Genomic DNA, 126,166 nt, shown 5'->3' on the forward strand with positions numbered 1-126,166 from the left:
CGAATACATGTACCCCCAAATTTCGTATGTTGAAGTCCTAACCCCTATACCTCGACTGTGACCTTATTTGGAAATCGGGGGTTTATAGAGCTAATCAAGTTAAAATGAGGTCATTAGGGTGGACCCTAATTCAATATGAGTGGTATCCTTATCAAATGGGGAAATTTGGAGACAGCTCTGCTCACGAGGAAAACACCATATGAAGATGAAGGCAGAAATGAGGGTGATGCTTCGACATGCCCAGAAATTCCAAAGATCACCAGAAAAGCACCCAAAGCTTGAGAAGAGACATGGAGCAGAATCTCCTTCAGAGCCTTCAGAAAGAACCAACGCTGCTGGCCCTTGGATCTCAGACATCCAGCCTCCAGAACCGTGAGACAATAAATGTCTGTTGTTTAAGCCCCCCTCCACCCCAGGATGCGGTACTTCACTACGGAAGCCCTAGGAAACTCATCCACCACCTCTTGATGGAGGACCATCAACATCACACGGTAGGAAGAGCCGGTGGGATGGGGTAGACATTGGTGTGGAAACTACAATCTGCCAAAGCCCATCCTCTGGCCAACAAAAATTTACAGCCCTCCCACATGCAAAATATGTCCATCCTCTCCCACAAAACCACCAAGTCTTGCCTTACTACAGCACCAGCTTACTGTCCAGGATCTTACCATGTAAATCCGGTCCAGACAACATCGAGGCTCCCGGAGCACAGCTCCTCTTGATCTAAAAAGTCATCCACTAAGGAGACCACATGCCGTGGTGGGACAGGTCACTGAAGTCTTCTCCTTTCAAAGTAATCCTCACTCTCCTGAAGAGCCTGAAACCATCATCTCTAAAATGACATCAAGGATCTCTTTCAAATTTATTCTCCCCTCATTTCCTCCTTCATAGAATTAGATGATGTTGAAGTTGGAAAGCAATGTAAAGGTTAAGCTAAGCCCCACACACAACCTGGAAAGATCTCGCTCTAGACACAATGTTGGGTGAAAAAAGTCAGATCCAAAAAAGTGGATACTGTAGGCTGCCATTTATAGGAAGATCCAAGGCTGGCAAACTGCTCTGAAGTGATAGAAGTCAGAATATTCGTTACCCTGGGGGGCGGTTTGACTGCAAGAGGCCACAAGGGATCCTTCTATGGCTTGACCTGGTTGGTGGTTGCCCACGTCTATAAATATGTACAGACTCATCTCTTTATGCCCTCAAGATTGTGCCCTTTATTATACGTAAGTTAAACGGCAGATTTTTTTAAAAGAGGTTTAAGATAGTCCCGTGGTTCCCATACTTAAGGATTTAATAAACCAATCAAATTCCACACACACACCCCAGTTGGAGGAAGTAATTTTCTACAATGACTATGGATTGATGTAACTAGGAAGAAACAAAACACTTGCTTCTTGGATTTCAAAAAAATACGAAAAGATTTCAATTAGCAATAACCGCGCCTCGGACTTGAAGCTATGCTCCGCAAACCCCACAAGAGGGCGCTAAGCAGGTTGCCATGATCTCAGAGGCGGTGTTAAACTGCCCCTGCTCTCGGTCCCCACCCACTTTCGGCTTGGAATGGTCCCTGTGCACACCGGCCTCTAAGCAACAGGAGAGGGCTAGACCAATCCTTATTTCAGGGCGTCTATTATATTAAAAAGAATGAGAAATGCCAAGACAGGGTTTTGTAAAAATTCTGTGTATTTTAGATGTTTTACATTTAAACATTACACGTATGTGATAAATGACATATGTATGGAAGATTTCACGCATTCTACTGTATTTCTGAGATTTGGGGCTATTTTCTACATCTCTCCCCAGGGGGCCATTTCCAGTTGAAGAAATACATACCTGCCCCTCCCAACCTATCTCTCTCTCTCTCTCTCTCTCTCTCTCTCTCACACACACACACACACACACACACACACACACACACGAGTTTCAGCAAGGTGAGATGTCAGTATCTCCCAGTTTCTTAAGGGCTCCAGCCTGTAGAGCTCCCAACAGCCTGTAGGTTTTCAAATAAAAATCCTCCAACCTCATCTAAGGGAACAAGACTGGATCCAAAGCTAAACTATTCATCCAAAAGGTAAACATTTTTAAAGATAAGAGTTGTTTTGGGTTTGTTTGTTTGTTTTTAATGATTAAACCATATGTTCTGGTTCTATGGTAGCAAAAAGCCAGGTGGAACCTCTGGTCCTCAGATCCCTGGGTTCTGCGAGTAGTTGTCACTTGTCGGAAACTGGATTTTGACTCTAACTGCCTTGGATTGAAGAAGCAGCCCAGGGAGAGCACACAGTTAGTTAATCTTGCATAAGTGATGAGCTTCTGAAGAGAGTCCCAGAGGAGCAAGGCCAGTGCGTGCAGAGCATGCTCAGTAGCTGCTACCCAGCTGAGTGCTGCAGGGGAGGAGAGGTCTGGGGAAGGGAGCCTTCACAGCTCAGGGCTTCCTATCGCTTCAAAACTTTAGACTGGCAAAAAGAGGAAGTCCTTGTTGCCAACGCTTTTGAGGGCAGGGTGGAAGTCACATGGAAATCTTACCTCCCTCTGAGATATCTGAACGTTCGGGTTGGCGTTATCTTGATTCAGAGATGAGGGAAGAGAGAAGACCATGTGTAGGAGATGTCCATGAAGATGATAATATTTATTCATTTTGCTATTGCTATTATAACTCACATCGATCCCACTAGGAACCAGGCACTGGTCTAAGCACACGATGCTCCCAACAACCCTCTGATTTAGAGATTACAAACACTTTTTGGAAGCTGGGGAAAATGAAGCACAAAGAGGGTGGGTGCCATTATGGACCTCATCATGCCACCCCCCCAATGAATAGGCTGAAGCCCTAAGCCCCAGAGTTTATATTTGGAGATAGAAATCTTTAAGGAAATCATTAAGGTTGAATGAGGTCATAAGAGTGGGGCCCTAATCTAATAGGACTGGTGTCCTTATAAGGAGAGGAAGTGACACGTGGACATGGAGAAAAGGCCACATAACGAAGACACAGCAAGGTGACCATCTGCAAACCAGGGAGAGTGTCCTCACCGGACACCAGCCCCAGCGGCACCTTGCTCGTGGGCTTCCAGCCTCCAGAACTGTGAAAAAATAAATTTCTGTTGTTTACCACCCCCCACCCCAGGCTGCGGAGTTCCTTTATGGCAGCCCTTGCAGACCGATACAAGGTCACTTGCCTGCGATCTTTTGCCTGGCAAATGGAAGAACTGGCATTTTAATCCAGGTCATTTTCCTTTTTTTAAAGATTTTAATTATGTATCTATTTTAGAGAGAAAGAAAGCCTGCACATGCAGGTGAGCAGGCAGGGGGTGGGGCGGGTAAAAGCAGAGGGAGAGGGAGAGGGAATCTGAAGCCGACTCTGTGCTGAGGGTGGAGCCCGACGCAGGGCTCAACCCCACAAGCGTGAGATCATGACATGACCCTACACCAAGAATCAGACGCTCAATGGACTGAGCTTCCCAGGCGCCCCCCAGGCCACTTTAATCCATGGCTATTGCACTGTGCCTCTTGCCCTGGTAGAGTGAGAGAGAGCCCCATTGGGGAGCAGGATGATGGTCATAGAACTACCAATATGCATGGGCACTTAGTCTGCACCAGCCCACTGCGCTTAGCGTGGATTATCCGTGTAAAACCAACAGCAAACCTGGGAGGCTAATGCCATGATTGTCCCCATTTCCTAAAGCTGTAGGAGCATTCCAATGGGGGCACACACTCTCCAGAGCCAGCATGGAACAGTAGGCTATTCTATAAGTAATTGCAACCATGAGAGATCATTCTGTTTCGGTCAGCTCCACCACTTGGCCAAAAACTGTTCAACTCAGCCTTGCAAGTGAGATAACATAGTTGAGTCAAGTGATAATGAAGCCCCCACTTCTCTGAGAAGGTCTTTGAAATAAATGAGCCAATGAGGAAGGTGATCCCTCTAAGACGTCACAGCCTTGGAGGAGAAAGGGCCTGTGGGGAGGCAGCCCTGCCCTCATGGGCAGGGGCAGGGAGAAAGAGGAGCTCTGTTAGAGGGACATGACCCAGCCAGGACTACTGCAGTGGGATGAACAGGGTCACTGTCCTTGCTCCCTTTGAATACGCAATGGCTAACAGGGACTCAGCAGCAGTCAGGTTGGGATCCAAGGTGGCGGTTCCTAATATTGCCTCTGTTCCCCACCACATCCACCAGAGAGAAAGAACGTCCCCATTTCCACTTCATCACTGCCCTCTACCTCCCCCCCAAATAGGGCTTGCTTCCTTGTTCAGGTGCTCAATTTCATCAGTCCTGTGGATGGAAGGACTGGCATAAAGCATCTCCTTTCTGCTGGCATAGCATTTCCCAAAGGGCAAGATGTGTTCCACAGGTGGGCACGGGTGAGACAATTCTTTTGCAACCTGTAAGCCTCAGCACAGTGATAAAGGGCTTTCATAACACCTCTCGTGTTTGCTCATATTTGAACAGAGAGACCAGACTTCAGATCCAGAGCCTCTCGTGGGCAGCAAGCAGTGTTTCCACCTTTTGGAAACGCCAAATGACACATAACAGGTCACACAACTCACTGATGCCCTGCTCATGCTTTTTAATTCTTTTTTACTCTCTATATTGCATTTTAGATGGTTCCTGTTGCTTTGTCTTCAAGTTCACACATCTCCTCTTCTGTGATGCCTAATCTGTGGTTAAACCCACCCAGTGTATTTTTCACCTCAGACATGTAGTTTTCATGTTGAGAAGTTCAGTATGGGTCTTTTTTATATCTCTCTTTATGTCTCTACCTTTCTGATCATGTGCGGTACAGTTACAATTACTGTTTTGTCTCCTAATCCAAACGTCTATATCACCTCATGCATTGGGTCCAATTTTCCAGTTTCTCTAATTAGATGCTAAACATTGTGAATTGGATATTGTTGGGTTCTGGATGTTTCTGTGTTTTTTTATAACCAATTATTCTTGATCTTTATTCTGGAACGCATTTAAATTACTTGGAAACAGTTTGATTCTGTCATGTCTTAATTTAAAAACTTTTTTAGACGAGACCCAAGCAGCATTCAATCTACAGCTAATTACTCTCCACTATGGAGGCAAAACCTTTTCAGCATCCTACCCCTTTAATTATGAATTTTCCATTCCAGCTGGTGGGTAAGGTACTACTCCCTCCACTCCATTCAGGTGGGTCTTTCCTCCCCATCATCAGCTCACACACATGCTGATCTTACTTTGCCTCATCCTGGAGGGGGCCCTCTCTGCACTTGCAGAGTTCCCTGTGGGCAGCTCCCTCCTCTCCCAGAAAGGCACTGCGAGCCCTTGCCACTGTGGTCTCCCCAGACTTCCAGCTCCATCTCCTCAACCAAGGGAGCCACTCCTCACCTGGGTTCTCCCTCCGCACACCACAGCCTGGAAATTCTTTAAAGGCAGTGAGCTGGGTGATCATACGGCTACCCATGTTTGTTTCCCCTCTTAGAGTCCACTGGCCTTCCTTGCCTGATTTCCACAATCTTGAAAACTTGTTTCCTATACACTATCCTCTTTTTTTTTCCGGTTGTTTCAAGTGGCAAGGTAAATCTGTTTCTCGTCACTCCATCTTGGTTGGAAGTAGAAGTCCCCTGTTCACTCCTTCAATTGGATTTTATAATTTTCTTCATGTAGGTCTTATGAAGACCCTCTCATTAAATTTGTGTCTAAATATCTAATTTTTATTGTAACTGTTTCCTCTCATCTCCATTCCTACTTCTAGACTGGATAAGCTGTTCATGTAATGTTTACACATACATATTGACTTGTGTGTATGTAATATTAATCAACAGATGTCCTGAGATTGAGCCATGCATTGGTCATAAATTTATTCAGTGGCAAGAAACGAAGATGAGACACTAGAGCTAGTGTAGCTACTCAGCAATGGCAACAGGGACTCAAGCTCTGCTCCACACTCCTCAGCACACTGACTTTTGTCCTCATACTTGTTACCTCATGGCACAACATGGCTGCTACAACTCTAGGCCTCATGTCTGTGATCAAAGCAGGAAGAAGGAAGGGGGAAGCAGGGAGTAGCAATTCCCTTACCAAGAAAGCAAAGAGTTTCTCAGAATAAATGAGTTGGTGTCCAATTGGCCAGCACGTGAACATTTGACCACCTGTAATAGCCAATCTGGAGAAGTAAATGTTTAGCTGGAAATTTTACCACAAATTCACACAAAAAAAATCAGGGTTCTGATGGGTAACAACTGAGAATTGATATTGGACACACAACTAATGGGTCTACAAGCTCCTCTTGCATTCCTAGAATAAACCTTGCTAGCTTATCATGGACTATGCTTTTAAATACATTTGACAATGTTTTGACTTTTTTTAAGCTATTGCAATATTCAGGATCAAAGACTTGAACTAAGATAGTGTAATGGAAATAGAAACATACTGAATATATGTTGGGAGGCAGCATCAAGGCCCTGTGATCAGACCTAACTGCACATAGAAATACTAGAAGCAGAAACAAAAGGAATACAGAAAGTGCTACATAAATTTTAAAAGGGATTAATCACCAGTGGTATTAAATGTTAAACTGTCTTTAAACACAAATGCTGATATATTTTTGAAATTTTCTCTTTCAGATTTGGAATGTCATTTTAATTTTTTTTAAAGATTTTATTTATTTATTTGACAGAGAGACACAGCGAGAGAGGAACACAAGCAGGGGGAGTGGGAGAGAGAGAAGCAGGCTTCCCGCGGAGCAGGGAGCCCAATGTGGGGCTCGATCCCAGGACCCTGGGATCATGACCTAAGCCAAAGGCAGATGCTTAACGACTAAGCCACCCAGGCGCCCATGGAATGTCATTTATTTTTTTTTTTTAAAGATTTTTATTTATTGAGAGAGAGAGAGAGAATGGGAGAGCTCTAGAGAGCATGAGAGGGAAGAAGGTCAGAGGGGGAAGCAGACTCCCTGCTGAGCAGTCCCCCAATGCGGGACTCGATCCTGGGACTCCAGGATCATGACCTGAGCCGAAGGCAGTCACTTAACCAACTGAGCCACCCAGGCGCCCTGGAATGTCCTCATTTTAAACAACACATAGAAAAAAACCATTTACCAATCTTTCTCTCTGGACTTTTTATTAAAATAAAACTATTGTTGTGATAATAGGATAGTGGTCTTTATCTTTCAGATACTGAAATATTTATAGACAAAAGTATACATTTAATATTTGCTTCAAAATAACATGGGACTTACAGAGGGGAAAGTAGATAAGAAATGAAGCTGAAACAAGACTGGCCGGGAGTTGATTACTGAAGATAGGTATTGGGTACATGGGATTCATTGTATTATTCTGTCTTCTTTTGACGGTTTTGAATTCCTCATAATCGAAGAAAAAATTTTAATGTTTATTCAATGGAAGCACGTAATTTTACATATATATACAAATATTAGTTTTAAATGCTAGTGCTTCGTAGGGATCCTATTCCACAGGATATTTGCTTTTTATAAAAGGAACTGTACATGATCAATATTCATGCTGCTTCCTGAACTTGGTCATAAGAGGCCATGGGTAGAGAGGGCCCTCCAGTAACCATGGCCACCTTCCTCCTCACTGTACTTAGCTTCCAAGTCTACAACCTCAAAAGGTTGCTGAGTCCAGCTCTACCTTTTGTCAAATTCAGAATATTCAAAGCAACAATGACTGCATTTATGTATGCTGCAACAATCTTCAGCCCAAAATGCTTCAAAGATTAAATAATCATACCCATTTAAAATACATAGAAAAATAATTAGTATTTATACAAAGTAGATTTTTTACAAAACAAGTACACTACCTCTTAAAATACATCTTATATCCAAGTACAGAAATGTGGGAATATACATGGAAGTATACGTTTAAGAAAAAGCATTTATTTCTAAATGTTGAGTGGAAAGGCAAAGTAGACAGAGTGCTGGTTTCCTGGTAGAACTTTGAAGAGAACCTCAATTTGCCAGCATTCTCAAGCTTCTAAAAACAGTTCCTGAAGCGATTAGACCGCTGTTCCTCTCTCCAAATTCTGTTTAATTTCAGCTGTGTATTTCCCATAGAATCTTTCTGCCTTCTTGTTGAATTTGGCATTCCTTTCATTAATGTAGTCGATGTCTGCATCATCATTATAAGGACGTCTCCGGCTATACTTGTCTCGTTTTTCAATTCTGAAGGAAGAAGAAAAAAATTTACAAAATTCAAAATTGCCTTTTTTTTTAATCTTAATCAAACACGGCCAAATAGTTAAGAACAGAATCAGTGCACTGAGAATAGCACCCTTGAAGGGTGGGGGAAATTTTCATCAAGATCAAATTTAAATTGCTAATTGACAGCACAACCCCGGGTATGAACCCTGAAATTCAATAAATACAAGCTCATCCTTAGAATGCTTCTAAAAGAGCAATGATACACTGTTAGCCACTGGACACACGAAGCTCTACTTAGAAGAAAATGACAATACTTATATTAGTAAACAACCACAGCTAATATGAGTGGAGTACACACTATATACTAGATAGTATTTTTAATAGTTTTATGTATTAACTCCTAAAATAGAAATTAATTCTGCCTGATATTCACCCATATCAGTATTAAGAAACACAAATATAACAAAGGTACATTTACTAGAACATTCGTACTTCTTCAAATCAAATAGTGGAATGCTTATGAAGGTCAAAGCCCTTAAACAATCATTTTCTTTGGCCCTTTCCCTGCTTCAATTATGACAACTCCATTTCAGCAATATTTTGCACCTCCCTCCCAGATCATATGGATTCAACTCACACATGCTATCTGTCCCCAAAACCACTACAGACGCTGAGTCAGAAATGAGCAAAAACAGTATCTGTTCAATTCGCTCTAAGCACGCTATGTCCATTTTGTCGTTAAACGTTTAAAAGTTCAGGCTGCTATACTGAGTACTCACTGTTTTTCCAGATCCATGACCATCCTATCAACCTCTTCTGTGGAAGGCACGTGTGTTCCATGAAGAAGACTGTTGGATGTTGGGAAAAACTCTTCTCCACTGAAAAGACAGCAAAACGGACTTAAAGTAACACTAGACAGTTCCACATTTGCAAATTTCAAACCAAACTACCACTCCTGGTGAGCAATAAAATACATACATTATTTTACACATGACATTATATATATTATAATAGATACAGTGTTGACTGTGGGATCCTACCTTAACTTCTATTTATTTATACACACACACACACACACACACACACACACACACACACACACACACACACACACACACACACACACACACACACACACACACACACACACACACACACACATATATATATAAAGCAAGCAAGCAAGCTAGAATTGGAAGTGACCTAAGATATCCCCTCCCCCAGCACCTTCATTCTACAGATTTAAGAGCCAAGGGCCAGAGGTTAAGAGACATGCTTCTAGGTTCAGGTTCTTTCTCTTCCCACTAACACAGGGGTCAGTTAACGACACCATCTGCTTTTGCAAACATCTTACTGGGTCCCAGCCACACCCATTTGCTCACGTATCCTCCATGGCTATTTTCACATCACAGCAGTGGAGTGCAGACCAAAGAGCCCACAAAGCCTAAAATATTTACAGAAAATGTTCACCCATCCCAGTACTAAAGCATTCAGCCTCCTAAAACATGAGTAACTATGATAATCTGGTTGTTAAACTCTCAACACCTAGTCTTAGAATGCCCAGCTAGAACAATAACCAGGTGGTGAGCTGAACTGCTGTGGAGTGAGCAATAAATAGTATTGTCAAGGCCAGAAAGCATTCTTAGGCAGCTGCTAATGACCATTACCTAAGCTTTAAAGTGTGTTTGTATTTACGTATGTGTGTATGTATTTATACACCGCACACACACACACACCTATGGCCCTTTGCGATGAAAACAGGACTTGCATTAATTCTGTCAACTTACTGTTTTTCTCTCAGTCTCTCGTAAGTTTCCATGTCAGGTTTGATCTGCTTGGTCAGCCGATGATACTGACGTAACTGAGCAGCAGCATAATCTAAAAGGAGAATCCAGACTACTTTAGATGTCGGGGCATTATCAGACCTGTTACTAATAGGCCCGTTGAATAAAGTGAAAGCCAGTTTTACCGGAGAATCCCAGGTCGGGGTTTTTCCTCCTCTTCTTCCTCTCCCATCTCTCTGCGTCTTCTGCACTGATCTCCAGCAGCTTCACTTTCTCATAGTCCTCCCCTCTCGCTGCACATTCCTAAGAAAAGGAAAAAGAAGCTCATACCTGCAATGATGATCCAAGCAAATATTGGGTCTATTTTAAATCAAGGTTAAACAAAGATATCGGGCAATACTTTAAAACTAATGATTATTATTTGGAGGAAATATGGGAACCTGCTATGGTGTGTAAGAGTGCGTGCCTCAATTTAAAACACATGCTCAGCGGGTAGCAGACGCCAGGCCCCTTGGAAAGGTTTTACATGCACTGACTCGTTTAATTCCTCAGGAACTCAAATCATTATTGTCATAGTCCCCGTTTTACAGATGAGAAAACAGAGGCACAGAGAGGTGAAATAACTCCTCCAAAGTACTGCTGCTAGTAAAGAACAGGGCCACCACATGGACTCCAGCAGTCTGGCTCCAGACCCAGTGTACAAAATCAGGTACTAGTCACAATACAAAAGAATGACTGAATAAACCACTTATGAAGCCAGCAGAGTAGATCCTAACCTTCTTCTTTTCTTCTTCCTGCAGCTCCCATTCCAGACGAGCTTTTCTGGCTTCCCAGTTAGCAGGTAACTTAAGTCTTTTATCTTCTTCAACAACTTCCTGGTGATTTAATTTACGAGCCTCATTCTAAAACCGTAACACAAAAAAGTTTGTCAGCTGGGACATGAAAATAAATCCAAACAAAATCTTGCCCACTTTGAAAAGGGTCAGGTAAGATACATTAACAAGGGGACTCTTGCTTTATCCCAAAAGCAACAGATAGCCATCAAAGGATTTTAAGCAAGGGAATGGTCTAATTAGGTTTTTTTTTTTTAAGATTTGAGAGAGCGAGAGCATGAGCGAGCACACGCACGAGCAAGAGGGGGAGAGGGAGAGAGAATCTCAAGCAGACTCTGCACTGAGCACAGAGCCTGATGAGGGACTTGATCTCAGTACCCTGAGATCATGACCTGAGCTGAAACCAAGAGTTGGATGCTTAACCGACTGAGCCACTCAGGCACCCCTCAATTCTCTTTTAATCCTAATTCAAGCAAAAAGCTTCAATTTGGGGCTGGAGGCTTTAACACTAATCTTAGTATCTCTAACCCTTTCCAAGTCTCTCCTCCTTCTTAAATATTTTAACACTTTACTTTATGGCAAAGGAAAGGTATTTTCCATTTGAATTACCCCATGAAGTGTGATTTAAAATGAATTTAAGTGGGGCGCCTGCGTGGCTCAGTCGGTTAAGCGTCTGCCTTCGGCTCAGGTCATGATCCCAGGGTCCTGAGATGGAGCCCTGTCGGCGAGGAGTCTGCTTCTCCCTCTCCCCAACCCTGCCCCCTTTCCTCCCCACCCCCATCTTGTGCTCTCTGTCTCAAATAAATCAAATCTTTAAAAAATAAAAAAATAAAGTGAACTTAACTGCACACAACAAAATGAGCGATCATCTTAAGGACAACCTAAGTTAGAGGTTCCTTAGGTCACAGGTTGGCAGCAGTTCGTCCAGGAAGCCATGTCTCCTAATTTCCAACCACATGTACTTTACACAGTCCCTCCAAGTCAATATTTAAGTGTGTGTAATTCTTCATTAACTTCTGTGCAAACAGAGATACTCCTCTGAACTACCATCCCTCTTACACTCTTGTACTCTTGGCTCTGGCAATGCCCTCCAGTTGAAAACACCAAGAACATACCTATAGTCAAAGTTGTGTTTGCTGCACTGAAGGAGAGCAAACCATGGGGAACTATAGGCATTTCAGTGAGAAGGTGTTAGGAGAGGCTAGTTACAGGATTTGGGTTTTTATCAGGTGCCAGAGGGGGCGGGTAAGGTTCAAGGGAGTACGGCGGTGCTCTGGATAAGACAGTGTCAGAAAGGCAGGGCATTTGATGACTGGGTACCCTAAGTTTTTCTACAGGATTAACGGGGTGAGACTAATGCTGTAATTGATCCTAACAGTCACTGGAGTTAGCAGAAGAGGGGAATGTGTGGTAATTTCTGTGGTTTGAATAGTACTGTTTTTGTCTCACTCCAACAGTCAGTGATGTTGGGGGTTTGTGAAACTACAGCCAAGCTGTCAGTCAAGCCACTTAAGTGGAAATAGACCAGAGCTGCTTTTTCCTTTCTCAGCTCCAACTGCAGCCAGTTGTTTGCTGGACTCTTATCCCTAATATGAATTCCCTTAATTTACATTTGGTTCCTCTGCTTGGATATTTCTTCCTCCAATTTTTTTTGTCTGATAATACCTTACACATCTTTCAAACGGTAGTTTAGGTGTCACCTCTTATATGAGGCACTCCCTGGAGCCCCTCAAACTGTATTCATCTCTCCTCTACACTCCCAGGGCACTTTGTTCTCAAAGCTAGCATGCCATATTTCTGGCTAGAAAATCATCTCTTCTACTTAAGAGCAAAAGGCATATCCTAATCAGCTAGTTTCCCACCGACCAGGTGAACCACTGATACTATAGACTTTCAGAGATTTGCTGATTATTTTTTAATGAACAGGCAACCAGCTCTCTTATTAACACGGACGAGTTTCTTCCAGTCTCCAGCTCCACATATCCCCCAGGTAAAACGAGGAGTTTGTCAGACTCATACAGCAGGGAGGCTGTTAGTAATAGAGACTCCCAAACCTAGCCCAGATTAGTTAAATCGGAAGTGGGTGAGAGGAGGGTTGGAGAGAGCATGTGTTATTTTCAAAGGTGATTTCAATCTGCTGCCAGGGTTGAGAACCACCGGGAAAGATCTTTCATCCAGTTCTGTGAGTCTGTCAAGCATGGTTTTGCGGCTTCCTCGTCCCTCCACAAACGCGCACGGGCCTGCCAGAATGACCAGCCTCAGTTCCCTTGAAGGATTACTCACCCGCTTCAGGTGCAGCTCCCGGAATTTGCGCAGCCTCTGTTCGCGCTTCTGGGCGGCCAGCTCCGCGGCCTCCGCCAGGGGCTGCCCCCCCTCCTCCGCGCTGTCCACCAGCACCTGCGGCGAGGAGGACTGGCTGGAGGCGGGGCGGCCCGGGCTGATTCCCCGCCGGTCCCGCCAGGCCCGGCCGAGCCCTCACACCGACCCCGACTTCAGAGCGTCTGCGCCTCCCTGGCCCGGCACCCAGGCATCTCCTCCACCTCTCGCCTTTTGTGTCCCCCCGGAGCCTCCCCCCACAAAAATCCCTGGGTAAAGCCGGAGGAACTTACCTTCTCGGCTAAAATCGCAGCCGCCATCACAATCTTTCTTTCGCCACTTCCGACAACAACACAGAGCACTTCCGTCTGCCTGGGGCCCACCCAGCCGATACGTATTAAAAAAAAAAAAAAAACCTACTATAAGCCCCGCCCCTTCCTGGCGGTCTCAGGAGCTTGGGACCAATCCCTGCCACTTTTAACAGTGAGACGTTTTCGATTGGGTAGGGCCTTGCGCAGCCGCAAGAGGCCTCCGAGGCAAGGGCGGGGAGGGGCCAGGCGAAGAGCGCTGGGCGGGGAAGCGCTCCGAAGGCGACAGCTAGGAGGGCCCGGCCGAACCGGGGCCCGGATAGAAAGTCACCCCAAGTGCATGCCACTCCCTGGAGCGAAGGGTGTTTGCCATTCAGCGCTTACCCTCAGTGTCACCTCCTGCGAGGCAGGTCTCCCCTGCCTGCCTTGTCTCACCGAGGCCCTCAGTACTGTCAAGTGGCACCATTTTAATTCTCTTCGGTAGTGTGAGATACTTTTCTCACCTGGTCGGTTTCCTTTTTCCGCACTGCAGAACTGTACAAAATTTGTAAGACAGGAGAGGCTCCATTTTGAGAGAAGCGCCATTTTCCTTTTTAAAACATAGCTAATGAGCTCTGGAACGGGGCAAAAAGACCTTTGAACTGGGCCAGAAACAGCTATTTTTTTACGAACAGTTGTACCTGGAGTCAAAGGGGGACCGGCGTCTGGCTGAAGATAGAGGAATTAATGCGTATCAGGAATAGTTTCGTTCGTTACAACAGTAAATCAGTCCATCAAAGTGTAACCAAAAGCTCTTCAGCCTGGTAGTACCAATTGACAATTTCGTTTTCTTTTACTGAAGTCATGTAATTGCCCCCCCTTCCCCTTTCTCATAAAAGCCCCTTGCTTTCCCCACACAGGTGACACATTTTTCTGGTTGCTGCCGGAATCTGTGCTGCCCGAATTGCAATTCTGAGACCCCAAATAAAGGCTTTCGTTCTTTTTCAGTTTTGCCTTCTTTTCTCAGTTGACATTAACGGTGTCAGAAGCAACACACCACTCTGACTCCTGAGCCACCGCTGGATTTGAGCAGGGTAACTTCCTGAGCCTATCGTACTCTGTCCTCTCCCCAACCAACTCCAGGTTCTGGTGGTAAATCCTCTTGGTTCCCAACCTCCCCTTTTTTGGTTAAGGTTCAGGCCTAATTTCTTTGGGTGTCCTTCTGGTGCGGGCTTCTATCTGTGTGACTTACAGAGAGAGATGCTTTTCTCTCTGGTGACTGATTACTCAATGGGGTGTTCGGTTTCAAAAATTGCTGCTGGAGAGCAGCACCTGTGTGGAAGCCCAGCTGCATTTATGTTCAAATATTATGGGTCCAGGGGCGCCTGGGTGGCTCAGTCGGTTAAGCGACTGCCTTCGGCTCAGGTCATGATCCTGGAGTCCCGGAATCGAGTCCCGCATCCGGCTCCCTGCTCGGCGGGGAGTCTGCCTCTCCCTCTGACCCTCCCCCCTCTCATGTGCTCTCTCCCCGTCTCTCATTGTCGCTCTCTCAAATGAATAAATAAAATCTTTAAAAAAATATATTATGGGTCCATTCCTTATAAGTTTCTGTGTTGTCAGACCAATCTGACTGAAAATGACTTGTCCTTACTATGGCTGCTTTGGGGATCTTTTGAGATTCCAAAATTAGTTTATTTGCATGCACAATTGGAAAATGAAAAGAAAACCAAGCAACCAGGGGTGAGAAGTATATTTAAATTGGTATTTGGAGCCTCCAAGAAATTGATTAATTCTAAACCTGCTTCCTTATAAGAAAATAACTCTAAACTTTCTCAAGCTAACTATAACTGAGAGAGTATCTAAACTACAAAAGTTTACAGTCTTCTGAGCAAACTGCTGTGACTACTTACCCTCTTCCATCTTCTCCCTCCGCTCTCCACCAGTAAAACCCCAGTCTAGCCAAACTTCCATTCTGTAATGACAACCCGGAGGTTCCCCTAGCTCCTCCAGTCATCCAGACTCCTTCTAAAGTTAAAGCTAATGAGAGAGGCTCTGGGACGTTATCAGTTACTTACACCCCTTGGACGAAGACAGAATTGCAAGCCATTATCAAGGACTTTCCCAATGCCCTTGAAGACCCTCTAGGATTTGCTAAGGAATTCAATTTTATTCAGATCTGCAAACCTGGTTATTCTGACCTTTATTGACATCCATATGCTTGTGAATGAGAGTCATGCAAGGGAACGGATGGGGAAAGTAGGCTGAACATAGCATTTTGATGATCTTTCTAAGCGAAAAGGCTACAGGGGGGGGAAAAAACGCTTTTAAGCTAGCTGAAGAATTACATAAAACTATTCTGGCAGCTTGTCCAAAGACCACAGATTAGAGAAAAATTCAACAATGTACTCCAAGGCCAGATGAACCTGGTTTTGATTATTATGATAGATTGGAAAAAACTTTTAAACAATACCCTGGTATTGACAAAATTAAACATGAAATGTCCTTTTTCTTTAACTCCACCTTTGCTAATGAGTTAGAAGGTGAACTTGGTCCCTTAGTTAAATGACAGCGACTCAGCTGGGCCACCATGGAACCTCACAATCTGGTTAATTTGGCTGATCAGTTATCTCACACCAGAGAATGAGCAACGAAAAAGAAAGGACTCACAAGTCCAAGCTGCCCAGATCATGCATCTCCAATTACAATTACAACAATTAACAACCCCCAGAAATCCCCAAAATCTTCAGGGTCTCTTTCCTGTCAAAGGTGTTTGCAATTACTGCAGAAGAACCTGGCCATTGGAAGAAGGCTTGCCGCAAACTGACAAGACAAAATCAGCTGCGAGAGCCTCAGAACCCTTTCCCCTCTAAGGACACCAGCAGCTGGGGAAGAATGCTCATATGACAGAACAGGGCGGCTCTGAGGCCGGGAGGGGGGTCTTCCCATGACCTCAAACTGACACCTTAGGGGAAATAAATCTTATTATTGGGAATGAGGTGACAGGACCTCTTATAGACACGGGAGCAACACTGTCAATTTTCAACCCCACCAGGCTCTCTGTCTCCCTTCCACGGAGTACAGAAACGTTGCAAATGGTGGGAGTGACTAATATCTCATGACAGTTTTTAAATCCTTACCTATCCTTTTTTCAGCTGGGGCCTTTACAAGGCACTCATCCATTTCTTCTGATCCCTACAATTCCTACCTGTTAGGCTGCGATTTTCTTGAGATTTATCAGGCACACTTTTCCTTCTCTCAAAAGGGGTAAATGTTTTTTTAAAATGCTAAATAAATAAATAACTCCAGTCATGGCAGCAACGAGCCCCATTTTGGGTGTAGAGATAAACTTTAAAAAGGCGGGGGGAATGTTTCCGCAAATAGTATAACAGCACACAGAAAAGTCTATAGAAAAGGAGCCTACGTTCTTTCCTGTAATTCAAAACCTACAGCACCCCCTCCTGGACACTGTCCCTGACACTCCTGGCCCAAAAGTCCTACTGACATCAGACGTATAAACTCTGCCCCTCCTATCTAAATGGTCAGGTTGATATTAAACCACTCCCTAATATTAAACAATAGCCTCTAAATTCTGAAGCCATTGAAGGGATTAAACCTGTAATCAAGGTGTGTGTGTGTGTGTGTGTGTGTGTGTGTGTGTGTGTGTGTATACTTATAAAACTCCAATTTTTCCCATCTGAAAATCTTGTGGCAGAGGATGGAGGTTTGTACAGTCCCTTAGAGCAATGTTGCTGTTCCACAATATCCACGTGTGCCTAATCCTCACGCCTTACTTTCTACTATTCCTCCAGACAGCAAATCTACATGGGAGTGGATTTATGTAGTGCCCTCTTCAGTATGCCTGTGGACACAGCCAATTTTTATTTGCCTTCACTTGGGAAGGAAAATAATATACATAGACAGTTATATCTCAAGGTTACACTGAGAGCCCTACTTATTTACCCCAAATCTTAAAAGCAGACATAGCTGATGTAAACTCCCTTCAAAATTCTACTTATTACAATATGTGGACCACTTTCTTCTTTGCTCCCCTTCATAAAGAGCTTGTTCAATTGACAGTATCCAACTGTTAAAACAATTAGTTGGAAAAGGACATAGGTAGCAAAAGAAAAATTACAATTTAAAATACCCCAAGTCGGGGGTGGGGGAGAAAAAAAATAAATTAAAAAAATAAAATACCCCAAGTTAAATATTTGGGTTATGTCACTAGTGAACAAGGATTTCTCTTCAATCTTGAAAGAATACAAAGCATTGGCTCCCTTCCCCTTCCTCAAACTAAACAACAGTTGTGGGGATTCCTGAGATCAGCTGGATATTGCCAAAATTGAATTCCTAATTTCTCTGCTATTGCTCAATCCTTAAATTCCTTACTTAAGGCACCGTAACCAGAGCCCTTCCATTGGACTAAATTAAATCAACAGGCTTTTGAGGAGGTGAAACACCTTGCTCAATCCATGCTCTGCGGCACCCCAAATTATCAATTGCCCTTCTTTCTCTTTGTTCACAAACACAAAGCTAATGCTTTAGGAGTTTTGACAGAGAGACATGGAGACCAACACAGGTCTTCAGGGTACTCCAATCAGCAACTGGACCCAACGGCTGAAGGACTGCCACCCTGCGTGAGAGCTCTAGCAGCCACTGCCGTTTAGTCAGAAGACACAGAAGAACCAATCATGAATTCCCCTGGATCATTTAAATTTCACATTTGGTGAAAGCTCTCATCTGCTAGCAAATGTACTTCCTCTGACATTCTCCTGCTGTCATCTTCAAACATCTCTATGACCAGATGTCACTCTTTAAACCCAGCTACTCTTTTTTTTTTTTTTAAGGTTTTATTTTTAAGTAATCTCTACACCCAGTGTGGGGCTCAGACTCATAAGAGATCTTGATCTTGGGGTTGTGAGTCCAAGCCCCACGCTCCACTGACCGAGCCAGCCAGGCACACCTAAACCCTGCAACTTTTTTGCCTCTTGCCTCTGATGAGATTCCTCGTGACTATATTACTACAACTGGTCCACTGTGGACTCATGGACTAGATCTTCAAGAAAGCCCCACCAGAAATGCTGAATAATTTGGTTCACTGACAGTTCTTATTTAAGGGTTAAAACAGGAAAATATCAGCAGGATACTCCGTAACCAGCTACAGAGAAAACTGAGGCTAATCCTCTACCTGAGGCCTCTGCAGCTCAACATGTTGAACTGTTCTCATTTCTTTTGTATAGTTGACACACAATGTTAGATTAGTTTCAGGTGCGCAACATAATGATTCAACAAGTTTATAAGTTTTGCTGTGCTCCCCAGAAATCTATCTACCATCCGTCACCACGCAACCCTATTACAGGACCAATGACTACATTTATTCCCTATGCTGTACCTTCCATCGCCGTGATTTATTCATTCTATAACTGGAAACCTCAACAGGCTGAACTTTTGACCTGAACTAGAGCTTGCATTCCGGCAAGAGACAAATGTCTGATATGACATAATGATCGCAGGTATGCCTTTGTGTTGCGCATGGTTTTGGTATGCTTTCGAAACAACAACGATTTTTAACCTCCTCTGGCCAAAAGATTAAAAATAGCTTTTATGCGTTAGAACTATTAGACTCTATTCTATTACCAAAGTCATTAGCTAAAATTAAAAGTCCTGGCCATTCTGCAACAAACGCGGAGAAAAGCAAAGGCAACCATATATCACACTCTGCCGCAAAAGCTGTGGCTTTGCCAAGCTGTTCTACCCTAAAATTAATGTTCACTTCAACCGCTATTGGTGATTTAAAACAAATAACGAAGGATGCTCAACAGAACGCCACCTTTAAGGAAGAGAAAAGACAATCAAATCAAATTGTAAATTTGACTCGACTATCCATTTTGGTCTGGGTCAGATGCATGGCCTGTCCTCCCTGATTGTGCACAGAAAACTACTCCAAAATTCGTTCATGAAGTGACCCACTGGAGCACAGAAAAAATGATAAATTGGGGAAAACAATACTTTTTGGAACCCTTCCCACAAAGCTGCATCTGAAATCTATCAGCATTGTCCAATCTGTCCAAAACATAATTCTAAGAAACCTATTCACAGTTCCATGGGGCATTTCCCACTGCCTTCAGGACGCTTTGAGGTATGCCAATTGGATTTTATCCAGCTGCCACCCTCTCAGGGATGTAAATATGGGTTGGTAATGATTTGTATGTATGCCCATTGGGTAGAAGGCTTCCCCTGTCACAGAGCCACTGCATCAGCAATAGACAAGTTATAATTAGGAAATATCACTCCCAATGGGAGAATCCCATCTGAATTGCACAGCAATCGACAGACCCATTAGTGGGCAAATAATTAAGACAATTTTGATATTTGGCCTATTTTACATTTTCATTAGTAATCAGGATTGGCAGAAAGGACAGATGGTATAATTAAAACGCAACTAGTTAAATTTAGAGAAGGCTTTAACTCACCCTGGCTTAAGTTACTGCCAATTATATTGTTAAATTTAAGGTGCACACCTTTCAAAAAACATAAATTATTGTCCTTTGAGATCATACCTGGGAGACCTATGAGATTAAGGTCAGGAGTTCATGAACCTTTATTAATTAAAGGATAAATGCTTGAATATTTCAAGGGGTGATAGAGGCCTTAAAGAAAATGCATGCTTGGTAGAAAAGTTCTTCCACAGAGTGCTCCCAGGAGACAGACATCCTACAGCACCACCTTCAACCTGGAGATTCTACTGGAAAAGACATCTCCATAAGGATGCTTTATAGCCTCAATGGAAAAGACCCTACCAGGTTACCTTGGACAAATCCTTGTGCAGTTAAACTCAAAGGCATTGATTCTTGGGTTCACGGTTCTCATTTAAAGAAAGCTCTAATACCTGGTGGGCAATCCATCGCTATCAGAAAATTAAAACTTATGACATCCCAAAAGCAGGTGACATCTGAGTAGACAGCTATCCCAAGACTCTGGACCAGGCCTGTATATTACAATTTCAAAAAAATTTTTTTCATCATACTTTATACTCCTATTCCTCTTATCCTATGATTGTTATACCAGCTCTACTATCCAAAGTTTTATTCACACATGTAACCCTGATCCTTGCATTTCTGATTGTAGAAATACTTGTCTATATTGGGGAGTTTTATGAATACTTAGGTGCCTAAATACTTAATATTTAAGGAAACTTGAAGGCTATATAAGCATTTTATAGGATGATTAAGCCAGTTGAAATATTTGCAATATTACTCCTTCTGATTGGAATTCTCATGACTTTTGATCTTTGACACAAGGTCAGGCTTCTCTGCTAGTGGTAAAATACCCTCTTTAATAAACTCCAGTTCTCTAGAAGTGGTTTAGGTTAACACAGATACAAATGTGAGTTTGCCTCACATTTGCTCCCAAAGCCCTGGAGCTCTTGTATTAATTTCCCCAATAGAGATGGGCAATAAATCCACAGAAAATTCATAGCCCAAGTACAATCATATAATTTTTAGAAATCATTTGGTTGGGTTTCTGTCTATCCTATGGTGTCCAGTCATGGATGGACAACTGATGGAAATGTCTTTCTGCAGTAGGCCCACTCATTTGCCCAAAATAAAAATCAATCCAACTGTTGAATATGTGGACAGCTTCCTCTCTAGCTTGTTAGAATTACCATGGTGGATACTACCACTTCCTGGGGGGTGATTGGAAGGTCCTAATGCAACACATTAAGGAAGAACATGCTGAGATTGGTATCCTTAGTACATCTGACATTAGTAACCCTGATCCAGAAGCCTGGCCTACAACACACACTATTAATGACACAGGACATAAGTATTCTTCTTCTGTTAACCAAACTATGCAGGCAGCCCACCAACTTGTTAACCAAAAGAATCCTAAAACTATGACTGTCAGAACCATGGGTGGCTATACCCACATTTGGGATGGATTTCTGTGGTTTACCCCAGGATATGAACATTTGAACACCCAGGCACCCCTGTGTTGGGAACAACAACAACAAAATCACTCTAAACAGAACCAACCCAATTACATCCAAGATGTGGGATGGATATCTGGAACTTTGTGAGCATTCTGTTATACTGAAGGAAAGTGGTTTGGCACCAATAGGTCACACTTTCCAGGTGTTTACTGAGCAGCTCTGAATGGAGCTCAGTGGCTATGTGGCATGGATCTTAGGCCATGATTTCCACCTGGATGGTTAGATCACCGCACCCTGGTTTTCCCTGGGCATGAGGGAGAATTCATCCCACTGTTTTTGTTCTCTGTGTTGGCCAAGATGTTACTGATGTATACAGAGGCTTTACCAAATTTACCCAACAAGCGTTAAATGACAGCCAACAAAGAATATTGTGTTCTCACCCAATGAATCTGCTATCATGTCATCTTTACTAAATCATATGAGAAAACAAATAGATGCCCTAAGCAATCCTTGAACCTAAGTCATTTTGTATCTGTGCAATTGCACCTGTAGCATAAATCCCCAGAAGTGTAATAGCTGTGTCAAAGAGTAAACGCCTTTGTAATTTTTATAAATATTGCCAAATTGCCTTGCCTAAGGATTGTACCAATTTTCAGTCCTACATGACCTCTCCAGTTGGTGTGGGTTTCCTCAAAGAATGGTGACTGGGTTCAAAAAACAAGCATCCCAAAAGAACCAGGTGGAATCTGCTTCCCCTTTTATGACTTAGCCTCAGAAGTCACATAGTGTCACTTCTTCCGCAGTCACATATTCAAGGATTAGGGGTATAGATCTTACATCTCCTTGGGAGGTGTGTCAATGTCACATTGTAAGAATAGCACATAGGATGGAAGGTCTTCTTTCATCTTGGGAAATTCAACTGGCCACACAACTTCTTCTGTTCTTTGTTACAAGCTTATAAACATATGTAAAGTATAACTTGAACAAAGAGCTCTTCTAAGACTACAAAAAATGATGAAATTGTTACCATGTCCCATGAAAAGAATTGTGCTAGATATTTTGTTTGCTCCTTTAGAACCACCTTCCACCAGTGTCCACTCTGTTCTGCACCCACGAGTGCTGGCCTCTATGACTCAGGCCTCCAGCCTCCAGAACTACAAGAAATATATTTCTGGTGTTCAAAAGACAAAAAAAAAAAAAAAAAAGGGTCCAGGTCGAAAATGGCGGCGGCGTCTGTGTCTCGGCTGTCTGGGCCGCTAGGTCGGTCCGGGGCACAGCTGGGGCGTTCCATGTCGAGTGGCACCCATGGCCAGGAGGCCTCAGCTCGCAGGTGGAAGCCTCTCACCTACTTCGTGGCGCTCCCTGGCGTGGGTGTGAGCATGCTGAATCTCTTCCTGAAGTCGCATCACGGAGAGCACGAGAGACCCGAGTTCGTCGCCTACCCCCATCTCCGCATCAAGTCCAAGCCCTTTCCCTGGGGAGATGGTAATCATACTCTATTCCATAACTCTCACGTGAATCCACTTCCAACCGGCTATGAAGACGAATAGAGAGAACCTGGACCACCACCCAGTGGGGACCACAGCACTGGTTTGGACCATGACTCTGCACACGGACCAGAAGTCTATGGGACCTTAAGCTCACCTTCCTTACTTGTATCAAATGATGACCAGTATACTGATCTTCCATCCCTTTGCTTATGGCAGGAGATGGCTTAAATAAATAACTTAGATTGGTCCATGAAAAAAAAAAAGCATCAATAAGCGCTCTTGTTTATTGCTCTCTTCTCATTGGATCCTTCCAAGGAGTGGCACCTACAGAAGATAAGAAGTCTGGGAGAAAATGAGGTCAGGGTGTTTATTCCCTGCCTGGATTATGGGCTGGTTTCCTGAGTCACGGCTTCCGTCTGAAGACCTTCTCCTACCCTACCCTTCCCTTCCCTTTTTAGGATTAGGGGTAGCAATGGCTTCCCCCTGCTGCTAGCCCTGGAATGCTTCGCTTTCTTTTGCTGGTCTCTCTTAACCCAGTCTACAACTTTGTAAACAGTCCCTTCATTAAACTCTCCTTAATTATTTGGTTTCAGTTTGTAGGGTTCTGACAAAATATTTTGTAAAACCTGTAATTCTGATACAGTAAGATCATTACTGTAAATAATTTTGTCACCGACATTTCTGTATTCCTAAAGAAGGTAAATACGTGTAAGACTCCTCTGTCAATTCATCCATGATACAGAAAAAATAAAGGCCTAGATTTGCTTCTTTGATAGCGGTTAAGAAATTTGTCTCATTTAAATTAACGGCATTAAACAAGAAATTCCACATTTATTTAATTACATTTATGTAAATGCAACAAAGAAGAAATATGATGAGCTATAAGAGGGGAAACTGACTCTTCAGGTGGTGGAGGTTAAGGCTTCCCTGAAGAAAGACACTTAAGAAAACTGCAGGCAGGAGAGGGGCACATCTAATGCCAACTGGTAAAAGTCAGCAATTACTCATCATTTGCTACGGGCCAGGTACTAGTCACAGATAACTTCACCCATATTATCTAATTTGTCCTCAAACTACTCTGTGACATGGGTATTGTTTTACTGTCTTTTTCATAGATGGTGAACCAAAGAATAGACTAGTTAGTAAATAAGAGCGAGTATACAGTTCACTATTGAATGAGTGGACAGGTATATGAAGAATGCTGTTCTGTGCAGAATTTTCAGAAGAAAGTCAAGGCCTCAAATTAATCCAAGAAATCTTTCTGCATCACGAAAATGCTCGATACCAAATAATCCCCAACGAATCTGTTCATTCGTTCAACAGTATGAAATTAGTTCATACCCTGCACCAAGTACCGTTGGGGCCACAAGGAATCAGCTGTTCCCTTGGAGCTCACGTTGTACTGAGCGGGGCGACAATAAACTGCTAGGCAGGGATTAAAACAGGGTGACGTGATGGTAACTGTGAATCTGCTTTGTATTTGGTATTCAGAAATCTGAACTATAAGGTCCGTCAGTTGATGGGCACAATTTGTGCTTTGGGTCGCTTTCTCACAAATTTGGCGGCTTACTCCCTTTTCCCCTCTTCCGCTTTACCGTCCCGACGGCGCTGACGCCAGGTCTCTTCTCCGGTTTTACCCGCGCCTCCCAGGTGTCGCTATTCCACGCCCCTGCGCACAGGCCTGGCCCAATCGGATGCCGCCCAGGGCTGCGACGGGCGGTGATTGGTTCCTCATTCTCCCGGGCGAGCAGAAAGGGGCGGGGTTTTCCCTGAAACCTGCGGCGGCAGGCTGCAGGAAGTGAGCGAGAGAGTCGGAAAAGTTATTTGTTGTCGCCGGAAGTATGAGGGGTAAAGCGCAGCTGGTTGATGGCCGCTGAGGCTGAGGCTGAGAGGGTGGGTGGCAGGCTTTGCCCAGGGGTTGGGGATAAGGGCGTCTGCGGCTAGAGGTTTGGCCTAGACGTAGAGGCGATGCCAGGGAGGGAGGCGCACACACCGTGGGTCGGGACGGCGGTGAGGGCTCGGCCCGGCCCGGCGGGACCGGCGGGGAACCGGCCCGGGCCGTCCCGCCTCCAGTCGGTTGTCCTCGCCGCAGGTGCGAGTGGACAGCGCGGAGGAGGGGGAGCTGCCCCTGGCGGCAGCCGCGGAGCTGGCCGCCCAGAAGCGGGAACAGAGGCTGCGCAAATTGCGGGAGCTGCACCTGAAGCGGGTGAGTAGCCCCCGAGGAGCCGAGACCTGTCACCTGGGCGGCCCGTGCGCGTTGGTGGAGGGACAAGCAAGCCGGAGCAGCGCGCCTGACAGACCCGCGGTGCTGAAGAAAGATCTTTCCCGGTGGTTTCAACCCTGGTAGCGCACTGGAATCACTCTGGAACTCTTTAAAAATGCCCATGCTTAGGTCTCACTTCTAGAATGTCTCACTTAATCCGTTTCTGGACCCAGACACTGGTCTCGTCTGTTGTCACACAGCAAGTTGGCCACTCACTCATTCATCCTAACACCCTCCTCCCCACTCACCCCCGAGCTCCTAGTGTGCCATAACCAACTAGCTAGTGTGGCTACAGTGGTAAATGTGGTAAGACTCCTGTCTGGTTATGGAGGCAGGCCCATAACCAAAAATTACTCCACCACTTGGTGATTGTATGTTAGAGGGAGGACCAAAGTGCCTCAGAAATTCACAGAAGAAAAAGACAACTAAAGACTAATGGGACAGCTAAGCTGCTTGAAAGATGAGCCGGATGTTATCAGATAAGTAAAGGAGTTGGGGGAAGAGGTATCCAAGCAGTAAGAACAAGTGCAAAGGCAGAGTCCTCATTAGGGTGGGAGGCCTGTAGGCAGCGGGGGACAGGGTATGTGTGAGGAGTGTGGTTATCTGTATTTGCCCAGAAAAACTCAGTTTAAAAACTAGTCAGGCATTGAGTTTAAGAAGTTCTTTACAGATTTTGGATACTAGCCCTTTATCTGATATGTCTTTTGCAAACATCTTCTCCCATTCTGTCGACTCTGACAAACAAACTGAGGGTTCTGGGGGGGGGGATGGGCTAGCCTGGTGGTGGGTATTAAAGAGGGCATGTTCTGCGTGGAGCACCGGGTGTTATACGCAAACAATGACTCATGGAACACTACATCAAAAACTAATGATGTAATGTATGATGATTAACATAACAATTAAAAAATAAAACTAGTCAGGCACACATACTTAATTTGAAATACTGTGTAAAGAGTAGGCTGGATGTTATGTGAAGAAGTAATAATATAATTCAAACATCATGCTTTTTTAATCTTTAATGGATCACTGGATCTAGGTAATCAGTAACTGCAAACATCACAAAAAGGGAGACAATCAGAGATTGTGTGTCTCCTGATAGAAGTATATAACACTAGCTTCATATAAGTAGACTTGTTAAATATTACCTGAACTGAATGGAACCACTAGATCTAATGACCAATTTACAACAAATACAGGGGTCAACGGAGCCTATTAAAGGACATCATAGGGAGGCAACTAGCACTTTGGGAACTAGGACAGTCAGCCTGATCATTTTCACAGTCCTCAAAAGAGCAGGGGATAAAAAACATGGAGAAGGAAACCATAGATTAAATAAACCTTAAGAGATGTATTGACTAATCACAATATATGGAACTTGTCTGAATTCAAACTGTAAAAAATAATGAACACTTGAGACCATCAGGAAAATGTGAACATTACAGGATAAGAATTAATTATTTTGGGAATGTGATGGTGGTATTGTTAAAGAGGTATCAAAGGGGCGCCTGGCTGGCTCAGTCAGTGGAGTATGCAACTCTTGATCTTGGGGTTGTGATCAAGCCCCACATTGGGTGTAAAGATTACTTAAAAGTAAAATCTTTTAAAACAGGAGATATGAAAATACTCATAGATGGGGGAAAAAAACAACCAGAAATCAGGAAATTTGGTCTCGGTCTAACTCTGCCACTAACTCTGTGATCTAAAAACTTTCACAACCTCATAAACATTAGATTGGAGTCTCTCTCCCCTCACCTTCACAGTTTATACATGTGACCACTTGTCCACTTGCTCAGTGTTTATTGTTAAATTGCTGTTTAAATGTAATATTACTATTTAAGATAGGAATTTTACATTTTTATGTCTTTATAGGTTCTCTTTTCATCTTTTCTGTTTCTGGGGTTTTTTTTTGAGTTTTTTTGTGTTTTATTTGTTTTGGGTTGGGGGAGGTCATTTTGTTTGATTTGGTTGGGAAAAAAGATTGTTTTTTTCTGTAGCTTCCCACGGTCTGGATTTTGTGGGTTGCATTCTGATGGTGTCTCCTACCCTATTTGTTCTTAAAAGGAGATGTTAGGAAAGGTGTTTTCAGAAGTGTTAAACCCATTAGTTGCCGAGAATTTGTGTTGGACCCAATTTGAATTAAAAGAGACATGAAAATGGAATCACTTTCTCAGTGTGTGACTCGGTGTCATTCAGTAGCATCTAAAATCCTCTCAAGTCTCCCCAGTCAGTGGAACTTGCGCTTTGGGAAACCCTGTTTTAATGCAGTCCTAAAAGACTTGCTTACATCACACAGCCAGAGAGTAGTCAAGTCCATATATCTCTCAGGTCTTCTTACTTCCAAACCATAGCTCTTTCCATCCCTACCACCTGGTTCCTTGAAAGTAGTAAAAGAATATTTAAAGTTATAGGAATAGGTGTTGACTTCCTCATCTCCCCCTCCATAAAATTCCCCCAACACGAATACACACGTAAAATTCTCTAGTGGCTCTCCGCCGTTCAGGATAAAATCCAAAGATCTGCTTTGAATGCCTGCCATACAAGAAGACAGGTAACGTCTATTTAGATTTGTTTCCATACCTGTGCCGACAAACTTTGTGTGTTCTGGTGGTAGAATGAAGCTCGAAAGTTAAATCACCAGGAAGTTGTGGAGGAAGATAAAAGACTTAAATTACCTGCAAACTGGGAGGCTAAAAAAGCTCGTCTGGAATGGGAGCTGCAGGAAGAAGAAAAGAAAAAGGTAAGTACAATTCCACCATCCTCACAAGCTGTGGATTCCAGGATTCTCTTGTGTTTTGTTGAGGCGGCATATGGCGTGGAAGGTGAGCACTCTGGCTCTGAGAGAGTTGGGAGACTAAAATGTGTAAAACACTTTAACAGAAGTGCCTGGCACGTAGAGTGGCATAAGCAGTGGCTATTAGAGTAAGAGCCTAAGCTACAGTAACAAAAGCTCCAACGATAACAAACTATAGGGGCGCCTGGGTGGTTCAGTCAGTTAAGCGCCTGCCTTCAGCTCAGGTCATGATCCCAGGGTCCTGGGATCGAGCCCCACGTCCGGCTCTGCTCAGAGGGAGCCTGCTTTTCCCTCTACCTGCCGGTCTCCCTGCTTGTGCTCTCTCTCTGTCAAATAAATAAATAAAATCTTAAAAAAAAAAAAACTATAAAGCTCATGAGTCTCTCATGTATCAGCTCCCTGTTGAGTAGCCCAAGTCACCTGGCCTGATCCATCTGCAGGAGAGGTTGGGAAATGGGCAGCCATGAGCTAGGAAAAGAGGGGAGAAAGGCTTTTAATGGACACCTAATGTGTCCACCATGGCTGTTTTTGGTGTCAGTGTTACAGAGGTGTTTTTTTGTTTTTTTGTTTTTTTTAAATAAGAAATGCAGCTCTGGTGGGTTTTTGTTTTTTTTTTTTTTTAAGATTTATTTATTTGAGAAAGGGAGAGCACAAGCAGGGGGAGGGGCAGAGGGAGAGGGAAAAGCAGACTTCCCGCTGAGCAGGGAGCCTGACGTGGTGGTGCTCAATACCAGGACTCTGGGATCATGACCAGACATCCAACCAACTGAGCCACCCAGGCAACCCTAGATGCATTACTTCTTACAGATCATAGCAAATTTCACACAATTTTCTTTTCAAGCTAATCAACTTAAACAGTCTTGATAGCAGTCTTTAGGCCTCTCTTGATTTTAAAGGGATCAAAGAATTATGTAAGGGAATAAAACTAATGTTTTCTCCCCTCTTCAGGACTGTGCAGCGAGAGGGGAGGACTATGAGAAAGTGAAGCTGCTGGAGATCAGTGCAGAAGACGCAGAGAGATGGGAGAGGAAGAAGAGGAGGAAAAACCCCGACCTGGGATTCTCTGGTAAAACTGGCTTTCACTTTATTCAACGGGCCTATTAGTAACAGGTTTGATAATGCCCCGACATCTAAAGTAGTCTGGATTCTCCTTTTAGATTATGCTGCTGCTCAGTTACGCCAGTATCATTGGCTGACCAAGCAGATCAAACCTGACATGGAAACTTACGAGAGACTGAGAGAAAAACGGTAAGTGATTTAATGGTATATTCTTAGCATGTTACCTGGAAGGACTTGAATTTAAGAGTGCTGATTCTGGAGCTTTGCTTCCTGGCCTTGGGTTCTGGCTCCACCACTTACTAGACGTGTCACAGTTTTTCTCCCTGTTTCCTCATCTGTATACAGGGAATAATAGTGCTTACCTCATGGGGTTATGGTAAAGATTAAATGAATTCATTCATACAATGTACTTAATGTTTGGCACATAGTCCTGTATGCAGTATCATCATCATGATTACTGTTGCTCTTACGGTGTCCATTACTGATGGAGGATATCTGCTTTGATCAGGTGCAGTAAGCAGTGCTAAGCTGCACTTGCTCTTTCCCTAAGACAGATAGTGTGCTTAAGCTCACAACTGTTTTTTGGGGTGTTTTTTTTTTTTTTTTTGTAAGATTTTTATTTATTTGACAGAGAGAGAGATGGCGAGAGCAGGAACACAAGCAGGGGGAGTGGGAGAGGGAGAAGCAGGCTTCCCGCGGAGCAGGGAGCCCAATGTGGGACTCGATCCCAGGACCCTGGGATCATGACCTGAGCTGAAGGCAGACGCTTAACAACTGAGCCACCCAGGCACCACAAGATCACAACTGTTTTAATCGGGATAGTGGAGTAGAGTAGAGAGAGCTCTAAATTGTTCAGAGCACACCATGTTCTCATTCAGGCTCTCTCACTGTATGACTTGGTTGGGTGAGTCCATTAGCCTCTGGTCCTCAGCTGGTGCCTCACTTGAGCACTAGAGTAGATGATTTCTTAAGTACCTTTTTTCAGGTCTGATTTCTGTTTCTTTGAAATCAAGTATCCCAGAGGTTTCCATTTTTGACCACTAAACATTGTCTAGTTCTGATGGTATAGAATCTTTATAGTGTTACTTACACTTGCTTTTTCTCAGTGGAGAGGAGATTTACCCAACATCCAACAGTCTTCTTCATGGAACACATGTACCCTCCACAGAGGAAATTGATAGGATGGTCATAGCCTTGGAAAAGCAGTAAGTACTATCATGCAGCCTTAAGTTTTAGTACTGATTTCATGCCTCATGACAAAATTAACTGGGGTCTTGAAGTGGTGTAGCAGAAGGTAGAAATTAAGGAATGCGTGAATTACTAGTTTGAAGAGTGGTCCCATCACTATTACTTGTATATTTGTGTTTGAATAGGGTAATTATTAGGCAAAACCAGCAGTATATATATATATACAAATTATCTCAAAGAAGTGTAATATGTCACTGCCCTTGTACTTTCAACATGAACTTGTGTTCCCAATCTTAAAACTAAATCATCTGACAGTACTATTAACTTATAAAATTCATTAAAGTTCATTGAACATACTTCTTCAAAGAATTTTTTCCTGAAGAGATTGTTTTCAGTCTTAAAACCAAAAAAGAGGGGCGCCTGGGTGGCTCAGTCGTTGAGCATCTGCCTTCGGCTCAGGTCATAATCCCAGGGTCCTGGGACCGAGCCCCGCATCGGGCTCCCTGCTCAACGGGAAGCCTGCTTCTGCCTCTCCCCCTCCCCCTGCTTGCGTTCCTGCTCTTGCTATCTCTGTCTCTGTCAAATAAATAAAATCTTAAAAAAAAAAAAAAAAGAAAGCAGCTTCGAATTTTGTGTATGTTTCCATTACTGATTCTGCTCTTAGTTAACTATTTGGGCATGTCTTATTAAAATCAAAAAAAGAAGGCAATTTTGAATTTTGTCAATTTTTTTTCCTTCCTCCAGAATTGAAAAACGAGACAAGTATAGCCGGAGACGTCCTTATGATGATGATGCAGACATCGACTACATTAATGAAAGGAATGCCAAATTCAACAAGAAGCAGAAAGATTCTATGGGAAATACACAGCTGAAATTAAACAGAATTTAGAAAGAGGAACAGCAGTCTAATCTCCTTTGGGAACTGTTTTGACTGCCAAATTGTAACAGTAAACCAGGACTATTACCTTTCTTTTTATAATTTGTAAAGTGTTCTATGACTGTGTATTTTCAGGCTTATATATTTATTATTCATTCATTTCAGAAAAAAAAAGTCATGTATTTATGTGTGCAGAATGTGTGCTTCATGTGTGGACCCTGCTGGGCTTAAAACTCCTAGCTACAAATGTGAGTCATCATCATCCTTATATTTGTCATATGTTTGGACTTGACCTAGAATTGAACTTGGGAGCTTCAGCAATAGAATGCTAAATTGGGACTAATTTTTCTTGTAAGCTATGGTAGGTGGTGAAAGGAAGGGGACAGTGGCTACTGGAAATTCACCCTGGCCAACCCTCTCTAGAAGTAGTCACAATTAACAGGTGCTAGCCTATCCCATGCTCTACCCCAGGGCCCAGGTACATTTATGGGGCAAGCACAGAAGGTATGAAACTGATCCTCTAATGACATTTTGTAAATACACCGCTTTCAAAAGCAAATTTCCCATGGAAGAAAGTAAATTAAAACATTTGGTCAAAGTATTATTAAAACTTACATAATACATTTTTTTAAAAAAACCTAATTGAAATTTTAACCTTATTTCAACTGTAACTGAAAAATGAGGGCATGTAGTTTGAGTAGTAATTATGGGAAATAAGGGACAGAAAACCTGAATAAAGGAGGTTATTTGTGCACTTTATATGAAAAGAATAGGACTGGTATCAGTAAGTTGGGCACACCAGTAGCTCTGATTTAGTGAATGATGGGCTGATTAAGATGGTAATGTAAGTGCTACTAATAATGGTATATTCAATGTACTGTGACTAGGGAAACTTTAATGTTATACATTCAAATATAGAATGAGGTAGATCTATATATACTAACATGAAAAGATGCTCATATCCAAAGAGAGTTTGTATAAGGCATAAAAAAAAAAAAACAAAAAACAAAGAAGAGGCGCCTGGGTGGCTCAGTCGTTAAGCATCTGCCTTCAGCTCAGGTCATGGTCCCAGGGTCCTGAGATCGAGCCCCGCATCGGGCTCCCTGCTCCGCATCGGGCTCCCTGCTCGGCGGAAAGCCTGCTTCTCCCTCTCCCACTCCCCCTGCTTGTGTTCCCTCTCTCGCTGTCTCTCTGTCAAATAAATAAATAAAATCTTTAAAAAAAAAAAAGAAAACCCAGCATGTACATCATACTATATATGATTGCCTCTGGGGAATGAAAACAGAGGCAGTAATTTTACTTTGACTTCCTTTTAAAACTAATGCAAGGGAAGGACCTGTGTGGCTCAGTCAGTTAAGCATCTGCCTTCAGCTCAGGTCATGATCCCAGGGTCCTGGGACTGAGCCCCTCATCGAGCTCCTTGCTCAGCAGGAGGCTGCTTCTCCCTGTGCCTGCCTCTTCCCCTGCTTGTGCACGCTTTCGCTCTGACAAAATCTTTAAAACAAACAAAAAAGGGGCTCCTGGGTGGCTCAGTCGTTAAGCAACTGCCTTCGTCCAGGTCGAGCCCCACGTTGGGCTCCCTGCTCAGCGGGGAGCCCCCTTCTCCCTCTCCCACCCCCCCTGCTTGTGTTCCCTCTCTCACTGTCTCTCTGTCAAATAAATAAATAAAATCTTTGAAAAAAAAAAAAGAAAACCCAGCATGTACATCATACTATATATGATTGCCTCTGGGGAATGGAAACAGGCAATAATTTTAATGACTTCCTTTTAAAAATAATGCAAGGGAGGGACCCCTGTGTGCCTCAGTCAGTTAAGCATCTGCCTTCAGCTCAGGTCATGATCTCAGGGTCCTTGGATCGAGTCCCGCATCGGGCTCCCTGCTCCTTGAGAGCCTGCTTCTCCCTCTGCCTCTCTGCCTCTCATGAATAAATAAAATAAAATCTTTAAAAAAAAACCCACAAAAACGTGTAACTCCTTTAAAAAAAAATAATTCAAGGGACATCTGGGTGGCTCAGTCAGTTAAGCATCTGCCTTCAGCTCAGGTCATGATCCCAGGCTCCATGTAGGGCTCATTGCTCAGCGAAGAGCCTGCTTCTCCCTCTCCCTGAGCCCCCTTCTTGTGCTCTCTGACAAATAAAAACCCTAAAAAAAAAAAAAGTAATTCAAGACAGGGAGCCTGGGTTGCGCAGTTGGTTAAGTGTTCCACTCTTGGTTTCAGCTTGGGCCGTGATCTAAGGGTCCTGGGATTGAGCCCCATGTCAGGCTCCCCGCTCAGCATGGAGTCTTCTCGAGATTCTCTCCCTCTCTCCCTCTGCCCCTCCTGCTAGTGCTATCTCCAAAATAAATCTTAAAAAAAATTCAAGACAAATACACCTATGCTGCCGTCTCCTCAAAAAAACTAATTACCTGTTTTATTTGGCTCTCCAGTATTTACCAAGAAAACATTTAGTACCAGCGTACTAAGGGAAAAGAGGAGGGAAAGATTAATAAGGATAGGTTTCATAGACATAATCTGGAAAGGAAAAATAGGAGCGCCTGGGTGGCTCGGTTAAGGGTTGCCTTTGGCTCAGGTTATGATTCCGGAGTCCTGGGATCAAGCCCCACATCGGGCTCCCTACTCAGGGGGTAGTCTGCTTCTCCCTCTCCCTCTACACCTGCTGGTGTTCTCTCAAATCAATAAAATCTTTAAAAAAAAAAAAAAAAAGGAAACACAGATTTCTCCAGAGGAGAAAAGCACTTCCCAACAGTCACTACTGCTTCAACCGGAAGAGCAGATGTCAGTAGGATTTGAGGATTACTCTGAAGGTGACCGGGTGGATGGTCAAATAGGCAATATTGTTCTTTAAGTTCAGCATAGGGAAGGTTCATTTTGAAGAGCGGGGGAGTAGGCACTGGAAACTCGGGAAATTCTCAGTTAGTAGATGGTAGCAGTTAAAGGCAGCATGGAGGAAATTGCTAAGAGCTTGTAGAGAGAGAAGCAAAGGACAAAGAGCCAGTATAGAAAATGGAAGAGGTCAAAGGAAATAAATGCATGTAAATCCCTGAAAATTTTGAGGAAGGACTCTATAGAGAGTGAAAAGCACTCGTTAAGACCAAGTTTTATTTTACTAGATAAGCTTAAGAGAGGTTTTCAGCAAAGAAAACGAAAGGAAAGCATGCTATGGTGAGTTAAATACAGTTCCTCTAGTTCACACTTTTAAGGAAAAAAGCAAAAGATTTAACACCTGAACCAATCTAGGGAAGTGCTTTCTAAAAGGGTAGCCATCCACCGTATGTGACTTGAAAAGTGGCTAGGACAAACTGAGGTGTGCTTTAAGCGTAAAATACATGCTGATTACGAGACCTAGTACAAAAAAAGTAAAATGCCACCAATTCTTAGAATATTGAAGTGACATTTTAGAGATACTAGGGTAAAACACTTTCACTAATTCTTTTACCTTTTTCAGTGTGGTTCCCTCATTTTCACTGGACAGCACTGAATCTAGTCTCCTGGTATGATTTCTCACCATCGGCACCATCCTGCTCTACTGTCCACCACTTACACAGTAACAGGATACTGCACCTGGGCAACTGCATCCCACTTACGTAATGACAGCCAGTCAGGCTTTACACACACAGTACGTTATTTTCTGTTACAAAGCGCAGGACAAACTAAACACAGATCTGGCCAGACCCAAAAGACAAGGTGAACTTAGACAAGAACACTGTTAGTACTTGGTGGGGCAATTATGGAAAAAAAAATATATATATATAAACCATATTCTTTTCAGGACACTAGATAAAATGAGCCAACAGACTAAGAAATTAAACAGTATGCAATAGCTAAGCCTCAAGCGTGCTAATAGACTGAAGGAGAAGCTAATGGTGAAGAATGCCAAAGGTAAAAATCACTCCAGAAGTATCAGAAGTGGTAATTAGCCAGACCATTCTTATATAATGACGGAGTTTGGTTGAGGAGTTCCGGGACTTGTCCGGTCACTTAGCTGTTCAGGACTAGTATTCAAATACGTGTCATAATCAGAGCAGCAAATGCTGCTACCAGCGAAATGAAGGTGAGGAAGATTATCACATCATTAATTCTTTTCCAAAGTCTCCCTCACAAGGAAACCCTCTGCAACTTTGCTAAGGATACCAACTTAAAGATACTAACAAGGTGTTCATGTTAGCCACATTCTCAGTTACAACTCAAATCCTCATGTTTTATTGGATTTGGCTGTAACCAGGCCAGCCTACCAATGTTCTCAGGTCTCCTTAGAATAAAAATGAACCTACTGCATAAACTTTCGTACTTCAGAAACATGTCCCCCTTCTGGTAACTACTGTTAACCTAGTTGTAAAATGGACATGTTCACCCAGAGCAGCAACCCTTTCTCACAGGAATTTTCCATTCATTGTCCATTTAAATTGTCCTAAGGTCAAATTTTATTAGAGCAGCTCTTCCCCATACAATGTTTTAGGATACAAATATTCTATTAGCTGTACTTTCCAGTAACACAGCCACTAGCCTTAACACTTCAGAAGTGGCTAGTAGGACTGAGAAGCTGCACACAATCACATGTGGCCAGTGTCTATGTTACTGATTGGAAAGTACAGGTAAAATATTAAGACAGCACAGCTTTAGTTAACAGCAAATTAAGTTCCACCTGAGAACCTTCATTACTGTCCCTTCTACTTAAGAATTCAGGACTTCTGCCTGCTCATCTATTCATATTATTTGAGTGTTTCTTTTCCTGAGTTATTTGTTTCGCATCTAATATTCTGCCTATCCTGTTTACCTTATCATCCCTATTGGAAATCTATTTCCTGAGACTACCCAAGCTGGTGGCAAAAGAGAAAGTAAGTAAGAAAGAAAAACATACTTCAAAAAAAAAAGGCATAATAAAGAAATGCAGCTAAACTTCACAGATTGTAGAGCTCAATGAGGCATTCCATTTCTATCTCTCTGGCTGGGTTTCCTGCCCTAAAGCTTGTAGTTTAACTCGTCCAAGACAATACCATGCCAGAATTCCATAAATTTTAGGCATAACTTCTCAAATTTAAATGAAGACCCACATCAACTGGGGAATATTAAGATTCAGCTCTGGGGTGGAGACTTTGAGATTTAGCATTTCTCACAAACTGGGTAAGGTCAGTGAACCTTATGCCGTCAGTCCATGGATTTGGATTTGGGATTAGCAAGGCTTTAAACTAGAGACACTTTATGCTTCTTTAAGATTATGTAATATGTACATACATAACAAAGCGACACAAATTTAGAAAACAAGAAATTTATTAAATATAAACAAATCAATTACCGTTCTTATAAATTTTGCTTTTACATAACTAATCGATATTATACAAACCATTTACAAGTATATGTACAAGACTCCCACCTGTATGAATCCTCTGGTCCACGTATGTTATCTCTTATCTATAAGAGAAACCTAAAATGTTAATATTTAAATATTAAAGATTTACATATTTCTTTGTCATTGTTTGTAATTGCAACAATTACCACTAAATGACTCCCAGAGATGGATAATGCTAGGAACACACACTTGCAATAAAGTGCATTTCAGCCAACCTTATACATTAGTTTTCTTTTTTTAGACAGGAACCCACAGTCCATATGGACTTTTTTTCTTGTCTATTTTGGGGGATCCTGAAGAGGTCTCTTCAGCAGTAGCTTTAGCTGATTTCTGAAGCATTGGCTTTGCTACAGAATTCTGTAAGAGAAGAAATTCTTAAGTCAGCTATGCAAACACATACTTGTACTCAAAATACTTGCTTTTTACAAAATATACTAAATAATTCCATTAAAGATTAAAACTTGAGACACCATCCAAAAGCAAAGAATGGACCCCATATTTATCACATGATCCAAATTGTAAAGCCTACTTTAAAAACTACTAGGAAAAATCAGACATCTGCCAAAGTTTATTACAAAATAATGCGTTGAAAGAGTTTTCAGTTTTGTTTAAACCCCTGGCTGATTTTAAAATATTCTGATTACAGCGTTTTCTGAGATGTGCTTTTTAAATAATTCAACAAGTATAGGAGGAATGTGTGAAAAAGTAAAACACTGATATCAAAAACATGAGTTTCGGATACAGACGGAGCCAAAATACTGGTCACTTGTAAGAATGGTACAAAAAATTATGAAAGGTTCATTCTAACTAAAGTGGCTTAGTAGACCCCAAAGTACCAACACAAAAACAATGAGCCTCCCAACAAAAATAAAAGCCCACATAATAGAATTATGTCCCTAAGTCCAATTTTGAGTAGTCAATGCCTAGATATACTTACATTAGAGCTAAAAGCTATGCTTTTTTGCTGGGAAGGCTTTTCACTGGGATTTTTAGTTCCATCTTCTGCTTGTTTTTCCAACAGCTAGAACAGGTAAGAGAAAAAATACTTAAAAAAAAAAACAAACCATATCCTTGGTTTACCATACTGTATAAAATGCAGCCCAACCGTATATAAATTTAGTTGTAGAGACACAAATCAACTTGGATCTAAATCATATACTTAACAGCCTAAACGATGTTAGTATTCCAGCTTTCCCCTTAACAAAACTGATTCAATGATCAGCTTAAGGCACTCTTCCCCAATAAAACAGTATTATATTCCCCTGATGCAAATTCCAATTAACTCTGAAAGTAAAGTCATACCAGAAAATACCTAGTTTCTAAGACCTAAGGTGTTTGCCAGTTGGAAACCTAATCGTCTGAAAAAGCAACTGGACTAAAGATCTTGTTCATTACTAAATACTTAAGCAAACCTACACCTGGGTTTGAATGACAGGAAAAATGTTCTCTAGATAAACCTATCTTAACTGATTCTATCCAACTCATAATTACCTTAAACCTTAAAGGCTAATGAATTTTATACTTTAAGACCACAGTGCAATTTGCCAATGCACATCCTGGACATCTCTGGAAAATTTTAATAAACTTATCTGCAAGTGAAGCAGGCCTCTTCTTCTGTAATCTCTCAAAACATCTGGAATATATTGCATATATTAAGAAAGGGACATCTGTATCACAGATGCCCCACATTACAAAATGTTTAAAAAAAAAATTGTCTTCAGTATCTTATCAAAATAGCACCTATCCCAAATTCTAGCATGCACATGGATCTACCAACAAAAAACTAAACTTTCAGTGTGTGAACATAAACTTCAAATTAGTAAAACCTCTGATGTTTTTGCCCATGTATCAATTACCAACAGATTTTCTTCATCAATGTCTGGAGACCACATTCATGATTTCTATAAGACAGAAATAGAGCAGATAAACTATACTGTATGTTGAATACAGAATTTATGGGAACATAATGCTGCAAATGAAAGCTACCGATAAAATACTCTGTAAATGCTAGTTAGAAAAAGTCAATAGCTACATAGAAATCACCAAATACCACCTACAACTATGAAAGTAATTAGTACTGTGTCACATGAAAATGAAGATCACTAATCTCCCATTTTCACGAGGGAGAGACCTTCTCCAGAGCTATTTTGATCTTAACAAATTATATTTAGGCCTTCCAAGAAGCACTCTAATACAAATCAAATAAAAATGGCCAATTAGATCTTTCTAACAGTAGCTTTCTGAAGATGTTGTTTGGATAAACCTAGAATACTCACCTCAAACTTTGCACCACTGTTTCGTACAGCTGTTCCATGGTTCGTCTCTTTAGATCCAAGAACTTTTCTGAGACTAGTCGGCAAGTCAAAGTTAGCTGTTCCTAAAGCTTTTGCTGCATTGGCTTTTGCTATTTCTAACAGCTCCATTCGATCTAGAAAAACAAGACAAGACATTCGTTAATCCTGTAGTACATTTCCGCAAAGACTGCCCAATCACAAAACAAGCTTGTATTTTATTTAGATTAACATTTAAATATTTTGTTTTGGGGGGTAAAATACAGCTGGAATCAAAAAAAATTCTCTACCTCATTTTTTTGCTGAGAAAAGCAAGCAAGCATCCCTAAAGAACCTCAACAACTGGTTTTCAGTTTTCCTTACCAAAGTCCTGAATTTCCTAATTGTTTTCCCTTTCTCTTCAAATGTGTTTCTCTGAACATACCAAGTTTTTTTGTAATACATTTTACATATGGCCCAATCATCGCAACTAATGAACCAATGCAGATACCTTTCTAAATCCATTTTCAGACTCCTACCAGTTTTAGTTTACATGTCTTTTTCTGTTCTGTGATCTTATCCAGCATTAAAACAAATCATCTGTATTAAAATACTGGAATTGCCGCACCTGGATGGCTCAGTCGGTTAAGCGTCTGCCTTCGGCTCAGGTCATGATCCAGGAGTCCCAGAACGAGCTTCCCACAGGGCTCCCTGCTCAGCGGGGAGTCTGCTTCTCCCTCTCCCCCTCACCGCGCTCATGCTTTCTCTCTCTCAAATAAATAAACTCTTAATAAATAAGTAAAATACTGGAACAAAATCCAGTTGTTCCAGTAACACGGTATTGAGGGAAAAAGCTGATGCTCTTCTTCCCGCTCAATAGGTAACAAAAGCTTAAGGAACAAACTACTGAGTCACTAGTAATACCTAGAAAGGCTCCACCGAGAAGGGCCAGCCACTAGGAAAAAGCATTTCCTCCACGGCGAGCTGTTTAATACCACAGTCGACTTCTAGTCCCCAGGGGAAAAGAACGTCCCCTTTAAAACTGGGTACCAAAAAGAGCGCTTTTAACTGCTCTTAACCTGCTTATGTGTCCCCTCCCTCTTTGCTCCCAACGAAACTACTAAGATTACAGGCACCAAAAGCAATGGAAATATCTACACGACACGGCAACTTTGGTCCCCCAGCGCACTCGTGCTGTCGCCAGCCACGCACAAGGATGCGCTGGAAAGGTGCGCGGCAGACGACTCACCTTTCTCAGTCAAGCGAAAAGGGCTGGGGCTCCGCGACCGGGTCCGGGACCTGCCCCTCCATCTTCGGCGTTCCTCCGGGTACACGGTGCGGCGGAAGCCGTAGTAGCGCCGCCCCCGCGGCAGCGCGTAGGCCCGTCGGTAATACGAGCGTCCCCGCGAGCCGGAGCGGCTGCGAGAGCGAGGCCGCAACGGCGACCGGCGGTATCTGCTGGACGCGCCGTGGCGCCTGTCCCGGGAGCCGCGGCCGCGGGAGCGCGACCGGCTGCGCGAGTAGGAGCGCGAGTAGCGCCTGTACTTCCTCTGGTGGCGCCGCCTGGACCAGGACCTGGACCTGCTCCTCCTTCGGGGCCGGCTCCGACTCCGCGACGATGCCCGGCTCGAGCCGCTAGAGCGGGACCGAGACCTCCCAGAAGACGAGCGACTCCTGGACGCCGAGGACAGGCGGCTGGACCGGCCCGACCGAGACGTCGAGGGGGACTCCTTGTCCCGAGGCGAGCCGGGCCACAGGTCGTTCACGTACTGAGACATCTCTGCCCGAGGTTGCAAACTTCCCTCCGTCTCTCAGGATCCTCACCCGGAAACCAGGCACCTAAGAGCAACAGGGGTGAGGAGGGGGTACCGGAAGTGAGTCGCGCGGGCGGGCCCCAAGCCAAGAAACTAACCGAGCCGCTCCGACTCCGGGAAGTGGCAATCCCAAAGGCCAGCCTGCCCGCGTCCCCTTTAGGCGTCACCCCCGCCTCACGTACCTCGGACCGACCCCGTCACCAGTAAACTTACCACCACAGGCCGCCAACGCCACACCGAAGGCGAAAGGAAGGGACCAACAGACGCCTTCCTTTCGAAGCTGAGGATGAAGAGAGGCTTTTCGAAGCTGCTCTCTGAAAAGCAGATCCTCGATCTCAACCTCCGACCTCTGGACGCGGACACCGCAGACGCGTCTAACACCAGAAGTTGACGCGCAGAGCATGCGCAGAAACGTTGGCGCGGTGGGCGTGGCTCCCCTCTCGCCCAACCGCCGCCCTTTCTCCTCTCTTCCCGCGCCCCGCCCCGCCCCGCCTCGCCCGCCTTGCGCAAAGTCCTGGATGCGCATGCGTCATCGTCCCCCGGGGGGGCGGGGGCGGGGGCGGAGCTGCTGCATCCGGGTATCCGTGGGCATGTTTTCTTTGTTGAAACTGGTAGAGTGCGGGATTTTCGCGCGGCCCGATGCGGGCTCGGGACCCTCTGCTGGGTGGGTGCAGAATGGGTCGTTGCCAACCCACTCTGGGACGTTGCAGACTCGGGCTGAACCTCCCTGGACCCTTCACGGCCTCTTCTTCCTGACCAGTGCCGGGCTGCGGACTTCCCAGGATCTCTGTTAGTGCAGTATTAACTTAGAAAAGGTTGTTTATGCCCATGTTTTGCCTAGTAAAGGTTAAGAAAGTTGGAGACAGAATGCAAGACTCCCACAGTTGATCTATATATAACCAGCGGGTCAGAATGACTGCTGAGAAGTCAGTTCCGAGGACTCTGTGCTTGGTGTTGGGGATTAAACAATGGTGACTTTTATTTCCGGGGATTTGTAAATAGGATACATTCCGAACATACTTATGCTTAATAGAGCATGACATTTGCCTTGAAATAACTTTTTTCTTGAATGAACTAATCACATCTGTAAATAGAGTCATTATATGAGCTTCTTTGCAAGTTAAGAGTGGCGATTTTACTTAAGTTAACTTTCTTTGGAGGAGATACAAATACACTTTTCTCTTGTTCATCTTCAGCCCACATCCCCAAACAGGCAAAGAAATGGAGGGGATAAAAAACCTTATCACAGAATCTGCACCCACCCATGCAACCTGCCTTGGTACAGTCCACAGTGCCGTCCACATCTCTAGAGAAACGTCGCGATGGAAATGGTTCTTAAGGAAAGAAATGTTTCTTTAGAAACATTTTTCTAAGTGGTATCACAAAGAAACCGAGAAGACACAGTGCCCAACTGCCAGGAACTTCTCCTGAAATTTCTCATGAAGCTGTATGAGTGGACAGAAAAAATAAAATGAGTTTCAGATTGGAAAAGTGTAAAAAGGATGTGTTGGGGAAAAATAGGATGATGGAGTCAAGCTTTCGGTTATTAAAAAGGAAAGGGTGGTAGTCTCTGTAAATGGTTCAAAATATCAGTCAAATGTGTTTCTAAAATAAGGTGAGTAGAAAAGTCCTGGATGTTAACAGAATATTGGAAACAAAGGGATATGTTACCTTGCCCTTGTGCATGATATTGGTATATTTGTATCTAGAATAATATTTGTGTAAGTCTACCCGAGTTAAAGTGCAAGAAATGTGTTTCTTTTTTTCTAAGCAATACAGTCTTCTCTGAGTACCTATCCCTTCATTTGATTCAAAATCCAATTTCGGTTATCATTAAAGCATCTTGCACAGAATTTGTAGGCTAATTCAGGTAGAAATGACATCTTTACAAATAGCACATCTTCCCGTCCAAAAATGTGACCCTTTTCTACATTTATTTAAAAATTGTTTAGGTCCTTCACTGTGATAGGCAGATTAATGGCCCCCAAAGATGTCCACACCCTAATTCCCAGAACCCGGGAATGTTACCTTACAAAAGGAATTTTGCGGGTGTGATTAAAATTAAGGACCTTGTGATGACATTATCCTGAATTATGGGGGGTCGGGGAGGTAGGCCCAGTCCAATCACTGGAGAAATTCAAAGCCTGAGAAGGATGCCGCTCCCTGTTGCTGCTTCTGAAATGTTGAAGGCTATCTGCAAGGGCCTGAGAGGACTCAAGGAGCTAAGGTCTGCTCCTTGCTGACAGTCACCAAGGTAACAGGATCGCAGTCCTGTAACCTCACAGAATTGAATACTGCCAACACCTGAATGAGCAAGGTGTTGGAGATTCTCCCCTAGTCTCCAAAAGGAACACAGCCCTGCTGACGCCTTGACTTTAACCAATATGAAAAATTTTTTTCACTTGATAGGTAAATTCAACCCATTTACATTTATTGGAGTAACTGCAATGTTGATCTTATAGTATCTTATTTTACTTTGTTTTCACTTTTTCCCATTTTATTTTGCCAGCCTGATCAAGTTTCTCTTTTTTCCCCTCTCTCACTGCCCATTTAGAGGTTCCGCAATGCTTCATCATGCCATTGGTGGTTTAATGGTTTTTTCTATCTCTACCAAATATTTAAGTCTGTTTCTCCTCTCCTCCTGTCTTCTTCCACAAATACTTATAAAATGTTTATTGTATTAGATGCTGTTGGGTAAGTTAAGAAAAATTTAGTGGCCCTTTCCCCTAACAAAATTAAAAGTTTTCATTAATTTTAGTGACAGCTAATTTTGTAACGGGTGAGGAGATCCAAAGATAGACAAAGTAAAAGCTAATAATCCATTCCTTGAGGGTATGAAATCCTCTAAAGAAGTCCCTGTTATTTTGCCCATATATTAGAAGTAACCAATGTTAACAGTTTAGCAAGTGCCCTGTCATCTTTCTCCAAGCTCTTTCAAATATACAATCGTGTAGATTTTTATGAGTATGGACTCATTCTAAAAAAATTGATTTAAAACTTGCTTTTATAACCAATATTATTTGAGATAAATCATATAGATCTAATTTATGTCTATCAGCTGTATAATATTCCATAGTGTAGAAATACCAGAAATTAATCTTTTATCCCTTATTGCTTATTCCTGGACAGTCATGTGGTATCCAGTTTTTCCACCACTAAAAACTATGTCTTGGAACCAGTGTTGGATTCTGGAAATGTCAGCAGTTGCAGAGCTCCTCTGAATGCTCCTAATCCATGGTTTCAAGGTCAACAGAGCCATGTTCAGGATACAACCTGGAGCAGCTGATTGCAATTAATACCCCAGCACTATCTGAGGAGTTACCTCCAAGATATGTGACATGGTAGCTCAGGGGTAAGTTCCGCTCTCTCAGACCAAGAGAGAGGATCGGAGGAGCTTTCAACCAAGGAGCCCATCTAGAGTGAGCTACAAAGAGGAAAAAGAGCTCTGAGTGATTCTGGCATAGAAGACATATTCATTGATCTTATATCACAGACAAGTTGACATCAGACATCTCTGTTGTTAGAGCTGCTGTAGAATCGTTAGCTACAGTCATCAGTGCAACAATCAAGGCAAGTAACACAAAGATCAATAAACTCCAGTCTGATGTGACATTCCTGTGTTCCAGTATGTCCCAAGGAACTCCTGCCACTGGTTCAATCATCACCCCATGTGGGTTCATGCTTCCATTGCCTACAGTTATTGAGCTGAGCTATTATTCCTTTTTTTTTTTAAGATTTTATTTATTTGATAGAGAGAGAGAAAGCACAAGCAGGAGCAGCAGAAGAAGGACAGGGAGAAGCAGGCTTCCCGCAGAGCAGGGAGCCTGATGCGGGGCTCGATCCCAGGACCCGAGGATCATGACCTGAGCTGAAGGCAGATGCTCAACGACTAAGCCACCCAGGCGCCCCCAGGCTGTTATTCCTACTGCTCCTCCTGATAACCATTTCTCAGATTGGTAGCTCTGGCATGGAAATATCAGGCTTACAGTGCTATTCAAGAGGCACCCCTCGATATATCAAGCTTAACACGTTTCCTGCCATGAAGACTTACCAGGTGAGGATGTTATCTGTAACATCACCATGGAAGCTGCTCCTCTGTCCCCATTGCAGCCACCATAGAGAAGTGTTAGGGATTCTGTACTGTCATTTGGCTTTGAAGAAGCCAGGAAAGCACATGAGCAGCACACAGATCCAGATGTGTATCTGCCAATATCATTCTTAATAACCCACAAAGGTGCAATTACTGGTGGTGTTATTACAGTATAAGGACAGATCCATGCCTCTGACTAACAAAGATTGTGACATTCATGTCCATGCCTAATGGCCACCCAAATCGCTTGTTTGAGAATTACTCAACCCTGCAAGCAATATAACTCTTCAGTGCACACCTTGCTCACTAGGGTACTCAATCAGACAAGCTGTCTCAGCCACACTCACCTGAATGTCAAAGGAACCGTCATTAACCATATGTGGATTATGTTACACAACCTTCACAAGGAATTTGACTTCAATAATAGCACAGTAATGGGAGGTAAAATAACTAGACAATGTCAACTGGTCCAGAATGGAAACAGGTGAAGTACGGCACAAGGCTACACTATTGATGCTGTAAGACTTCCTTTTCAAAGGTTAGATGGCACGTAGTCTACTGCATGCCTGCTCCCTCAAGTCTTTCACAGCCTTCATTTGACTGTGCTTGATTTTTGCTGCCTTGGCTCAGCAACCAAACAATCTCAGGTACTGTCTCAGGAGACTGAGCACTTGTCTGGCCTGTGTAAAGATGAACTATTCTGTCTTCAACCTAACAACAGATAGCCTAAAGGCTATCAAGGTACAATGCAGTGAAGCCTTGATGTTTTACCAGCTGGACAGGATCTTATGTAGTAATTTGCCTTCCAGAAGCAAAGGATGATACATATCAACTAATCTGGCCAATAAAATGTGCCTTGAGTAGTCACCCTGACCATTGCCCTCATTTGCAGCAACCATTTTGTCAAAGCACCTTAATGGGCAAGTTTTTACTGGGAGACATCCATCAGGATCTTATAGCAAGCTCTCGTGCTGGATCCATTGTATTATGCAATTAGACCTAAATCTGATTTTTCTGAAATGTTTTGTGCATGATCAGTGCACCCACTTGAATAGTACTTTATGGCACATTAGATTACCTTCATTTACTTTCCTCCATCCACAAGACTGGCTTGGAGAGTTAACCTCATGGGCAGCTTGGCTGGATGGGATTTTAAACTTTATAAGACTTGCAACTTTGCTGGGAACAAAAGTCACACACAATTTTATTTTTTTTTTAGATTTATTTATTTTAGAGAGAGAGAGAGAGAGCGCAGAAGAGGGGAGGGGCAAAGGGAGAGGGAGAGAGAGAATCTCAAGCTGACTCCCCCCTGAATGTGGAGCCTGATGCAGGGCTCCTTCTCACGACCCTGAGATCATGACCTGAGTCAAAATCAAGAGTCAAGAGTGGGACGCTTCACCAACCAAGCCACCCAGGTGCCTCAGTCACATGCCACTTTAAGTACTAGTACTTTCACTGTTAAATCATAGACTCTCAAAAGTGGAATTGCTGGCACTGAGAAATACATAGAATTGTTGGATCATTATATTGTACACCTGAAACTAGTATAACACTTGAATATATGTTAATTATACTTGGATAAGGAAAAAGAATTAATTTCTTGGTTAAAGGGTCTATATGATTGGGATGCCTGGGTGGCTCAGTCGATTAACTATCTGCCTTCAGCCCTGGTCATGATCCCAGGGTCCTGGGATAGAGCTAGGAGCCTGCTTCTCTCTCTGACTGCCACTCCCCCTGCTTGTACTCTCTTTCTCTCTGACAAATAAATAAAATCTTTAAAAAAACAAAAAAGGGTCTTTGTGATTGAATATATTGCTGTATTATTTCCAAAGAGGTTGTAACAACAATATATGAGAGAACGCCTTTCTGATGCCCTGGATCAGTTCATTTCCCCCATTATAAGTTATCTTATTTTCCTGTGCCTCATATTATTAGCATTTATCACAATTGTAATAATTAGTTTTAATTCATTTTGTATCATTTTCCTGCTAGAACATAAATTACATAAGGACAGCCTTGTTTTTATTGAACCCCAGCGTAGCATTCCAGACAGTGCACTGCATATAGAGTACACACTCAGTGTTTATAAATAAACAAATGAAACAGAATCTCAAATAAGTCTTGAAGGATGGGCAGAGGGAAAGGAAGGGAACATTCCAGAGAAGGACAAAGGTCTTAGCAAAATCTTAGAAATGGAAATGCCCATTTTATTATTTGGGGACAGAAAATAAGTGAGCTTGGCTAGAGCAAAGAGTTTGGAGTGGGGAATTTGGAGAAGATAAAACGAGATGCAGAATTAGGGCAGCTTATGATGAGACATAAATGTGAACATCTGCTTCTCAAGCAGCAGGGTCCTAGTTTGTCCGAAATAGTGAACTACCCGCCCTTCCGAAGCTAACTGGATACACTGAGATGGTTTTTGAAACTACTATTGAAAATAGTAGTTTCTATGGCGTACTGGGAAGGAAAACCGGTAGGCCCAAGAAAACAGTGGGAAAACAGGAGCCAAGATAGGTTTAGACCAATTAGAATAGTCTTAAAATTGAAATACAATGTACTGGGCATCTGGGTGGCTCAGTCAGTTAAGCACCCAAATTTTGATTTCAGCTCAGGTCATGATCTCGGAGTCTTGAGATTGAGCCCGGCATCCAGCTCTGCACTCATTGTGGAGTCTGCTTGAGATTCTCTCTGCCCCTCTCCCTCAAATAAATAAATAAATAAATAAATGAAATCTTTAAAAATTGAAATACAATGTACTTACCAAAACATTCATCCTTTTAAAGTATACAATCCTATGGTTTTTAGTGTATCTACAATGTTGTGGATTCCAGACTTTCACTAATTCCAGAACTTTTCATCACCCCCCCCAAAAAATCCCTTACCCATTGGCAATCATACCTCATTCCCTCCCTCCCCAGTCCCCCGCAAGCACAAATCTTCTTTCTGTTTGTGTGGATTTGCCTATTATGGACATTTCATATAAAAGGAATCATATAATATGTGGTCTTTTGTGTCTGGCTTCTGTCACTTAGCATGTTTTCAGGGTTCATCTAGGTTGTAGCAAATATCCATACTTCATTCCTTTTTGTGGCTGAATAATAGTCCATTGTTTGGATATACCACATTTGTCTATCTGTTCATCAGTTGGTGGACATTATGTTGTTTCTACTTTTTTGCTATTATGAATAAAGCTGCTATGAGCACCCATGTACAAGTTTTTGTATGAACATATGTCTTCAGTTCTCTTCGGTACATACTTAAGAGTGGAACTGCTGGGTCATTTGATAATGCTGTGTTTAACTTTGTGGGATTGCACCATTTTACATCCCCACCAGTAATGTACGAGGGTTCCCATTTCTCTACATCCTTGCCAACACCTTATTTTCTCTCTCTCTTAATTTTTAATGACAGTGGGCATGAATTTAAAGGAGTTTTGGTGAAAAGAAAAGCAAAGAATTGAGCTGGTGGCTAGAGAAGGTGGTTGGATCAAGCTTTTTTGTTTTGTTTTGTTTTGTTTGAAGATGGGCTATATTATACATAGCATATTTGTATACTGATGGAAATAATCTCATAGAAAGGGGAAAATGGATGACGTGGGAGAGACGTTGGACAGTTGTGGAGTCCGTGTAGTAGGAGCAGGAGTGAGGACAGGTCTACTGAACAAGGGGAGGAGCTGACCTTACATGTGAGCACAGACAGTTTATCCAATACAACAGGTGATGCTAGGGTCTGAATATTCCTGCCCCCTCCATTCATATCCTGAAATATGACCCCCAAAGTGATTGGATTAGGAGGTGGGGCCTTTGGGAGGTGATGAGGTCATGAGCGTGGAGCCCTCCTGATTGGAATTAGTGCCCTTCTAAAAGAGACCCCAGAGAGATCCCTCACCCCCTCCACATGTGAAGAGCCAGTGAGAAGTCAGCAGTTGGCAACCCACGATATGGTCTTCACCAGAACCCGGCCATAATGCACCGATCTTGGACTTCCAGCCTTCAGAACCACGAGAAGGAAATTTTTGTTGTTATAAGCCACCAAGTCTGTGGAACTCTGTCATAGCAGCCCAAATGGACTAGGACAAGTGGGAAGACAGTGTGAATCCAGGTGGAGGTAGGACAGCTTGGTGGTGAGCACCTGTGGAAGTCCTCTTGTTATTTTTTTTTCCCCAGTGAAATAAGCAGCTGAGATTGAAGAGAAGCAGGAGTTATTCGGGATCTGAAGAGAAAGAAGAAGATCCAATACAGTCATCTTGGGTGACACTGACTAGAAATAGAAGGACAGCGAGGCATCACTCAGAGCCACTTGAGGTTGTGATCATGAGTTTAAAATTAGCCCAGTCAGTATTATTTTTTTCCAGCATCTGATCTTCTCTTACCATATTAGAAGTTTTCAATTTTCAATGAATGGAATTAATACTGAGTTGATGTTACATACACAAAAGACATTTTTCAATTTGCTGTTTTTATGTTAATTGGAAATGCTTCATGCTAGATTTTATTAAAGTTAAGGACTTTAGATAACAGCAAAGAGTAACACATCCTGGTTCCATTTTTCTGTCCAAGGTAATTAGAATAAACAAGGATTTTGTTTTAGTGCTATTATTTCTCTTGAGGATAATGTTGCTGAATAAAAAAGGATGTGAAACTGACTAGTTTTGAGTCTTTCCCTCTACATATTATTTTCAGAAAAGGGGGAGACTAGAAGTAGATGGTAGCTTCTTTAAGGATCTGGTATTCTCTAGAAATTTCTGGAATTCTGAATTATGCTTAGTCATCCATTCATTCAGTCAACAAGCATTTTCTCAGTATTTCCTCTTTTACCAGTTACAGGAAAAACAAAACTAAAGTAAATATGATTCCTACCTTGAAATACATCACAGGCATCTGGATATTACACTGTTTTTAGAAAAGGCAGATATACTTTTATTTGAACCAAGAGAACTTGGTTCTATGTCGTATCACATAAAATTAGCACTTTTGATAAAGAGAGAATGTTATGAAATTTGTAAAATGAAAAGTTAAGACACATTCATAAGTTTCATACATTACATATAAAATCTTTCTGGCGGGGCCTCTACTCTTTCAACAGTGCCCAGTGTGCTCCGAAGACTGCTTGTCCCAACTATAATCAGTCATGTGCTTCATGGAATCTTAATGAGAATATGCTATTAGAGTCTTCAGATTTTTATACTTTCCTTTTTGAGAAGTCTTTCAAAGAATTAACAATTTAGTGAGCCTGGTAGTGCTTGTGTTTCAGACGGCCATCGAGTTCAAGGGCAGAAGCCGGAGTCCTTTGGCTGCAGGACACAGGGATGGACAGTGTGTGGCAGTGTTTAAATGCTGTCGCCACCCTTCTACACATTGACTGCAAGTGCATCCCAGGATTATATTTTTCTATCGCTCTGTCACAGTTTGTTTGCCAAACGGAATACAGGAAACAGACAGTTTTCTTGTACAATTCTTAAAAAATGGTCAAAAGGAACTCCATTGCCAAAGAAAGGAATAAACACAGTGTAGTCCCTGAACATGGCTGTCTGTAGGTTGTTACTATGGGGAACCTTAGTTTGGTCAAAGGATTATTTTCATTGAAAATTCTGAAAGATCAAGGTTCTTTTTGGTTCCATAGTACTTAAAAAATAAAAACAAAAGATGAGCAAGCTATCAAATTACCAAGGTTTCACTTATATAACTGTAATTACAGATAAAAAATTTGATTGTGAACTTATTTTTCCAGGACTTTTAAATTATGAGCATTATTTGAATGAAAGAGAACCAGATTATTCGTTATTTAAAACTGAAATTTATTTCATGGATTTTTTTTTCTCTTAGAGTACATAAAACAATGAATTTGACACTACCCCCTAAACATAGGGGAGAGTGTGTGTACCTTCCTTATTATCCTCCACATTCTAAGATGATTAATATCTTCACTCATAGTGATTGATATCAGACTAGGTCATTAAACACAGAAATTTATTTTTTTCACGGTTCTGGAGGCTGGAAGTTCAAGCACAAGGTGCTGGCAGGGTCAGTTTCTGGTAAGGCCTCTTCCTACCTTGCAGATAGTTACCTTGTTACTGTGTATTCCCATGGCCTTTTCTGTGTGCATGTGTGTTCGTGGTGTCTCCTTCCTCTTCTTATAAGGACACCAAGTCCTGTTGGATTGGGGCCCCACACATATGACCTCATTTAACATTAATAACTTCTTTGAAGACCCTATCTTCAAATATAATCGCATTCGGGGTTAGGGCTTCAACATATGAATTGGGGAAGGGGGATACATTTCGGTCCATAACAGCACTTATTAACAGACTTTATGTAAACTAGGGTATCTGGGTGGCTCAGCTAGTTGGGTGTCTGCCTTCAGCTCAGTTCGTGATCCCAGGGTCCTAGGAGCAAGCCCTGCATCGGGCTCCTTGCTCAGCGGGGGGTCTGCTTCTCCCTCTGTCCCTCAACCCTCTCTCTCTCTCTCTCAAATAAACAAATAAAATCTTTAAAAAAAAAAAAGACTTTAGGAGCGCCTGGGTGGCTCAGTCGTTAAGCGTCTGCCTTCGGCTCAGGTCATGATCCCAGGGTCCTGGGATCGAGCCCTGCATTGGGCTCCCTTCTCGTCAGGAAGCCCGCTTCTCCCTCTCCCACTCCCCCTGCTTGTGTTCCCTCTCTCGCTGTGTGTCTCTCTGTCAAAATAAATAAATAAAATCTTTAAAAAAAAAAGACTTTATTTAAAGATAATTTTATTTTATGGTTACTGTCCTTGTACATAAGCTTTCTCAGTATTTCTCTGCCTTTCAAATATGGTGCTATCACAAAGACTTTGCTTGGAGAAAATGTGATTCCTTATTTCCCATGTTGCCATTCCATTCCAATTTACTATAATACAGTTAGATCTGTTGAGTGCTCAGTGTATTCCAGGAATTGTCCCAGATTCTGGGGACACATCTATGAAAGAACCATTGCCCCTGTTCTTAACTCAAATCTGACCAGACCTTCAGAAATTCAGAAAATTGCTACCTTCAAAGACATCTAGGAGTTTGGGAGTCCCAGATTGTGAACCACCCTACTTAACAATTCAACTTGCTCGTTAAAAAAAAAAAAAAAAAAGTATTTTATGCATTAATTCACTTATTCAACCAATATTTTTGAGCCTAAGATACAGCAATAAATTGGATAAAGTGCCTCATGTCATGAATCTTGTCTTTTCATGGAAGAGACAGACAATAGGCAAATCAACAGAGACTATAATGTCAGGTAGTGATAACTGCTTTGAATGAAAACAAAGCTAAGGAGAAAAGACAACTTGTGGGGGAGGCTGCTATGCAAGACAGGGTGTGAGGGAAGACCTCGCTTAAAAGGTAACATCTGAGCGGAGACTTGAAAGGAGTGAAGGAGCTCGTGTGGGTGTGTGGAGGATGAACATTCCCAGTAGAGAGGCCAAGTTCAAAGGCTCAAGGGCAGGAGTGTGGCGTGTTCCAGAGCTTGTGACAGAGCAGAGCAAGGCCCAAGTAATGGTACCAATGAGGTATCCAGGAGCTAGAGCATGAAGGCTTTTGTTCTACAAGACGAGAAGACATTTGGAGAACAAAGGTAATAGAATCTGATTTATAGTTTAAAGCCTCTCAGCTGCTGTGTGGAGAAAAGATGGGTGGGGTGGAGGCCTAAGATGAAGCAGGGAGACAACTGCAGTGATTAGAATGAGAAACGAGGCTGGATGGCACTAAAATGATAGCATGGTGTGCTGGGTGTGTGTTGGGGGGGAGGGGTGTGGTGTGTGTGTGTGTTTTAAAGCAGGCCCAACAGGTGTTATTATCACAACTGATTAGTAATTTTTTAAAAGATTTTATTTATTTATTTATTTGAGAGAGAGAGTGAGCGAGAGAGAGAGAGAGAGAGCACAAGCCAGGGGATGGACAGAGGGAGAAGCAAACTCCCCGCTGAGCAAGGAGCCCGATGCAGATCCCATGATCCTGGGATCATGACCTGAGCTGAAGGCAGACGCTTAACCAACTGAGCTGCCCAGGCACCCCTGAACATTTTTTTTTAAAGATTTTATTTATTTGAGAGAGAGAATGTGCATGAGCAGGGGGAGGGGCAGAGGGAGAGAGAGAAGCAGACTCCCCACTGAGCTGGGCATCTGACATGGGGCTCTACCCCAGGATCCAGAGATCATGACCTGAGCTGAAGGTAGACACTTAACCGACTGAGACACCCAGGTGCCCCTCCTGCTGAACATTCTGAAAGAATAATAGAACAGCAAAAAAGGCTATCAAATGAATAAAGTCATGGTCCTACAGCTGCAACAATTTCAGGGACCTTGACCCAACTTCAAGAGATCCACTCCTGCCCCAAGTTTTGCCCCAGTTGATAGAGATGCCTGTCAATACTGTACTCAAAAGAGACATTGGAAAAAGAATTGCCTACTTTTAAATGGAGGGCCTGTTAAACAATCCCGTTGCCATGTAAGAAGAGGGCCCTCATCTCCCAGACTCTGGTGATCACTGTCAACCGTGACAGGCCTCCGAGAATTTGCCTGGTAAGCTACTTCCAATAATTCCTTAAATTAACAAGGAAAATTAAACTACACTTAAATGGGGACATTTCTACCGTGTCGATAGATACCAGAGCAACTACTCTATTTACTTTACACCCCACCATTATACATGAAACCCCACCATTATACATGAAGAACTTGGAGTAATAAAAATATCTTAGCAGTGGAAGTTTCTAGTCAAGTTCAAAGAGTTTCTTTACTGGAATCCATAACTGTTACCCTTGGCCCTTTCTCTGAAGGTCATACCTTTCTATTATGTGATTACTGCCCTTGTGAATTTCCTAGGTAGAGACCTGCTTTCTATATTAGGAGGCCACATAAAATTTTCCTCAGGAGAAATAGAGTTTTCAGACTCATCAGACACTGAAGCATTATGTGTTCTCCAAGTCCAAATTGATTGTCCCAAGGAGACTATTCAATTCGATGGAAGTGTAGATGCGATAGATCTCTCCGGAATCCTTGATACTCTGTGGGCCTCTTCCACAGATGTGGAAAAAAATCAGAAGTACCAAACCCATTAAAATTCAGATTGATCTTTCTGAACTGCTTCCTCCATACCCCTTAAAACCCAAGGCCAGAGAGAGCTCACTCCTATAACAGAAGATTTAGTAAGTCAGAGGTTTATTCCCTATACCAGCCCTTGAAATACTCCTGCCTTGCCTATGAAGAAACCTCATAGATGGGGATGGAGATTTGTATGAGACCTTAGAGCCATAAGTAAGATTGTGATACTGAAAGTTCCGGTGGTAGTGTAGTGAGTTCAGCTATGTCCATATACAATAAAATAGAAGAAAGACAGTATAGAAGAAAGTAAAATCTACCAGATGTACCACCAGCCTGTCGCACCATTATTTTATTGCTAGCTAGCTCCTATTACCCATCATTCTTGTCTTTTATAATATAAATAATGATTTTTAACTTTTGATAATGGAAAACTTCAGGCATATACAGAAGTAAATATTGCAGGAGAAGAGACCCTCATCTACTCATCATGTTACCTCAACAACTACCAACACTTGGTCAATCTTGTTTTATCTATACATATATCCAATCGTCTTTCTCACTGGATTACTATTATTATTTTTTGAGAGAGAGAGAGAAAGCATGGGAGAGAGGAGGGGCTGAGGGAGGAGTAGAAAGAAAACTGCACAAAGACTTAGCCATATACTGCCAGTTAGCACCGCTGTGTACAGGAGAGCAAAATGAACAAAACCCTGTGCCCCTCTCTAGAAAATGTCTAATAATTTGCTAAAGTTTAAGTTTCCAATTCTGTAGTTATACTATGGTTACCACCCATGCCAGTAGGGTACCAAAGTCAACTTTTGCAACAATGCTATCCAGAAAATTCTTAATATCTTACTAAAGTTTAAGTTTGCAGTGTTTTAAAGTTCAATCCATATGGATAATGGAATGCGAATCAACATGGAAGCTGGATATGGGTTAGTCCGAGTTCTCCCAATTTACTTCACTATGTCCAAAAGCAAATCACATAAAACTTGGAGCCTGTTCCCTCAGAGGATGACTATGACAGCTCAGTTTTCTTTCAAGCTCTAGGTCTCTAAGTCTTTAACAAATTGACTTTGAGTAGCACTGCCTCTTGTTGGAGTTAGAAGAGAAAGCTTAAGTGCTCTTCACAGAGTTCACTGCAGTTGAAAATACTCTAAGAATAAGGTTGAGATATAGTAGCTGTGACAGTTTCTCAGACTTCCCTTGTTTCTGATGGACAGGTTTGAGGAGTACTGGTCATTAACAAAATGGGCACACAGGGCAAAACTAGTCCCAGGTCTTTGTGACCAACCAGTGTGTTGTCTAAATACGAACTCTAAATGAATTCAGAAATCTGCCACTGGTTCACCCATTTTTGTTTACAGGGTTATATTACAGCCCAGTATATTCTCATAGGGAAAACTTCGGGAATTGCTACAAGAAGCAGTTGACTTATGTTTTTATTTATTTATTTTGCTCTTTTTATTTATCTCTAAAAGCATGTTTGGTGGGCTTCTCAAAATCTTGGGTAGGGACTTTCCAATATATTCCTTGAAGCCATTTTTTTAAGATTTTTATTTATTTATTTGAGAGAGAGAGAGAGAGCGTGCACGAGTGGGGGGAGGGGCAGTGGTAGAGGGAGAGGAACAAGTAGACTCCTCTCTGAGCGCAGAGCCCAAGCTGGGGCCGATCCCAGGACCCTGAGATCATGACCTGAGCTGAAGTCAGATGCCCAACTGAATGACCCACCCAGGCACCCCTTGAAGCCATTTTTGAGCATCCTCTGGACTTGCTATCATGTTAACAAACCGGTAAAAATCAGGTAGTCTAGGAACATAGGCACCAAGAAAAGTTTTAAGTTATTCTATAATTTTAATTTGGTCCTTTTAGGGTCTAGAAAATCACTTACAAGAGCTCAAAGTTTGGCTTGAGTCCAGAGTTTAAATTCTGCTGAGGCTAGGATCCCTGGTTCACTAGAAAGTCTTATCTTAAAAGGACAGCTGATACTTAGGGGGTTTGAAGGGAAAGGGCAAAAGATCAAAGTGGTTAGTGGGTTCAGAATAATCAGGTAGAGGAGGATAAAGAGGAGCAGAGGGATTAGTTGGAGGTTGCTCAAGTCACTCATGTCAGAGCTTTGGCCTTAAGTTTTTCATTGGCTTGTAGTGATTCCTCTAGAGAGTCTATTTTAGAGTCGTTTTGTCTTTTGGGGGCCTCTATACCAATCAAGGAATGCATTCCATTGTTTTGGCAAGGTTCAGGATCATCTCTTTCAGGGTACCCCTAAGGTGAACTATCTTATCTAAGTTAAAGTTTCCCCAAAGTGGCCACTGAAATTCCACATTATCCTATGTAGAGAGCACCCATTTCTCCAAAAACGGTAAGATCCTGGTGTTAAATGGATATACATATAGGAAGTAGGAGTTTTTGAAAGAAGTGGGTAAAGAGTTTTAGACCAATTGGAATGAATCTTTGCCTTAGATTCTCTAAAATGGCTGTATCTATAGGGATCCTGAGAATTTTACTGCTGTCTAGAAACACAGGTAATCATGCATTTTTCTCCTCTTACAAACAGAAGGGTAACCAAGAAGGTTGAACAAAACACTGATATACACAATAAAGTCAGAGAGCTCAAAACATAAAGAAAATGGAGCTCTGATTTAGGAGAGACTTAGCCTGGAACTCCATAGTCAGTGAGAAAGCAGTAGGCACAATTGGGCTCATTAGGTACTGGCACCTGGTTCCTCACTCACCTGGGGGCTCTTTAGGGCTCTTCTTCAGATCCCATTTCTGACACCAGAAACTGTCAAAACTAAAATCAGATCAAATTAAAATGTTGAGTTTATTGTGCATACAAAAGAACAGTTCGCAAGCTAGGAGACTTCAAACCAAAACTAGCAAGAAGTTCAAACCAAAAATGGCAAGAAGATCAAAGTTCAAACCAAAAATGGCAAGAAGATCAAATACAAGATGGCTTATAACATGAGACTGATAACTTTGCAATGATGCATTATTACAATGGGTGTTTCACAGGCATTGGTTAAAAGTGATTATCTTAGGGGCACCTGGGTGGCTCGGTTGGTTAAGTGTCCGACTCTTGATATTGGCTTAGGTCATGATCTCAGTGTTCTGTGATGGAGCCCTGCAACTGGCTCCGTGCTCAGCTTGGAGTCTGCTTAGGATTCTCTCGGGGCGCCTCGGTGGCTCAGTCGTTAAGCGTCTGCCTTCAGCTCACGTCATGATCCCAGGGTCCTCGGATCGAGCCCCGCATCAGGCTCCCTTCTCCACGGGCAGCCTGCTTCTCCCTCTCCCACTCCCTCTGCTTGTGTTCCCTCTCTCACTGTGTCTCTCTCTGCCAAATAAATAAATAAAATCTTAAAAAAAAAAGGATTCTCTCTCTCCCTCTCCCCCTCCCCCTGCTTGCATGCGTGCACTCCCTCTCTCTAAAATAAAAAAAAGTGATTATCTTACACCATTTTAGTAAAACAATTTAAGTTTTGTTTATGATTATCAGAGGCATTTACAAAACAGAGCCTAAACTAAATTTTGCTCACATTCATGAAATAAGCTAGGTTAAGTTTTGCTTACATGGCTTACCTGGTTTAATCTATTTTTAAGGCTCGTTTCCATTTTATTTTAACAGACTCAATTCGACCTACAAAGCCCTTCCTTATCCCCTCAGCCAAAAGTAATTATTTGGTGGTTCTCTTTAGCAAAAGATAATTGGTACCACAGTAGGGGAAAATCTCAAAGAGAATCTACTTAAAACAGGAACCAAAATTCCATAGTTACAAAGGTAAAAGGACTGACTGTAGGGACAGCCAATACAGGACAAAGCTAAAACAAACTAGGGGCGCCTGGGTGGCTCAGATGGTTAAATGTCTGCCTTCGGCTCAGGTCATGATCCCAGAGTCCTGGGATCGAGCCCCACATTGGGCTCCTGCCTCAGTGGGGAGCCTGCTTCTCCCTCTCCCTCTGCCTCTCCCCCTGCTCATGGTCTCTGTATCTCTGTGTCTCAAATGAATAAAAATCTTTAAAAAAAAAAAAAAGCTAAAACAAACTAAAAAGCATACACACAGACCATAATAAAATAAAAAATAATTATACCTAAGTATTATTATTTAACATAAAAATATGAAAGACAGGTATCTGCTTGAAAATATATATTCCATTATTTATCTTTAGGTTACCTATATGCCATTATTTAAATAGAACTAGTTAACATTAACAGTTAGTAATAATAGGACTGATTAAATAATGTATGAGAAACATGTAACAATATTTTTATGCCTTTGTCTTCTCTGATACAATAATTAACTTTTTTTAAACAACTATTTAAATTTTAAAGGCTATATTAATCTTTAGTCTTAAGATGTAAAATACGTGACTTTTTTCTTTTAAAAAAGATTTATTTATTTATCCTAGAGAGAAAGAGAGAGAGTGTGAGTGGGGGAAGGGGTAGAGGGAGAAGAGAGAGAAAGAGAATCCCAAGCAGACTCCGCACTGAGCATGGAGCCCAACTCTGGACTTGATCCCACAACCCATGAGAGATCATGACCAGAGCCGAAACCAAGAGTTGGACCGTTAACCAACTGAGTCACCTAGGCATCCACAAAATATGTGACTTTTTAAAAGAAGAACATAAATACAATAAGATGGACTAAACAGATGTGGCTATATTTATTAAAAATGACAATGGCGGGCACCTGGGTGGCTCAGATGGTTAAGCATCTGCCTTCGGCTCAGGTCATGATCCCAGGGTCCTGGGATCGAGTCCCGCATCGGGCTCCCTGCTAGGCAGGGAGCCTGCTTCTCCCTCTGCCTCTGCCTCTCTCTCTCTCTCTCTCTGACTCTCATGAATAAATAAATAAATAAAAACATTTTTTAAAAAATGACAATGGCATGTTTCTTTCTGTCTCATAATACAGGATATTTTTACTCTTTCTGTTTCCTTTTCCAATAATACTTCTGTGAACTGCCTGCAGCCTTTAGGACATCTTTCTTTTCTTTTATGTAGCAGTAAAACTGAATATAGTGAAATATAAATTTCTCTTGACTTGTAATTGTGCTCTTACCAAGCCCACATTACATCGATTGCTGGTGTTCAGTCCAATGCAATAACATCAACTGAAACAGCCTCTCAACACAAACATTTGAGCATGGAATACTTTGGATTTTACTTATGAGCAACAACAGGTTCTTAGACTTGTAGGAATTTTGTTTCCAGCTCTCCAAAAATGCCCATCCATTCTTTATCTATAGGCTTTTTTTGGTAGACCAGCTGTTTGTCAATCAGGTCCTTTGCATCTATGAATTCAACGGAGAGGTTGTCCGTGTCTCAAATGTCCATCATTTTTAAACATTCTGAAGCACACTGGATATCACTGTAAGTTAAACCTCTCTTTCTCAGGGAAAATGGTTTTCAAACACAGACATAATTTGATTGTGAAATTGAAACTGGATTCCAAGTAAGTCATCATTCTAGGAAAGAAATGGAGAAAGTCTTGTTTAATTTAATTTGGTTGCCCTTTTCTGATGACATTTTATTCAGTTCTGAAGCAGTCTTCTTTCCAAAAAAAAAAAAAAAAAAAAGAGTCATTTCTTCACTGTATGAGTTTTTGTTGCAACTTATACATAACATCAAATAACTCAGGTGCAGGCAGTTTATCTTTTTCTAGGCTCCTGAGAGTTTCTTCAAAGATCAGCAAGCAGGTCTGGAGAAACAGCAGATAAATTTCTGTTGTAGTCTAATCCTTTTCTTCATTCTCATCTTCAGTGTATTTCCAAATTAGAGAAGGACATTCGTCTTTTCCCACACTTTGAAAATAGGATTTTATGGTTGGCCAACATTTTAACATCTTTTCTATGGCTGGCAAGTGACAACCATCTTGTAGGCATATGTCTGAGGTGTCTATCTCCTTCCATTTCTAAAAGTCAAAAAGTCTCATTAAGTGTTTCTGCGTGTTTTGAGGAAACTGAAGTCACTAAAACTTTCATTATGAAAGCCTCAATGTCCAAGAAAGCAAATCACATCCCTTTTTAGCAGTCTGTGGTGTGCAAGGTGTGCCAGACATTTAGCAGATGAGATGCTTCCATTTTCTTTGGTAAGAAGTTTATAGACTGAATGGAATTTGCTGAAATTTACATGTGTACTATCTACCGAATATGCAGATAGGTGAGCCAAATCTAGTTTGTATTGCTATTGTATCGTTTGCTTGATCTTTTGTTTAATGTGTTCTAAGGTTTCATTAAAAATCTTCATAGCCATCAAGAAGACGATTTGAAACTTCATTTTTCAAATCAAAGTACTTAAGAGCTAGGGCGAACATTTTTTATTGCCATAATACAACACATCACTTGATATACTGTAGAAGGCACGATTATTGGTAAGATCTGACAGAATCAGCTCTACACTGTACAAGGCCAATACAACTGTGATCAAAATTTTCCCTTTTGTTCGCCCACAGGACATTTTAGTTGCAACCTCTGAATCAGGAAATGTAATTTTACCCAGTTTCATAGAGCAATCAAGGGAGCGAAAAGATAACATAGGTTCAATCGTGTGGTATGCCCACACTAATTCAGCGGCTGTTTTTTTTTTTTAAGAGAGGGCGCACGCGCTTGTTGGTGGGGGGGGTGATGGGCAAAGAGATCATCTTAAGCAGGCTCCACATCCAGCGCAGAACCCAACTTGTGACTTGGTCCTGAGATCATGACCTGAGCCAAAATCAAGAGTCAGATGCTTAACCGACTGAGCCACCCAGGTGCACTGTGGCTGCTATTTTTTGATTGAACACAGGTGTCTTTTGGGGAGATGAAGACACTTTTCATTGATTCAAAAGTACTTGCTTGTCTCATTCCAGACTTGTGGTACTCAGTCTCTTCAGGTTTTCATACCCCCTTCTCTACCATGCCCAACCCCAAATTCTTTTCTGCAAATTGTGCAGTGTGCTCTCTTTGGATCATTTGTCTCCCTAATCCAGTTGTATGTGTCCTTCCAACTGTCATTAAAGTAACACAGCCATTTAGTCTTCTTTTTTTGGTATTGTCTGGGTCATGCTGGCATCGACATTGTACTCACTCTCATTTTCATTATCTCAATTCTTAGAAAGCACAGTCACAATATTCACAAAGTTAAAAATTAAACTAGCGCTATCTCCCTCCAAAGCACAAGAGTTAATGCTTATGATTAGACTGTTCACACTCATGATTAGAATTTAAGTTGCTCTGAGAGAATGCTACAATAGATACATTATTGTGAACCACAAATCTTGGCTGCCAGTGTCAGCGGTCAACAGAAGGCAGATAATCACCCGATTCATTTGTCACTAAAAACGGTGTTGTCTTCCTTTTGGGGGGGCATAATATGGGTTTTGTATCTCCTCCCTTCTTCCAATCTATGGCACTCATTGTTAAAACCAGGACTTTTTACATCTGGGAAGGGTTTCTTGGAATATAGGACTTTCAGGGCTAGTCCCAATCTGGTGTGGTTGGTCACCAAAAATAGGATTGACTACTCTCCCATTTCCATGAGTGAGAGCTTGTCTAGTATTTTCAGATCTGCTATTTTGACATTAACAAATTATATTTAGCTAGACTTTCTGAGAAGTGTATTCTAAGGTAAATCAAATAAAAACGGTTAACCAGATCTTTCTGGCTACAGTTTTTGGGTTTTTTTTTTTTTTTTGAAGGTTCTGTTTGGATAAATCTGGCTTACCTGAACTTTGCATTATTTGGTATAGCTGTTACAAAATTCCATTCTTTAGCTACAAGAACAGTACTGAGACCGGGTGGCAAGTCAAGGTTGGCTATTCCCAAAGAGTCAGCTGGGCTGGCTTTTGCTATTTCTAATAGCTCCATTGTACGTAGAAAAGACAAAAACAAGCACTCATTAATTCTACAACGTATTCCAAAAAGGGTAAGAATGAGCCTGTACTTTATTATAAATTAAGCATGTACTTTATTATAAAAGCAACATAAAGGTGCTTACTTATGTTTATAAAATACCTGACAATTATTGTTAACTCCAGTAAATGTAAAAAAATGGCAGAGACAAAAAAAATTAAAGAAAAAGGAAAACTTAATACCGCTCCCCCCAGTTATTAGTTAACTTACTAAAAGCTGAAGGCAAGGGGCGCCTGGGTGGAGTCCTTAAGCTCCTGCCTCCCGCTCAGGTCATGATCCCAGGGTCCTGATTCTCCCTCTCCAGCTCCCCCTGCTTGTGTTCCCTCTCTCTCTCTCTGTCAAATTAATAAATAAAATCCTTAAAAAAAAGCTTAAGGCAAGATTTGTTATAGGCTGCTCAGAGCTGCTAAACTAACCTTAAGTCGTTAATAACCATTAAAAAGGTTCTACGAAGAACTGCCTGCAGTATATTACCCACCCCCAGCCATTTAACAGTCATAATTAATCTTTTTTTTAAGATTTTATTTATTTGACAGAGAGAGAGTACAAGCAGGGGGAGGGGCAGAGGGAGAAGCAGGCTCCCCACTGAGCAGGGAGCCCGATGCGGGGCTCGGTCCCAGGACTCTGGGATCATGACCTGAGCCGAAGGCAGACGCTTAACGACTGGGCCACCCAGGCGCCCCAGTCATAATTAATCTTTAATCCTGAGGGGTAAGAACTATGTCCATTTAAAAATAGGCTAAACGGGTTGTATTGTCCAGTTTTGCCTACTAATCAGCTAATGCCCTCCAAATCACAAAGCTACAGATGTTATGCATCAAAGGAAATTAAACGACATAACCTTGGTTCCTAGCTTATTCACATACTGTAGCCTCACATGTAAAAGAGGCGAACCTTGCGTCCCTCTTCACGACAAATGACCCATGCAACCTTAGCAAAACCCCTTGAGCAAAACGGATTCTGCTCTGCGACCTCTTCCTGGATCTCTTCCTCCAACCGCTGCTTTCTTTCGGTTCCGGGGCCGGCTCCGACTCCGGGACGACGCCCGACTCGAGCCGCTGGAGCCGGACCGACAGCTTCTGAGCGGCCGAACCGGCTACAAGTCGATCATGTAGACAAGATTTCACTGCTTCTGGCTTTTGAAAAGGGTCACCTCCCCAAAACCCAGATCGTCTCCTTAACATTGGCTTCAACCTAGATGACTTTCCCGCGAACGGGATATTTAGCCTCTTGAGGCATATGTGGCTGTCACGACAGCCGGAATGACCCTGGCATCCAGTGGGCAGAGGCCGGGGATGCAGATAAACACCCTACAGTGCACAACAGGACAAGCCCTCATAAACAGAATTATCTGGCCCCAAATGTCAGCAGTGCCTTTTTCTCCAACGGGAAAAAACGTCAAGTCCCAGAAGAGGGTCAGCGCGCCGGGGACTAGGAGGGCACAGCACCCGCACGCTCACCCGGAACCTCCCCGCCTCCTGGGAGTGACTCCACCCCTTATGGAGGCGGAGCTACATCGAGGGCGGGCCCAGGCGCTGGGAAAATAAACAAGACTTAAAAACTTAGGGGGGGCGTGAACCCAGAACCGCTTTTTTTTTTTTAAGATTTTTATTTATTTATTTGTCAGAGAGAGAGAGAGAGCACAAGCAGGGGGAGCAGAAGGAGAGGGAGAAGCAGGCTCCTCACTGAGCAAGGAGCGCGATGTGGGACTCGATCCCAGGACCCTGGGATCATGACCTGAGCCGAAGGCAGACGCTTAACGACTGAGCCACCCAGGCGTCCCCCCAGAACCGCTTTTTGCACCACGCGGGACCCCGCACTTTTCCTGTCACTCTGAGATAACTGACGAGCCGACCGCGGCACTAGAAAGCTTACCACCTCACGCTGGACGAATACAAAGGCCCAACAGACGCTTTCCTTTGGAAGGTGCAGTCAGACTACCACTCCTGAGGTGCAGACGCGAACTGAGCGCCGCGGAAATTCCCCAGCCCCCGGCACCAGGAGCACCCACAGACTTTGGCGCGGTGGGCGTGGCTCCCTCTGGCCCTCCCCCCGCTCTTCTCCTCCCGCCCCCCCACCCCGAACTGCTCCCTCAGCCCCGCTCCCCGCATGCGCGACCGAGCTCCGGGGGCGGTGCTGTTTCATCCGGGTACCCGGTGGCGGGTGGCTGTTTTGTTTTCTTGGCTGAAAACTGGGAGAAAGTGAGGCGGCCCCGCGCTGCGCGACACCGGGCTCGGGACCGACTGCACAGGCGGGGCTGGACGTAAGTGCCGAGCAGGAGTGGGAGAGGGGATCGCCGCCACAGGCCCAGAGGGTTCGGGCCCGGGGCTGTCTGCCGGGCCGGGGCTGACGGGGTCATTATCTCCACCTTCTGGGAGGCTGCAGGCTCGGGCTGTGTCTCCCTGGACCCTTCCCGGCCGCTTCCTCCCGGACGGCCGCGTGCGCACTGCGCCGGATTGCAGGACAGCGCCCCTCCCCGGGATGTCCCGGGATCCGTGGAAATCACTGTGATCTCCTCCTTGAGGGTTGGAGAAACAGTCCCCGAGAGCGAGTGTCACCCTGCGGGTTCACGCGGCGGGGGGTGGGGGTGGGGTGGCCGAGCTAGAACGAGTTCCCACATCCTCTCAGCTCGCGTCCACTCCAGACCTGGAATCCCGGGTCTGGGGGCGGGCTTTGCGCAGCAGGGTGCGGGTAATAAACCCAAGAAGAATGGACTCGGATGGGTTGGGGCGGGGGCATAGAGATGAACCGAAAGTAACACACCCTGGATTGCACTTCCTCCCAGGGAAAATGAAAGGTGAATTTTCAAAACTGGGCTTGTCTCCAAAGCATATTAACACTGGTTATAATCACAGGTGTTAATATTTAATGCTTAAAAGGGATGTTACGCTTGGACTCCTTGCTCTTCTTTAGAATATCATGGTTTTGGGCAATCAGAATTGCTCTGTACAGAGTAGCTTAACAGACGGATTTAGAGTCTCTGTAGGAGTTTGGGTGTGTCTCGATAATTAGCAAGTTATACCTAATTCAGGCTTTTTCAGTACTCTGAAATAGCGATAGTCTGGATGTGTCTTAGGCCAGGTCTGCATAACTGGGTTCCGAGGAGTGTTCTATGTAATTTGTTAGGTCGGCTGTGGTAATTCATCTGTAGTAATTCAGCAGTGCATTTGGGGGGGGGGGGTCTGAATTAATATTAGCTTCAATTTTATGCTTTCTTTTGGCTGGAAAGACATCTCTCAGAATCAGAGACAGATATTAAAATGAAATGGGTGTTCTTTACATAGAAATAACACCAAAAATCAGGATTGGTTCTGGAAAAAATAATGAAGTGAAAGAAAGTGATGTGAGTAGAAGACCTGCAGTGCACTGTTTAATTTCTTAATCTGAGTGTGAAGAAACACATGTTCTATGATAAAATGTGTAAATTCCCAAGACAAATATTTTTTCATTTGAGTGCATGCTTTAACTGAGAGCCAAAGTTTATCTTTTTTCTCTCCTTCATGTTAGTGCTCCTGGATTGTAAATGTTAAAATCACATAATAACTTGGTTTGGAATTAAAATTAATAACCATTATGAAATTTTTCCATATGTGGATACCCACCTTTGTTCATATTTCTTAAATATACCAAAACTATTTTAAATTAAAAAAAACTAAATGAATCCAAATTTTGTTTACCAAGGTTTTAATGTGGAGATTGATCAAAATTAAATCAAATATTCTGAAAAAGTATATGTAGCCAAGATAAAGTATTTAACTTTTATTAAATTATTCCTGAACTGTTAATTATTTTCTAGGAACATAACTCATGTTTGAAGCAAGTAAATAGGAGTACTTCAGTGGAGTTTATTTTGTTTGTTTGTTTTTTAAGTGACCTGGAAAAAAAATGTCTGGATTTCTAGAAGGCTTGAGATGCTCAGAATGCATTGACTGGGGGGAAAAGCGCAATACTATTGCTTCCATTGCTGCTGGTGTTCTAGTAAGTGTCATTGATAATTTGGGCCTTCATTATTTTGTTGTGTTTGTTTTTATGTTTTGAATTCTGTATGATGTTCTTAAATATGTACTATTTATCTTTGACCACTATATTTTAATAAACGTTGATGTTTTGTTTACGAGGGAGTTGAGTTACTCCATTTTAAGAGTTGACATTATGGTTTGAAAAATGATTAGTAGAGTGATTGGTTTTCTTTAAATGCATGTGGAAAATGGTATATAAGATAGTATGCTTTGTATATTTATTCGTTATATAGATAGTGCCTCCTTTTTGTGAGTACGTTGAGATACCAGGAAGTGTTTAAGAAACAGGTCAAAAGCAGTGGAGAGATAAGATTGTATTTTTTCATAATCCAGAGTTAGCTTTCTTCTCAATCTCATTAAAAAGCAAAACAAAAGAAAAAACCACACAGGAAGCTCATTAAAGCATATTGCCTAGAAGTAATTCATAGTATAAAATTTTTATTTACATTGCAAATCCCTCAAGGCATCTGATACTTGTGTTTTATGCTCTTATGTTGTCATATGCTCTAAATAGTGGATTTTAAATAAACAAACAAAAATCTAAGTTTGGGGCGCCTGGCTGGCTCAGTCAGTGGACCATGTGACTCTTGATCTCTGCGTTGTAAGTTCAAGCCCCATGATGGGTGTAGAGGTTACTTAAAAATAAAGTCTTAAAAAAAAATTATCTAAGTTTAAATATCTCCTCTTTGCTTAGTCTCTGACATAATCTATGAAAAATAATTATCCTAAAGTAATGGCAAAATATAAAACTACCATAGGGGGGCGCTTGGCTGGCTGGCTGCCTGTAGAGCGTGGGACTCTTGATCTTGGCATTGTGAGTTCAAGCCCCACATTGGGCATAGAGATTACTTAAAAATAAAAAACAAAACTACTATAGAAATTCTGCTCTTACAAACATCCCCCCCCAAAAAAGCTTTAAATTTTAGTTTATGAAGAAAATATCTTGAATACACTGAGGTGAGAGTCTTTTTTTAAAAAAAAAGGAAGAGTACTCGTGCTAGCCAGAAAAAATGTCATTAATAGAGTATGGAACTGCCTATAACCTGATAAAAGTAATTTGATTAGCCTAAAGTAGTTACTTTTTTTTAAGATTTTTTTATTTATTCATTTGAGACACAGAGATAGAGAGAGAGTGCATGAGCAGGGGGAGAGGCAGAGGGAGAGGGAGAATCAGGCTCCCCGCTGAGCCAGGAGCCTGCCGACGACGTTGGGCTCAATCCCAGGACCCTGAGATGATGACCTGAGCTGAAGGCAGACGCCTAAGGACTGAGCCACCCAGGTGCCCCAGTAGTTATTTTTAAAGAATTGCCAGGGGATGCCTGGGTGGCTCAGTTGGTTAAGCGACTGCCTTCGGCTCTGGTCATGATCCTGGAGTCCTGGGATCAAGTTGCATCGGGCTCCCTGCTCAGGGGAAGTCTGCTTCCCCCTCTGACCCTCCCCCCTCTCGTGTTTTCTCTCTCATTCTCTCTCAAATAAATAAATAAAAATCTTTATTTAAAAAAAAAAAATTGCCAGAAGATGGCAGTTCCCAGAGCTAACTGGGTCATGGTTGGGAGTGGGGGTAGGGCAGGAGGTTACTTTTATTTATTTTTAAAGATTTTATTTTATTTATTTGTCAGAGAGAGTGTGCGCGTGCACAAGCAGGGGGAGTGGCAGGCAGAGGGAGAAGCAGACTCCCCCCTGGGCAGGGAGCCTGATGAGGGACTCGATCCTGGGACCCTGAGATCATGACCTGAGCCGAAGGCAGACTCTTAACCCAAAGAGCCACCCAGGCATCCCCAGGGGGTTACTTTTTAAAACTTTCTAAGCTACTTACCAGAATTTGGCTAATATCTTACTCTTAGCTTGTGGTCCGTTGATATTTGTGCAGTTTTAATGTTTTTTCATTATGTATTTACCCTTGATAACATCCAAAACCAAACTCAATTAAGATAAATTATATTTGGTATTTAAATTGAATTTAGCATCACACCTAAAACCATCTGTAGACTGTGCTGTAATACATCAAAAGGAAGAGCAGAACTGCAGAACCATTACTTACTTCACAACATCAAGAGAATAGCTAAAATTCTGTCAACAATAACTATTCCCACTATTATTTTGAATACTTTTTTTTTTTTTTCATTTTCAATGATAACCTCTTTCTGGAGGTTATGTCAGCAACAAGCCACTCCTGTCAGTCAGAATCTGAATCGCTTTTTTCCTTTCTCCTGCCACGGGAAAATAGAACTTATTTCTAGTTCACAAAATAAGTTCCCAGGCTATTACAACAATATAAAATAATGACTGCAGTAGGCTTAGAAAAGAAATTCGTATTACATCGTGATTACTGGCAGACTTAAGGGTATCTAGTATTTATTCACATATTAAGCCATGTTCAAATTACATACAAGAAACTGCTAGAACATTTAAAAATTTTTGAAATTCATTCGGATGGATATCTTCATTTAGATACTTTGCTTTTTAGCTAGTATGATATGAAATTACGGTAATTTCTCATTAGCATCACTTTCTAATGTCTGTTTTAGTTTTTTACAGGCTGGTGGATTATCATAGATGCAGCTGTCATTTATCCCACTGTGGAAGACTTCAACCACTCATACCATGCCTGTGGTGTTATAGCAACGATAGCCTTCCTGATGTAAGCATCATTGCTCATGACACTACTTAACACAGATTATCACAAAATAAAAATGTCTTCCATATAGTTTAGTAGAGTTCATATTTTTCAATGTCATCAGTGTACTGGAATGGTTTAAAAGTTAGCTTGCAGAGAAGGATTTACAAAGAAAAGCAGCAGTTCTCTTTTCTAGTCTCCCTTCCAGCTCTCCTCTCCCACTTCCATCCCCCAGCTCCTCTCAGCTCTCCTTTTGTTGCTACACTGCTCATGTTGCAACTTTACTTTTAGGTCAGAAACCATGTACTTCGTCTAAGTGTTTGTTTATTCGTTTATCCAACAAATATTCATTACGCTTGTCTCTTCTCAGGCTCTGCTCTAGGTATAGGAAATACAGTAGTGAATAAGACAGGGAAACATCCATGCACTTACAGAATTTATACTTAAATGAGTGAGAGAGATAGTAAGCAAGGAGAAATAGATTATGTATATAGCACGTTAGATATCAGTAAGCAGTACAGAGAAGGGAGAAAGTTGATGTCAGAAGGAGGTACAGAAATTTTAAATAGAGTCAAGGAAGGCCTCATGAAGAAGGCGCTGTTGTAGTAAAGACTTGGAGAAATGAAGGAGCTGACCATGGGCATATATAAGAGAGGATCATTCCAGACCTATGGAACAGCAAGGACAGAGGCTACATGACGAGACCAGGATGGCTGGAGCAAAGGGTTAAGGTCATAAAAGCCAGAGAAGACTGAGACTAAAGAGACATGGGAACAAAATGTACCTCATGATTCTGCTTTTTTGCATGAGCAGATGCTTTTGTTAAGAGCATTATTGGGCCAACTGAGGAACTTGAATGAGGTCTGAAGAGTAGATGGTGGTAATGGATCATTGTTAACTTCCCAATTTTAATGGTTGTATTGGAGTTCTGTGGAACTGTCTTTTTTGTAGGAAATACATACACATTTCTAGGGTTACGGGGCATCAGTTTGGCAACTTCCAAATGTTTCAGAAAAAAAATTATTTGAACTATACTTGATAACTTTTCTGTAAGTTTGAGATTCTATATGAAACTAGTAATGCCAGAGAACAAATAGAGATTGTTCATTTCAGAATGTGCCTGATAGTGGAGACTGACAGGGCAGATCATGGCTGTTTGACAGAGGGCGAAAAAGTCTATTCAGATGGCTCAGCAAGGAAAAAATAGGAGCAAAGAATCACTAACCTAAGAACATCTGCGTTTTTTTAAAATATGAAGCTTGTGTTAAAATGTATTTATTTTGTGTACCAAATAATGTGGTTGATACAGAGATCACTGAACATAATTATGAGTATTTTGATCGTTCTAAAACTTAGATTTGAATGAATAAATTAAGACTTCATATTATTATTTAAAAAGTCAGGGTGTATATAGTCAACATGTTTATTGGGCACCTACAATGTGCTAGGCGCTGAAAATAAAAATGGGAAACAAGATAGACACAATCCTTGCCCTCACGAAGCTTCCATTGTAGTGGTAGACACACACACATACATACACTATATATATATATATATACTATATACATATATATGTACATAGTATGTATAAAGTTCTATAACTTTTTAACTTAACATATTGTGAACATTTTCCCATGATATTTAAATTTTTGAAAGGATACTTCTAAAGAAAGCAAGCTCTCTCAATTGCGAATGGTACTCTCTGAGAGTCAGCAAAAGACTTGCTATGTTTGGAACCTGTATCAGGGATTGAAAAACAAGATTTTACCACTTGAATCACTTTGATAATGTCTTCAGAGCAAAAAGTTATTGTTTTGCTTAATATATAATCATTTCTCCAAATATTGGACATTAGTACAGAATTATCACAAAAAATTCATTCCAAAGCCAATTTTAAGTAGTTTTTGGATATTCTAGGGACCTTTTTCTCTCTGTGTTTCGTCATGCATGCATATTACATGTTGAGTATGTCCCATGTGTACAAATGGAAAAAGCTAGGTAGCACCAAGCTAAAAATTGTTCCATCTCAGCAAGATGTAATTTTGAGAATTTCACTCTCAAATTTTAACAAGTGAGACATCATTTTGAAAAATTCCCTCTCAAATGTTACCAAGCATCAGGATCACCTGAAGGACTTGTTAAAAGTCAAATTGCTGGGCCCCATACCCAGAGTTTCTGCCTTAGTAAGTCTAGGGTGGGGCTGGGGAATTTTCTTTCTAATCAGTTCCCAGGTGATGATTCTGCTGGTCTGGGGACTATCACCACTGCTTAGAGGGTATCTGGTTGAAGGGACTTGCTTAAGTTTACATGAACCCATTACTCAAGACTCATGAGGCCTAATCTTAAATTTGAGGCACTCTAGTTTATTGTATCTGGTAATTTGATGTCATGGGTATTTTCTCTTGGAGTCAAAGACCGTGATATCTTGGCTTTATTTTATTCATACAGGATTAATGCAGTATCAAATGGACAAGTCCGAGGTGATAGTTACAGTGAAGGTTGCCTGGGTCAAACAGGTAAACAGATGTAAAGCACATCTTACTATACATCCTTAAAAGTGAGAATTATACATGGAAGGGCCATGTGTCTAACTCCTTCAGATCAGAGATAGGATGGAAGTATATCTAGAGCAGAGGTTATAGGTTTCAAAGCATAAGGTACAAGTCACATTTAATCTAGCCTGGCCGTAGAGCCCAAGTACGCAGTCTTGAATTTATAGCCCCGTGCAGTAATACGTAGACATAAGTGTATACAGTATAAAGTAAAGGACAGTATGTAATAAAGAATCCATGTGCAAAATAGACTTTGCAGTACTTTAAGCTTTACCATATAAATTCTTTTCTTTTTTGCCAACTTTATTTGATTGGATTGGCATTTTGAAATAGTTAGAATCATAGTAATTTGGGTGTGTTTTGAAATATGCAACATAAAATTTACCAACTTAACCGTTTTTAAGTGTACAGTTCAGTAGTGTTAAGTGCATTCACATTACTGTGTAACCAACCTCCAGAATTCTTTTCATCTTGCAAAATTGAATAGAATAAAAGAATTCTGGTGCTTAGGTTCACCAAGGCCCTCCCTCCTCGACTGAGCAACTCCCGTCCCCTGGCCTCCATTGCCATGCACCTGAGTGAGGTAGGCTGAGTACAGGATGTGTGTGGCAAAGCTTCCTCGAGAGTCCAGCTTACACAAAGACTTGAGGGGACACTGATTAAACAATTTAAATAGTAAACTTACATTACATCCATAAAAAAATAAATAGGCAAAATTCAAGTGACTTTTTTCCTTTTTCTCCCCCCCCCCCTTTTTTTTTTAATGAAACAGGAGTCAGCCCTGATCTATACTTTCAGACTCTTTGGTTCACTCTCTTTATAGATGAACTGAAGTAGAAGAGATACAGAGACACTGATCTGCCATAATCATATACTATAAACAAATATATGAATGTTAGCAGTTGGTATTGATAATAATAAGCCAGTAATAGCGAGGGCTAGCACTAGAATATGGCCATCACATCTCTGACTAAAATTTGTTAGCTAGTACAGCTTTGGGGATCCAGAGCCAGTTGTATTTAATACCACATCTATGACTGTCAGCTTATTATTTCAAAACTATTGCTTGGTTTTATGTTTTGGAGATGAAATCAGAAATTAAATAGAGCATTCTATTTGCTTTGCTTTATTGAACAAGGCAGTGTTTTTATTAAAATGTAATTGAGCTAATTAAAGAAACTCATCTCAATTCATTTTAGGCAGTCTAAGGACTGTATTTTATAGCAAATCTTCATAAATATTTTATAAATGTGATTTAAAATTTGTCCTCCTCTGTTAACATAATTTTAATGTAGCTTTCCTAAGTGCCAGTCACAATAAGTTCGAATTTATTTCGCTGCCTGACTTACCTGAAAGTGAAGTATGGTAGTGTGTTTAGATTCATATATCACTGAATATGATTTTTTTGTTAAGCATACCTATGTTACTGCTTGGAAGTTCTCTTGGAGGAGTTTAAGTTTTGGAGTACAGTTTCTAAAAATATATCAAGAATGAGCCTGTAAATATGTTGAAACATATTTTGTGAGATTTTTATAAGATGGTTGAGGAATTTTTCTCAGTATATATATTTAAGGAGATTAATTATAGGCACTTAGAATATACAGACCAGCCAACAAGAAAAAGGCCAACGTCTGCACTGATGAAAGATACTCAACACATCTTCCATTTTTATTTTAGACTTTAAATGGCAACTACACATTTTTTCTGTTCTGGTTTTTGCTTTCCTTTTGAAAAGTTAATTAACTGCTGCCATATGAGAAACAATTCTGGTAAAATGTTATTTCTTTTAAGGTGCTCGCATTTGGCTGTTCATTGGTTTCATGCTGGCCTTTGGATCTCTGATTGCATCTATGTGGATTCTCTTTGGAGGTTATGTTGCTAAAGGTAAGGGAAAACAGTTTACATTTTACTTCAGTGAAATACTGAAGTTGTGCATTAGAGCTGGTTATTTTAGAGTAAAGGTGTTTTTCATACAGATGGGTCAGCGACTAGCTACTAGCATTTATACCTGGGAACTCCCTTCACCCTATCCGTATTTTGTTTTGTTTATTTGGTATGTTTTTACTATTCCTTTCTTCTGTATTTTTTCTTCTGATCTAGAGTCTGGAAGTAACGGTACACATCTCCAAACCTTGCTTCTCTTTGGCTTCCAAAAACCTCAAAACCAGGATATATATGTTCTGTAGCTGTTTGGCAAGTTTTGTCTTGCTGAATGATATCCATGCAAAGCTCTAACATCCTCGAATTAAAATTTGTTGAGCTAAGCCTCCCTGGTACTATGACATCATCTCCTTTTAGACAGAAAGTAAATTAACACTTCATGTGCATCTGCTGTATAAGGCCAGTGTAAAGCAAGGCCTGCTCTTGGACCCCTGTTTGAAATTTTACCTTGAGGGACCCCAGAAAAATACGAAAATCCCTTATTGTTCCAGGTAAAATTGACTATGCTTCTCACAGTAAAAATATGGTATTAAGGATTTGCAAAAACTGGACCAGCAGAGATCTAATCTAGCCCATATTTTAACCCTTTATTTCTTTAAACAAAATGTAATTCTTGGATTAAAATCATGGGTTTCCTGAATTTTTTATTAAGATCATTTAAGTCTTGTAGACAGGAATGATAGGCATTTTAAATATGTATTTTTGTTGTTGTTTATATAACTTATTACTAAAGCCATATTCCCAAAAATGTAGAGAAGAAAGAAACTATAATAATGTACTGTTTTTAAATGTTTTGGTATATTTCCTCTGGTCTCTTCTTTTATGTTTTTGTGTAGTTATAATCATAGTGTAAATATAATTTTGAACCTAGGTTTTTGCATTTTACATGATATCCTCAGTAGTTCTCTTGCTGCTACAAAATCTTTATCACCATCATATTTTAAAAACAAAAATTTACTTTTTTATCATGTGAATTCCATAGTACTCATTCATTATAGAATACTGATAACAGGGGCGCCTGGGTGGCTCAGTCATTAAACGTCTGCCTTCGGCTCAGGTCATGATCCCAGGATCCTGGGATCGAACCCCGCGTCGGGCTCCCTGCTCTGCAGGAAGCCTGCTTCTCCCTCTCCCTCTGCCCCTCCCCCCTGCTTGTGTTCCCTCTCTCGCTGTGTCTCTGTCAAATAAATAAATAAAATCTTTAGGAAAAAAAAATACGGATAATAGAGCTCAAAGAAGAAAATAAAATTATTGATAATTTTCCTCTCCCAGATGCAACTATTAATACAGAGCCCCTTTTTGTAGAAATGTGTTTATCTCACAGAATTTTTTTTAAACATTTTATTTATTTATTTGAGAGAGAGATAGAAAGTGAGAGAGAGCACAAGTGGGGTGAGGGGCAGAGGGAGAAGCAGACTCCCTGCTGAGTAGAGAGCCCAATGTGGGGCTCCATCCCAGTACCCTGGGATCATGACCTGAGCTGAAGGCAGACGTTTAACTGACTGAGCCATCCAGGCACCCCAATCTCACAGAATTTTTAGTTATTTTCCTAAAGACTTCTGGAGCCAGGTTATGCTTTGACAATTATTAGCAGGAGATCTGTAATTTTGTAAGTTGCCTTTCTGTAGGATCCTTAGGAGCCATTCTAGTGGTAGTAGTTCCAACTAATGTGGAATATTTAATCTGGCCTTAAAGTAGTGAAACCTATGCAAACCAGTTGTCACGGTAATCAGATTAATTGAAAACTATTCTGAGAAAAAGTTGATAATTCATCTACTTATCATGCTTGGTTTGTCAATTAATGAGTAATCATTGACAGCTCCAACAGTGGAAATTTATGAGGATTTCAACTTCAATCTGGGATAAATTGGAACAGAATGTTCCTCTGGCAGTCTTGCCCATCCTAGCTAATGGCTTCTCTGTCCCTCCAAATGTTCAGGTAAAAACTGGGTGATGAAGGCCTGTCAAAAATGATACTTCTCTTTCTCCCATGCCCCAGTCCATAGCAAATCCTGCTGATTCTGCTGCTAAAATATATCCTGAATCCTACCACTTTTTTTTTCTTTTAGAGAGAGGGAGGGAGAGAGAGAGAGCGCGTGCGCTTGTGCACAAGCATGCGCGAGCCGGGGAGGGGGCAGGGAGGAGGAGCAGAGGGACAGAGAGGATCTTAAGCAGGCTCTACACTCAGTGCAGATTCCAATGTGGGGTTCTGTCTCACTACCCTGAGATCATGACCTGAGCCAAAATCAAGAGTTGGACGCTTAACCGACTGAGCCACCCACGTGCCCCGCCACCATTTTTTTTTAATATAGATTTTTTTTTTTTAAGTAATCTCTACACCCAGTGTGGGGCTCGAACTTAAAACCCCTAGATCAAGGGTCACATGCTTTACCGACTGAGCCAGCCAGGCACCCCCTGAGTCCCACCACTTTTTACCATCTCCGTTGCTACCACCCTGGTTCAGTCTGTTAGTCTCCTGTCTGATTTCCTGAAACCACTTCCTCACTGATTTCTGTTTCTCCTCTTACCCCCTTTTGTCTACTCAGCTCAGCAGCCAGGGGAATCCTATTAAAATATGTCATTACTTTTCTGCTCAGAACCCTCCAGTGGCTTCTCATCTTCCTCAGAGTGAAAATCAAAGCCCTCACCGTGACTGCAAGGCTCCATATGATCTTCACCACCCCGCCACCCGCCCCTCATTCTTCTCTGATCTGTGTCTTGCTTTTCTCTCTTTTGCCCACATGGCCATTCCTCTCATGTGCCAGCCCGCCCCTACCTCCAGGCTTACTGTGCTTGCTCTTCTGCTGCTTCTGCATGGTCCTGCCCTCATGTACTTCCTGTCCTTTTGCCACTGTCACCTTCTCATGAGGTCTTCTTGGCCGCTTGGATAAAATGTAATCATTCACTGCACTTCCCTTACCTTTTCTCACTTTATTTTTTCTCCTCATTTACTTACTCTCTATGTTGTTTAGCTTCATGAAGATGAAAAAAATTTTGCCTGTTTTATTTACTTTCCACATTACAGTGCTGAACATGGTATGCACTCACTAAATATATGTTAAATGAAGGAAGGGAGCTATCACTTACTAAACCAGTGCTAGACTCTGTCACATGTATTATGTCATTTAATACTCAAACCAACCATGGTTACCAGAAAATTCAATTATGTAAGGCAGGAAACCTGCTATTCACCAGTATATCAGAAACTAAATGTTTTGAGACCATAAACCTTTAAATATTACAACTATTTTTACAGAAAAAGCCATCGTATACCCTGGAATTGCTGTATTTTTCCAAAATGCCTTCATCTTTTTTGGGTAAGTTTCTTTTGCATTCTTTATCCTATTTTTTGTAATTCTTTTTTTTTTTTTTAAGATTTTATTTATTAGAGAGTGAGAGAGAACATGAGTGGAGGGGAGGGGGAGATAAGGGGAGGGGCAGATGGAGAGGGAAAACCAGGCTCCCCGCTGAGCAGGGAACCCAATGCGGGGCTCTATTCCAGGACCCTGGGATCATGGCCTGAGCTGAAAGCAGACGCTTAACCGACTGAGCCCTCCAGGCGCCCCTGAATTCTTTTTTTATAATTGTTTCTTTTATGTTACTGTATTTAGCTGATTAATTTACCCTGGCCAGTGTCCCTCCCCCATGTTATGTCATAAAGTATGAAGAATGAGACTGAGAAAGATACCTTAATACAGGAGCTGGTTGTTAACCAACCTCAGGAACACACACTGACTTTATTAAAGCGCCACCACTTCCCCTTTAACGAAGAACTGTGATTCGTGTAGCTTTTGTTACAAAATACTGACCGTGTTCATTTTAAATCTGTATTTCTAATAGTTGCTTTCGGTGAATGCCTGCTTAAAACTTTTTCTCCTTAAAATTTTGTTTCTGAATGCATTTTATAGTTCGTTCTATCCTTGGTGTTATTAGAACTCATGCATGAGAATTGAGGTGTGGAGGAGAAGCCCTAACATTTTTTATCCTTCTGATGCAATGACAAAAGATTACTAAACCCCTAAAAACCTTAATATTTTCATCAATAATCTTCTCTAATGTTCATTCTTTCCTGGATACTAAGCCTTCCACCCTTGCCACCACCACCCCCACCAACCCGCACCCAAAATCTTCTTTATCCTCTGCATCAGGGATTCTTTTTTTTTTTTTTAAGATTTTATTTATTTATTTATTTAAAGAGAGAGATTGGGGGTGGTGGGCAGAGGGAGAGAGAATCTCAAGCAGACTCCACCCTGAGCCTGGAGCTCAAGCCCAGGATTCTGAGATCATGACCTGACCTGAAACCAAGAGTTGGACTCTTAACCGACTGCGTCACCCAGGTGCCCCTGCATCAGGGGTTCTTAACCATCATCCTATGGGTAGGGTTCTGAAGAGGGGAAAGCACCAGACATTTCTGTATGCAAGACACTGGGTGTTTCTAGGAAGAGAGTCTATGGCTTTCATGATTTTCAAAGAAGTCCCTAATCCAAAAAAAGGTTAAAAAACTGCTCTGTATTCTAGGACAGTCTATTGTAGGACTTCTTTTCTATCCCTTCTTACCGACCCCCCAAAACGAAATTGAAGCCCCATATCTACTTCAGCCACTCATGAAATGCTGATAGTTGCCTTTCAGTTACGTTCAGCAGTGGTATCCAAACTTTTCCTCCACCAGGAATTCTTGCAGTTTTATAAAATCAGTCTGGAAATAAGAAAAAAGTGAACTTAGATGGCAAGATGCACAACGTCTTTGGATCTTTCCTTGGGTCCTCAAACTAGTGGAGAAAACCCAAAGGGTTTAAACAACAACAACAAAAAGTTAAGCCACTGATTTTATGCAGAACATAATAATGACCAGAGTTTATTGAGCAATTACTATGTGCGAGGCACCATTCTTAGTATTTTACCTGTATGCTCTCAGTTAATTCCTGTAACAACTCTGAAGGCGGCCCCATTATTATCCCCATATTATATGTGAGAAAGTAAGCACAGAAAAAATAGGCCCCTTGATTGAGATCACGTGGCTAAAACTGAGGCTGTCTGACTACAGAGTTCAGGCTCTAGCTACTAGGAGGATGACGTTCCAGATTTGGGGGTGAATTCAGTTGATGTTTTCTCCTTTTGCTGTCCTCAGCCAGTTGTTTAGTATCAGTTCTCTTTCTCTCCTCCCCCCTCCTTTTTTGGGAGTATAACACTGTACTTCAAAAACATAGCACGAGTAAACCTCATTCCTCAGCTTTATGAAATAAAATTCCGGTACGTTTATTATTTTGTAGGCTAGTGTAGCATGTTCATGAGCAGGACGGTGTGGGTAGGTAGGATTTCTTTTCCTTTCAAGCTGCAGTGCTGAGGCTTGGGCCCCAAGCATCCTGAGCTCACTACCCCAGTGTCTCCACAGGGTGGGAGGCCCTTGGGAACTCAGGGCCCCACAACTTCAGCCAAGGGAGGTAGTGTGAGGGTGTGGAAGAAAAACTTCAGGATGGAGTTAGGGGAAGGGGATTTACTGAGAACCAGCCAGGGAGGGGCAAACAGCAGCCTTCTTTATCATTCTTTACTGTGGCAGAGAGAAGGGGTAAAGCAAGGTCCATCTTGAGATGCTGCCATAGCAGAGAAGTCACTGTGTCTCAGGAGGGAGGGACAGGGGATTGAGCGGGAAGATTTGCAGGAAATGTGTTGTCTCTTCCAGTGAGGGAAGAAACACATGAGTTCACATAGCAGTTTTCATGTCACAAAACCCTGGAAACCGATCATTGACTTGTCTCAAATTAGTTACGATAAATTCCTTTTATATGGAACAAGTTTGGTTAGTTTCTTATTTGGTACTAATGTCCCTATTATAAAGACTAAAAACCGTGTTGTTTTTTTTTTTAAAGATTTTATTTATTTATTCATGAGAGACAGAGAGAGAGAGAGAGAGAGAAGCAGAGGGAGAAGCAGGCTCCCCGCTGAGCAGGGAGCCCGATGCGGGACTCGATCCCAGGACTCTGGGATCATGACCTGAGCCAAAGGCAGACACTTAACCATCTGAGCCACCGAGGCGCCCCAAAACCATGTTTTTTTAAAATAACTATAAGCAAATTGGAATTAAATTCAACTAATAAACACTGTTACTAGAATAGTTGTAGCAGATTGCCTACCATTCTGATTTGTAACAGAACAATAATACTCAGCAGCAGCTGAGAAATTACTGTTTCAGAAATCAGACACAGATGTCAGTACCAAAGGTGACCATCTGACAGTGTAGGAGGGACTGGGTTTTGCCCAAGAAACTCTTCAGATTACAGTTTACATCTGTTGACTAGTCTTCATTCTGAAGTATGTCTCATCCAGGCTATCTGGAGGGTAGAGGCCTGCTATTAACCAGAAGATCAGAGATCAAATCCCCTTTTGGAGCTTTATGAAATCCTTTATAAAGAGAAATTAACATACTTGCAAGAGAGCATACAGACAGTTTCCTGGTTGCATTTTTATTTTCCTCAAAAAACACTCAAGGGTTTACCTCTAGAAAGGCTTATGAAAGCCTTTTTAAATTGATCATTACGATTGCAGGCTTAACCTTGAGTAGACACTGGGGCCTGGAAGACATGAGAAAACAAATGCAAACCAGCCCGTGCCACGTCTACCACCATCTTCAGTTTCTTCCTCCCACTTGCCCCCCACATCCAAGGCCTCTTGAACGGCCTCTGAAGGGTCTCAGACTTGCTCTCTTTCTGTCCGTTTCTGTTGTTGGGTCACCATCGTCCCTTCCTGAGCACTTCACATCCCTGATGGTTCCTCCCTTGGATCCAGTTTTCCTATGTCACTTTTTCTTCTAAAACATGGCTCTAATGCTGTCATTTCTCATCTTAAAATTTTTCAGAACTTGGAGCTGTCTACAGAAGAACTCAACACTAGTGGCCATCCAGCCAAATTCTGTCCATAGTTCTGTTTTATTTATCCTGTACAGTATTTTCTGTTTTATTGAGCCAACATTTAAAACCAAGAGATTTTTACGTTAAAATCTGAATTTTTGGCTTTTCCTCAAAAACTGGAAGATCTGACAATCCTGAGCCTTGCACAGCAACAATCAGCTGGAGGTAGATAGTTGTTCCTTTTAAACGGGGTGCATCTCTGCAAAACCCCATTTCATAAATTGCCTGGGAGTGAGTATCAGTTGCCCTCTGTAGTAGAACATACAGGCTGGCACCTGCCCTCTTGACTCATTTAAGGCATGTGCGGCCCCTGTGGGCAATTAGCCACCAATTAGTCAGTTGGTTTACCAAATCCTGGCCACCTCTGTTCCCTATCTTTCTTATCTCTTAAGCTATAATCCAGCCATATTGCCCTCCTCCCTTCTCTGCTACACTTCAGGTATCTTTACGTCTATCCAGAGATCTAGATCTAGACATAGACCCATAGCTCCTTATGCATACAATTGCCGTCTTGCCCCTCTTTAAGTCGAAACCTTGAGGACAGCTGTAGACAGTTGCCCACCTAAACCCTGGGTGGTAAGTTCTGTGTGGGTATATTCCTGACACAACAGTCTTTCGGGCTTCTCCTGAGGCCCTGTGGTCTTTTTTTCCTCTTTGCCTTTTGATATGTTGTTTCCTCTCCCTGAAACATCTTCCTTCGTCACACTAGCTCCTGTTCCTACCAGTCTCCCATTGAAACTGCTGCTTATCCTTCAAAGCCCATTCCAAATATTACCACTTCTGTAACTTCTTTCCTAACACATTCAGGCAGAATAAATTCTCTATGTTTCCGTGTTCTCTCAACATTTGATAAATACACCCCTTCTCCGCCCCCCCCACGCTCCCTCCACCATTACTACATTGTGTCACCAAGAATGTGAAATGTGAGCAGCTTGAGGGCAGGGACACCATATCTTTTGTATTTTTATAGCCTGAGCACCTAGCACATTATATTCAAAAAAGGTTTGTTGAATGAATATGATAAAATTAGACATATAATGGTTACATACTAAACATCGGTTAACTTTTTAAGAGTGGCATAGGTCTCCAGTACCCAGAAGTCAAGGACATGGGAAGCACATGATCAGTTTGTGTTCTGATGCATTCCATGGTTTTTTTCATACAACTCATCAATCCTTTGTTGCTAGTTTCCCACCATTCTCCCAATCTCACGTACTCTTTTTTTTCCCCCCAAACTCAACTAGATGTGATGTTTCTTATTTTATTTGCAGAGGACTGGTTTTTAAGTTTGGCCGCACTGAAGACTTATGGCAGTGAAAACATCCGGTTTGCTTCCGCACAGCAGTCCTGCATGGGTTTTTTACTACTCACTCCCCAGTTTTTTGTAATGCCATTTTCTAAACTCATTTTCGAGTGTAGTCTCAGCTTCAGTTTGTGTAATACTAAAATCATGAGAACTTCCTATGTAAACAACAACAAAAATCTATTGTGGTGTGCATCGGATTAACTTATAAAATGTTGAAAATAGGCCACATGAGTAATTTTTATTAAGTTTTATCATGGTATAACTTGTAAAAATAAATTACAAAAGGAATTATGGATACATCTTATATGAGCATTTGTCATATCCAAGGTCTAAAACTACAGATTAAAGTGCTCCAAAGATTTATTGTGTCTGTTTAAATGTGGCCTATTCTGTGTCAAATGTTAAATGAAACATAAACATTTCTTGTTTTTAAATCTATGCAGTGGTCAGAATTCTTTCTCACTATACTTTGTGTTTGGTTTATACAGTTTTGCCAAAAATTCTGGAAGCATTTCAGCGTAAGTAGCTGTTGAGGGTCTCCCAAGGGGTGAGTGACCGTGTTGGTGCCCCTAATGGGGGGGTGGGGAGTGGCAATCACTCAGCCATGACCCATGGTCCTGGGGGGATGCTGACAGTCACTCCACATCCACCACTGAAAGAAGGGAAAAGGACAGAGACTTGACACTGGGCTTTACTCGGGTGGCAAATTTTTTGTTGTTGGTTTGACAATAAATTGGATTCCAAGTTTCATCGTATCTCTGTACTGAACCACTAACCTCAAAATAGACCAGCAAGGTCAATTAAAATGACAGACATTAACTACTGAGAATTCTCATAGTTTGTTCCTTTTGTCAGGCTCTCCCCTTCCCCCCACCTTGGCAAAATGGGAATCTTGTAAATGAACTAGCAAACTATGGGGTACCTGTTCTTTAGAAATACAGCTCGAAATGTTTTCTTTCATAAAATTTGCTATAGTTAGCCCTGCCTGAAACACAGAATATCTCCTAGATGATTTAAATTTGTGGTGCTCTTGTCCACACCAGCCATGTGGTCTTTCACTGTGTACATATGGAATATCTCCTGGGCATCCAGACACACTCAAAAAATGGCCATGCTGCTGCCATCCCACAGCCGATCACTCACGGTGGGTTTTCAGAGAATTCGAGGGCATATGAGAGGTTGAAGGTCCACCTTCTCTTTTTACCAGATGAGGGAACCCAGACTGTGGAAACATTGATTTTCTCAAGGTCATAGAACCAGTTTTTTAATCTTGAGACACTGTATCTCCACACTTTACTATGTTTTTCCCTATAGTTAAATCCAGAATGTGCCCAGGTTATAAGAACTACTTTGTGAAAGTGCTGAAATAGAAACACAATGTGCACGTTATAGGACTAAATATAAGTGAATTCTTCATTTTTCCCTATTTTATTCTCTGCTCTGCTGATGTAGACAAGAGTTCACTGGGTAGCATAGCACACTTTGTTAAGCATGAGAAAGAATCTAGGAATTGTCAATAAAATTGAACCAATACCTTAATTACATGTCTGCACCCAAGAAAATACTGATGGCATTATTTTTAATGAAACCAAACATTTATTTTAAACTATTATGAAATTACCATTCAAATAAATTTTTAATCTTATTTTTTAATACCAAATTCATCTCTGACCTTGTTCCATTGTATATAAGGAGACTTTGCTGTAACGAGTGTGTCATCCACAAAAAAAGGGGGGCAACAGTGAAAGGAAGTTGTCTCATTTTCAGACAGGCCTTGTTTTTCTTGGATGCTTTTGCTTAAAATCCAGTAGCCAAATGAGGAAACTGTGAAAACAAAACAAGTAACTTTTATTACAGATGAACCCGTATCGTCTTAAAATTTGGACACATACTGATTCTGGCTTGAACTCTGGAAACTGACATGTTGACAAAAATGTCTTATCACAGACGTCTTAGAGGGTCTTTCACAAAATCTGAATTGAAGAACTCTTAGATCTCATTTCTTACAGCTCTTTACATGCATCATTGATAAATAGTGATCTGGCTTTTGTTTGCCCCCAGTGACGGGACGCAGTTCACCCAATGGGTAAATTCACCGCACTATGAATTACTTCGTAGTAATTTTGCAGACAAGTTCAAATTGTTGGCAGTTTATATAGCATCGCCCACTGGACTAGGTAAATCCTTTGGAGAAGCATAGGAACAAATATTTGTCCTTTTCTACATGACAATCTTTCAAGTGTTTGAAGATTGTTCTTAGGTCTCCTTTGGGTCTTCTCTTCTGCAAGCTGAGCATATCCTCAGTTCTTGGGTGGTGCCATGTCACACCCTGCCATAAATCTCTGCATGTCTGGTAACATGGACCACAGAATTGTAGAAGTGGGAATCAGAGTGGCTAACATTTATGGGTTGTTTTTTGAGGATCAGTGTGCTATCATTTCACACATTATCTCCTTTAAACCCTTACCACAACCTGGTGAGATATTACTATTCCTATCTCCACAGAGATGGGAACAATGAGGCTCTGAGAGGTCACAGAACAAGGGGTGGTAGAACCCAGATCCGTCTGACTCCAGAATGTGGAATTTGGTCTCATTTTACAAATGAAGAAACTGAGCCCCAGAGAAGTAAAGAGACGTGCCTGAAGGCACTACTAGCCTGCCAGTGGGTGAACTAGGACTCGAATTCAGATCCGCCTTCCAGAACAAGGCTCTTTTCAGGGGCCTCTCCAAGAGGGGAGGAGTCCATTGGCAGGCTCCTAATCTGTCTTACTACTTTGCTTTAGAAACCCGCTCTCCTCATTTTTGTTGAACAAGCATTTGTTGGATCCTTACTGTGTGTCTACAATGTGTATCTTAAATCAGAAGCAGGGGTAATACCAGTGTGATGAGGCTAGGTTTTGAGAATTTTGCCTAACACAGCAGGAGGGACTCAACAGATTCTGAGGTATTTATATGCTAAAACAGTGGTGGTGTTTATGTTTCTTGGCAATAAAATCATTTTAAAAATAAACTGCAAATACTTGTTCAGAAGCCAATGGATGATCTTCAGCATATTGCACTCATTTCAGAATCCATCCTACGAGCTTAGTCTTGCTCCACTTAACTCTAAAACTATCCTATCATTTCCCCACTTAAACTTTTGGGAGCTTCCAGTTGCCTGGAGGATGAGTCAAGTGGCTCTCGCCTACCTTTCATCTTTCCCTTCACCAACCATCCTGCTGAGCCAGGTTGCCTCCTGCTTCTCCAGTTCTTGCTCACAACCTTCCCCTTGCTTGGAATGTCTTTCACTTCCTGCCACTTAACCAAATCCAACACAGCTCCAAGTTCCATGTTTCCTGACCTCCCCAAACTCTACCTTCTCTCATTTGTCCAGCAGCTACTGCCAGGATTACTCACTCAGTGCTTAACACATAGAGCTGTGCACATAGAAAGATCCAGTCCTTCTACATGGTGAAAGCCCTAGTTTCTCTGAACCCCCACACAGTACCCAGGACAGGGGCTTGTCTGCGATAGACTCACAAAAAAAGCTATTTTCTTCAGAAAGGTTAACTGTGGAATTAGTTTTTAATAAGTGGATGTCAGTGAGTCCTTGTGCTTTGGAAAGCATGAAATAAAATCCATGGGTTATTAAATTGAAATAAAAGTTGAAGGAAGGAATTTATGAAAAATTGTGTCAGGAACTGAATTTTTGTAAACCAGTATCTGAGGTAGGATCGTTGTAATCTATAGGAAGACAGAGGCTTAGTAGATGCAGTTCCTTGAGCTGCATTATATTTAGATTTGTCTCTCCAGCTCTTCACACAAGAGTTCTGTCATATATTAGGGAATACATTAAATGGAATTAATTAGTGAATGAATGATTAATTAGTAATAGAACCACCCAAGGATGACATGGGTACCTTTGAGGAGTGGTGAATGCCCCATCCCAAGAACTGTCGGGCATGGTTTGGGCAACCAGTGAAGGAATGTCCTTTCCAACCCCAGGCGTCTGGTTCTCTGAAGTGCGTTAGGACATTCAGTGATTAAAATGTCTTTTCAGATGGTTTTAAAAAAAATTACCCCTGGATTTATCAGCTTTGGAAGTTTGAACTCTTGCCTCTTTAATGGATATTTGGCTTTTCAAATGAAAGCTGTGTTCTACTGCTGAATAAATGTTCTGCTCAGCTGTAAGAGGATAAATCAGAATAGTGGGGGGAGGAGTAACTATCCTCCAGGAGCAGCTGTGTCTTTCAAGCCAAACAGATACCAGTTCAAATTCCTCCTTTTCCATTTACTAGCTTTATCATTTTGGACAAGTTACTCCTTCTTCTCCTTCTTTTTCTTCCTCTTCTTCCTCCTCATTTATTTTAGAAAGAGAAAGAGTGTGGTGGGGAGGGACAGAGGGAGAGGGAGAGAGAGTCTTACGCAGACTCTGTGCTGAGCCCAGAGCCGAATGTGTGGCTCGATCTCACAACCCCAAGATCATGACCTGAGCCGAAACCAAGAGTCAGATGCTTCACTGACTGTGCCATCCAGGCGCCCCATTCTTCATCCTTAAGACAGGGATGCTTACTCTTGTACAGGGTTGTTGTAAGGATAAAATCAGATAATGCTGAAAAGCATCTAGCACAAAATCGGAAACTATCGGCTTTCGATAAATGATAACTATTATGCTTACGCATTCCTTCATGGTTGGCTAAACCCCCAGTAATAAGCTTTCCTGTTCATGTGGTGCTTTGCATTTTACAGTTTATAGAATGTAGTTACAGCCATTATTACCTCGTTTGGTCTTCGAAACAACCCAGTGAGGTAGAACAAAGATTACCATTCTTATTTTACCAGTAAGAGAGGTCAAGGAACTTGCCTCCATGAGAACTTGCAGAATGGCAACTGGAATTCAGGTCTTCTCATTCCAGGTCCGTACCCGTGGTTTCACTTCACCTGCTGCTGCAGTGCCCAGCATTGGTGGTGGTGGTGGTGGTGGGGGGTGTTCCTCAAATTTCCTTCCTTCATTCAGCAAATATTTATTGCAACTCAAATAATTGAGCTGGATATTGGTCCCATTTGTGGCATCCCTCGTTAATAGCAGAATGCTTGGCATATAGGGGTTGCTCAATAAATACTTGTGGAATGAATGGATGAGTTAAACCAGTTTCCTGAGTCCTTTCACTAGATTACCCTGCTACCACCAAAGGGGCAAGAACACTCGGCAGGGACTGAGAGAGACTGGCTGTAGGGAGAAGCTGGTACCAGATGAGACCGTTTATAAGCAACAACATAGATGACTCTCAGAATAATTATGCTGAATAAAAGAAGCCAGAAAAAGAATGTACTGTATGATTCATTTATATAAAATTATAGGAAATGTAAACCAATCTATTGGACAGAAGGCAGTTCAGTGGTTGTCTGGGGATGGAACGGGGTGGCCTAGGGAGGGAATAGTTTCAAAGAGGCACAAGGAAACATGGTGGCAATTAATATGTTCATTATCTTGACTGTAGTGATGGTTTCAGAGGCACATAAGTATGTTGAAATGCATCAAATTGTATATTTTAAATATGTGTGTTGTAGTCAGGTATACCTCCGTAAAGCCCTTTGGCAAGGGAAAGGAAGAAGAAGCGGAGTTAAGAGATAAAGAAGGAGGCAAAGGAGAAGAGGCAGGTTCTCTCTACAAACACTAACACCAAGGCCCATAATGAGGCTGGTCTCTGTCCCTTTAGTGATCAGTATGTAGACATGCCAGGTGGAGAAAGGATTGGCTTGGGACTCAGGAGGTGTAGTTCCTGGTCTTATCTCTGCTGCTCGTGAAGGTATGATGCTGGGCATTAGCCTGGCCTCTGTCAGCCTCCACATCCCATTTATAATTTTGCAGTGTTTGCCCAGCCAACCTCAGCATCAAATGGGAGTTACCCAAGGTGACACATCAGACTGCATGGTGAACTATGAGTGTTGGCCAAAGGGAGGGGTGCAGTGGGGTGACAGGGAATGAGCCTTGAGCCTCTTTCTAGACTAGTCATGACAACAAACACTACATGGAACACAGAGACCCTCAGCAGCAGCCGTGTTGTTTTGAGTTCTCTGTCCTTTAGCTAAATGAGCCCAGACTCCTACAGTACATGTGGTCTTGTGTCCACTAGCTACCATTTATCAAGAGTTGTGTTCTAGACCCAGCTCTGCCGCACACTCATTGTGAGAACCCAGATGGTCACGGCTCCGCTCAGTGTGTCTGTCAAATGAGACTGGACCTGCTGGCTCGTGCACTGCAGGATTCGATCACCTTTACGTCAAATCCTTTGCCTACGTTGATGACCCCAGATAAGGAAAGTGTGGCCAGCAGCTGTTCTCACATCTCTGACCCTCAGTGACTCTGAGGCATCAGGGGAATGGTAACCTTTACCACTTCCCTCCCCAGCTTTTACCAGCACACACACACACACACACAATTTTGTTTTTAGTTTGTTCTCACAAACACCAAGTCAACATATATACAGATGTAACAGGTACCGTTCTAAGTTCATTCACTCAACACCTATGACCTTAGGTTGAAAAAATCTTACCTCCCAGAAAACTTGGTCATCAAAATATTTAGCTGTATGAGGTCCCTTGCATATTTTGAGGTTTAAGACCAAACCTGTTAAAATTCATAATTATGTGTTAAACCTTTAGAGCACAGCATTTGTTATCTCCAAATTAATCAAAATATCCTAGGCCAGCTATGGTTATCTCAACAAAATCCCTTTTTCTTCTACAGCCAGGAGACAGCCAAATTGAAGCACTGGCCTTCCTGGACCAGCTTTAATTCTATAGACATCTTTTAAAAGAAACTGGCAGGAGCAATTATCTCCAAAGGATTTAGATGATACTGAGAGGTGTAGAGTAGCCCCCTATCTGACATGCTTCCCAAGGTGGAATAGAAGAGCCCTGTCAGACGGTGCTCCTACTTAAAAGCTGATCTATTTGGAACACGAGAGCTACCATGGACAGCAACTCCAATTAGGTGCTCCTGACTGTCCGGTGTCACTGGCTCCAATAAACTCCGTGACCTCAGCTCAAGACTCCACTTGTGTAGTTAGGAAAGTAGTTTATACCAACTTGATTTTGAGCTAGTTTTTTCACCCATCCAGCCTCTGCCCAGAGAGCTTGGCCCTGTGTATTCCTCCAGCTATGCAAAGCGAACAGAATTTCCCAGGATACATGAAGGGATTGCTCACCTTTCATATGAACCAGGGAAATGCCGTTGATAGATTTATCTGTGTATTTTTAATGGTGATCGGTCCCCATGTATTAAGTAGTAAGATTAACAAGAGTAGGCGTGTACTTATTCACATTTTCCTTTTGTATTGCACACCTCTAACTGATATTGGCATGTAGGGTATAACCAGCACACCTCATTTAGCTAGAATTATTCAGAAATCTCTAACACCTACACGAACTTTCCACATAGCTGAGGCTTACTCACCACTGACGAAAATCCACCCCAAATATATTATGTTTTCTTGTCTTATAAGACAACACTAAACACATTTAGATTGTTTTTTTTTTTTTAATCGGAACTGTTGCTAGGAACATCCATTTATGAAATGTGCTATCTAATGCAGAGAAAGTATGTAGCTGTTGAGGGTTGTTGGCTTCTCTTAGCAGCCCAAGTTTCATGTTCTAGTGTCTAGCTTTAAGAATTTCTTTTCTTCTGTTAGGCTGTCTTTTTTACCTCTCACTTCTACCAGTGTGCCTTACCTCTAGAAACCTCTCCCACTTCTAACCTGCCATTTCTGATCTGCCGGAACTGGGAAACCCAATAACCATGCTTGATGGGATTGTTTCTTATGTAAGTGTAGACAGGCCCAAATCGGGGGGGGGGGGGGGCTCTTGGCAAGCAAAATGCTCAGCTTTAGGGGGTCAATTTGGTGCTATCTTGGCTGCTTGGTGGCCTCTTTCCCCCTTCCATTGTTCATGTTCTTTTTATTTACCAGTGTTCTTATGTTCAAAGCCACATGTAAAGAGGAACACTCATTGGTCTTAACTCTTAAAGGAACAATATTTTATTCTCTTTCTTGACTCCAGGCAAGCATTAAAAAAGCCCTCCCAGGGGCTTTACAAGATGGTACAAATCAGTATCACTTTGTGAATACTAGTGACAATGGTGAATGGTGTCACAGTCCGGGGGAGGGTTGCCAGATAAAATACAGGATGCTCAGTTAATGCTGAACTTAAAAAAAAAAAAGGGCACCTTGGGTTTTCACGTGCTAAATCTGGTAACCCTACTCAGGATTAGACTGCCACCACGAACAGAATGTAAACTTACGGAGGGAGGCATTTGTCTCATCCGGTATTTAATCAATCACTTCGACTCTGCTGAAAGCTGAGGCCAGTGGGTATATTAGAGTAATTCTAGTCAGTCTCACTCTCTAAAATCACCTAGGCAATTCCAAAATATCTTCCTACATGTTTTGGAGCAGAAAAGAAGCCAAATGATTAGTTACCACTGTCCTTTCATTTTACAGAGAAGGTACCCAAGGACCAGTGAGAGTAAACTGAGGTGCCCAACGCCATACAACTCCTTTATGTCCGCTTATGCTATCTGGTCTCTTATTTGGCATTCATTCCCTGCTTAGGGACACAGTATATGAATGTCTAACGAATAAAGCTATTTGCTTGTAGAATAAAGGTGAGCAGTTCTAGACAGAAATCATACTTTCACATAGCATATAAATAAGACTGGCAGATTAGCAACTCCCTAAGGGTCTTGCTGTTCTGTCATATTGCAGGAGCAAAAGCATACTTCAATCCTCTGTTTAAAGATTTCCAATGGCTTCCCATCTCTCAGAATGATCTGGCTCCTTGTCACCGCTCTGTTCTCAACCCCTGCCACTCTCCCTTTCACTCTATCTATATCAGCCACACTGAGCATGTTTTGCTCTCGCCTCAGGGCCTTTGCACTTGGTATCTCTTTTCATGGAATGCTCTTCTGCCAAATAAACACATGGCATGTCTCCTTCCCTCTTTCCTTTCAGGTTTCTGCTTAAAGGTCAACTTATTAGATAGGCCTTCCCTTCCCACCATTCTAAAAGAGCTCCCCATCCTCACCCCGACTCTGTGTTCCTCTACCCTGAGTTATTTCTCTTCATAGCACTTACCATCTCTGACGTAGTAAATACTCCACTTATCTGTTTATTTATTATCCCCTCCCCCTTCACTAGAATATCAGCTCCATGAGATCAGGGAACGTGTTTGTTCACTCTTGTGTCCCTAGTGCCTAAGAATAGTGCCCTGGCTCATAGCAGATATTGAATAAATACTTGCTGAACAAAACAACAGTGTGAGTATTCTCAGGGAGTGAAGGTAAACTTTTTGGCATATGGGTTTCCTTGGCTTGCTGTACAAAATTGGGGGAAATCACCAGCCCTGAGCTCAGGAGACTGCAATGTTGCCACTCACTGCTACTTGTAACCTCCAGAAAGTCTCTTACTTTATCTGGCTGTCAGAGTCCACACCTCTGGCAGGTGACCTCTGAGGGCCCTTCTAATTCTGAAATCATGTGATTCTGTTTTTGTTGTTAATCAAGGTCTGAGCCCGTGTGCATCATTTAGGTTGAGCTGCGGGGGTTCACAGAGAAGGGGATGGGCACAGGCACAGACACATGTGGCCATGGGCCAGATGCCCTCTGGCCTCAGGACCTGTGCCCTGGGCCATGGGGGAAGGAGGGTCATCTCACACTTACCTGTCAAAACACCAGCTATCAGACCTGAAGCCATGGCCAAGCTGAGTGTCCCAATGCCAATGAACAACTGGTAGCCGATCCTAGAAATGACAAAGCGGGATGTAGTCACATTCAAGCATCAGACTGCAGAGGTCATTGGGATCAAGAAGGACTGTTTGCAACAGCAGTATTGCTGTCAGGAAGGGCTATCAGAAGAATAATTCCTCGGACGCCTGGGTGGCTCAGATGGTTAAGCGTCTGCCTTCGGCTCAGGTCATGATCCCAGGGTCCTGGGGGCGAGTCCTGCATCAGGCTCCCTGCTGAGCAGGGAGCCTGCTTCTCCCTCTGCTTCTCTCTCTCTCTCTGTCTGTCTCTCATGAATAAATAAATAAAATCTTTAAAAAAAAAAAGAATTCCTCTCCCCAGGTAACCCACTCCTCTGCCGTGTTCCTGCAAAGCCACACAGACATGGAGAGAAAGAGGGGATTCCAAGATCCTCTTTGGCTGACTTCAATTCTCAGAAACCATGGATGATGAACTTGACCAAGAGGCAGAAAACCAGGTTCAAGTCCAAGGACTGTAACTAGCTGCATGATCCTGGGCAAGTCACTTAACCTCTCTGAGCCCCAAGTTCCCTCATGAGGCAATTAATGATGAAAGTTCAATTTCCATCAGGGCAAGGTGGAGTAGAGCTTGGCTGTCAGGCTCATCTCCCCGGCCCACCCCTGTTGAACATACTTCCCTGTCCTCTCTCCTTCTAGGCGACCCCAGGAGCTCACTCTAAACTATGAAGTAGCCTGGGAGGACATCTATATGACCTTGCAGTAGGCAAAGATTTCTTTTTTTAAAGATTTTATTTATTTATTTAAGAGAGAGAGAAAGCAAGAGAGAGAGCGAGCATGATCGGGGAGCGGGGGAAGGACCGAGAGAAGCAGGCTCCCAGCTGAGCAGGGAGCCTGACATGGGGCTCAATGCCAGGACTCTGAGATCATGACCTGAGCCGAAGGCAGACGCTTAACCGACTGAGCCACCCAGGCACCCCTAGGCAAAAATTTCTTAAACAGGACTCACAAACATGAAGGGAACAATGATGAACTGAACTGTGTTAAAATTAAGAACTTCTGTCCATCAAAAGATACCATTAAGAAGGTGAAAGATAACCCACAAAATGGGAGAAGATATTTATGATACATTTATATAACAAAGGCTCTATATCCAAAATTCCTACAAATCTATAAGAAAAAGGCAGAACAATACAACAGAAAGATGGGCAAAAGAACTTGGACAGATATTTCACAAGAGAAGATGTTCAAATGTCCAGAAAGCCAATGAAAAGTGCTACACTTAATTGGTCATCAGGGAAATTAAAATTAAAGTGATGTTTGATGCCTAAGTGGATAAATTTAAAAAGAAGGAAAATATGGGGTGCTGGAGAATATATGGGGTAAATGGAACTCTTGGGTATCATGGGTGATTAGATTGGCACAGTGGAAAACTGGTACTATCCTCTCAAATGGATCATATGAATGCCATGATCCAACAGCTCTGCTTCTAGGCATTTACTCAACAGAAGAGCATTTGTATGTTCTAAAAAAAAAAAAAAAAAGTGCTAGAATGTTCATAGCAGCCATACTAGAATGTTCGTAATAGCTCCAAACCGGAAAGAACCCAAATGCTCATCAGTAATGGAGAAATTGTTTTGTATTCACACAATGGAACACTTACTTTAACTGTGTTTCTTAGATTCTATATTTGTCTACATGGCACTCATTTATCACAGGGCCCAACTAATGGCCGAAATTGTTTACTGCTCTCTCTCCACCAAGTCAGCTTTCATGGGAGTGCAAAATTCATATTATAAACCCCCTGACCACAAACTCTAACATATGCTTTCAATTCCTGCCCAAGAGGGGACTCCCGCCCCTCCCCCCCCTTACCCCACTGCCATCAAGCTGAAGGCATAGTCACAGTTCCCCTCTCTCTCTGCTGCCTGGTCCCTGGGTATAATAAGGTTTTGTGGGGCCCTACATGGTGTGTTGAGCCTCTCATTTCCAGGACAACAGTAACATTAAACTTTTCCTTCAATGACATTGACCTCTCCATGTCATCACTCAAGTCACCTTTAGGAAGTTAACCCAAGCACAATTCTATACTCTTCCCCAATGAAAATGAACAATCTACAGATATACTCAGCAATGTGGGAGAGTCTCACAACTACAAAGAGTCAAAGCCAGGCACACAAGAGCACGGACTTCCCGTAGGATTCCACGTACATGAAGGACAAAAGCAGGCAAAACTGACCGATGGTGTTAGAAGTCAGGTTCATGGTTGCCCTGGGATGGGACACGAAGGAGTTCTGGGTGCTGATTACATGGGCGTGTCAGAAAAATTCATCAAGTGGCGCCCTGAGGATATTTGCACTTCTCTGGATGTAGATTATACTACAAAAACGTTTTGTTTTTAAAAGTAATATTAAGGGGCGCCTCAGTGGCTCAGTCAGTTAAGCGTCTGCCCCCGGCTTAGGTCATGATCCCAGGGTCCTGGGATCGAGTCCCGCATCGGGCTCCTTGCTCAACGGGGAGCCTGCTTCTCCCTCTGCCTGCCACTCCCCCTGCTTGTGTTCCCTCCCACGCGCACGCTCTTTCTCTCTGACAAATAAATAAAATCTTTAAAAAAATAAAAGTAATATTAAGTGGTAGCATAGAAGCTAAATCTAAATCTGCTAACTGCCAGCCCCCCAGTTCACTCTTTCCTGATGCCATCTGAAAGCAGCAATGGATGACACAGAGCTAGCCATGACAGTCCCCACACAGGGTGGGCTCCCCTGCACCACGCCCTCTGCTCCCTGTGTTTACCATCTGATTTCATATGATGCTGGAGCAGCCCTCTGAGCAAGCTGTCAGTGTCCCTGTTCCACAAACAGGGAGATCCAGGTTAGGAAAGTGAACCAGGGTCTCCAACGTCACATGGCTTGGCATGGGTGGCTCTTGGGATTCAAACCCTATCTACCCACGAAGTCCAGACAGATCTTTCCCAAATTTCGGCATCTGTGAGTTACCTTCACAAATTTGGCCATATTGGCATTCCAAGGATACTATTTTTTTAAAATATTTTTCTTTAAATGGACTTTTTTTTTACATTTAAATAAATGTATTTAAAAGGAAACTTTGAGTCACCAGTGTAAATGGTAGAGAAATGGGAGGTAACTGTAAAAAGATACAGTGCAAAGTGTTGCTAAAATCTCCCCCAGATGCAGCCTGAGCACTGTCTCAGCCAGAGGCTGCCTCGCTAGCCTTCCAACCTGACCTGACGTCAGCATGTGTCAGAAGCACAGAGGCACTTAGCACCTGAGTGCAGGCTTTCTCCCTGATGCAATCCAAGGACTGAATAATTGAAAAACAGCATCTGCCCTGCATGATTCAATGTTATTTAAATGTGTCTCTACACCACTTAAATCCCACAGTTTATGGAAACCCTGCCCCATCCCAGCGGCAAGCACGTGACCCGTTCACATTTGCTCCCATGAATAGGAGCTCGGCAAACATTGTGGAATGAATGAAAAGCCAACCGTGTTGCCCAATGACACGAAGCTAATAAACAGTTGCTCCACGTGTCACATTAAGTGTTCTGCCTCCCAGCTAGTCCTTTGTCCCTCTTTCCATACACAGAGGTGCTTCTCCTGTAGAAGGAGCAATAGCAAGAATCATCATGAAGACAAGAGGGTGTTCACTCCATTCTGAATCTTCACAGCAGCCCTGGGACGCAGATCTTATTATCCCATCATGCAGATCAAAGCTGAGACTTGAAAAGAGTTTGAGTATACTGTGCCTAAGATCACACGGCTGGTAAATGGGACCCTCCCTGAAGCCTGTGCCCTTGACTTCCAGCTGACTGGAGGCCTCCCTAAGAGAGGTCATTGCTGTCGCTATGTCCTTCCCTTTGCTGGGTTCCTGCAGAGGAGAGAGGACAACTCCTTGGTACTCCACTGTCCCATCCTGGTGAGACCTGACTCGCAGAGGTGTGCAAGAGCCCACTCCCAGGGGCGGGTTGACCAACGCCTGTTCTCAACCCTTCCCAACCCTCAGTTCAGTGATAGCCCCTCCATGGTTACAGATGGGAGTATCTGCACCTCTGCAATCAGGACTTTGTTTTCCTGGAGAGCAGGTTGTTGGTCCTTTAGTAGCACACCATTGGTTGGCTGACCTTTGTTTTTTGTTTTGTTGTTCTTTGTTGTTGTTTGCTCTCGGCTCATAGTCTCAAACTAGTTTGCAGGAGAATCCCCTAGAGGGCTGGTTGACCCACAGATTGCTGGGGCCCCATCACTAGATTTCTAACAGTGCAGGTCTGGGTTAGGGTAGGATTTGCATTTCTAGCAAGTTCCCGGTGATGCTAGTGCTGTTGAGAACCACTGCTCTAGGAGAGCCACAGAAGCACAGAATTAAGGAACTAGAAGGGTAGGTGGTTCAGAAGTCACAGGATGGCCGCCCAGGAGCAGAATTTGGCCCACACAATGTTTCTAATGACTCTGAATCTTTTGCCAATGGTTGGCAGCGCAGGTGCATAACTCTGGATTTCTGGTTTCTCTTAAAAAGTCATTAGACCTGGGGACTCTGAGCCTGGGTCCCAGCACCGTCATGGTTGCCTGGTGCTGAATTCAGAGCAATTGCCCACGATTTCCCAGCCTCCTCTCACTGCTCTCTTTTTGTAACCTTACCTGCCTGGCCCCTACAGTCACCTGAGCTTTACAGAGAGGGACTCAGGGGCTCAGAGAGAGGCTGAGTTGCACAACTGTTAAAACAGTGGCGGACACGTCGTTGAAGCCCATCCCTATGGTGTCTTGCTTCACGCAGACCGTCTCTTCCCCACCTGGAGTGGGATCCCCCTTACCCCAAGCAGTTTAAGGAGGGATGTCTCGCATGCTGTATGTGATTCCTATAATGTGGGGCTGTGGCCATCTCTGTTGTTCGAGCTACAAGGGGCCCAGCCCTCCATGATTTCTCCGAGCTGCCTCCAAATGCGATGAGCTCCTCATCACCCACTTCAGGCGCTCATCACCTGTACAGCCGCATTCCAACCAAGTGACTTAGGGCAGGTAACTCCCCATATGTGTCATGTCTTAGTGTATGATAATAATACATCTTGGGTGGGGGTGCGAGGATTAAATGAGATGATGCATGTGATGCTTTTAGCACAGGCCTGTTAGTACCTAGAAAGCGGTCAATAAACAATGGTGATTGTCACCAGTACTATTATTATTGTTATCACTGTATCAGTTCACCTGGAAAAATCTATCCCTGTATCATGCCCAAGTCACTCTTTCATTTTATGTGAGCCACGCCCAGAAGATACTCACACAACCTCTGGGAGGTGATGGCCAGGTCTCCGGTATGTCAAATCAGTCACCGGCATCCATTGTCCAGAGGACATAGGATCTGACCCTAGTCCCAAGGCCCCCTTCCTGCCTCACAGCAAGACCTTGGCCAAGCTCCTTCTCTCTCTGGGCCTCAGGGATGGGCTGTTCCTACATTAAAGTATTAAATCCTTTTAACCACAAGGTGCCTGGCCTCAAGCAGTCTCCAACTACCCTATGAGGGGAGGCTCTGTCATTATCTGCGTTTACACCAGGCAACGAGGCTCAGAGAGACTAGGTAGCACACGCAGCTAGTAAGAGGTCAAGATGAGTCTGACTCCATGACACATTCTTCACCATGACCTAAACCACCAGGGGTTAAACAATGGACCCAGCTGGCTTGGGCCCAATTGACTTGCTCTGTCTACATTTGGGGGGCAGGACTCACAACTGTCTGCCTTTGCCCAGCATCTAAGCTGTCCTTTTTGGAAAGAAGACATGGTCTGGAGAGGTAGAGGTTAGGCAGAATGTATTAATAAATCTGCCAACAAATATTTGTTAAGGCCTGCAGAGTGCCTGGCTCTGAATGCATGCACCTCAGCTGAGGGCTCTGGGCATATTTCTTCCTGAGTTGGACAGGGTGTGAAGGGGATAAGCCAAGTCACTTACATGGACTGCTTGGTCCAGCTGACCTCATAGATTATCAGCAGAATGTAGGCGATTCCTCCGAGCAGACCTGGAAAGCCAAAGGTGTAGTGCACGCCACAGGTGTCGTGGATCCCCAGCACGTGGTTAAAGTATTCCTGGAACAAACATCAGTTAAGCAGATGTACACGGAAGACTGATATCCCCTATCCAGGCTTTCCACAGATCCTTGGCATCCAGGGCCAGCCACATGGGGTAGGCTTTGGCGCTCACCTCCACAAGGGCTCCTCAGACCTGAATCACGTGGGGAGCTTATGAAGCTGCAGAGTCAGATTTAGTGGACCTAGGGCCTGGAATTCTGCATTTCTCACAAAGTTCCAGGTGATGTCAATGCTACTGGCCCCCTGACCACCCTTCCAGAACCATGGTCTAGCCCAGGTCCTACTCACACGTTGGGCTGATACTTCTGTGTTGTGCAAAGGCCGTAGGATGTTAAGCAGCATCCCTGGGCTCCACCCTCGAGATGCCAGGAGCAACCCTCACACTGTGTGTTAACCAAAAAAATGTCTCCAGGTATGGTCAAAACATCCCCGGAGGGTGATTGAGACCTGCTGGTCTAGCCCAAACGTAACTGCCATCCCAAAGACAACATGACTAATGAGAAGAAAAGAATCTGACCCACCCCCTCCGGACTCTCCTTTAGCACCCCTTCCCCTCCACCACTTGGCCTCCCAGGGGACCATGAGCCAACAAACGTGGATACGAATGCAAATAGGACAGGTGAGTTTCCCCCTTGGGACCCCCCACTGTCTTCAGAATAAAAACCCCGACTCCTCAAGCTGCCCAGGAGCCACACCTGGGTATCTCCCATCTCTCAAGACTGGTTCCACCACACTCCCAGGTGAACCCAGTGCTTCAGTGTCTATTTCCTGGCTGGGCCATCTGCTCTTCTCACCACTGAGCCTTTGAACACACTGTTCCTTCTCTCTGGAACACATTTCCCTTTATTTTGCCTGGCTAATATTAGTCATCTGTCAACACTCAGCTGAGACATCCTCTGCTCCAGGAAGCATTTTCTGATCTAACTCAGGCTGGCTTAGACGTGCTGTGTTATGTTTATTTGTCCATTGCTCTCACTACTCTATAGCTCGGGAAGCAGGATACATGTTAAAACATACGTGCTGAATGAAGGAAGGGACGGATGAATGAGTGAATCATCTCTGAATCGTTCCCCCACTGATGGAGTCAAGAGAACAGGCACAGAGAATGGACGCCCAGCCTGATGAGAATTTATGCAGGTTTCCCTGCGCACTTCGGCCTTTCATCATAGGGGCTCAGAGCAGAGGAGATAAAAGACATTCATTGCAATTCCAAAGATGAAAAGCAGACTACCCCATTGCTGGTCAGACGAGACTGTTGGTACATCTTCCCCTATTCTGGAGTGAAACTGCCTCCCTGAATATCCATTGTTCATCCAAATTCAGCTTCTTGAGCCATCCAAAAGTCTACTCCTTTCTCCTCTACCAAGGCTTCAAACCCACAAAGAGTTGCTGCTCTGAAATTATTTCTCTTAGAAGTGTATTATAACAAATTGGCTATCATGGGGTATGCTGGTATTATCAGCACCTGCTGGATGTTGAAGGAAGAAAAGCCCATCCACTTAGAAGAACTAAACAATCAGAAGTGGACATGGCCTGGGTTAGCCCAGCATCCCTCTTCCGGCTGCTGCCCCTCCCCCCCCATCCACATGGCTCATGGGCAGCAGCTGTGTACGTATGTTATGCTCAGGTCCCCCACACTCCCAGTCAAAGATAAGCACACTGTCCAAACTAAGCCCATGAGTCCCTTCTCCAGAGCACTTGGGAATGGGGCCGAGAAATTCCACCCAGCTGCTTTCCTGAAGAGCAAGACTACATCCCACCATGTGGAGCAGGAGAGGGAGAAAGGGAAGGAAGTCTACAGAGTGAGAATAAAGCAGATACTCATGAAAAGCAAAGAAAGAAGAAGAGCGGGTACTTCTTGGGTTCCTCACAACATTCCTGTCCCTGGTGTCAGCCATTCCTGGGTTCCCAGCAGCATCCCTGTCCTTGGGTTCTGTGACTGTCCAGGGCCACCCACAGGGGGTAGGCTTTGGTGCTCACCTCCACAAGGGCTCCTCAGACCTGAATCACGTGGGGAGCTTGTGAAGCTGCAGAGTCAGATTTAGTGGACCTAGGGCCTGGGATTCTGCATTTCTCACAAAGTTCCAGGTGATGTCAATGCTACTGGCCCCCTGACCACCTGTGCCTAAGCACCACCTGTGCCTAAGCACCACCTGTGCCTAAGCAAACATGAATGGGTTCTGTTACTTGCTCCCCCAGATCCTAACAAATACACAGTACAACCTGGGTGGGTCGCTCACCCAAGCTCTGAAGCCTGCCTGAGTAGGTGCCAATGCCTGCCTAGTGCAGCCCATGGAGCCACACGACGGCCCACCATGCTCCCAGGGCCCTGCTGGTCTAAGCCAGACCAGGTGGTAGCGGCCCAGCTCCTTACCGGCAGGCACAGGGCTCCCCAGATGGAGATCAGTCCAGCCATAAAGCCCAGCAGCATGGCGAGCCAAGGAGAAGCGATCAGATGACACGAAGGGCCCACAGCCACACCTCCAGCCAGTACCGCATTGTGGATATGAGTCTGCAAAGAAAGAGCTTGTGGACGAATGAAGTGAGGTGCACAGAGGACAGCGTCTTGCCCAGGGTTACTTGGTAAGCTGGTAGCAAGCAACACTGTCCTGTCTTCCCTGCTTCACTGACCCTGAAACCAGCCCCTCCTCTCTGCTGAGACTACAGGACCTTCATCAGCGGTTTTATCTTACTCCACTTCTCAGGCTCAGTGAGCAGTCACCCTGACTGGGAGGCACTGAACTTGAAAGTGTATCCTAGCCACCCTCAGACCTATTAGCGGTGTGTCCTTGGGCACTGAGCCATTCCTGCTTCAACTTTTGCACCAGAAGAACGGGGTTTTGATTGTACCTCCTTCATACGGTTACTGTAAGACTAAACGAGTTACCACATGGAAGACTCTGAGCCAGGGGCTCAAGAAATATAAGCCATTCTTATTGTTTTTACTTTTTTTTTATCATTATTATTGGCTATTTGGTGTTTACGCCCACCCTGTACGACTGCATCCAGCTTTCACCAGCCATCTCTCGTTCCTGGGTCACATCTCCGTGGTCCTTTGGTCCCCTAGAACTGGGGCCTTGCTTCGCTCTCATGCTACTTCCCTCTGCCCTCCCAACTCTAACCAGGTCTTGGAGCTCTGGGGCCTGGGACCAGCTTCTGGGCTTCCCTGACCTTCTGGCCACACATGCCTCCCTAGATGTCCCTACCTTGTCTGATCCTAGACTCCCTGTCACCATGGAGCTCCCCCAGAAAGACACCCACTCCCCTCAGTGCTTAACCTGTCATGCATGGCCACATTCTGTCCACTCTAGGTCCTGCTGTCTCTCTAGACTTTTTCCCACCACCTCTGGCTGGCTGGCCTCATGCCTGATCATCATGGAAACTTGTTCCATCTTTAGCTCTAGCCTTTCACTCGTCTCTCTCTTCCCCCCAAAAACTCACACACACAGTCTCCTGGCTACATTGGTAACATGGCTAGTGTTTGCCCCGCACTGTTTCCCCCACGGAGCACTTTATGTGCATGGCCTCTTAATTTCCACCTTACATATGAGCCAGTTGTGGCTCCAAAGGTTTAAGTGGCTTGACCAGGGTCACACGGCTAGGGTAGTAACATCCTTCTTTACCTCCAATTCCACTCATCCCATTCTTGAAATTTCTTAGGGGAAGGGGAGAGCCTGGCTGATTCTATTCTAGCTCTCCTCTGCTGACTTGCTCATGGTGGCTGGCTTTAGTAACTAGCAGAAACAGGGTTCACACGTGCGTCTGTTTGGTGTCAACACTGATAGACTTAATCATTCCCCTCAGAGAGCCTTTGATCATTTCATAGTCTCCAAATTCCACCTCCATTTTGATAAGCCAGTGCCCTTCCCCTTGCTCCAGGACACTGCAGACAAGTCTCTGTCACCCGGAATACTTTTTCCCACCCTGTGGGGCTGGTTCTGGAACAGGGGGCACGAATATGTGTCCAGCCTAGAAGACCTGAGTGCTGCCCAAGGGGCAACACCCTCCTTACCATGTTGATCTTCCCCTGGGGGTGAGCCAAAGCCGACACTGAGATGGCTGTCACCGCGCCGGCTGCGAGAGCATAGTAGGTGTTGAACACGGCATTCTTCCTTTCCTTTGGAATATCCAGCAGAGCAGAGTTGAAACTCGGCCAGAATATCCACAAGAAGAGGGTTCCTGGGGGCCAGAGAGGGTCAGTGGCCAGAGCCAGCACTGCTACTCCAAAGCCTGAGCCTGCGGGGGCTTCCTGGAGCAGGCAAGTCTCAGCTTTGTCCCTTTTTAGTTATGTGACTTTTTGGGCAAGTCATGTCTCCTCTGAATTCTCAAGTTGCTAGGGCTCATAACATACTTCACGGGCAAAAAAACAAAGGCTCAGAGAGTTTAAATCACCAACTCCCAGGCCTCCTGAGCCCGGCTTGTGATGGCCAAATGCTTATTCTGAAAATGTCATGTGCCACTTTGATTTTGGCCTCGCGGCTGCCTGTTGGGTCCCCTACTGCCCGATTTCCTCTCGGCTTCTCCCAGTCGGGCTTCTGCATTTCCGCTGCGGCTTTGCCAGATACGCCAGTATTACTGGTCTCTTCCCCACCCTCTCCCTTCTCCACTTGTGCAGTTCCCTCCCTTTGCTCGATGACAAAAGGATGAGGCAAACTGATTTAAACTCAAGGGTAACGCGTCTCCCCTCTCCTGTGGATATTAATGAAGAGCGTTGCCCTAGATGGGATTGTGAATCCCTCCAACACTAGCTGGGGAGCTGAGTCATCATGGAGGGGCTCCAAGCACCCTGGGCAGGTTGGTAAAGGAGGGAGATTTTTCCACAGAGCCATCGGAGAGCCTCTCACTCACTCCAGGGGTGAGACCCCCTCCACACACACCCCACCTTGTCCTCACCCAGCATGGTAAACAAACTGGAGCTCTTTGCTGTCTGATTCTTCTCCTCTGTCACTCTCTTATTCAGACACCCCGAGAGGAACCAGGCCACCATCAGCCCAAAATAGGTTGCAAACACATGGATGTGCATCATGCTTACGTGGTTGTCCATCTGCAACAAAGCCAGCAGGGTGGTGAATGCCCACAGCCCCTGCCCACAGGCCAACCCCCTGTTCCTGGGAGACAGGTCCAAACTTCACTCAAGTTCAGAAGGTGTGACTTGGAGTCATGACACTGGTGTTTGGAGCCTCCCCAATCCAGCAGTTCCCCTTTCAGAGAAGACCCAGGAGAGACCCGGGAGCAGCCATGGGTTTATCCCAAGGAAGTTGCTGGTTTGGCCTTATCAGTAGCTCTTAAATGCTTTTGGCTGAGATCTACTTAGGTGAGGCAAAAAGTCACATGGACATGCACCCCCACTGCTTCCTACTTTTCAGCAGAATTTATGAGTGATGAGTGATATAAACTCTGCGGCAGGAAGCAGCCAGACTTTTTATAATACGAAACTAAAGTCTTTAGTAAATTCTAGACATATGCTAATTTTGCTTTATGAATATCAAAGTTAGTAATCCTTAATAACTCACTTAGTGGACTACTGGTAAGTCCTGTCAACTCTGCCTCTAAAAAATATCCAGAATTGGCAGAATTTTTACCACCAGGTTTCACTGACCCCACCCTGATTTAAGCCCCACCATCACCACTACCTCCAAATTATTGCAGTAACCTTCTAGCAGGTACCCCCATTTCCACCCTTGTCCCTCTACTGACTACACTCCACACAGCTGCCAGAGTGACCCTACGAACATCTAAGTCAGTTCATGGCCATCTCTGCTCAGAATCTCCCAAGGGTTCCTCTCTCACTCAATTCAAAGTCCGCGTTCTGGCTATGACCTGCAGAACCCTGTGTGACCTGCTCTCCCCTAACCTCCCTGACTTCATTTCCTGCCCCACTCCTGACACACTCTCCTTGCTCTTCCTCCAACCCACAGGCATGCTCCCACATCAGTCCCACTTCACTCTGGCTTTTCCAATGCCTGGAATGCAAGGTGGAGGGAGTGGCCCACCCTGGGTGCAGGCAGTAAGGGGGTGCATTGGAGAATTTAAAACGATAATAAAAGCTATTAGAAGTCTGTCTGCTTTTTATTATTACCCTGTGCCAACAATTCTAAACAGTGTGGATGATAAAATACTCCTGGGAAGAGGCAGACCACTCCCCCACCCCCCCCCACCCCCGCCCTTGACCTGCCACTGTGCTCAGGCACCCACGTGGCTTGTGCACTCCCCGCCTTCATGTCTCTACTCAAAATTACTTGGGGAAGCCTTCCCTGGCCACCTTATCTAACATTATATCCCCCTCTCGATTCTTCATATCTCCTTTCTCATTTTATTTTCTCTCTACGTACTTAACGCCATCTAACATGCCGTGTCGTTTGCCTACGTTGATTGCTTATTGGCAGTCTTTCCCTCTGGAATGGAAGGTCCACCACAGTAGCATTTTCCCACTGCCGAAAAGATGCCTGGTACGTAATAGGCACGGAATAAATATTTGTGAAAGGAATGAGTGAATGGGAAGGATACATTCACATTCAGGCATACATGAAAATGAAGTCGCCTGAAAGAACTGAAAAGAGGTCTTGCGTTTTTAATGTCTGAGGTCTCCCAGGCATCCAGGAACCACACGTGGGGATTGGCGTGGAACCCTGCACTCATTTCTGGAGTTGCCGCCACCGAAGCAGCTCTGGTTGCTGACTCTGGTTTTCCCCGAGCCTTTCCATTCAATAAACCCAGGCTGAACTGACGTTTTTAGGTGAAGCAGCCAACTCTCAAAAATCAGTGCTGAATCCTCCCCGGCACCAACTAAACTAGAGTCAAAGCCATAAAGAGAGGAGATAGATGGCTTTGCATCCCTGCAGCCCTTTATAAGTAGGAAAACATTTACCACGCCCGGCCCGCAGGGAGCTTTCCATCTCTCGAAATTTACCTCTTTTTCTGGACCCGCCACGTGTTCACTGCGTGACCCGCCCTCCACGCTGGCTGCAGCTGATTGGGCCAAAGCAGACACGTGGCTGCGTGAGCCAATCAGGTTCTTTCTTACTGGACCCTAGAACTGGGACCGGTGAGAGAGGAGGGCAGGTTCCTGCAGGATCTGGGACTTCGGAGCCCGGAAAAGAAAGGGGTGGAGAGAACATGTTCTCCACTGAAGAGAATGCTGATGTGCACAGAAGTTAGACGTACAGAGAGGAACAGAACCAAAAGATGGAGAGCATGAACTACCTAGGATCTTAAAGGCTTCTCATATACAATTCCAGTCCTGAGTCTAACTGCTACTCCTGACCTCGGTGGTCCCCTCTTTCTGCCTAAAAAAAAGTTCCAGTGCAGTTTTCTTCCTTGAAACCAAGGAGTTGCAGTTAGTTCTTATGGTAAGCAGAGAGAAAAAAAAATGAGAGTATGTCTGGGTGACTCCGTGAGCCCATAGTGAAATGAATGAATGAATGAGTGTACGCCTGAATGGAGGAGAAAAGAAAGTTCTTTCTTACAGCGGAATGCTAACTAATGGTCGTGGAAGGGAAGATGGAATTAGAAAACCAATACTGGGGGCACCTGGTTGGCTCAGTCCTTAGAGCATGTGACTGTTGATTTGGTGGTTGTAGGTATGAGCCCTATTTTGGGTGTAGAGACTAATTAAAAATAACATCTTTTTTAAAAAAAGATTTTATCTATTTGTTTGAGAGAGAGAGATACAGAGCACGAGCAGGGGGGAGGGGCAGAGGGAGAAACTGACTCCCTGCTTAGTGGGAGCCCAATGCAGGGCTTGATCCCAGGACCCTGAGATCATGATTGAGCCAAAGTCGGATGCTTAACCAACTGAGCCACCCAGGCACCCCAAAAATAAAATATTTAAGGGGAAAAAAAAAAGAAAGAAAACCAATATTGATAGTCATCAGAGTGCTAATTGATTCAGGCAAAAAAAAAATCAATAGTTGCTAAAGACAGTGGGTTAGGGGCGCCTGGGTGGCTCAGTCCTTAAGCGTCTGCCTTCGGCTCAGGTCATGGTCCCGGGATCCTGGGATCGAGCCCCGCATGGGGCTCCCTGCTCTGTGGGAAGCCTGCTTCTCCTTCTCCCACTCCCCCTGCTTGTGTTCCCTCTCTCACTGTGTCTCTCTCTGTCAAATAAATAAATAAAATATGAAAAAAAAAGAAAGTGGGTGAAAGTTTGATAAGAAACAGGATTTTACAGAATATTATCTCCCCCACAAGATGCTTTTTAATTACAAAGGGGAAAATAGTAACTTTACAGTGGAAGAGCCTGGAAGACAAAATCTTAACAGGTGACCAGAGTTAACATCCTCAGTAATGGGACAAATTGACAGCATGTGTCTCTTGATATGATGCACTGAGAAGGGCACAACATCACTTCTTCTGTGTAATTCCTGCCAAAAATGCATACCCTCCAACTAATCATGAGGAAACTGTAGACAAACCCACATTGTACAAAATAACTGGCTTGTAACCTCAAAACATGTCAAGTTCATGAAATATCAAGAAAAACTAAGAAACTGTTCCAGATTGAAAAAGTTTAAGGAGACATGAGAACTGAATGAAAGTGTGACCCTGGACCAAAAAGAAAGAAAGAAAGAAAGAAAAAAAATATATATATATATATTTTTTGCTGTAACAGGATATTATTGGGGAAATTTGAATTAGATAATAATATGTCAACGTTAATTTCTAAAATTTGTTAACTGAACAATGGTTATGTAAAAGAATGCCCTTGTTTATAGGAAATACTACTACGCTGAAGTAGTTAGGGGTTAAAATAAAGTCATATAGAAAGATGAAGAGAACGAAAAATTAGTAAATAATAAGAACTTCAAATCTAAACTTCTAGACCATTGTTCATTTTCCCTCCCAAGTATCTCCAGCTCCCTTGAAGAACGTGCTGGTGGACTCTACACTCCTTGCTGATTGTCCACCTGCTTCTTGGTCTCTAAGGATTTCAGCACCTGCCTTACCACCTTTCTATCACTCCTCCAGGTCATCATCTTGATCCATCCAACTCCCTCTCTCTGTTCCTTGACGCTTTCTCTCCTAATAAATTTCCTACATTACACTTCCGCCACCCATATCCCCTGTGAAACCTTAGACCTTGTCATCACCAGTGACTGCGCCACCTCCAGTTAAAACCATTAGGTTGCTATATTTAAACACTTAGCATAGATCACAATTTTGGAACCCCATTTGGGTCTGTCTTTATAATTTTTAAATCCCAGAAACTCCACCAAATGGAGGCACTATCCACCCCCCTCCACCTCCAAACCCCTCCTCCCCAAAGTCCCCTCCTCACAGCATCATGACTCACACTGAGGTACTGCCTGTCAATCATCCTCATGGTGACAAAGACCGTCACCTCCACCAGTGCCATCAACGTCAGCTGCAACAGGTTGGCCTTCCCCAGCACGGCGCCCGCTGAGATGACCACAGACATAGCACTCATGGTGGCCAACTTAATACTGGGGGGAGAGAGAGAGAGACAGGGATGACTGAAAAGGATCCTCTCCTTCGTTATTCACTCATTCACTCATTCAGCAAGCCTGACGCTGTCCAAGAAATTAGGGACACAGTAGGAAAACAAGGAAACAAGATTCCATCCTCATGGGAACGGATGCAGCTCCATCTGCGGTCTCCGGGGGCTCCTTCCCCCATCAGGGTGGCATCAGGGTGAGCAATTGATCTGCACATACTCATTCCTACTGAAGCCATTCTGAATTTCTCGTAGGAATGTCATGGTGAGTTACAGAGGCTGATTGTTCCCTCAGGACCCCCTTCTAGGGTCTGACAACTGGGGTTCTGCCCACGGCTTCTCTTCTGCCTGCATCTCACAAAGATGCTCAATAGAGGGCGCTCTTCACCTGCTGGCCTGCCTGCCTTTCCGCAGCCCCCCACGGTCTCCTTGGTAATGGAAAGAGTCGGTTTAGAAGTAGGACAAGCCTGCTTCCAGTCCCAGCTTTTCCACTTGAGCAACTATTTAATCTCACTGGGCCTGTTTCTTCATCTGTAAAATAAGAGTGATGATAATATTTATCTTGTGGTAGTGCTGTGGGGATTAGAAGGAATATCTGTGCCTGTGTGTCTAGCACCATGATTGGCACAAAGAACTAACTGGGAAGTAGAAGCCCGCATTATTAGCACTACTACTGATTCCTTCCGTCCCTTGACCAATGAACTAGCTCAGGATGGGGATTCAGGAGAAGAAAACAATTTGTTTTCGAGGCACTTATGATCCAGCTGGGGAGATGGGGCTGACATCGTGAATCTGTCTACTAAGACTATCCATGATTATTACATGGCTAGAGGGGTTCACTGGAGGGAGAGAGCAGTGTGGACTGGACCCATCAGGGAGGGCTTCCTGGGGGAGGTGGCAATGAGCAGACTAATCCATGGTGGTTAAACCAACTCACCCTCTCTAGGCACCTTGCTCTGAGACCACCTCCCCTCTCTGATGCTACAACCACCACTACAAAATAACAATAATTTATTAAGCATTATGTATAATAGGCTTACAACTACCTCACCTCATTTAAATTTTAATCTTCTAAGTGGCCCTCTAGAAATGTGGCTAGGGTACCGTTCAGTACCTCTACGTTACAGAAAAGGACACTGAGACTAGAAGAGGTGACACTTTTGGCCGTAAAGTTAGTTAATGACAAATGTGAGGTTCAAACCCAGTTGGCCTGGATCTAAAGCCTGTGCTCTGAAGTCTGGACACAGCCTCCCTGGCATTTGCTGCCAACGTAGTACCTTGCTTAAGGCTCAAGGACTTCAGAGGGACCGTGAGAAGAGGGCCAAGGGCCTGGGGAAGGAGTCTCACAGGGATCGGGAATTATTTAGAATAGGAGTTACTCAAAGTTAGGCCGCGTTATGTCTTTTTGGTGAGTGTTCACTTAATTGGCAAGGGCCTAATTCAAGGGGATGTATGCCAGTGGTGGGATGTCAGACCCCGGGGGCCAGTTGGTGCTGGGGAGGTGTTGAGACAGTGAGGTGCAGTGTTCAGGAGTGCAGTCTCCAGTCCAGCCAGCCTAGGTTGGAATCCTGGCTCAGTCCCTTCCTGGCTGTGTGACCTTGGGAAAATTACTGAACCACTCTGTGCCTCAGTGTCCTCATCTGTAAGGTGGAGGCCGGGCCTGTGAAGCTGTCATAAGGGTAAAGTGAGTTAATATGTGTCAAGCACAGTAAGAGGGTTGGTTATTGCTATATCCTCCAGCAGAGCCCTCCTGAACCTCTCAAAATACAGCATTAAATATATCACAACTCTCAGGGTTGCTTTTCTTTTCATTTTGGTTCCAAAAACCCTTTAGTAAGTCTTTACTACAGGAGGAAAACAAAGGACAGAGCTGAGCAGGAGAGGCCCCTGCCCCGAAGGGACTGGTCATCGGTGACTCAAGGCAATTCAGTGCCAAGTCAGGCTGCACAGTGTGGGTGAGGCCAAGGGAGAAGGGAGGACCCTGTCCTGGAGGCAGGCCTGGGCACTGCCCCCTGAAGCAGCCAGGCCCTTGGAAAGGTCAGGAAGGAGCTCGTTATTCAAATCTGTGAGCCGGTCCCAGCAGGGGTCACAGCTGGGAGGATCCAGGCCGCCAGAGGTGGGGCAGGGGAGTCCACTCAGGCTGCAGATGGCCTCTTGTCTTCCTGGACTGAGTCAAGAACAAGTTGGCCCCCGTGGGCGCGGTACCTTAGAAGGAACAGCCCAGAGATGATGCCTGGACACTAAGGGGCAGGAGGCTGAAGGCAAGGCAGCAGAAACGCCAGACTAGGGCCACCACTGTCAGAATTCTTCCAGAGAGTACCCTTTGCCTCTTCCCAGGTGTTTCTTGGGGGTGGGGGTGGGTGGGTATCAAATCCGCATGGGGATTAGCTCTAAAACTTGTTAGAAGAAAAAATGTGGAGGGTTTTTTCAGGGCCAACAGGGCAGGAACTGACTGGGCTATGGCTCATGTCATAACCACCCTGGAGGGTGTGGGGAGGGTTGCAGATAGTGAAAAGCTAAAGCCGTTACCACCACTTAGCCCTGTGACTCTTGGCAAATGCCTTAAGCTCTCTGAGCCTCTATTTCCTTGGCTGTACCCCAGTTAGACCCCTACTGGAAGGGTTAAACAAAACAATGTTTGTGTCCTGCCTGGTACCATTTCTGGCTTGTGGGGAGATGGTCAACAGCAGCGCCCAGAGACTTAGCAGGGTTTCATCGGAGGGGAGGATGGAGTGGCCTGGAGAGGTGACCGGTTCCCCAAGATGCCTAAGATGGGATTGACCATCATCTGGGCAGAACAGAGATTCAGAGTTGGATAAGAGCAAAAAACAATGTACAGGGTAAATTTTACCAAGTTTCCCCTGTCAAGTGCTAATGCCTTTTTTATTATTTTGCAATTTTTTGTCTTTTTTTTTTTTTTTTTTTCCTAAGTAGGCTCCATGCCCAACATGAGGCTTGAACTCATGTTCTTTAGATCAAGGGTTGCATGCTCTACCTACTGAGCCAGCCAGGCGTCCCTTCCTGCCTTTTTTTTTTTTAAAAAAAAGTGTACAACTTGATGGATGTATATATCTACCCCCTTGTGTAACCGTTACCTGGGGTAACACAGAGAACATTCACTGTGTCTCATAATGTTTTTTATGCTCCTTCCTAATCAATAACCATCACCTTCCTCTTGTAAACATTATTCTGACTTCTAGCAACATGGGTAATTTTGCTAGTTTTTAGAATTTCATATACATGCATCTAAATGGTTCAAAGGTAATATTTAAAGGCATGGCTATTTCTTGTTCACCAACATTTGAGGACTAAGCGTACTTCTTTGTTTTCAAGAAACTGTGACATTTCTATTTCTTTTCTGTAACCTCTATTAACTTTTCTTTGAACCCATATTGCTTGTGTAACTTTATCAGATCATACTCAATAAATAAAGAACGAACTTGGGGAGGGCTGTAGATCTGGGCTCAGGGTTGTCAGATAAAATATAGGATTCCTGATGCAATTTGAATTTTAGATAAACAGTAAATAATTTGTTAGCGGATATCCTCAATATTGCATGGCTTCAAGGGGACATCCCAGCTCCTCTAGAACCAGCTCTCTTGGGCCCCATACCCTCAAGGACCCAAAAAATGATAACAGCTGTCGTCTGGTTACCTGGACAGTTTGATGACCACCTTCTTATGGAAGGGCCGTTCCAGGAAGCCATCCATCAAGACTGCCCACTGAACCCCCAGGGCCAGCAAAAAGAGGTTGAAGGCCACACTGCTCCAGCCATATCTCCGCAAAGACGAGTTGAGGAAGCCAAAGCCAAGGGCCACCATGATGGTCACATCCTGGAGGACTGCCCAGGAGCAGATATGGAGAAGGAGCAAGAGAAGCAGACAAGATGGAAAGATAGAAATTAGAATTTACAGAGCTTACAGAATTAGAATTTACATACATTCTGTATGAATTTATGGGATGGCAGCTGGAAGAGATCATTAAAGAGTGCTGGGACAAGTTAGTTTGCCTCTTTGAGCCTCAGTCTTGTCATCTGAATAATGGGGACAATACATACCCGGCAGGGTTGGGGTTAGGATATGATGAGCTGATGCTGGTGAAGCACAAAGGCAGGGCTTGCCCGTAGTGAGTGCTCGGTAACTGTGGCAATTACTGTTATTATTAAACTTAATGATTTGAACATGTGTAAAGCATCTGGACCAGTGCTTGGCACACAGTCGACATCCAGTAAAGGTAATTACTGTGGCTACTGAGGAGCAGATTCAACCTGATCCTGTGCATGACAAAGTAAGAGTGCAGAAGCCAATGACTTGGCCCAGAAAAGAGGGCCCAGAGGAAGCTCAGAGATCCTGTTGGTAAGAACCAAATTATCTTTTCAGAAAGCAGCTCTCTCCCTTCGTCACTTGCTGGGAGGGACCCAGTGGGCCGGCAGGAAGCACCAGGACCATCTGAGTGACCCTCACCTTTTCCAGCCTCAGACCCTGTTCAGGGGCTGCTGCAGCAGGTGAGTGCGAGAGACTTATCTGACGGCAGGGAGAGGTCCAGCAAAAGGAAAAGGGTGGACACTTTAATTCCAAGTTTGGGAAAAATGGGTAGCGGCTTGACAAACTTGGGTTCAAAATCAGGAATCTGGAACTTTCTAGCTGTGTGACTTCATCTAGTTATTTAACGTCTCTGAGCTTTAGTAACAGCCCACATTTATTAAGTGTTTCTCATGTAGCAACACTGTTGTTGTTGTTTTTTAAATAATCTCTACGCCCAACATGGGGCTTGAACTCACCACCCTGAGATCAAGAGTCACATGCTCTCTAGACTGAGCCAGCCAGGAGCCCCAGCAACACGGTTTTAATCACATCACACAGACCAGCCCGCTTCCTTCTCCCAACCCCCCTTCAAGGTGGGTGCTATTATCACCATTTCACAGATGTGAAAACTGAGCCACAGGGGAGTTAAGTAACTTGCCCCAGCTCTTCCAGTCAGATTTAAACCTAGATGATCTGCTCTGAAGCCTGTGCCTTCAACTACCACACTATCTGTTCTTTGTCTTCTCACCTGTTAAATGGGAAAAATAATCACACTCTTCGTCTGGTGGCCAGAATCCAATGATAAAATGCACCCAATTGCTCAGAATAGGAGGACTGTTTTATCAACAAACACCAACTATTTCCCATGTATAAATGCCTGGGGAGAGAACTTGAAAGAATTTGTCCCCCCATGATATTATCTCTGGGTTTGGGAGGGTTTTACTTGTTTTTTCTCGGTGTTTAAATTTTCTACAACCAGCATGCAGACAGTAAACAAAAACAAACAAAACAAAACACACAGAGACGAAAAATGGCATGGACTTCAAGTTTGGACAGTTCTGTTTGCTCCCAGCTCCGTCCTTTCCCATCAGGTTAAACCATATTAAAATTGCCAACATTTGAGCCTTTTGACCTATAAAAATGGCGTTTTATCTGCTTCAACCTCATAGCTGTGTGGCCTTCTAGGTTGCTTACTTTCCTCATCCGCTAAATAAGGGCAACTGTGCCCACCCCAGAGGGGGCCGGGAGAGCTGAAGGAGGTGGGGTTTTGCTCAAGGGCTTAGCACGGCGCCTGGCGCAGGGAGGACGCTCGGGAAATGGTGGTTCTCCCCCTCCTGCCACCACCATCCTCACCATCACAGTCATAAGAACAGACCTGGTCTCCACCTCCAGCCCTGGCTCTGATAACAATGAGGAAGCACCCCTTTCCAGAACTCTCCAGTCTCAGAAAGCCCCTTCAAGTCACATTTAAATTCACCTTCATTGAGAAACGCACAGGATCTTGCGTGTGAGATGTGGGTGGGTATTGATGCCTCCGGAACAATCTGATTACACCAGGACGTTGGAGACCCCCGAGGACCTCCAGAGGGTCTAGGAACTTGGGGAGCGGGTGAGAAATGGCGTTGACTCAACTTCTTGCCCCTTCTCCTCTGCCATGGGGCGAGAGAGGTGCAGGCAATGTTTCTGTCTCCTGCTTACATCCTCTTAGGAGTGGGGGTGACGGGGCACATTTTGTATAAGGATCACTCAAATTCTTTCAGGAACCAAGCAGGAAATTATGTGTATGAAAGGCGCAGTGCATCTTTGGGAGTGGTAAGGCCTGTGGCCAACTGGAGACAGCACACCCAACAATCGGTATTCCGATTCAATCTTGTATTAAGTCCCGCCGTTAAACCAAACACATCTGCCATCTCGCAGCCACACCACATGCGTAGGGTCTGGACTTATTGAAGATCCCATGAGTAGGGAGAGCCTTTCATTTTCCTCCCATTTTACAGAAGCAGACCAGAGAGAGCCTGTGACTTCCTCAAGGCCACACAGCATGCTAGCAGCAAAGCCCTGCTCTGAACTCCAGGTACAGTGCTCTTCCACCAGGCTAGGCTGTTTCTTGCTTTTCTTTGCCCCCACCTCACTAATGGAACCCAAGCAAGTCCCCTACCCTCTTGGGGCCTCAATTTCTCTCTCTGTAAACACATGTGAGTTGGACTTGCTACTCTCTAAGGCCCTTATGGCTCTGGCATATTCTGAGGAGAGACTCAGTGGGTGGGGAGAGGGGAGTAACCAGCATAGGGCAGAGAGTCGGAGGATCTGGGCTGGGGGGCTTTATCAGGCACAGCTGCCATGCCTGTCACTGCTGCCAGGCAGAGGAGCTCAGGGCCTTCCTCCCCAAGGCCCCACACTGTCCCTGAGGGAGGAGTTGTACTCCACCCCATGGGAGGAAGTCGGGGGGCAGTTTCTGGGAGCTGTTGACAGAGCCCAGTCACCCTAAATGGATGAGTCAATAACATTCGATGTCAGGCCTCTCTTCACTCTCTGCACACTCCTGCTTCCTCTCCCGGCCTCCCAGAACTCTAGGCCCCCCTCCAACTCCTCCTCAGTCTCAGGACTGGGACCCCCACTTCAGGGCCAGGTCCCAGCTCAGGGCATCCCCAGTGGTGCTAGCCTCCCCCTCGCAGATTCCGCGCTGCACCCCACATCAGCTGCTGGGCTGATAAGCTAATGGACTCTAAGGTGTCTGGAGGTGATAAGGAGTGGATGTGCTACAGGGGTCCCAATGACTGGGCCCCAGAGGGGAGTTCTACAGTCTAAGACAGGCCTTCGGGAGAATTTTATGAAAGCCCCACGACTCGCAGGAAGGGTCTAAGTTGAGAGTCCGCTGGTGTGAGAGGAGGCAATGATGACCAGCATTGGCAACAGCAGGCCCGTGCATGGTGCCCTCCACACACCAGGCACCATTCTAAGTGCCTTATGGCTTTACCTGCAACCACTTCCTGCAGCAGGTACTATTTATTATCCACCTTTTACAGATAGGAAAGGGAGGCCCAGAGAGGCGCTGTAACTAGCCCAGGTCACAGAGCTAGCAAACGGTGAGCGATCTGGATGCTGACCATCTGGGTTTAACCACGATGTATCATGCTTTTCCACACAGCACACAGGGTATAATGGTGAAGACTCTGAGTCAGGTTGTCAGGGTTTAGAGCCTGGCTCTACCTCTGTGTCCCAGCTTCCTAATCTGTAAAATGGGTATGAAACAATGGCACCTGCTCAGAGGATCCCTGTGAACATTTTCACTGGCTTGTGCAAACCACTTAGCCTGGCATTGGATACACAGTGTTAGACACTATTATCCTGTGTCTGCCACTTATTGGTTGTATGGCTTTGGGCAAGACCGTTCCCCCCTCCTCTGGCCTGGCTGCCCCTGTGTTTCCACCCACCTTTGTTCCTTCCTTTGGCCTGCAGACACTTCAGCACCAACAGCTTTGAAGCCAGAACCAGCTTCTGGCCCTTAGGCTCTAGGCTCGACTTCCACACTGTTCTCCCCACTGCTGACTGGGAAGACCTCTGCAGCCCCAGACTGGGACCAACCATAGACCCCTAGGCTGACTTCTGTTCCCCAATAGCCTCTACTCCCATCTTACCTGTACCCCTACAGCAGACAGGGAATAGAAAAAGGGATGTCCCAATCAAAGGGGATTGGAACATTGTAGGATTTGGGGGTACTGTATTTACATGTCAGCGGAAATGTCTTTTGGTAGCTCTCCTCCCTTTGGGGAGCAGGGGAGGGGACCTGGGTAGTACCCACAGTGCAGGGTCCAGGATGTTTCCCCAACGTGGCATTCCTAGAGCAGGCTCTGTGTGTAGATTGTTACAGTAATGGCTCCCGATGAATCACACCTTCCAGTATAGACCCCTCCTGCCTGGGTTGGGCCTTGTGATTTGCTTGGGCCAATGCGACATTAGTCAACATGTTACAAGCCAAGATTTGAAAAGCACCCACTCATTGGGGCTTATCCTCTTTTACTGCTATGACTCTTCTGCTGAACCACTTAATCACAATCATGAGCAAATTAAATGGTTGCTTTTTTCAGCCATTAAGTTTGGGGGTGGTTTGTTATGCAGCAATAGTTTAACTGCTACACTCTGCTTCTCCTAAGCGTCTCATAGGCGCCTCAACCCCAAGCCCAGAATGAATATATTGTTTATTTACCTCCCAAACTGCTCCTCCCCTTGTGCTTCTTGTCTCAGGAATTGGCACTTCCATATACCAAAGCTCATGTCTGAAGTCATCCTTAAAACCCTCCTTCACTTCCACCAGGTACAGCTCGTTTGATCTCCTAGCTGTCTCTTCAATATTTTGACACTTTGCATCTCCTTTGCTCTCCCTGCCCATATGGCCTCATCACTGGCTGTGGGACCAGTGGTCATCGGCGTAGGGAACACACACCTCAGAAGATGCTCCAGACAATCCACAGGGGCTGCTGGAAGAAGATATGAGCCCTTCTAGTTTTATTTGATTTTGTAAAAATATAAGAAATTGAAGTTTATTAATAATGAAAGTGAATAGTCTTAATCAGTCTGTATATGTATTCGTTCTTTCAAACCTTCCAACAACAAATTGAAAAAGTACTATTGTCCATGTGACTGTTGTCATGTGACCCATGTCATGTGACATGGTTGAAATGGAGGGCAAGAGAGGCAGAATAATTTGCCCAAGTTCTCGCAGCTAAGAAGGGGCAGAGGCAGGGTTTGAATCAGTCTGCCTCGAATGCTTCTCAAACTCTCATGTGCGTAAGAGTCACTTAGAGGGCTTGGTAAAACACAGTTTGCTAAACCCCACCCTGAATATTTCTGATCGGTGGGTATGGATCCGGGCCCGGGAATCTGCATTTCTAACACATTCCTGAGCTGTTAGTGGCTGAGGTGGTAGCCTGGGGACCACACTTTGAGAACCACTGATCTAGGCTATCCTACCTCCAAAGGGCCTTGGTGAAGTTTGCAGCTCTGCAAGTACTTAAGATCCACATTGACCCAGGAGCCTCCTCTGCTTGCTCAGGATGTCAGACAGTTTCTAGGCTCCTAGCTTTGGAAGGAGTCCTGAGGGAATATTGGGCCACTGGGAAGAGGGGGACGTGTTTCTCCGTATTCATCATGTTGCAGTGAATGGCAGGGTTTTGTTTTCTGTTTTTTGTTTTTTTTTGCTTTTCGTTTTAAATTTAATTCTTTATTATGGAAAACGTTAAGCATATACAAAAACAGAGAGTTGCATGGTGAATGTCATGTCCCATTCCCAGCTTTGATGACTGTCCCACACGGGGCTGATCTGGTTTTTATTATCCTTTCCACTTGTTTCCTTTTTTGTTTTTTTTTTTTTTTTTTTTGGTCTGGCATTAAGCAAGTCCTGGACATTGCTTCATTTCAATATACCTCTCTAGCAGATAGGGCCTTAAAAAAAAAAACCCACCATACTATTATCAGACTTAACAAAACAAACAACAATTCCTGTATGTCCTATAGGATTCATGCTGATTGCCTCAAAAATGTCTTTTTGGACTTGGCTGGTTTGAATAACATTGAGTTCACATGGACTAGATTAGATCAAGTGCATTGACTGATAAGGTAACCTAGTTTTAGCTCAACTAACCTTTACAAAATGGACTAATGGCTTGAACAATGCCTGCCTAAAACCACAGAATGAAGGCAGAACCATAATGGCAGCCAAGCGTAAGAAAAAAAAGGGCAGAGTGCTATTTCTTGTGTAAACTCTTCATCTGTCACATTGAAGGTTTTAAAAAAGTCAGTCTAATTAGATCTCACAGGAAGTCAACCCGGAGAATTTGAAGTTATCAAGAAGACTCTAGGAATGGATTTACATCCACTCTCAGTAATGGAAACAATGGACCTTGCCTTGAGATTGATTGGCACCATCACAATCAGTAATTTGAAAATATTATGTATTTCATTTGACCTCTTTCAGATTTTCTAATTTGTGTGTATTATTATAATGTACAAAATATATTCACGCAGCAGTACTTGATGATGACATGTAAGTATGGTACGTGCTTAAAAAATGGTGTGTGTGATCAGAAGCGTTTAAAGCCCTCTGGTCCATACTACACACAAGCCCCACACACTGGTCTCCCACCTCAAGTCATGGCCCTTTCCCCTACCCCTCCACTAGCCCTGGAATGGCTGTCTCCACAACCTGAACCCAAACTCACCACACCCCTGCTTCCTATCAGCTCAGCTGCGTGAAGGTCAAGCTCCTTACTCAACCCAGTGGGTCCACCATGCCCTACTGCCTTCTTTGGGCTCCGATGTTGCGATGTTAAACCCTAACCTGGTCCACTCCAGTGAGTGCACACACCAGCTCTTGCTGTCCTCTCACTCTGGCTGATGATCCATTTTCACATGGTTAACTCCTACCGAGCCTCCAGGATGTGGCTGGTCAGTCACTTCCTTCCAGAAGCCTTCCCTGACACCACCAACTGCCTTGCCTGATGGGCCCTCCTCTGTGCTTCCATGTAAAGTGAGTGTCTGAGGGCACTTCATTTCTGTGTTACCAGCATAGCAGAGGGGTAAAAAATGTGGACCCTGGCGCCAACATACAGAGTTGAAACACTGGCCCCTACACCCACTGGTTATATGACAGGTGACTCAAGTTCACCGTAAAACGGGGCAGTGAAGCATAGTGGTTACGTGCATGGAAACTAAAACCAGGCTGCACAAGTTTAAATTTGCTGTGTTATCACTGGTTGAGTGACTTTATGCAAATTATTCAACGTCCAATTGCCTCATTTCCTTATATGAGAAACAGAGATCATAATCATACCAACTCATGAGATTGTTGTGAGGGTTCAATATGAAGCATTTAAATAGTGCCTGGTACATAGGAAGAGAAAATAAATATTGGCTCTGATTAGCACGTGTCTAGATTCCCCACTGGATGTAATACAGGGTTGAATGAATACATGCGCGAATGAATGCATGCATTGAATTCCATTGTATTGGACTGAAAAGAATTAAAGTAAACTGAAATGAACTTAAATTTGTCTAGGCCTTGCTCGTCAGGCGCTAAGGGCCCCTCTCTGGCCCAGCCCCTGAAGTGGTGTAGAGCCTTCCCTCCCCAAGTCATTTCTTTGTCCGACTTACTGCTGATGAGGGCCCGGTGATGCTTTTCCTTTGCGCGCAGCTAACTAGTCAGTTCGTATCACTGAGGAAGAAGCAGGCACTCAACCAGACTAGAGCTTCAGCTTTGTCTCAGGGAGGGCACCCAAGGTGGCCCATCCATTATCATAGATAAGACGCCGGCCCAATGAGATGCTTGAAACTCATCTCAATTTTTTTTTAAAAAAAGCAAAAGCCACACCACTGTGGACATCTGTCTTGTTTACAGTTGTTCTCATCACCGTCTGTGAATATTTTTAGCTGCATATAAAATCACAACCATCCTACACTCCTCTTCAGCCATACCTTATGGCTCTGGATTTGCAGACAGAATGTAGACTTCCCAGCCAATGAGTGAGAAGGAGAAGGCTGGGGGTGGGGGAGGGGCAACAGACTCAAGCTACCAAAAGGAGGGTGGTACAGAAGTGAGCAAGAGAGACCAAAAAAAAAAAAAAAGGAAATAAAAACTAAAAGCCAAACAACGTGAAATTCCTTGCTGTTCAGGAGAAAGAGGGGGAAGGGACAGAGAAGCAGAGACTTATGAAGACCATTTGGCAAAGGAAATTCTAGAAATACAGAATAGGAGGCCCCTCACTGCCCTGACAAATCAAGGAAGGCTTCATGGAAGAGGAGATGTCCATGTTGGTCCTAAAGGGGGAGCCTACATTGTTGTCTGGGTCTCTGCGCAACCTATGGGAGAAGGTGTGGGAACCCATTTACTCAGAGACTTTGTGGAAAGGAACATGTCAGCCCCTGGAGGACCACAGACCTCCTCTTCCCTTGTTCCTGCTACTTGCCTCCGTGACCACCCCCCCACCCCCACCCCCTGGACACTCACCTCGAAAGTTCACCATGAGCTTCTTCGGATCCTGTGAGGAAGTGTCAGAGGAGGTGAAAAAGAAGAAGATGACAATGAGAGCCACCTCCAGCACTAGGGTCCACAGGGGCAGGCAGCCCCGCATAGATGGTGGGTACTTGGAGCCCATCCTGTGTCCTTGTCTGTGTCCGTGCGGCATCCAGCTCCAGGCATCACCCCTCTGCCCCCACCCCTCTGCCCCCACCCCCACTCCAGGGAGTGATAGGGGAGACACCCGCCAAAAGCCTTATCTCTGGCTGCAGGCTGGTTTTGCTGGCCTGTTGATGGAGTTAACATAGGAGCAAAGGGACTGTGACAGGGAGCAGAAGAGATGCATTTATTCCAACACAGTCATTCATTCAGTCCCTCACTTATTCGTTCATTCAACAAGTAGTTGCTGCATTCCTACTCTAGGACGGGCACTGTGCGCAGTTTCAAAGAGGGCATCCGTTCACTGGGCACCCACACATAAGAACCCTCCTTTGCTCGTGACTTCAGTTTACCCTCCCCATATCCTTGCAAGGCAGAGAATGGATCAGCACTCCTATTTTACAAATGGGGAAATGGAGTCTCAGAGGGGGCTTTGGATTGGCAAAATTTCTCTTTAAGACCTTACCCAGTGAGCTCTTAATAAGAATGTATTGAATGAGAACGAACGAACGAATGAATGAATGAATGAAAGCAAAGAACAACACTAAGCCCTGAGAAAGATCCAGACAAAGCCCCTGGGGAACTAACTCTTCAGAGTTACATTGTTGAAATTATTTATATTTGAATCTGTACTTAAATCTACAGATTTAAGGTGGGGAAAAGAAAGGAGGCTTGGGTCCAGCTCTAGTAAAAATCTGGTGGGGTCCTGCTCCAGCCCTAGGCTGTAGTTGTCTCCAGCTCTGGTCACCTCCTTACAGAGCAACCCAGGACTCTGCCTGGAGCATGAGTACTTGTAGCGTATCTGAGGCAGACCACCAGCTTCAGGACCCCTGTCCCACAGCAGGGGCAGTCCCCTGAAATGGGACTTAGGGCACCTGGGCTCCAGTTCCTACCCTGCAGCTAACTTCTGGAGCCCCAACCATGTGCCTAGCAGATGGTCTGATCTATAATAAGCATAAAGAAAGAGAGGGAGAAAGGAAGGAAGGGAAGGATTGGCCCCAGCCACTGGCCACTGGGTATAGACTGAATTTATCGGGCCTCAGATAATAAAACTAGACTAGGAGTTGCAGGGAGGCAGATTCTGGCCCAGCATGGTGGATACTTTATTGACCATTACAGCTGTCTGGTGAAATAGGCTGCTCGTGAGGTAGTGAGCACCCTGTCCCTAGCAGAATGCAAACAGAAGCTGATGGTTACTTGTCAGCGATGTCTTGGAAGTGATTCAATATGTAGTTTGCTGGAGATTTTAATCACCCAGAAGAATCCTTTCATTTTGTTTTTAGATGAAGAAACTCACACCAGAAGGTCATACCCAAGGTCATACAGCCAGCTGACATCAGTCACTTCTTGCTCAGCGCAGCTTTATTTGCAGAAGGAAAAAAAAAATTGAAAGTAACCTAAATGTCCAGTAGTAGGGGACTGGCAAATAAGCTACAGGACACACATCTTGCCACCAACATCATGGTCCTTAATATATGTGGGAAAAATCCAGAGGAAAATGCTTTTAAGTTTATCAAAATTGACACAGAGGATATACCATTGGGTGGAAAAGCAAGTTATAGTACAGTGTATACAGTATGTTCACTCTTGTGAAAAATAATAAAAACCCAATATGTTAATGCATGCATAGGGTAAAAATGGCCGCAAACCACCAACACCAGCTCCTTTTGCTTTAGATGCTGTCTGGAGCTAACACTTACCAAGCACTTACCATTGCTAGGCACTGTTCTAGGCACTTTACATGTATGAACTCAGTTAATGACCCTGGGAGGTGGGTACTATTAGCCTTTTATGACAAATGAGGCACCCGAGGTGCAGAAGGGTTTTACGTGACTTGTCCAAGGTGACAGGACTAATAAGTAGGAGAACCTGGATTTAACCCAGACCCAGAGCCCGGATTGAGCAACTGGGTGTTTAACCACACAACTGTGGCCCAGACGACTTCTAAGTCCTCTTCCGAGTCTAGGAACATAGGATTCCCAGCCCTCTGCCCTCTCAACAGTAGCAATAGAGAGAAGGTTCCCTGACCGCTAGAGATCAGAGATAGAAGTCTCCATCCCCTCATGGTCACCCCCTGGTTCTGATTTCTGGCCATCAGCACTTCTTATGAACTGGGTTTCTGTAAGGAGGGGCTCCCCTGTGTGGGGGATAAATAAACATGACCCTAGCTGGCCTGGGTCCTGTACCAGCACCTTGTAAACCAGGCAGCTGGACTCACCTGCCCAGGGGCACCAAAGGTCAGCCAGATGAACACTGAAGATTTTCAGTCTCTGCCAGCCCCTGTGCCTGGAGCCCCCTGATGGTTGTGTTCACCCTCGGGCCAACTTAGTGTGTGTGGCAGCTGGTTCCACACCCCGGAAACCCCTGTGCGGCCTGCTCCTACTCCAGTGAGGGACGGACTGCTTGACAAGAGGGCCAAGCTCCTTGCCAAACAGGCTCTCTTTAATAAGGGGAGGTGTCCCCCACACTTGGCCTCTCCCAACAGATTTGTCAAAAGGGGAATGTTCTTTCTTCCCCTCTGACTCTTGCAAAAGGTCCCTGTTTTTGCACTCCTGCTCCATTCTGTCTCCAAACCATCAAGGCAGCTCATCTGGTACAAGAAAGCACGGGGGGGGGGGGGGGGGACCGCCTGGGTGGCTCAGTCGTTAAGCGTCTGCCTTCGGCTCAAGTCATGGTCCCAGGGTCCTGGGATCGAGCCCCACATGGGCCTCCCTGCTCTGCGGGAAGCCTGCTTCTCCCTCTCCCACTCCCCCTGCTTGTGTTCCCTCTCCCGCTGTCTCTCTCTCTGTCAAATAAACAGATAAAATCTTTAGGAAAAAAAAAAAAAGAAAGCACAGGGATCTAGGGCAGATACGTCACAAAACAAATATAGTTAAATGTTCATTGTTGAGTCTACGCGGGAGATAAAGGGCTTTTCACTGTACAATTCTTTCAACTTCTTTGGCATCTGTTAGAAACTTTTCATAATAAAATGTTGGGGAAAGCACTGTGTGCACCTGCTTCTCCCTCTGCCTGAAAGCCTCCTCCTGTCAGATAACTGCCCCTGCCCTCTCCGCCTCAGAGCCAAGCACGGGGACTTCTGATTGTTGTATCTCAGTACCTACTGCTCATCCATAAGAGGTGATCAATAAATATTTGGTTTTTTAAAAGATTTTATTTATTTATTTGAGAGAGAGAAAGTGCACAGAGGGAGAGGGAGAAGCAGACTCCCCGCTGAGCCGGGAGCCCGACGCAATGTGGGGCTTGATCCCAGGACCCATGAGATCATGACCTGAGCCGAAGGCAGATGTTTAGCCGGCGGAGCCCCGCAGGCACCCCTAAATATTTGTTGAATAAATAACAACTGCCATTTCCGGAATGCCAAGCACTGGAGCAAGTATTTTGCGTACATTATTCCATCTACTTTTCCCCTCAAGCCTGTGAGTACAGGCGTGGTCATCCCATCTTACAGATGAGGAAGCTGCTACTCAGAGAGGTGATGTGAGCACTCAACGTCACACAGCTAATAAATGCTAGGGGTGGGACTCAACCCACATCCCTCTGATGCCACGGCTTATGCTGTCAACTACTTTGCATTTCTGCCTTCCATTTAGTAAACCACTCACAGTCTCAACTTCCTTAATGAGTCAAATAAGATGAGCTGCTCTACTTTCCTCACAGAATTATTACAAATGTGAGAATGAATACGTAAACATGAGTGGCGGCTGGGTTATAGAAAGGAAGGTGGGCAAGTGGTGCCATGCCTGTGACGTTCTGATCTAAGTGACCAGGATTCCTCCGGGTGTGACGAATCAAGTCAGAGAGACTACAGAATTCACATGTAATCATGCATTTTCTGTAAAAACAGGACTCCATGAGAATACTCACCATACTGTCCTCATCGGGCATTGTAAAGCTCAGTCATGGGCAGCGAGCAAGGACGTAGGTAAGTCCTCCATTCCCTCTCTGGAAGTTTGTCCATACCAAGGGTGTGATCCTGCTCTGGGCATGCCTGGGTAAACTGTGGCTAAGTCAATCATTCATTCATTTATTCATTCAACAAACATGAGCTTAGGAGTCAGGCAATCTGGGTTCAAATCCTGACTCCACAAATTATTGGCTGTGTGAACTTGCGTATGATGATCAATATCTGTTTCCTCATCTGTAAAGTAGGGAAAATCAGTGTCAATCTCATAGAGTGGTTGTGAAGATTTTTTTTTTAAGATTTATTTATTTGAGAGAGAGAGTGCATGCAAGTGGGGGCAGGGGCAGAGGGAGAGTATCTTCAGACTCCCTGCCAGTGCAGAGCCTAACGTGGGGCTTGATCCCACGAGCCACGAGATCATGATCTGAGCTGAAATCAAGAGTCAGACACCTAACCCACTGAGTCACCCAGAGAACCCCGGTCATGAAGAGTAAATGAGGAAGTGCATGTAAGTGTCAGATGTGTAGAAAATCCTCCATAAATGTTAGTAATTATTATTATTGCACAGGGTTGGCATATTTACTGTAGAAAACTCTGAAAATGCAGACGTGCATAAAGTTTACATAAAGCATCCGTGATTTCCATATCTCCAAAAACCGGTTCTTCTTCTTTTTGTATATTTTTCAGATTTTTTTCCTATTCACGTGAATTTAGGCCTTGTTTTCTCCCCTGCAAAAATGGGTGATTGCTTTTTCCGTGAATAGTATATCCTAAGTCATTTCCAAGCCGGAAATATCTTTCTACAACATTCTATCAGGGTGTCTAAGAACCCAGGCTCTGATGTCAGAATTTCTGAGTTTGAATTCACGCTTTCTGTGCGACCTTAGGCAAAGAACTGAGTTGCTCTGGGCTAGTTTTCTCGTCTGTGATATGGCACCGGTAACATCTCTACCTCATAGGGTTGTTGTGAGGTTGAGATCAAAGTGCATATGGTGCTTAGAGCAGTGACTGTATGTGGTAAGTGCTGCGTGTCACCATTCTCCATGCCACACGACTTCTGTGGGAAGAATGTGTGACCGTGTTTGACCAGCCCCCTTTGCAGGATTATCTGGGTTATTTCTCAACTGTTTCTGTTCTAAACATTACAATGAATATCCTCCGTTAACAGGGTTCTCTGGGGGACACAAATACGTGCATAAGAGGTGGCCACCCCAGCGTCTGGACTTTTCGGTGACTCCTGTGGCATGGGAACCAAGTTCAAGGCAGCTGGGCCAGCCCTGACTGGAGGGCTTGAGGGGATTGAAGCTACTGAAAGAGGGGGGGATGCAGTTTTCTTATTTGTGAAACAGGATGTGATGATCACTCTCCAGGCTCTTCTGAGCTATTCTGAGCTCAGGTGAAGCTCAAGGGCAAATCTCAACCCCTTGCCCATTGAACATCCCACGAGAAGAGGAGGGACAACCCTGAATTCTTGGCTGGGCCTTGGTCTTTTGAATACGAACAGATGACTTCCCTTCCCTGTCTTACTCATCTGTAAAATGGCTACTGCTCTCCCCTGGTTCCTGACTGATGGTGGAGGTATGGGGAGCTGGGGGGCTCTGTGGCGGGCAGGAGGCTACCCCACCTCTGCCCACGCCTGTGCCCTTAGGGTCCCAAAGAGCCATCTGAGGGCTCAGAGGGGAAAGACTGGCACTTGACTAGAGCCCAAAGGAGCTTGGGCTAGGGCGGCCCAGGAAAAGAGATGGTCTGGCTGGGGCAGAAGGAGGGAATGGAGAAGGGCAGTCTTACTGTGGGCTCTTGGCAAGGTGACAATTCCTGTCATCCTACTCCAGCCCATCACCAGATCGATAAACCTAATCATCAATAACCATCTCTAGGCCCCAGGTTTGGCCTATAGCATCACAGCTTGATCTCACTCAGCTGTACCTTGAGCTAAACTGCTCTCCCAAGCCAATTGCATAATTTTATTTTCTCCGAGCCTCAGTTTTCCCATCTGTAAAATGGAGCTAAAATGACCTGCTTCTAAACACAGGGCTTGAAGAGTCTCCAGAGGGGATCTTGGCACAGATGTATGCAGGTAACTCAACAGCAGGATGTTGGGACTGGAACCCAGACCTCCAGATTTTCTCTGTTCTTTTATTTTTTTTTAAAGATTTTATTTATTTATTTGAGAGAGAGAGAATGAGAGATAGAAAGCACGAGAGGGAAGAGGGTCAGAGGGAGAAGCAGACTCCTTGCTGAGCAGGAAGCCCGATGTGGGACTCGATCCCGGGACTCCAGGATCATGACCTGAGCCGAAGGCAGTCGCTTAACCAACTGAGCCACCCAGGTGCCCCAGATTTTCTCTGTTCTTTCTCTTTTCCCCATGTAGCCTTATGCCTGAGAGTAACTCCCAGTCACTCCACACTTCTGCCACAGCATGGAATGTCCTTATCAGGATGGTAGGCTAGACAGTGAGCTCCAGCGCCTCTGTCATCTTTTCCTGGATTACTCACCTATTCGTTCCACAGTGTGCCATGGCACTGTCCTAGATAACAGGGACATAAGGGGGAGTGGAAAAGACCATGGATATGGCCCTGTTAATAACCTTACTGAGCTGGCTGTTTGTCTCTGGCCCAGGTAATCTGGAACCTTGTAGTCATGGAGTTAACGGCTATATTTAGATCTGGGGCCTCATGGAGTCTAGAGCCAGAATCTTACCATGTAACATTCCTAACGCACTCAAGCCTCCAGAATATTGGTGTAGGTCCTGCCTGTATCCTCCTCCACGAACTAATTCACCTTGGCAGCCGAAGCCTTTTTCTGCTGCTCCAAGCGGAGCATTCCATTCAGACCCTTTTACAATGATGGGCAGCCTTGGTGAAAGTTTGAGCTCACGGAGTTTGTTATCCTTGGCCACCCAGTGCCACTTTATCAACATGCTGGAGAGAAGTGAGGGATGAAAAACAAGTATACTATTAACAGTAATTGCTTGCCGTTACCTACTGCATGCCTGGCCCTGAAAGTTCATTATTCTATAAGCCTTAAAACATACCTGAGTGGAAACAGAGGTTCTAAGATTCTGTAACTTGCCCAAGCTAGTAAGTGGCCAAGCTGGAATTTCAATCCTGGTCTGAAAAGATAGGTACTCTTGCAATTTTTCAAAACTGCATCTCTTCAGAATAAGGATCCAATCCCCCAAGAAGCTTTCATCATTGGTGAATGAACAAGACTCACCCAAGAAACCAGACTTAGGAGCAGCACTGCTGGAGATGCTCTGTGTGGGAGCAAAGGCAGAAAGGACGGAAGATAAGGTTGCAGTGGGTTTGAGGACAGTGAGTAGATAAGGCTTGCTGGCCTGGGTAGGCCTGGAAAAGGAGAGTGGGTCTCCAGTGTGACAGCTCTGGATGCCATAACAAAGAGAATGGTTTTCAGGCATTGGAGGATCTTTAAAGATTTGTGAGCGGATAAAATAAGGAAGAACAGCAGATGAGAATGATGACTTTGATACAAATTACAAGTTCCTCCTTGGGGTAGGTGTTGATTAAGGGGGTGATTATAGGGCAGGGAGAGGTCCACCCAACTCAGGACAAAACCAGATACCATCGACTTCCTGGAAGTTTTTAAAATGTGCTGGCAGACCACCTCACAGTCCCACTGTTGGTGTGTGGTTAAGTTGGTATGGCCACGTGACAGGAGATTCAGCAGCCATCAGAAATATTTAGGGAGGATGCATAATAACATGGGACAATGTTTACATTAAAGAACAGAATACAAAAAGACCAACCC

The 126,166-nt window shown here is 43.7% G+C and overlaps 6 protein-coding genes and 2 long non-coding RNA genes across 12 annotated transcripts; 5 read left to right on the forward strand and 3 right to left on the reverse strand.

The window, feature by feature from the left end:
• Positions 1–7,062: 7,062 nt before the first annotated feature.
• On the reverse strand, positions 7,063–13,440 carry SYF2 (SYF2 pre-mRNA splicing factor). Its single transcript, XM_027581705.2, has 7 exons — positions 13,347–13,440; positions 13,021–13,134; positions 10,681–10,806; positions 10,090–10,207; positions 9,908–9,998; positions 8,900–8,998; positions 7,063–8,141 (listed from the first exon to the last, which is right to left on the reverse strand). The coding sequence occupies exons 1-7, from the start codon at positions 13,371–13,373 to the stop codon at positions 7,976–7,978; spliced, it is 741 nt and encodes a 246-aa protein (XP_027437506.1). The 5' UTR covers positions 13,374–13,440; the 3' UTR covers positions 7,063–7,975.
• A 9,053-nt stretch (positions 13,441–22,493) lies between these two features.
• LOC113912698 (cytochrome c oxidase subunit 6A1, mitochondrial-like) lies at positions 22,494–23,026 on the forward strand. Its single transcript, XM_035727366.1, has one exon. It carries the CDS (start codon positions 22,494–22,496, stop codon positions 22,821–22,823), a length of 330 nt encoding a protein of 109 aa, XP_035583259.1. The 3' UTR covers positions 22,824–23,026.
• A 1,505-nt stretch (positions 23,027–24,531) lies between these two features.
• LOC113934577 (pre-mRNA-splicing factor SYF2-like) lies at positions 24,532–31,951 on the forward strand. The gene is given in 8 exon segments (XM_027615871.2): positions 24,532–24,656; positions 24,856–24,969; positions 27,638–27,763; positions 28,766–28,883; positions 28,975–29,065; positions 29,983–30,081; positions 30,809–30,903; positions 30,906–31,951. Coding segments are annotated over 8 exon segments (738 nt in total). The 5' UTR covers positions 24,532–24,629; the 3' UTR covers positions 30,974–31,951.
• Positions 31,952–36,192: 4,241 nt separating this feature from the next.
• On the reverse strand, positions 36,193–40,747 carry RSRP1 (arginine and serine rich protein 1). 2 transcript variants are annotated; one of them, XM_027572396.2, is made up of 5 exons: positions 40,587–40,747; positions 39,809–40,398; positions 38,566–38,717; positions 37,227–37,310; positions 36,193–36,646 (listed from the first exon to the last, which is right to left on the reverse strand). In XM_027572396.2, the coding sequence occupies exons 2-5, from the start codon at positions 40,335–40,337 to the stop codon at positions 36,527–36,529; spliced, it is 885 nt and encodes a 294-aa protein (XP_027428197.2). In that variant the 5' UTR covers positions 40,338–40,398; positions 40,587–40,747; the 3' UTR covers positions 36,193–36,526. The 2 variants fall into 2 exon arrangements, 1 of the variants encoding a protein (XP_027428197.2); XR_003516010.2 differs by having other exon boundaries at positions 36,592–36,646; positions 38,146–38,717.
• Positions 40,748–40,865: 118 nt separating this feature from the next.
• Positions 40,866–44,198, forward strand: LOC113910336. Its single transcript, XR_003516014.2, has 3 exons — positions 40,866–41,162; positions 41,570–41,988; positions 43,503–44,198. It is a non-coding gene; the product is annotated as an uncharacterized LOC113910336 (long non-coding RNA).
• An 18,868-nt stretch (positions 44,199–63,066) lies between these two features.
• On the forward strand, positions 63,067–93,944 carry TMEM50A (transmembrane protein 50A). 4 transcript variants are annotated; one of them, XM_027614576.2, is made up of 7 exons: positions 63,067–63,658; positions 65,266–65,373; positions 67,943–68,055; positions 70,480–70,547; positions 72,375–72,467; positions 75,781–75,841; positions 93,877–93,944. In XM_027614576.2, the coding sequence occupies exons 2-7, from the start codon at positions 65,281–65,283 to the stop codon at positions 93,914–93,916; spliced, it is 468 nt and encodes a 155-aa protein (XP_027470377.1). In that variant the 5' UTR covers positions 63,067–63,658; positions 65,266–65,280; the 3' UTR covers positions 93,917–93,944. The 4 variants fall into 4 exon arrangements, with proteins under 4 accessions (XP_027470377.1, XP_027470367.1, XP_027470385.1 ...); XM_027614566.2 differs by lacking the exon at positions 93,877–93,944 and adding an exon at positions 76,027–76,411; XM_027614584.2 differs by lacking the exon at positions 93,877–93,944 and adding an exon at positions 90,840–92,963 and having other exon boundaries at positions 63,481–63,658.
• Positions 80,700–118,529, reverse strand: RHCE (Rh blood group CcEe antigens). Its single transcript, XM_035727210.1, has 10 exons — positions 118,327–118,529; positions 109,675–109,861; positions 105,859–106,009; positions 101,463–101,613; positions 100,582–100,748; positions 98,944–99,081; positions 96,433–96,566; positions 90,435–90,514; positions 87,274–87,347; positions 80,700–82,559 (listed from the first exon to the last, which is right to left on the reverse strand). The coding sequence occupies exons 1-10, from the start codon at positions 118,502–118,504 to the stop codon at positions 82,533–82,535; spliced, it is 1,287 nt and encodes a 428-aa protein (XP_035583103.1). The 5' UTR covers positions 118,505–118,529; the 3' UTR covers positions 80,700–82,532.
• Positions 110,404–114,758, forward strand: LOC113934061. The gene is made up of 3 exons (XR_003523590.1): positions 110,404–110,524; positions 112,322–112,398; positions 114,640–114,758. It is a non-coding gene; the product is annotated as an uncharacterized LOC113934061 (long non-coding RNA).
• Positions 118,530–126,166: the final 7,637 nt, after the last annotated feature.

This window comes from Zalophus californianus, chromosome 4, assembly GCF_009762305.2.
Source record: "Zalophus californianus isolate mZalCal1 chromosome 4, mZalCal1.pri.v2, whole genome shotgun sequence".
NCBI lineage: Eukaryota > Metazoa > Chordata > Mammalia > Carnivora > Otariidae > Zalophus > Zalophus californianus.

Excerpts from the sequence above, each read along its gene's own strand:
- SYF2 (XM_027581705.2), bottom strand. The coding sequence starts at position 13,373 with ATGGCGGCTGCGATTTTAGCCGAGAAG. Across the intron at positions 10,807-13,020 it reads GGGAGCTGCACCTGAAGCGG|AATGAGGCTCGTAAATTAAA; the intron begins GTGAGTAATCCT and ends TTACGGTTTTAG. Across the intron at positions 9,999-10,089 it reads CCCCGACCTGGGATTCTCCG|ATTATGCTGCTGCTCAGTTA; the intron begins GTAAAACTGGCT and ends TTCTCCTTTTAG.
- LOC113912698 (XM_035727366.1), top strand. The coding sequence starts at position 22,494 with ATGGCGGCGGCGTCTGTGTCTCGGCTGTCTGGGCCGCTAGGTCGGTCC.
- RSRP1 (XM_027572396.2), bottom strand. The coding sequence starts at position 40,337 with ATGTCTCAGTACGTGAACGACCTGTGGCCCGGCTCGCCTCGGGACAAG. Across the intron at positions 38,718-39,808 it reads TTTTCGCTTGACTGAGAAAG|ATCGAATGGAGCTGTTAGAA; the intron begins GTGAGTCGTCTG and ends TTGTTTTTCTAG. Across the intron at positions 36,647-37,226 it reads GCATAGCTTTTAGCTCTAAT|AATTCTGTAGCAAAGCCAAT; the intron begins GTAAGTATATCT and ends CTTCTCTTACAG.
- TMEM50A (XM_027614554.1), top strand. The coding sequence starts at position 65,281 with ATGTCTGGATTTCTAGAAGGCTTGAGATGCTCAGAATGCATTGACTGG. Across the intron at positions 68,056-70,479 it reads GCAACGATAGCCTTCCTGAT|GATTAATGCAGTATCAAATG; the intron begins GTAAGCATCATT and ends TTATTCATACAG. Across the intron at positions 75,842-80,700 it reads AATGCCTTCATCTTTTTTGG|AGGACTGGTTTTTAAGTTTG; the intron begins GTAAGTTTCTTT and ends TTTTATTTGCAG.
- RHCE (XM_035727210.1), bottom strand. The coding sequence starts at position 118,504 with ATGCCGCACGGACACAGACAAGGACACAGGATGGGCTCCAAGTACCCA. Across the intron at positions 106,010-109,674 it reads GTGGTCATCAAACTGTCCAG|TATTAAGTTGGCCACCATGA; the intron begins GTAACCAGACGA and ends CTCTCCCCCCAG. Across the intron at positions 100,749-101,462 it reads CAGTTTGTTTACCATGCTGG|GAACCCTCTTCTTGTGGATA; the intron begins GTGAGGACAAGG and ends TCTGGCCCCCAG.